Here is a 144,179-nt window from a genome sequence, read left to right as displayed (position 1 = left end):
AACCTCTATGGGCATTATCTCTAATGCATATCCACTAAGTCTCATGAATTCTCGCTCATATTCGGATACTGTAAGCTACCTCTATCTTAGTGCTAGGAATTCTCTCCTTCTGGCCTCTAAATATACATGGCTGATATATTTCTTCTTGAACTCTGCCAAAAAGAAATCCCAGGTGATCTATGCAGGCTGTATCACTGTCGACACCTTCACCCACCACCGATACGCATCCTCCTGAAGTAGTGACAGAGCACACTCCAACTGCTGCTCTGGGGTGCAGTGTAGCTACTGCAATACCCTCTCTGTCCTCTCCAGCCAATACTCTATGGCAGCTAGATCATCCTCCTTCTTACCCTTGAAATCAACTGCCCCATATTTTCGCAGTCACTCTAATTGGGACCTCTGCACTGACTGTGGCTGTGGAGGCGATGGTGGTGGCTATGGCTGTACAGGTGATGGTGGCGGTGGCTATGGCTATGGAGGTGGAGGTGGCTGTGGCTGAGGTATGGCTTCGGTGACCTGACGAAGCAACTGAGTCATCTATTCCGAGAAGGCCTGCTGTGCTCTATCCACAGCACCACGAGATGACTCTGCTCTACTACTTCGCTCTCGATTAGGAGCAGGTGCGGGTGCATGAGACTCTACCTCCTCCTCTACTGGTTTAGGGGACCCGTGCTCTGAACGATCAGATGTCATCGATCCTATAAAACAGACAAAGAACAGATCTACATTAGTGTCACCTCGACTCCTAATTAAAGGCCCATGCATGTTATGTATACTATCTATCTAGGTCTAAGACCACCTAAACCTCTGCTCTAATACCACTAAATGTGACACCCCTTGCCCGTCTATAGTATAGTCGAACAAAGTGTTCCATATTCAGTGCCGGAACACCCTATCTTATCTTGTCATGTCCATTGTAAATTTTAAATTTCACTTATTCAGGTTATCCATGTGTGGAAATCCCTTTTTTTTATATCACATTTTATTTTACTGGAAACTCGGATAGAGTCTTCTTTATTTTATTTGCATGTAGCGAGTTTCACCATTCACCTATAAAAATCACTTATATCTATTTCACTTTTTCATAGGTCATCTCATGTCATCTTTACTCATACAATCTTAAGGGAATCATATATATATATATATATTTCATTCATATACAAATTCATTTACACAATAATTTATAATTTATTTACAATCCAAAATGATATACAACATTCACTCATGTACAGCAAACAAAATACAAAATCTAATTACATGGGCCCTATCAAAATAAAACACAGAGGTGACGTTCAGACTATGGCAGATCTAGTCAATACTTTATCAGAGTACTACTGCTATGGCTGCTACTGCTATTGCGGCTGCTGGTGGTCTCTAGTATCTATGCGATGGAAAACCAACGCGCTAAGCAAATTGCTTAGCGGTGCATAATTTAAAATAAAAGTAACAAAATAATCTAACATAATTAATCTATTTATGATTTTATAACATTATGGTCTTTTACATTTTTATTGATCTTTAGAGATAATTAAATTTATCAGGGTTTTTTATATTCATTGCTCTCATATTTTGTCTAATTAAATTCATAACAATGCCCAAGTAACCTAGAACAAATTATAAAGGCTGGATATCCGGGAGTATACTAGTTAGACATCCATATGTCTATCAAGTATACATCAGTCATGTCAAGCACAAGGCCAGCAGGCAGGCATAAAGCCAGAAATGATAATAGGCACTATGGCCAACGGGCAGGCATAAAGCCCGTAGAACAACCATCTCAGACATTTGTTTTCTGTCAATGATTATTCATGTGAGCAGTACTGCAATCGGTGGTCTGTGACACCCCTTACCCGTGTACAGTATACCCGAGTAAGTAATGCCACACGGTGTACCGGCACATTCTAATATACCTTAATTAATTTATACCATGCTTGTGAATATAATTCATGAAATATAATTTATTTTAGCCATTTATCAAAAGTATTATTTATTTGAGGTTCCGAAGATTTTAAAGAAAATCCGGCGGAGTACCGGCTAAAAATGGAGAAAACAGTTCTTCGAAACCTGTTAAAAACACTTCCAATATTTGTATTCCATCATCTCAAACTCCAATATCAAAAATCTCAACAATATTTCTCAATTTCAGTTCTCAACAACCTTTTCATTTCTCAAACATCCATCACATGTGATAATCAAGTATAAATCACAAATAAACATTTACTTTTCCATTCACAAATAAAATTTTCATAATTTACATGAACATTAATATACATTACACAAGTTTAATTACATATGAGAAAATCAAAATTTATTACAGAATGCCAAAATGACACCTTGTATCCTACCAATGCACTGCAGAAGTTGAGGTGACACGGACACTGTGCAGAACTGCAGGATGGATTCACCCAGTCTGTGGTCTACTGGGCTCACGATCTGTATCTCCAGTACCTACGCGTGGCAAAAGCAACGCGCTAAGTAATAATGCTTAGTAGTGCAATAATATAATAAAAGAAAATAGCAGAAAATAAATATGTATAGAATGTGTATGATTTGTTTGTTTGGTATTGGTATATCCATCATTTCATTAACTTTGTTCACTTTCATTCATTTGGTTGCCCAAGTAAACTACACTAGACGATCGGATGGATAAACGGTAACCGCACCGGGTACCTAGTACCTCGGGCCGTCACACCATCGGTCACATATGCATCTCCCGGTGTGCAACAGAACAGCTAACAAGCTGTAAATACATCAGGCACAATGCCAAACCTCAATACAAGGTCAGAATGGCTAAAAGCCATAAAATCATGGAATGGCATGTTGCCATGTGCAGTACTGCTAACTGAACCCTATTGGCACGCCAAACTATCCAAACCAATCTTGTTAGGTATACTAGGGCATTTGAAACTTTTAAATTCATCAATCTTTGAATTTCAAATTTCGGTGTCACTATTCACCTCTTTGGTCAACTAATATGTTGAATTTTAGGTAGAAATTAGGTACATTGGTTTTGTCACTCCCAACATACCACATTTTGCCTTTAAAACTTGTTGGAATTGGTCACCATTACCATTTCTAACTTAAAACCAAGAGGGCAGAAAATTTCAGTTTTTGAAGCATATGTTTACTGTTCCATTAAACACTGTTGCAGTGGGAATTTGAAGAAATGACAAACATGAAAGTTGTTCCTTATTTTGTCTTGTTGAATTTCCTTTTTTGAATCACTCCATTTGGAGTTTTGTAGCTCCAGATATGGCTCAAAAACCACAGTTGGCCGGATTGCCAATCTGCAGAATTGACCATATCTACAGTGATATGAACAGTGACTGTGATTGCATTTTTGAATTGGTTCTGGCCATAATTTGGGGTAGGTTTCTTCATGAAAGTTGTTTTTCTATGTCGTAACTTGTTGTTGTAAAAATTTCAGGTCAATTGACCAAATCTACAGTGAGTTATGGCCAAATGAACAGTTAGTCATTCTGCAGAATCAGTTGCAGGGTGTCCGGATTGGGGCCAACTTTTGGTCCTCTTGCTTTGGTCTTTTGGGCATGGTTTCTTCAGAAAAAATGTGCCATTATAAGCCTAGTTTCATGTCCAATTGGCCAAACACCAATTGGACCAACACAGACAAAGTTATGGCTGTGTAATTGGACTGGAATCTCAGTCACCATTTTGCTGTCTTTAGGCAGCCTACCATTCCACTTTACCATGCCATTTTTCAGTCCAATTTATGGTCAACATACCTCAAATGGTCACTAATTGACCATTAGAGTGTTCTTTAACAGTTTCATAAGCCAAGTCAATTTTTACTTCTCAAAACCCTAATGTCCAATTCAATTTACCCATAAACCTCAATTAGCACACTAGTTCAACATCCATGCATATTCATACCTTAAACATCATTTCTAGCCACTCTAAATTCATTAAAACAATCAAACTCATCCTTCCTTAGGGCTTCCGAAAATTGAAGATACTCTAACATATATGATTTACTTCAAATTCTTACAATTTCTTAACTTAAAATGATACTCTAGCAAGGATTAAAGGAGTGAGAGTGAAAGTATAGCACTAACCTTTAAGTGGCAGAATTTTCAGCCACCCAAACTCCTTTCTTTCTTCCTCTTTTGGCTGCCTAAAGCTTCCTTAGGATGTGTAGATTAATTTTAGTGAAGATGACTTAGGGTTTTGGGGTGAGGTTTGAGAGGTTTTTCAAGCTTGAAAATGAAGAAAATGGAGGTTTAGGGCAAGGCTTGATTTCGGCTGCAATTGGGGAGGATGATGGCTGCTGGATTTTTAATTATTTTGGTCTTTGTTTTGTCTCTTTTAAGTATTTAAGAAAGCTTATTAGCTTGTGATTGGTTGGTAATTTATAAATGACATCATTATGATGTCACAAATTGCTTTATTTTGATTTTTCTTTTCTTTTCATCACTACTCAATTTCATTTAAATTTTTAGTAATGTTTCTTCATATTTTATGTCATATTAATTATTTACTTAGCTGGACAAGTCGGCCAAAAATCACCTCTGAAGGCGAAATGACTAAAATGCCCTCCGTTTGGCTCAACGGGCCAAAATTGTCTGTACCGATTGAAAAATTTTTCTAAATATTTTCTTAGCATTCTAATGCCATGGGAACCTCAATAACCCTTCTCTGGAGTCCCAAAAATTATTTTATAATTTTTCCCCCGGGTCTAGGGCTCCTCGTTGCGAGAACCGCAACTTCCCTCTGGTTTACCCCTCGCTAGGGCACCGGCTCGTTTAACTTGGTTGTATTTTATTTCTAAAATTTTTACTAAATTTTTCTTATTAATATTTGAGTTAATTATGGTTCCTGACTTTAGTTTAAATATTTTTCCGGATGTTCTAGCTGTCCGGACCGACACTGGTCACCGGAACAGTAGAATGTACGGAGTTGCTATCGGGAGGGTGTTACATGGTCCCTAAGTGGTATCCAAGCTATATATATGAGTCTAGGTATACTTTGGGAAAATTAATATTATTAATTACTTTATATAAAATTTATGTCCATTTGTAGTGGGAAGTAGGTCCCACATATATTTCCATATAATTTATGCATTTAGTAATTCAAGTAGGTAATTTGCATATTAGGTATTAAATAATTTCTTGAACCTTTCTTTAGGTATAGATTTGGTGTCATATTTTTACCTATCAAATTGACCAAGATATGGCTACTGTTTCGCTACACTTCCTTCATGGAAGTTGTCCCCTTATCATTTTTCTTTTTAAATCATATCATTTGGAGTTTTAGAACTCAAGTTATGGTCAAATAACTACAACTAGTTCCTGGTCTCTTTCTGAGTCTAGAATTAGGCATATTTTGGAGTCCATTTTTGTCTAATTAATTACAGCCACTTTTAGGCCTAATGTTCTGCATAGGAGTTGTTACCCTATGTCTTATGATCGCTTAGAATTTTAAATCAAAATTTTTCAAGTTCATTAGAATTATTTATAGACAATTTAGTAGCCTGGACTCATATACCCTATGTCAACGGGATTCCAGTTCAAGTCAGTGGAATTGACTCAACTTTTAGGGTTCTTACATTCACAATTTGTAGGAAGGTTTCTAAAACAAAGTTGGAGCCCTATTTCTTAGGTTTCCATAACAGTTTGCCTCATCCCAATTTGAGTTTCCTAGTGGGAGATATGACTAAAAAACTATTCTGGGGTCAAGTGGTCACTTAGTCAATTTCCAGAATTTGCATACTAACTTGACCTAGCCAATTGACCTAGTTCCCTTTGTTTTTGGTTTTTGGTCAAAATACCACTATTGTAGATTTATATCTTATGAAAATTTTGACACTAGTTTCATTGCATTTGGATTTTTTTAGTCCAAGTTATTGCCTTTTTTCCAAAACTGGTCGGATAGGCCTATGTCCAGAAAATTCTGGGCAGTTTAGTTCTGGACAGTTTTGTGACCTAAATTGTGCTAGCAATTTGGTTTAGTTAGAGGCATTTCTGGATTCGGTGTTCTTCATGGAAGTTGTACTCCTATGTCTAAGCTTTCTAATATTATAAAAATCAGGTCATTTGGACCTTTCTAGCGGGACTTATGGCCAAATGAACATGTACTGTTCTTTTGGTCATTTTTTCTGGGTTCAGGATTTGGTAAGCCGGATTGAAACAGTAATTAGGTCAATTTATGGACAGAATTCGGACATGGTTTCTCCATAAAAAATTGAGTATTTTGGCCCTATTTTCATCTCCAATTAGTCTCATACCAATTGGAGCAACACAAATTCAGTTATAGGTCAAAAGCCACACTGAACTCAATGAGTCCCTCAACCTGCATAGAAAATACACTCCCAATTCATTTCCTCCAATCTCTCAAACTACAAATTAGCATTCATGGCACTTCTATATATCATCAATTCATCTCAACAATGTCAAATTCCAGCAATTACACAAAGTCCCCAATTCATGATCACAAACCCTAATTTCATGTATCCAATTTGTGCAAACTCCATTCATTAAACTTCTAAAGCATACCAACTTATCAAACATCATCACTAGACTAATTTACATCAATTAAGAGTATCAAATTCTTACTTATCCCAAGGCTTTCGAAATTCAAATCTCCTTATAACTTATCATTTCTTTTTATTTCATGCAAACTTTACTTCATCTTAACCTCAATTCAATAGTTAATGAAGAAAGGAAGAAGGATTTGGCACTAACCTCTTTGATCACTTTCTTGGGCTTATTAAAACTTTGAAATTCTTCAATTTCTTGGGAGCCAAAGTCCTCCTTAGGGTGTGGGGTGAGTTTTTAATGAAGGAACTTATGAAAATTATGGTGAGAATGGAAGGGATTCAAGGCTTGGAAAGAAGAAAATCCATGGAGGAAGAAGAGAGTAAGGTTTGGCCATGGGTATAAACAAGGAAGAAGAAGACTAAAATTAAATAAAAAGGATTAAATGAGTTTGTCTTATATTAGTGAGGTTGTCTAATTTTAATTGGTCCCAAAATTTTAATGACATCATTGCTTATGTCATAATTTTATTTTCTTTTTATTTATTTTTCTTTTCTTCTTTCTTTTGCTTATTTTAAATAAAATTTTTCATCAATATTTCTTCATATTTTATGACATAAATTTCACTTACTTAATTAGACAAGTTGGTCAAAAATCATCTCTGAAGGTGAAATGACCAAAACGCCCTTCATTGTGCTAATTGAGCCAGAATTGTCTGTACCGATTTTAAAATTTTTTTTAGCATTTTCTTAGTATTCTATTACCATCTATTTCTATCTTGACTCTGACTGACGGTCTGTGAACTCCAGAGAGCAGATCGAGGTGGTTTAGCACAATCTTTAGCAAAGTGTCCAAGTTTTCCACAATTGTAACAGGCTCCAGAGGCCTTACGACAAATACCTCCATGTAGCTTACCACAAACATGGCAGAAACGGGCAGGATAGGAACTTCTGGTTGTTCGACGATTAGATTTTGGTGGTCTCTGCCCTGATGATCCGCCTCTATCATATTTCTGAGTTCGGGGCTCCTCAAATTCTTTTCTCTTCCCCAAATTACTGTTCGAACTCTGACCCATAGGTTTCTCCCTCTTTTCCATTTCATGTTGCCCTTGTGGGGGTTGGGTCTGTACTTGGGCTTGGGCTAACAGATTATCAACCATTTGTTGAAAGAAAGTGGCCATTTGCTGGGCCATTTGTGCAGTAATTTCTACCGGTAAAACTGGTACAGTCAGGCCTTCGACATTTTGTGGAGCTGGGGCCTCAACTTGTTCTTCTGCCATCACAGACTGTTCTATTGTCTCATTCTTCTCTTCCATTTTTTTTTCACAGAATTTTCTATTCTTGTACAACCAACACAAGGAGATTCCTCTCCATTAGTTCACATTTATGATGTACATGTACTATTGTATCAAACATTTGAGCAGTTGTAGTTACCGACAAAAAGATTTCAAATTCACAGTTCGAAATTCACTTTAAAACCATGGCTCTGATACCACTTAAACATGTCACACCCTACCCCTCTGTAAGGCATAACATGATCCCGTAGTATACCTAATGAATTACCAACTCCGTCTACTGATAACCCATTAAATACACTACAAGGGATTTTAAAAACTTTTCTTACTTCTTTTACAGTGGTGAGCACTATTTACAGGTGTTAAAAACTTTTTTGAACTGAAGTGATAGAACTAACACATTTGACTTATTTGGAATTTCTGTAAAAATTTTGGCAGAGTGCCATCTGTATTTTGGATAAAACAGTTCTTCAGAAAACCTGTAAAAAGCACTTCAATATTTTTCCAAATCTCAACTCCAACAAAATTCAACACAATATTTTTCTCAACTCAATCCACAACAATTTTTTCAGTATTTTCAAAGGATGAGATAAAAGAAATATAATACAAATTTTACAAGTCAAAATAACTCATAATTTACTTACAAATTCAATGTACAAATTTTAATTTACAACTGCTCAAATAATTTACATACATATTATTACATGCATACATCAGACCTATGTACATGGGTATACCTATAATATACCTGGAGCTGATCTGAAAGTGTCTTCAAAGAAACTTACTCACTGCTCTATGCTCTTCTTACCTGCGACAGCATACAAAGCTATCGCTGAGTGGTGAACTTAGTGGTGCACAACTATAATTTAAAACATAGTACAATATACATTGACAAAATTTACAGTAAATAATTTGAAAATCTGAATACTCATCAAATTCCAAAACTCAAAATATTCATTTCCAATAATGTAAATCATTTGTATAAAATGACTTTGATCACGACATTCAATTTATCAAATCATGACTAACCATTTAAGGTAGTTCCAACAAAATCAATTATACATAACCCATAATTGAAATCACAATTCTTTATCATTCAAAAGCCATTCTGTATCTCAAAAATCATTATGTATCTCAAAAATCAATCTTTATCTCAAAACCATGTTGTATCTCAAAAACCACGCTGTAGCTCAAAAACCATGCTATATATCACAAATCATTCTTTATCTCACTAACTATGCAAGACTAATCCGATAGGGCCATCTTCGATGTGATTCTAACTCCCTATGGTCGGGGAGGTCGAATCAGATTCTAACTCCCTATGGTCGGGGAGGTCGAATCATCGTGCACAGTACCATCACAATAATGAATCTACCGCAAGGGCCATAACGATAAAATAACTTAGATCTAACCTCAAATCAGAGGAAAATCTAAGCCTGTGCACGTACCATGGTAATCAAAACACAACTAACTCCATTGTCTTCTCAACAAATGAGAGAGACGGGTAATAACCTAGTCAAGCATCTATAGTGAGATATAAAACAATATCACAATCCTTTTAGTGAGCATAAATCACAATATAATTCAATTCAAAGTCAATTCCAATATCCAATAATTTTTATGCTCATCACAATTCAAATCATAAATTTGCATTTTTCCATGAAAATTACCATCACAATTCAGAACATGTTCTATCACAATTTTCCAAAACATAATTTATTCAATCCATAACAATGCTTAATACTTGTGGAAATACCATTTCACAAAGCTAAATTATTTCATACTATAACAATTTCAATAATCATTGAATTAAATCCAATGCTTGTTAAACATAATACATAAGAAAAATATGTCATTTAATCATATGAAATATTCAAAACAAAATCAGTTAAAAACTAGTTGTGCACAAACCTCTGATAACTGTCTCCTGGTCTGGACTCAGTATTTCCTTCCCTTTTTCTGAGTCTTTGCTAACTGAGAAACACAATTTGAAGTGTTTCAGTACTAAGTTAAACTGTCTCTATCGATAATATTTGACAAATAATTCACTGAAAGCTATTATTTGCTTAATCACCTAATATACCGACCCTCGATGCGTTCTAGGTAAATTAGGTTTTAGTGTCATTAATATGTCACAATCGATAAGGTTTTAGGGTTGGTACGTTTTACCAAACTCATTTCCTTGTTTAGTGCATTTTCTTGCAATTTGCTGTATTCCGGTATACTAGTTTGACCTAGCTGGACGACCTAGTTCCCTCGGTTTTCGGGTTTTGGTCAAAACTACAAACTTGTAGACCTATGTCTTATGGAACGCGGGGCAAAATTTTAGGTCATTCTGAGTTATGTAGACCAAGTTATGGTCATTTTACTATTGCTGGTCAAATGGTATCAAATTAGGTCATTTTAGGTCAATTTTGGTCAACTTTGGTTCGGCCAGTTTTTGGACCCGAACTTGTGCAAGCTGTTTGACTTGATTATGGTCATTTCTGGACTTTCGTGTCTTCATAAGACTTGTAGGTATGGATCTTAAATATTCATGGTTAAAATTTCAGGTCAATTGGACCTGTTTTGAGTGAGTTATGGCCTAAACACTAACTGCTGCCCAATTGGTCAGTTTTCAGGTTTCAATTGCACCTAATCCGAATTGGTCATTTTTTTATGCCACCTTGCAAGCAGAATTTTGGTATGCTTTCTCAATGAAAGTTGGCACATTTTGTGCCTAGTTTCACCTCCAATTGGTCTCATACCAATTGGAGTCTTATAACCTAATTTATACACTGCATTCATCAATCACACAACCTGCACACAATTTGCACTTCCAATTTGGCAATCCTCCTTCTTCCAAACTCCAAATAAGTATATATGGCACTTCTAATACTCATTAAATAGTCTCAATTTCATCAAGTCATCATCAAAATTTCATCATAATTAAACAGCCCCAATTTAACATTAAAACCCTAATAATTTTTCAATTTCAATTATACATACAATTCAACCTATATACATGTCTATATTCACTCTCAAGCATCATTCAGCAAGTTTAATCATTCAAAACCATCTAAACCTAGCTCTCCTCAAGGCTACCAGAAATTAGAAGGAGTGTAGACTTATCATTTCTCTTAAATTTCAAGAGAATTCAACTCACCTCATGAAGCTCATCAACTTTAAAGAAGGAAGGGTGGGGGTTCTTAGCACTTACCTCATATGTGTGACCCTTGCTGCCCTTGACAACTCCACTATTTCCTCTCCTAATGGCTGCCCAAGGATTATTCTTGATGTGAGGATAAACTTTCATGAAGGGACTTGTTGGATTTATGGCATGAAAGGGGAGAGATTAAGCTTTGCATGAAAGTTGGCTATGGAAGTTTGGAGAGAGAGATTTGAATTCGGCAATGGGTTTCAAAGGTTGAAGAAGGTGACTTGGTTAGTGGAAATTCTGTCCACTTAATGAGTTTAAATAATCCATAGTGCTCCACTAACATAATTAACATTTAAATAATCTAAATTTTTAATTATTCCACATTTTATCCTTAATTCCTCTTAATTACTCCACACATTTGACTTCAATTTTTTTTTTTTGCATTATTAAATTTTTAACACTACTAATTTTTCATGGACAATTAAGTCAAAAGTCAACTCGGGGTATCAATTGACCAAAATGGCCTTATTCGGTTTGTATTTCGAAATTTTTAGTGTTACCGATTAAATCCTTGACCCATCGATTTCTAAATTTTCATTTTTATTTATATTGACTTACTAATTTTTCTTTGACATTTTCCAAGTGTAATATTATTTATTTTTAATGGAAATTTAGGTCAAAAGACAACTCGGGATGTCAAATGACCACAATGCCCCTGTTCGGGTTGTATTCCCGATTTTTCGGTAATACCGGGTTTTGTCCGTTTTTCGATTTCTCACTTTTCTTCGTACTAATTATTTAATTTTTATTTAATATTTCTAATGATATTTATACTTCAATAGGGGTCTATTTAAGTCCTAAAAATATTTTTCAGGGTTCCCCGTAGTCCAGGGCTAGTCAACTGTCCACGCCGTGACTTCCCGGTGCGGTCACCCATCGCTAGGGTTCTCGACTCGCTTAACTTGGTTACATTTCTTTGCTATTATTTTTCCTTTGTTTTTCTTGTATTTTCTTTTCTTGTATTTCATTATTTTATGTCTCCTCACTCATAACGAAGTGTAGTTCTAGGCATCCTAGCTGTCCGGACAACACTGGTCACCGGAACAGTAGTACGCACTACCGAACTTAGGGGTGTTACATTAATTCTAATTGAATATATGATATTCAATTTAATTTTAAACATGTATATTTTATTTAATTGTTAAATTTTAAGATGCATGATGGATGATCATGGACAATAAAAGACCAATGAGATTGAATTTATTTCTTTTATTTTTCTTTGAGATGTAAAATAATTAATTTTATTTTAGTGGCATGTATCATAAATGTTGTGATAACTTAGGATGTAATTTCATTTATTTAAGGAATTTAAAGTCCAAATTCTTGTATATTCACCTTGGTATGCCAAGGGTTACAATGTAATTGGATAGCAAGAAGAACAAGGAGGTCAAAAGCATTGGTGGGACCAGTGGGAGGAGATCAAGATTAAGATGTTGATTATGTACTCCTTCAGCAATTCTTGTAAAATGAATGAATGAAATACACCTAGGAATGCCCTAATTCAATTCTTGGTGGCTCATAATTGAATCCCTTAGAAAGTCCATGATCATACCATATTATTTATTTATCCATGTATGCATGAGATGTGCATGAATGTATGCAAATATGTGATATATGCATGCCAACTAGATAATGTGCAAAGTGAGATGATAATAGTAATTAAGCCAACCACAAAATCTTCCAAACAAATGATTAAGTTGGTAATGGTATAATTATGATAATTATATCATGGGCCTCCAATGAGGCAATTATTTTAAGAAATTTTAAACACTTGCATTATTAGCTATGAAAACATGGGAATGATGCATTTGTTTAAGAGACTTTCTTAAGAATAATTGTTAAGCATAAAATGTTGTAAGTATGTAAATGATTGGTGGCCAATAATATATGTGCCTGAAGTCATTAAAGTTATTTGCATGTTTACTAGCTCAATGGGATCAACTTAACTAATGCAAGATAGACCAATAATGGATGTGCCTGAGGTTTTGAGCATTAGGGGCTAAATAAATGATTGAATCTCACATGAGATGTGATGGGTAAGGAGTTGCTCACTTATAGTTTATTGTGATTCCAATAATGGATGTGCTTGAGGGTGATCAATAAGACTATAAGAATTCAATCATCCACTAAAAATTTATCCAACTAGGATTTCCGTTTCCTACTTTGGAAGTGTAAGATCTGCCAAGTTAGTGGGAGGACCAATTTGATTAAAAGACTATAATAATTTTGGTTAATTACTTGATACATTTACTAATTAATCTTGTTATTTTCTGCAGTTTATATTCTGATAAAAATGAGCGCACAACAACCACCACCATCCAATATCCTTGCGGGCATACTTGATCATAATAGGTTGATAGGACCTAATCTTTCTGATTGGCTTAGAAATTTAAAACTTGTCTTAAATTTAGTGCATATTGGATATGTTCTAGATTCAAAAATTCCTAGTCCCTTACCTCTAGGGGCTAGTTTAGAGGAATTAGAAACTTTGGGCAAGTGGAAGGAGCATGATATGAGAGCCAGATGTTATATGCTTACTTTTATGACTAATGAGTTACGCAAGCAGCATGAAAACATGCAAAGTGCAAATGAAATCTTTCTTCACCTGCAAGAGTTGTATGGTGAACATAGTAGGAATGCTAGGTATGAGATATCTAGACAGCTATTCCGAATGAGGATGTCAGAGGGACAGAATGTAGGAGATCATGTCCACAAGATGATTCGGCTTATAGAGCAGCTGGAACATCTTGATTTTCTCATGGATTTCCAACTGCAAACGGATTTGATCCTTCAATCCCTATTAGAGTCATTTGGAAATTTTGTGACAAATTTCTATATGACTAAGCAAGAATGCACTATGGCTGGCTTTCTTAACATGCTGGTTATTGCCCAAAAGAATATGCCGGGCAATAAAGGAAAAAATGTAGTTTTGGTTGCATCTTCTTCTTCTATTGGAAAGTCCAAGAAGAAGAAGGGTAATAAGAAAAAGAAACCTCAAGTTCCTAGACCTTCCAAGAAAATAGCCAAACAAAAAGATAAGACAAAAGTTGACAATGGCAAAGGAAAGTGTTTCCACTGCCAAAAGGATGGGCACTGGAAAAGGAACTATCCAGATATCTTACATCTCTGAAAGACAAGAAAGATAAACCTTTAGAAGGTATGTCTATATCTTATTATTTAGATTCTGATAATGCTCATAATTCATCTACAACTTGGGTTTTAGATACTGGTGCGAGTTCTCACATTTCTTTTGATATGCAGGAACTGGCAAGCAGTAGCAGCTTGCAAGCACGAGATGTTAGACTCTGAATTGGCAATGGCTCAACTGTTGAAGCTTTAGCCATAGGATCTAAATCTTTGTACATGTATGGACATTTTTTTGTATTTAAATAACATTTCGTATGTACCTGATGCTTTTAAGAACATTATTTATGTATCTAGTTTGATGGGAAATTGTTATGAATTTCAGTTCACAAATGATGTTTGTAATATTTATTTTGAAAATGAATATATTGGCTCGGGTTTTATGCATGATGGACTATATTGTTTGGATAATAATGATAAAAAAAAAAATTGAATGCAAGCAATTTAAATGAATGCAATGCCATAATCAAAATCAATTCCAGTCCAAAACATCTTTGGCACTTAAGATTAGGTCACATTGCAGAAGATAGGATTACAAAGTTGGAGAAAATGGGGATTTTATCTTCATTGGGTTCTGAACCTACTCCAACTTATGAATCCTACCTTCAAGGCAAAATAACTAGATCACCTTTTATTGGACAAGGGTTAAGAGCTGAAAATATTTTGGAACTAGTACATAGTAATGTATGTGGTCCATTTAAGGAAATGGCTAGAGGCAGTTTTCATTACTTTATTACCTTTACTGATGATAAATCAAGGTTTGGGTATTTGTATTTGATGAAATACAAACATGAATCCTTTGAAAAGTTCAAAGAATTTAAATCTGAAGTAGAAAATCAAATGGGAAAAGGTACTAAAACTCTTCAATCAGATCGTGGAGGTGAATACTTAAGTACTGAATTTGATGAATACTTGAAAGAACATGGCATTATTTCCCTGCTGACTCCTCTAGGAACGCCATAATTGATTGGTGTATCTAAAAGGAGAAATCATACCCTATTAGATATGGTACGTAGCATGATGAGCTATACTGATATGCCAATCTCCTTTTGGGGATTTGCATTAGAATCAGCTTTGCATATTCTGAATAGGATTCCATCAAAATCAATTTCTTTCACACCTTATGAGATATGGCATGGAAGAAAACCAAGTCTTAAGCATGTTAAGATTTGGGGTTGTCCAGCTTAAATTAAAAAGCTGAAGACTAATAAATTGGAAATAAAATCATAAAAAGGTTGATTTGTTGGATATCCAAAAGAAAGTTTTGGATATTATTTTTATTTGCCTACATCACAAAAGGTTGTGGTAAGCAGAGATACCATATTTCTTGAACAATAGTTTACTCAAGAAGGTGGCCAAGAAAGGCAAATAGAGTTAGAATTAGAGAATTCTGACCAACCAATAAATCAGGTGAATATAGATCCATCTAGTGAACCTATGCTTATTGATGAAACATCTATAATAATTCCTCGCAGATCAACCAGAATATCTCATCCACCAAAGAGATATGGTTTTCTTCATAAAGATGAACAAGAGTTGTTTACTCATGAAGAAACAGATCATGGAGGTGATCCTTTAACCTATGAAGAAGCTATATCAGATATAGATTCTTCTAAATGGATTGAAGCTATGAAATCCAAAATGGATTCCATGTATAAGAACCAAGTTTGGGAACTTGTTAACCTACCTGAAGGTATTACACCTATAGGTAATAAATGTGTTTTCAAGAGAAAAATTAGTTCTGATGGAAAAGTAGAGACCTATACAGCAAGGCTAGTTGCGAAAGGGTTTCACCAAAGGCAAGGAATCGACTATGAGGAGACTTTTTGGCCTATTTCCATGCTTAAATCCATAAGGATTTTATTAGCAATAGCTGCATACTATGATTATGAAATTTGGCATACTATGATTATGAAATTTGGCAGATGGATGTCAAAACGGCTTTTCTCAATAGAAACATTGAGGAAAACTTTTTCATGGAACAACCTAGGGGTTTTGAATCCCAAGATCATTCTAAAGTGTGCAAGCTAAAATGAAATATTAATGGGTTAAAACAAGCTTCGAGGAGTTGGAACATCCATTTTGATGAATCCATTAAATCATTTGGTTTTGTCAAAAATGTGGATGAGCCAAGTGTTTATAAGAAGGTTAGTGAGAGTGCTATCACTTTCTTTGTCTTATATGTAGATGACATATTATTAATAGGCAATGACATAGGTATGTTAACAAATGTCAAGGTATGGTTAACAAATACATTCTCCATGAAAGACTTAGGGGAAGCAACCTATATTCTTGAATTTCACATCTATAGAGATAGAGCGAAAAGAATAATTAGTTTTTCCTAAAGTCTATACTTAAAAAAGGTGTTAAAAAGCTTTAACATACTTGATTCCAAGAGAATATTGTTATCAGTAAGGCATGGTATCCATCTTCTAAGGAGATATCTCCAAAGACACCTGAAGAAAGAGATAAAATGGCCAGGATTCCATATGCTTCAACTATTGGAAGTTTAATGTATGCAATGTTGTGTACTAGGTCGGATATCGCGTATGCTGTTAGTTTGACTAGCAGGTTTCAATCCAATCCAGGTTTCGAACACTGGATAGTTGTTAAGAATATCCTTAAGTACTTGAGAAGAACTAAAGATTTATTATTGATCTATGGAGGTGGCGACCTATAATTGGATGGTTATACTGATTCTGATTTTCAATCAGATATTGATGATAGAAAGTCTATCTCTGGCTTTGTGTTCATTTGTAATGGAGGTGCAATTAGTTGGAAGAGTTCCAAACAGAGTACAACTACTGATTCCACTACAGAGGCCGAGTATATTGCTATATCAGATGTTGCAAAAAAGGCTATTTGGATAAAGAAGTTCATGATATAACTTGTAGTAGTTCCTTCCATTGAGTCAGCAGTTCCTCTCTACTGTGATAACAATGGAGCAGTCATTCAGGCTAAGGAACCCCAGTCTCACCAGAAATCCAAACACATAGAAGCGCACTACCACATTATCAGAGAAAAAGTTGGGCAAGGCGATGTAGCCATGCAAAGAATAGCATCAGCTGAGAATCCAGCAGATTTATTCACGAAGGCTATGTCACAAGCTCAGTTAGACCAACATCTTGAGAAGATGGGTCTAAGATATTGTAATGGATGACTATAGTACTAGTGGGAGATTGTTAATAGTATGCCCTAGAGCATATCATTTTGTATGTATCTTGTATATATTTTATTAATAAAAGTCAATTACACTTTTTTGTTTACATAATCTATATACATGTAACTGAAAAGGTCCATTGATATTTTGTTAGAAATTCTATTCTTAAGTTGTTAAGATTATGAGTGACAATATTTCTATTACAAATTATCATAAATTGGTTCACAATCAAGGATACTTCACAAAGGACATGACTTATCTAAAAAGATTGTAACCATGTTTGTTCCCAAAGTATTAAAATGAGATATTAATAAGTTGGAGTGGTGAGTCTCATACCAGATAACAAATATGATAGGCACTTATATATGATAAGTAGGTCGAACTAGTGACACTTATGATAAGCACGTGGAGTTTGCTCTTATCAATGCATTGTCATATATCATATCAGTGCATATAATCTTTAGACTTGAGATAACACAGTTATCTTATATATAGATGGTTTGAGTTTGATACTGCTTTCATACTCATACTGTGTGTGGGTATATGAGCATGTGTTGGCTCCTACTAGTTATATATGAAGATAGGTGTTGATCAAGATGGGATCCATTACCCTAAGTAAATAGGGATAAAATCTTATATTCATTTAATTGTTATTAATGATTCAAGTTCCTGACCAGGACAGATAGATTTAGTTAGAAAAGAGTTTCTAATAAGAAAGTCTGATTAATCAAGAATTAGAATTAAAAGAGAACATAATATTCATAGCATGTGGAGTTTAACATTAACCATGACTCCAGCTAGAATTGAGATTTTGTAACGGAAAGATTTTTGTGCATGGTGACATATGATTAAAGGTTCATTTAAGGTATTCCTTATTACTGATTAAATGGCGATGGCATGCTATGCTAAGTGTCAACCATAGTTTATGAGATACCTAAAATAATTTAGAGAAATCATTTACGATAAGAAATAGTTCTAATGATATTAAGAGTTAATATCATTTCTCATTATCAATCAGTAATGAGCCTAGTAAGTCACACTTCTACACAAGCAATTCATCTAGTGTATTATGATTTAATTAATTAATTAAAGAGATTAATTAATTAATTAAATAGGTTTTATTTGCAATAAGATTGCAAAGTCCCTAGCATAACTTAAAATCAAATCTAGGTTATTGGATGTATAATATAAATTATATTTATATTTAAAGAGTTTAAATATAAATAAAATGGAGAAATTAATTAATGGAGATTAATTAATTAATTAATTTATATTTGATATAAATTAATTTAAAGGAGAAATTACAATTTTGGGTTAAGAACTCAAAATTACAAACAAAGGCAAATGGTCTTTTCACATGGTGACACGTGGCATCATGAGATGGTGACAAGCAGCACTTATGTGAGTGTGCTATTTGTCTTCCCATGATGGAAGACTACCTTTTAGCGATTTAATTAAAGCTTGACACTTGGTTTGATGAGATTAAGTCAAAGAAAAGTAAGATTAAATCTTATGGTGACATGTGGCACTTCTTTAAGTCAATTTGTCTTATGCATACAAATGAAGAAAGAAGAAGAAAAATTCATCTTCTTCCTCTTGGTATGTTGGACGGCAACAATGGCACTCTCCCTTTTTCATTTTCTTTTCTTTAGTTCAAAAGGAAAATCTTGATTTCCCTTGAATTAATTTTACTAGAAATAGTTTCTAGTACACCCACATCCATATACCTACACCAAAGTATAAACCCTAAAGTATTAGTGGTTGGTAATATTTAAAAGAGAGCTTAAGGGTTGCCATTGGTGGATCTTGGTGAGCTTGTGGTGGACAAGCTAGAGGGACAACATTTGGAGTCCTTGGAGCACCCTAAGGGAGTAAGATTGATTGATTCTGTGCCTTGGAGGTTAGAAATCAATAATCCCTCTTTTAGTTAGGGTTTATTGAATTTAATTTCTAAAATTCAATTCTTAATGGCAAATGAACCTCTAATGCATACTAAAATGTGTTTTGGTATGCTTTTGGGCATTAGAAATTGGCTAGGCACATAACTCATTTGGTATGGTGCATGTAACCCTAGAATAAATTTTAAAATTCAATGTTCAAATGCCCTTAAATCTATGCTTCCATGCCTTCAAATGGTATCCAGGCATAAAAGCCAAATGCAGTACTGCTAATCTCATCCCTTCTTAGCATGCCAATCTATCCAACCCTTACACTAATATCTAGGCATATTCCGGCTAATTATCATTGATAACAATTCAACATTCTCAATAGTTCATCATTATGCCATCATTTTCTTCATTATGGGAGCATAAGTCCCAAACATAATTTCACAAGTCATTCATGCAAATCATGCCATTGGCATTAAGTACCATTCATAATTTAAGCCATTATGTTGACATTTCATAGTTTCCAGATTTATTGTCTCAACATCCTTAATAATTTTGACCAAGGTATAGCAAGAATTAGGCCATACCCTCCTTATGAGATTTGTAGGTCAATGTCTTATGTTTATTTTGGCTTTAGGATCATTCAATTTGCATTTCTGTAGCTTAAGTTATAGCCATTTTACCAAAACTGGTCCGGTGACTAATTTCCAGTTTTCAAGGCATTCTAGAATCTAGGTAGATTCTGGACCCATTTTGTCAAGCTATTTTAGATAGGTTATAGTTATAATTTAACTTTGTATTCTTCATATGAATTATTCTCCTATGTCTTAGGATTACACAGGTTCAAGAATCACTCAAATTTGGGTTTTTTAAAGTGAGTTATGGCTAAATGATCAACCTTTGTTCACGAATGCAGTATCCTACAGTTTCTAGGTTTTTAGGTCAATTTTGCACTCAACATTCAAGTGTCTTACACCCAGAATTTGGACAAAGTCTCTAAAACAAAGTTGTAGGGCTATGTCTTAGGCTTCTAGAACATTTCAAATCACTTCAATTGGATTTATACAACGGGAGATATGCCCTATTTACTACACGGAGGTCACAGGGCAATTTGTTAGAATTGCAGGAAATTTTAGATTCAGCAATTCTAATTTTCTCTAAAAATTCAACCAAGTTACCCTAGGAATTTTGTCTGGGTCAAAACACAAAAGTTGCAGGTATAGGTCTTAACTTTAATTTGGCTTTGGTTTCATAATAATTAGAGTTGTGTAACTCAAGTTATGAGCATTTGAACTCACTAAACTCAGGCTGTCTAGAACCAGTCCCAATGCATAACACTACATCCCTTCAAGTGTTTTGTCATATCATTAACATTTCCCAAAAATTACACATCCAATAGGCATAATATATGCATAAATGCATTAAATAGGTCACAGACAATGAAAACCCTAATTAAATTGAAACCCTAATTCAATTTACCATAAACTTCAAAATCTTAAAGTTCCATGGCACTAACCTTGATTTCAAGCTTCAATTAACTTCAATCAACCACCAATTTGCTTCAAATCCAACCAAACCTTAATCTTCCAACTTGTCCTCACCCAATACGATTTTCCCTTCTTCAATTGCAACCAAGATTTCAATCAATCTCAAAGAAAAACTTCACAATCAAACTTGAATACCATGAATTTAGCATTAGTTAAGCTTAGAACATGGCTTACCTTGTTTGATCAACAATTCCTCTTCACCAAAACTTCCAAATTCCTTGAAATCCTTGTTGGCTTCCTTCAATTTAAGGCTTAATATGAAGTTTTCACTCAATTTCCTATAGGTTTCATGGAAGAAACTTAGGGTTTCAAGCTTGGTATATAGCTGCAATGGAGGAAAAAATGAGAGAGATATGGAGAGAGTGGCCAGCTAGTTGAATGAAGAAAAAGATGACTTTTAGTTGATATTTATCTCTTTATTTAATATTTATCTCTTTATTTAATATTTATATTAATTTAACTTATAATGGTAAAATTGTAAATACTTTGAAACCCATAATAATTTGGTTTGAATATTTATATAATTATGTTTAATTTTTAAAATCTTTATTAATTAAATTAATCTTACTTCATTAACTTACTAACTCTCATTTTTTGTCAATATTGAACTTTTAAATTTAATTGATCAAATTTTTTTCTTATTGGGTTTTCGGTTTATTTTTTCCCTGTGAGTTATCCATTGCTGTGTCTTGTGCTCATTTAACTAGTTATACTCCACCTCTTTTATTTGTTCTTCAACCTTACTTGATCTTTATTAACTTTATTAATTTAAATTATGACTTTTTATTTTAATTTAAGGGTGGTTCCAGACATTCTAGCCATCCAAACAGACTTTAGTTGTCAAAACAATAGAATGTACGGAACTGTCTAAAGTAATGATGTTACAGAAACTATGCCACACATGCCAATAGACATATGATAGCTAGACAAATCCTACGATGAGGGTATGACTGGACCACCTTGGAATGGGATTGTATTGAATATTTTCGAAAATGTCACAAGTGCCAAATTTATACTGACCGGATAAATGTCCCTCCCCACTAACTTTACAATTTACTAACCCAATGGCCATTTGTAATGTGGGGCATCGATGTTATTGGTCCAATTACTTTGAAAGCTTCCAACAGCCATAGATTCATTTTAGTAGCCATTAATTATTTTACTAAATGGGTTAAAGCTGCCTCATATGCTCATGTCACTCAGAGTGCAGTCATAAAGTTTCTTAAGAACAACATCATCTGTAGATACGGCTTCCCTAGTGAGATTATCACTGATAATGCTAAAAATTTGAATGGTTCAAATGTCCAAAAGTTATATGCAGTATAAGGTCTATCACCTCAACTCATCACCCTATCGACCTCAAAATGAATGGAGCTGTCGAAGCTGCAAATAAAATTCTCGAATGAATAATTGATAAAATGACCACCACTTATAAAGATTGGCATGACATGGTCCCTTTTGCCCCTCATGCTTATCGGACTGCAATAAGGACATCAATTACAACAACTCCATATTCATTGGTGTATGGAATGGAAGTAGTTCTACCAATTGAGGTGGAAATTCCCTCTCTATGAATCTTGATGGATGCAAAATTAGATGAAACTGAATGGGTCAAAATAAGACTTAACCAACTAAATTTGATTGATGAGAAAAGGCTAACATCAATTTGTGATGGGCAATTATAGTAAAGTAGAATGGCTAGGGCGTTTGATAAGAAGGTACAACCTTGAGAATTCTAGCTTGGAGATCTTGTTTTGAAGAAAATATTACCAAAACAAAGTGACCCTCGAGGTAAATGGTCACCAACTTATGAGAGAACATGTGCAGTAAAGAAAGCATTTTCTGGTGGTGCTTTGATCTTGACTCATATGAACGGTGAACAATTGTTAAAACCAGTAAATACAGATGCTGTAAAAAGATATTATGCCTAAAAAAATGTGGGAGTGAAAACCTGAAAGGGTACTCCTAGCAAAATGAGTAAAAGAAGGCAAAAACCCATAAGGCACTTTTCTGCAAAATGAGGGAAGGATGAAAACCCAAAAGGGCATCCTGTAAAAAAGTGTTCAAAAAAATAAAAAAATAAAAAAAATAATAATAATAATAAAAGAAAAAAAGGAAGAAGAGCTAGGAGTGAAAAACCTGGAAGTGCACTCCTAGCAATATGAAAGAGGCAGCACATTTTGCTCCCTCTCAGGTTCAGCCAGTTTCACAGTATAGTTGTAGAAGTCAGGGTTCTGGTGGTCATGGTCAGGGTGGTAGAGGTTCTGGTGGTAGAGGATCTACTCAAACTCAGGGACAAACATCTAGTGGTAGAGGTCAAGTTAGGGTTTTTGCTTTGACTCAGCAGGATTCTCAGGCATCTAATACAGTAATGATAGGTACACTTTCTATTTGTTCATTTGATGCTAGAGTACTATTTGATCCCAGTTCCACTCATTCCTTTGTTTCTCCATACTTTTCCATGAGATTTAGTACACCACCTACTTTGTTAGAGTATCCTTTATCTGTATCAACACCTATGGGGGATGCAATAGACACTGATATGGTGTATAGGGGATGTATAGTTCACATTGGAGATAGGGAATTAGCTGCAGATCTTGTTTCTTTGGATACTTTTGAGTTTGATGTGATTTTAGGCGTGGATTGGTTAGCTAATTATCATGTTTCATTGGATTATCATAATAAAGTTGTACTCTTTAAAATTCCTGGGGAGGTAAAATTTCAATTTTAGGGAGATCGCAGTATAGCCTCTCATAATCTTATCTCAGTAATGAGTGCTAGCCGATTATTGTGAAAGAGGTGTAAGGTGTATCTAGCTTATGTTAGAGACGTTCAGGTAGAAGGTGCAGGTTTGGAGAATGTTGTTGTGGTTAAGGAGTTTCCTAATGTGTTTCCAGAAGATTTAACAGGTTTACTCCTGGAGCGAGAGATAGAGTTTGGTATAGACTTAGTTCCTAGAATTGAGCCCATATCTATGACACCTTATCATATGGCACCCGCAAAACTGAAGGAGTTGAAGGAGCAGCTACAGGACCTACTAGATAAGGGGTTTATTCACCCTAGTGTTTCTCAATGGGGTGCTCCTGTGTTATTTGTGCGGAAGAAGGATGGGTCTTTGAGAATATGCATTGATTATAGGTAATTGAATAAGGCGACTGTACGTAATAAGTATCCTCTTCCATGCATAGATGACCTGTTTGACCAACTTCAAGTTGCAAAGTATTTTTCAAGATTGATCTTCAATCTAGGTATCATCAATTAAGGGTTAAGAAAGAAGACATACTCAAGATGGCCTTTAGAATTAGGTAAGGACACTATGAATTTCTTGTAATATCTTTTGGTCTTACCAATGCTCTAGCCGCTTTTATGGATCTCATGAATCGAGTTTTCAAGCCTTTTTTAGATCAATTTGTTATAGTGTTCATTGATGACATTCTAGTGTACTCAAAGAGTAAAGAGGAGCATGAGCAGGATTTGAGAATTGCCCTTCAGACCTTACAGGAACACAAGCTATATGCCAAGTTCTCAAAATGTGAGTTCTGGTTAGATAGTGTGGTTTTCCTAGGCCATACAGTATCTAAGGATGGGTTGTGTGTTGATAAGAAGAAAGTTGAGGTAGTGCTTCATTGGCCTAGACCACAACTGCGTCAGAGATTCATAGTTTCTTAGGTTTAGCAGGGTATTATAGATAGTTTGTTCAAGACTTCTTTTGTATTACAGCACCTTTAGCTAAGTTGACACAAAAGAATGTGAAATTTCAGTGGTCTAAGGCTTGTGAAAAAAGTTTTCAGGAGCTTAATCGTTTAACTACAGCACTAGTGTTAGCCCTTCCGTTGGATCAGGGGGTTATGCAGTGTATTATGATGCTTCTAGGATTCGTTTAGGATGTGTTTTGATGCAGCATGGATGGGTTATTGCATATGCTTCTCGTCAGTTGAAAAGGCACAAGCAGAATTATCCAACTCATGATTTGGAAATGGCTGCAGTAATTTTTGCTTTGAAAATCTGAAGGCACTATTTGTGTGGTGAGACTTGTGAGATCTTCACTGACCACAAAAGCCTCAAATACATCTTTGACCAATGTGATCTTAATCTTAGGCAAAGGAGATGGGTAGAATTGCTGAAGGATTATGATTGCACCATACAGTATCACCCTAGAAATGCTAATGTGGCAGCTGATGCTCTAAGCAGGAAGTCTTCTAGTAGTTTAGCCCATATATCTACCAAGAGGAGGCCTCTGATTGGTGAATTACATGAGTTGCTAGATCAGGGAGTAGAATTTGAAATCATATATGGATCATTCTTAGCACATTTTTTAGTTAGGCCTATCTTGATTGATCGAATTAAGGCAGCTCAAAAGAAGGATTCTCAGTTGTGTAAGATTATAGAGAGTATCCATCAAGGCCAAGCTCAAGGGTTCATGTTAGATGATGATGGAGTTCTTCATTATGGAGTTAGACTTTGTGTCCCTAGTGTTGATGAGTTGAGAAGAGAAATCATGGAGGAGGCACACCATTCTGCTTACACAGTACACCCAAGTTCAACTAAGATGTATTGTGATTTAAGGGAGCATTATTGGTGGGGTAGCATGAAGAGGGATGTTGCAGACTTTGTTACTAAATGTTTGACTTGTCAACAAGTTAAGACAGAACATCAGAGACCATCTGGGTTACTTCACCCATTACCTATTCTCGAGTGGAAGTGGGAGCACATTGCCATGGACTTTATTATAGATTTACCTAGTACACGAGGTGGTTACAATGTAATTTGGGTGACAGTGGACAGATTGACAAAATCTACTCATTTCCTTCCAGTGAAAACTATAAATGACTTTGCTAAACTTGCACAGTTGTATATAGACAAGATTGTTAGTCTTCATGATGTTCCAGTTTCCATTGTCTCTGATCATGGTACTCAGTTTACTTCTCGATTTTGGAAGAAATTCCATGAAGCTTTGGGAACACGAGTAAACTTTAGTACTGTTTTTCACCCTCAGATAGATGGAGAGTCAGAAAGGACCATACAGACATTGGAGGACATGCTTCATGCATGTGTTATGGATTTTGGTGGTTGTTGGGATCATCATTTGCCTTTAGTAGAATTTGCTTATAATAATAGTTATCAGGCAAGTATAGAGATAGCTCCATATGAGGCATTATATGGTTAAAAGTGTAGGTCACCGATTTGATGGGATGAAGTTGGAGAAAGAAGGCTTACTATACCAGAGTTGATACAATTAACTTCAGAGAAGGTTCAGCTAATTCGTGATAGACTTTTGACTACTCAAAGTCGACAGAAAAGTTATGCTGACCCCAAGCATAAAAATGTAGAGTTTATGGTTGGTGATAATGTATTTCTAAGAGTTTCACCTATGAAAGGAATCATAAGGTTTGGGAAGAAAGGGAAGCTTAGTCCTCGTTTTGTTAGTCCATTTGAAATTTTGGAGAGAATTAGAGCAGTTGCTTACCGTTTAGCTCTTCCACTTGCTTTTGCACATATACATCCAGTTTTCCATATTTTTATGCTTAGGAAGTATGTACCAGATCCATCTCATGTTTTGCAACCTCAGACCATACAATTTAGGGATGATATGTCATATGAGGAGCAACCAGTAAAGATTTTAGATTGATAAATTAGGAAACTCCGGTATAAGGAAGTGGCTGTTGTCAAAGTCTTGTGGCATAATCACTCAAGTAGTGATGCCACATGGGAGGCAAAATCTGAAATGCAAGCCAAATATCCTCACTTATTTGATTCTTCAGGTTAGAATTTTGTCTGTTTAAATTCGGGGACTAAATTTCTTTTAAGGGGGGAAGTATGTGGAAACCCAATATTTTATCTATTTATTATTTATTTATTTTAATTAGCTAACAATAATTTAATATATTTATTTAAAAAAAAAGAGAGAAATATTTCATTGGATGGCCTGCTTATTTATTTATTTTTATGTATATTATTTTTGAAATTAAACATATATCTGTAATCTGAACAACCCAGTTCAATAATAACTCTTATCCCATTCTATACCTAATAGAAGTCTTGAAACATATATACCCTAATAATCTCTTTCTATTAAACTTTGCACTCAAAGTCTATTTATCACCTCCTTTTTCTACCAAATACTCTCAATAGGTATTTTCATCATCTTTCATTATTATTATATGTGTTGTGTGTGTGTGTGTGTATATATATATACACACACACACACACACACACACATATAACAATAATGAAAGATGTTTACGATTTATAATCTGATTTGCTTAGAGAATCCATAAATTCTTACTTCTCTATTCATCACCTTAGATTCTATTTTCAAGGAGATTCGAATATTCAATCCGTCAGCTGAAATTATCTCTCTTTCATTGAATATAACTATTGTCTTGGAGGTTTCAGGTGAGTGGTAATTATAGTACATGGCACCATTTTAGTCCATTTTAAAATTTCTTAGCATTAAATTTGTTATGAAATGAAATTTTAAATCAATATTTTAACAATTATTTTACATGTGATTTTCTAGAGTTTTATTTTATTATTGAATTTTATTTCGTTTTTTATTAAATAATTGATTTTCTCAATTATCTCTGCATTAAAGCCATTAGGATTCTGGGAACAGCCTTTAGTGTCTTTATATTGATTGATATGTGACTATAAAATTTACTAATGTGTTACACTAAATTTATTTGAGATTGATTTGATCTTATTGACTCTCTGAAATTATTGAAATAAACTATTGGAATTGCATTATCAATTATTATTTACTATCTGAAATTTTTTGTTGATTTTGATTGATTTATACAAATTGATTTCTGTTTTGAATTGGTACCTGTGCCCAGTATCTGTTTTTGCTATCTGGCCCCACCATGTGGATTATCACAGTATTAGGTTGCATTATCGAGTCATGCATCATTGCAGTTTATGGTTTGCATTAGTATCATATGCATTGATATCTGTGAAGCTGGAGGAAGGTATCTAATATCAGATATTAGATATTAGATCCATCTAGTCAACCTATACCCGTTGATGAAACATCTACATCTGTTTCTCGTAGAACAATCAGGGTGTCTCACCCACCAGTGAGATATGGTTTTCTTCATTAAGAAGAATAAGAGTTGTCTACTCATTAAGAAGTAGATCATAGAGATGATCCACTTACTTATGAAGAAGCTATATCAGATATAGACTCTTCAAAATGGATTGATGCTATGAAATCCGAGATTGATTCCATGTATAAGAATCAAGTTTGGGATCTTGTTGACCCACCTGAAGGTATTGTACCTATAGGGAACAAATGGGTTTTCAAGAAGAAAATTGGTTCTGATGAAAAGGTAGAGACCTATAAGGCAAGGCTAGTAGCGAAAGGGTTTCGCCAAAGGCAAGGAATCGACTATGAGGAGACTTTCTCGCCTGTTGCCATGCTTAAATCAATTAGAATTTTATTAGCAATAGTTGCATACTATGATTATGAGATTTGGCAGATGGATGTCAAAACAGCTTTTCTCAATGGATACATTGAAGAAAACATTTTCATGGAACAACCTAGGGGATTTGAATCCCAAGATGGTTCCAAGGTATGTAAGTTAAAGCGATCCATTTATAGGTTGAAACAAGCTTCGAGGAGTTGGAACATCCATTTTGATGAAGCCATTAAATCCTTTGGTTTTATCAAAAATGAGGATGAGCCATGTGTATATAAAAAGGTTAGTGACAGTGCTGCCACTTTCCTTGTCTTATATGTGGATGACATACTATTGATGGGTAATGACACAGGTATGTTGACAACTATAAAGGTATGGTTGTCAAATACATTCTCCATGAAAGACTTAGGGGAGGCAACCAATATTCTTGGGATTTGCATCTATAGAGATAGAGCAAAAAGAATAATTGGTTTATCCCAAAGTCTATACTTGGAAAAGGTGTTAAAGAGGTTTAACATGCTTGATTCCAAGAGAGGATTGTTACCAGTGAGACATGGTATCCACCTTTCTAAAGAGATTTCTCCAAAGACACACGAAGAAAGAGATAAGATGGCGAGATTCCATATGCTTGGCTATTGGAAGTTTAATGTATGCAATGTTGTGTACTAGGCCGGATATCGCATATCTTTATTAGTTTGACTAGCGGTATCAATCCAATCGTGTTTGGAACATGGATAGTCATCAGAATATCCTTAAGTACTTGAGAAGAACTAAGGATTTATTCTTGATTTATAGAGTGGAGACTTGCAATTGGATGGTTATCACGATTACGATTTCCAATCGGATATCGATGATAGAAAGTCTACCTCTGGATATGTGTTCATTTGTAATGGAGGTGCGATCGGTTGGAAGAGTACCAAATAGAGCACGATTGCAGATTCCACTACAGAGGTCGAGTATATTCTTTGCATCGAATCTTTGCAAAGGAAGCTGTTTGGATAAAGAAGTTCATGACAGAACTTATAGTAGTTCCTTCCAATGAGTCAACAGTTCCACTACACTGTGACAATAATGGAGTAGTCATATAGGCTAACGAACCAAGGTTTCACCAGAAATCCAAACACATAGAAAGGCGCTACCACATTATCAGAGAAATAGTTGGGCGAGGCGATGTAGCCATGCAGAAAATAGCATCAGTTGAAAATCCAGCTAATCCATTCACTAAGCCTATGTCACAGACTCAGTTAGACCAACATCTTGAGAAGATAGGTCTAAGATATTGTAATGAATGGCTCTAGTGCTAGTGGGAGATTGTTAGTAGTATGCCCTAGAGCATATCATTTAGTATGTATCTTATACATATTTTTATTAATAAAAGGCATTTCCACTTTTCTGTTTACATAATATATTTATGTGTAATAGAAAAGGTCCATTGATATTTTATTAGAAATACTATTCTTAAGTTGTTAAGAATATGAGTGACAATATTTCTAGCACAAAGTATCATAAATAGGTTCACAATCGAGGATACTTCTTAATAAGGACATGATTTATCCAGAAAGATTGTATTCATGTTTGTTCCCAAGTTATTTATATGAGATATAAATAAGATGGAATGGTGAGTCTCATGCTATATAACAAACATGATAGGCACTTATAAATGATAAGTAGGCCGAACCAATGACACTTATGACAAGCACATGGAGTTTACTCTTGTCAATGTTTTGTCATAAATCATATCAATGCATATAATCTTTAGACCTGAGATAGCACAGTTATCTTGTATATAGGTAGTTTGAGTTTGATACTGCTTTCATACTTGCACTATGTATGGTTATATGGGCATGTGTTGGCTCCTACTAGTTATATATGGAGGTAGGTGTTGATCAAGATGGAATCTGTTCCTCTAAGTAAATAGAGATAAAATCCTATGTTAATTTAATTGTTCTTGATGTTTCAAGTTCCTGGCCAAGATAGATAGATTTATTCAGAAAAGAGTTTCTGATGAGAAAATCTTTTTAATCAAGAACTGGAATTAAAAGAGAACATAATATTCATAGCAAATGGATTTTGACATAAACCATGACTCCAGCTTGAGTTGGGATTTTGTAACAGAGAGATTCTAGTGCATGGTAACATATGATTATAGGTTCATTTAAGGTAAACCTTATTACTAATTGGGTGGCCATGGCATGCTATGCTAGGTGTTAACCATGGTCTATGAGGTTCATAAAATGATTTAGAGAAATCATTTATGGTAAGAAAGAGTTCTGATGATATTAAGAGTTGACATCATGTCTCATTGCCAATTAGTGATGAGCCTAGTAAGTTACACACATACACAAGTTATCACCTATTTAAATATGATTTAATTAATTAATTAAAGAGTTTAATTGATTAATTAAATAGGTTTGGTTTGCAATTAAATTGCAAAGTCCCTAGCATGACTTGAAACCAAATCTAGATTATTGGATGTGTAGTATAAATTAAATTTATATTTAAAGTGTTTAAATATGAATTTAATTAATGAGAAATTAATTAATAGAGATTAATTAATTAATTTATATTTGATATAAATTAATTAGAAGAAGAAAAATAATTATTTTGGGTTGAGAACTCAAAATTAAGACACAAGGGCATTTTGGTCATTTCACAGTGTGACACGTGGCACCATGAGATGGTGACACATGGGATTACACATAAGCTTGCCAAATGTTTTTTAATCATGAAAGATGATTAAAATCAAGATTAAATATAGGTTTGACACTTGGCACAATGTGATTGGGTCACTTAAACCTAGAGCTAATCAAAGGGTGACATGTAGCAAGGGTTTAATGTGTTAACCTAGCTATTTAAGTGTAGTTATGAAAAGAAAAAATAACTAGCAGCCACTCCTCTCCTTTGTCACGCCACTTTGAGGCTTTTCATCTATTCTTCTTCATCTCTCATCAATTCAAAGAGATTAGCCATCAATCTCTTGAATTAAGAACACTAGAAATTGTTTCTAGCGTCCTGTTTACATCTCTAATCTCTTAAAAGGCAGAACTTGAATTTCTAATTAATAGAAAAAGCTTTAGAAGCTATTCAAGGGCTGCCATAGGTGTTCTTGGTGTGGACAAGCTAGAGGGACAACATCTGGTGTCCTGAAGACGAATCTCAAAGGCGCAGACACGCTGCAGTGCATCAAGAGGTTAGTGTAATCGTTCTTAATTTAATCTAGGGTTCTAAAATTAATCTGATTAATTTTAAAATCTTAAATGGAAAATACAGATCCAAAAACATATTAAAAGAATTTTAATATGTTGTTTATCATTGAAATTAAATAGATAAAAATAAATCTTGCATGATGTATGTGACCCTAGGTGAAAATTTTTGAATTCAATGGTATAAACTTGTGTTTTTCACGCTTCCGTTCCTTCACTGTTGTTACATTATTTTATTTTATTTTTTTTATTTACTTTTAGGGGAAATTAGGGCAATAAGAAAAAGGAGTAAGAGATGGTTCTAAGGGTTCCCCTTTCACTTAATTTAAATTAAAATTATTTAAATCAAATAATTTTTTTATTTTTTTTTTTTTTTGTAGTAAAAGGGGTACCCCTTAAGTTACTTAAATGGGGGAATACCCCTTAAATCATTATTAATTTTATTTATACCAAAATATTTTTTAAAATTTTTAGTAGTAAACGGGGTACCCCTTAAGTTACTTAAATGGGGATACCCTTAAATCATTATTAATTTTATTTACACCAAATAATTTTTTTAATTTTTTTTAGTAGCAAGAGGGGTACCCCTTAAGCTACTTAAATGGGGGATACCCCTTAAACTGTTATTAACTTTATTTATACTAAATAATTTTTAATTCTTTTGAGTAGTTAAAAGGGGTATCCCTTAAACTACTTAAATGGGGGAATACCCCTTAAATTTCCTAATTTATTAAAATTAATTAACTTTAATAAAATTTTTCTATAAAGTATCTTTTAGTAGTTAAAGGGGTACCCTTTAAACTACTTAAATAGGAATGCTCCTTAAATTATTATTAATTTATTAAAATTATGTGGGCCAAATAAATTTTTTATTTTCCTAAATAGGGGGTTACTCTGTAAGTCATCTAAATTAGTAGAAATTAACAAGCATTTTTTTTTTGTATAAAATATCTTTTTAGTAGTTAAAGGGGTGCCCCTTAAGCTACTTAAATAAGAATGCTCCTTAAATTGTTATTAATTTACTAAAATTGTTTAGGCCAAATATTTTTTTATTATTTTAGTTAAAGATTTACCTAAAACCTAAACCCACACCCCAGTTGAACCTTTTTTATTTTTTATTTTTTATTTTTTTATTTTTTATGTGATATTCTTGTTGGGACAGAAGATGTATGATTAAATGCGTAGGTTAGGATAATAATTTTATGCAGGTTGTGTTAAAATTTTGGAAAATGTTTAGTTTTTAGGGGGAAACTTTGCCAAAATTTTGGCAAATTTGTAAGCACAATTTATTTGATTTGATATGTATTAATTTTTTTGTTATTAAATTATGTGTAATTGTGAATGATGAAAGTGCACGCATGTTTTGTCATTTAATTAAATTGATAAAGGTTAATATTATAGTTAATTAGTGCCAATGATGAGACTTTGACCTATTTAGTGGGATACCCATGAGTGGGTCAAATTCTTTAGGCATTAATTAACACATTCTTTTAATCGGGGTACTGATTAAAAGAATGAAAGTATTAACTTATATTAATTTTATTTTATTTCTGTAAGTGTTAAAAGATGTTTAATTCATAGATAATAAAATGTAAGGCTGTAAAATATTTTGAACTAATAAAGTGTACATTTTTATATATAATTATATTTAGTGAAATAAGTAAATAATAAATATGTTATTAAAATTTAGTTGAATTAATAAAAATTAAGGTTTTAGTTAAATTAATGTCAATGATGAGACTTTGATCTATTTAGTGGGGTACCCACGAGTGGGTTAAACTCTTTAGATATTAATTAACACATTTATTTTGATCAGGGTACTAGTTAATGAATGGAAGCCTTGACCTATATTAATTTAATTCTATAATTGTTAAAATATTTAATTTATGGATAATAGAGTGTATGGTTGCTAAATAATTGAACTAGTAAGAGGATGCATTTTTAGCAATATTAGGAAATAATAAATATGTGATTAAAATTTATTTGAATTAATAAAAATTAAGATTATGGTTAAATTAATACCGATGATGAGACTTTAATTTTGTTAAGTGGGCTACCCACTAATAAGTCAAACTCTTTAGGCGTTAATTAACACATTTCTTTTAATCGGGGTACCAGTTAAAAGAATGGAAGTCTTGGTTTATATTAACTCAATTTCATTTCCATAGTTATTAAATTATGTTTAACTTATTAAATAAAATATAGTTTTTTCAATTAAATTAAGAAAGATAAAGATTGTGGTTAATCAATGTCGGCGATGGGACTTTGATCTTCTTAAATAGGGTACTCACTAATAGGTCAAACTCTTTAGGCGTTAATTAATACGTTCCTTTTAATCGGGGTACTGGTTAAAAGAAAGGAAGTCTTGGTTTATGTTAATTCAGTTTCTTTTCCATAGTTATTAAATCATTTTTAACTTATTAAATAAAATATAGTTTTTTTTTTTTAATTAAGAAAGATAAAGATTGTAGTTAATTAGTACCAATGATGAGACTTTAATTTTGTTAAGTGGGATACCCACTAACAGGTCAAACACTTTAGATATTAATTAATATATTCTTTTAAATCGGGGTACTGATTAAAAAAGAATGGAAGTCTTGATCTAAGTTAATTTAATTTCTAGATCGATAATCAAATTATACATTGCATTTTTTTAATTCTAAAATGGCTTTCATTTTTGACAATGTGGTTCTATCTTCAAAATTCATCTCTTTTAATTTTAAGCAAAACTTAATTTTCAGTTAGCAAATGACTCAATGTTCAATTTTATTTTTGTCATACATTTTAAATTTTAGCAAATTTAGTTTTCATCAAGAAATTCTTGATTTTATTTTCCTATAAAATTACTTCTCAGGCCCTCTTTTAAATAACTTAAAAATTATGATTCATTCTCATAAAAATCACCAATTATCAAAGTGGACAGCCCCCATCTTTACCATATTATTTTAATTATTTTCTTATACATTTTAGAAGATCAAAAGTAAAAAAAAAGGACTTTTTGGAATAGATAAAAACAGTAAAAATAAATAGAGTCAAAATTCACTTTTAAGATCATTTCACCTACTTTTGTATCTGACTCACCATATTAGTGAGATGTTTATGTGTTTCTACATTTATACCCTTTTATTTTTGAACAAACACAAGGAACCAATATTATAATTTAAACTCCATTAGACTTACTGACATTAAATTATTGTGAGCTTATTATTAAATCTACCTATCCATTTAGGGACAATTGTGGGGTGCCTAATTCCTTCTCCACATGTATACGGACCTCGAACCCTGGATCTATGGATTAGAAGTGGTAAATATTCTCGTTTTTTTTTTTTTTTAATAATAAATGGTTTTCTTTAATTTTGTCTCGAAATTAAAGTGGCGACTCCTCACTTACCACTTCAATGAGAATTGCTTAGCGACCGTAAAATCTTTGCAACAATTGTGAAGGGGGGCCAATATTTTAAGGAAAATTTTGTGAAACAATTGGCTCCTTTGATTTTGTAGTTAAATTAGTTGAGAAAATAGCTTTTGGTTGAGAAAAAGTTTTTGGTTTGTGAACAATTATCTCTTTCTCAGCATGTTTTAAACAAATATCAGAATTAGCTTCTTTATGGGGACCTTAGGGAAGTGAGTCCCTAAGATATTGGCAAAGTTTAGGAGAGTTAATGATATTAGCTAAACACTCCTATAATTGGCTTTCTAGTGGCTTTGTATTTTGTGAAGTAGAAGGGGTTTGGCTTTTAGTTTGGAGTTAATTAATTTCCTTTTGGAATAAGATATTCCAAGGAACAATTGGTCTTTCAGAGATTGGCTTTGTTTGACTCAGAAGAAGGCATTGAGACTGGCTTTGAGATTTTTGCTTGGATGCTTTGAAGGAGGAAGGCTTTGACTTGGATTCTTTAGGCGGATCTCCAAGAGGTTTTCTAGGGATCATGATGAGGAGTCTACAGAAACTCATGAGTTAAAATGTTAGGAACTGAATTCATGTATCCTTTAATATACTCAATATCAAAATAAAAAATACTCAAAATAGCTTGCCATCTAGCAAAAATCTATTTAGAAGCAATGTTTTGAACATCTTTTTCTAAACCTTCTTTTGCAAATTTACAGTCTATTCTTAAAAGAAACTTGTGATATAATAAATCACTTTGAAACTTTTGAATACATATAACAATAGATAAAATCTCTTTTTTTAAGGTAGAATAGTTCTTTTGAGTACTATCCCAATATCTAGAAATATATTGAACTATACATTCTTTATCATTTTTCTTTTACTTTAATATTTCTCCATATCCTATTTCAGAAGCATCAGTTTCAACAATTTTGAATGCATTAGGGTTAGCTAAGTGCAGGCATGGAATTTCTTTAATCTAGGCTTTGATTTTCTAAACAATAAGAGTATGTTCTTACGTCCAAGGATTTGGGTTTTTCTTCAATCTTTCATGGAGGGGCTGGAGAAGTCTATCAAGGTTTGGATAAAAGTCTAAAACATAATTCAGGCAACCTAAAAGTCTTTGTAGTTGTGTTTTTTGTATGATTTTATCTAGAATTTATCAATAAAAATAAGGGATCTTTCTATAGGTGAAATTGTGCCATTAGAAATGTAGTGTTCTAAGAATCTAATTTTAGTATGGAAAAGACTCATTTTAGACTTACAGATGACTAGACCATTCTTCTTGGTGACAAACTAAAAAGTCTTTAATTGCTTAAAATGTTGTTCAATAGAAGTTGAAAATATTAAAACATCATCAATATAAAAAAACAAAACGTAGAAAGTGGATTAAAAATTTCATTCGTGATTCTCTAAAACTCAGAAGGTGCATTTTTTTAATCCAAATGGCATAACATTCTATTCAAATTGGCCAAAAAGGATAGTTAAAGCAGTTTTATAATGGTCTTTGGGAGCTATTTGGATTTGCCAAAATCCAAATTTCCTATCAAATTTTGAAAAAATATTGACTTTAAAAAGTCTTTGTAAAAAGATCTTTTCTGTTTGGGATGGGATACCTGATCCATTTTAGAGCTTGGTTAAGAGGTTTATAATTAATAACAAGTGTTGGAACACCTCTCTCAATTTTGAAGGATTTATTAACATAAAATGCAGCACAACTCCAGGGGGGACCTAGAGGGAGAGATTAACCCTTTAGCTTTCAAATCATCAATTTCTTTTCTACAATGAAGTTCAAGATCTTATTCATTCGAATAGGTCTCACTTTAGTTGGAATTTGAGACTCACAAAAATCACTTTCATAAGGAAGATCAACAACATGTTGTTTTCTTTCTTAAAAAGCATTTGGAAGATCAGGATATATAGTTCTTTCTATTTAGCTTTGAAAATTAGAAATTCTTTTTGGTAAAATAGGGCTTTGGAGTTGTTGCTCTATCTTATGAAAAGAAACATCTTTCTTTAAAAATTGGATTTCTCTTTCTTTCGATAAAATCATGCAATTCAACTGGTTTTCATGAATAGAACAAGCTTTAATGATATTTAAATTTCTAGTTTGAGGCTTTTCTATAAAAGGGAAAACAAGGTTTCTACCTTTAAGCTTTACAAAGATATGATCATAACTGATAGAATAAGGAGTAATAAGATTAATAAATGGATTGCCTAAAATGACAGTATGATGAATGTTATGCACAAGAAGAATTGAAGTTTTGATATGCAAATCACTGTTTGAAACATATGCACCAGTCTTTGAATTGATTTTAAGATAAGAGTTTTTTTATAGCTTTGAGATGCTCTTTTATAGCTTTATGGAACTTTTTTAGAATTATTCCTTCTTTGATACAATTAAGGTCAGCACCTGTATCAAAAAGAGCAATAATATCTAGTTTAAAATCATCAGAAATTTTCAAAGTAATTTTGATCAAATACTTTTGAGAAGTGACTTACTTTAAAATTGAAAGAAAATTTTCTAAAACATCTTCAAGGTTGGATATTTAAGGAATTTTTATTTTAGTTTTAAGTTCTTCTTCTTCTTTAGAAAATTTCTTTAGAAGAAGTTGGATAATAATAGAATCTTCTTTCAACTTATCTTGGAGTTGTTTGAGGTTGGCTTTTATTGTCTTGATTTCAGTTTGAAGTTCTTGGATGAGAGAGGAATGAGGTTTAGCTATGGTTATTTTGGATTTTTGGAAAATAATAGTGAGGTCATATGTTTTATTGGCTTTTGATGAATTAGTATAGAGGGAGAAGCTTCAAAGGATTCTGTAGTTTTGTAAGGCAGCCCTTTTGGACTTAAGGATCCTATATGTGATTGATAACTTCAAGTAGAAACTTTTGATCATTGGTAAGCATATTCAATTGCTTTTTTGGTTCCACATCGGAAAAGGAATCAGAGAGAACTTCATCAAGTTGAAAGGTTTGGTTATCTTATGAAGAAACCGAGATAGTATCCTCAAAATCTGATGACTTAATGTGACACCCCTTACCCGTCTACAGTGTAGCCGAGCAAGTTATGCCACTCAGTGTTCCGGAGCACCAATTTATGTTTCTATTACAATTTATCCCTTTATAATTCATTTATTTTCAATTTTGATAAATCTGAATTTAACCGCAAATTTTATAGAAAATCCGGCAGGGTGTCGGCTGTAAATTGGAAAAACAGTTCTTCTGAACCTGTTTAAAAACACTTCCAAAATAATTTCCAAATCCAAACTCCATTATATATATTCAAGTCAATCTCAAAATCTCAATCTCAATCACACAATATTATTTTCAAAACTTTTCTGTGCACTTCATCACTTGAAGCATATTCACAAATAATTCTCAACATTTCATTTATCAACATATATAATGCAGAAAATCTCAATAATATGAATTTCATATATTTACATTAATACATAATTATAGGAGTTTATAGTTACAATCCAAATTAATACAAACTACCAAAATATAAAATACTCCCAAAATCCTATGTCCTACCATATGCACTGCAGGTGTGAGGTGACTCGGACTCTGGATGCAAATCTGAAGGCTCACCTGGATTTGAGCAAGCTTTTAGTCCACTTGCTTTGGTTTTATGGGCATGATTTCTTCATGAAAGTTGTGCCATTATGTGTCTAGTTTCATGTCCAATTGGCCTTGCACCAATTGAACCTCTACAATTCAAGTTACGGCTGCCCAAACCTGCTGGACTCAAGTCCAATTTTGCAGGTCACTCCATTCTGCAGGTCCCTTTGATGGCAGCCACACCAAACCCAATCCCATCACTCAACACACTTCATTTTTAATTTAAACAGAACTAAATGGTCACTAATTGACCATTAGAACTCACTTTCATCATTACATGCTCAAAGTCCCATTTTTCACCCCAAACCCTAACCCTAACATCTCAAATCATGCATTTAACTTGCATTTCATCAATCCACTTAGTAAATACATGTTGTGGGCAGCCATAATAGTCTTTTAATTTCATTAAACTCAACCCATTCAAACCCTAACCATGGCTGCCCAAAATCTAGGGTTTCCATCCAAATGGTATTCAATAATTTTTCTTTGCAATTCACACTTATTCAAGTCCCTAAACATGTATTCAAAGTAAAAATTTAGGGTTAGGTCACTAACCTTTGTTGGAGAGTTTCCCTAGCTTAGAAAGCTTCTTGATTTTTCTTTCTTTTTGCTGCCCAAAGTGTCCTCAAGGTGCTAGGTTAATTTTGTTTATGAAGAAGGCTAGGGTTTTGGAGTGAGATTTGTTGAGGTTGGGAGCTTGGGTGAGCTTTAATGGAGTTTTTTCTTCCTCTCTCTCTCTCCACGTTTTTGGCTGCCCCAAAGGTTGAAGAAGTCTGATTTTTTTGTTCCATTTCCAGCCCATTTGTCTCTTTTAAGTGAGCTTATGCCATGTGTCAACATTGGGTTGGTTGGGAGAATTTTAAATGACCTCATGGTGATGTCATAAATCTATTTTCTTTCATTTTTATTCCATTTCTTGTCTATTTAATTGAAATTAAATTTTTAACAACATTTAATCATATTTTATGTTATATAAATTATTTATTTAACTGAACAAGTTGGCCCAAAAATTATCTCTGAAGACGAAATGACCAAAATGTCATCCGTTTGGCTTAACGGGCCAAAATTGTCTTTACCGATTGAAAATTTTTTTCTAAGTATTTTCTTGGCATTCTAATGCCATAAGAACCTCAATAACCCTTCTCTGGAGTCCTAAAAATTATTTTATAATTTTTTTCCCTAGGTCTAGGGCTCCTGGTTACGAGAACCGCAACTTCTCACTAGGTTACCCATCACTAGGGCACCGCCTCATTTAACTTAGTTGTATTTTATTTCTAAAATTTTTTCCTAAATTTTTCTTATCAATATTTGAGTTAATTATGGTTCCTCACTTTAGTTTAAACATATATTTTTTTTTTCGAACGTTCTAGCTTTCCGGACCGACACTGGTCACCGGAACAGTAAACTGTACGGACCAGCTAAAATGAGGATGTTACAACTCTTCCCCTCTAACAAAAATTTCGTCCTCGAAATTTACCTGATGCAAACAGTTGAGGGAACTGTTGCCTCATTATCTCTTCACTTTCCCAAGTTGCCTCTTCAGTGTTGTGGTGCCTCCAAAGCGCTTTCACCAGTGGAATTTGTTTACTTCTCAGTTCCTTCACTTCCCGAGTTAGGATTTGGATAGGTTCTTTTGTATATGTCAAGTCTGGTTGGATTTCAATCTCTTCCATGCAAATGACATGTGAAGGATCTGAGCGATATCTTCTCAGCATAGAAACATGGAATACATTGTGTATTTTATCCAGTTCTGGTGGTAAAGCTAGCCGATAGGCCACTGGTCCCACACGTTCAATGACTTCATATGAGCCAATGAACCTAGGGCTTAACTTACCCTTTCTCCCAAACCTCAGTACTTTCTTCCACGGTGAGACTTTGAGAAACACTTTATCGCCAACTGCATATTCTATCTCTTTTCTCTTCAAGTCGGCATAAGATTTCTGTCTATCTGAGGCAACCTTCAGGTTAGCTTTGATTATCTTTACTTTCTCCCCAGTTTGATTCAACAGGTCTGGTCCTACCAGCTTATCTTTGCCCAATTCAGTCCAACATACTAGGGTTCTACATTTCCTCCCATACAGTGCTTCATACAGGGCCATTTGGATGCTAGCTTGGTAGCTATTGTTGTATGGGAATTCTGCCAGTGGGAGGTATCTATCCCAACTCCTCTCAAACTCAATGACACAACTCCTTAGCATATCCTCCAGGATCTATCACATAATTCACATTGTTACTATCATTTCCATTTTTTAATTGCAAAAATTCAATTGGTTCTTAGGTTTACCTGAATTACTCGTTCTGACTGTCCATCCGTCTGAGGATGAAAAGCCGTGCTAAAACGGAGTTGTGTGCCCAAGGCTTCTTGCAACTTTTTCCAGAATCTTGATGTAAACCTTGGGTCTCGGTCAGATATGATGGAAAGTGGGATTCCATGCAGTCTAACTATCTTACTGATATATAATTTTGCTAGCTTCTCCAGTGAGTAGTCAGTCCTAACTAGCAGAAAATGTGCTGACTTTGTCAATCTATCCACTACCACCCACACTGCATCGTGCTACCTTTGGGTGAGAGGTAGACCACTAACAAAATCCAAAGTGACCCGGTCCCATTTCCATTCAGGTATGCTTATAGGCTGTAGCAATCCTGATGGAACTTGATGTTCTGCTTTAACTTGCTGACATGTCAGACACTTAGTCACATAGTCAGCTATATCCCTCTTCATACCAGGCCACCAATAATGAGGCTTCAAATCATTATACATTTTTGTGCTTCCCGGGTGCATAGTATAAACACTAGTGTGTGCTTCTTTCAGAATACTAGTCTTCAGTTCCCCATCATCTGGTACACACACTCTTCCTCTGTAGTATAGACACCCATCTACTTTCGCCTCATATTCAGTTTCCTTCCCCTCAGGAATTTTACCCATAATGGCCATTAGTTTTTCATCTGCCCTCTGCCCATCTTGTATCTGCTGTAGCAGGGTTGGCCTCACTTGCAACTCAGCCAAAATAGCTCCATCTTGAGCTAGGGACAGATAGGCATTGAGTGATCTTAAAGCTGTGATGGACTTCCTGCTTAAAGCATCAGCAACTACATTTGCCTTCCCAGGATGATAATCAATCACACAATCATAGTCCTTCAGGAACTCAATCCATTGCCTCTGCCTGAGGTTGAGCTCCTTCTGGGTTGGCAAGTATTTTAGGCTCTTGTGGTCCGTATAGATGTAGCATTTTTCACCATATAAATAATGAGTTGCCAACGGCATCTGTTTTTTGTATAGTTATGCCAGGACAGAATTTAATTGTTAGAAATAAGTTGAAAATCCTACTTAGGGATCTAAAACTCAAAAATTAGAATGTCGAAAGGATATACTTCATTACAAAAGGAAGAAAGATATAGAAAATTGACACATAAAAAGAGTTATGGAAGTAGAGATTTGAACAGTTGATTCATATATAACAAAGAAATATTCCGAATGTGAGGAAGACTATGGACTAGAATGGTTAGAGGACCAATGCCTGATGAATGATTCTAACATGACCTCAAGGGTCATTCAAGAAGGAACGTGAGCTGAAATATTAGACAACATAATAGTAAGAGGAGATTGGGGTTATCCAAGCAAATTAAACATTGTATTAGATTGTTAAAAGTCTTACGACCATATAGAAAGGAGAAAATAAACGTATGACTATTGTAAGATGGCTATTGGGTAAAATTTCGAGACGAAATTTATTTAAGGGGAGAATTGTAACACCATAAGTTTGGTAGTGCGTTTCTACTGTACCGTGACCAGTGTTGTCCCGGACAGCTAGGATGCTTAGAACTACACTTCAATATGAGTGAGGAGACATAAAATAATGAAATACAAGAAAAGAAAGTACAAGAAAAACAAAGGAAAAATCATAGCAAAGAAATGTAACCGAGTAAGTGGTAGGAAACCTAGCGATGGGTGGCCTTTAGGAAGTCACGGCGTGGACCGTTGACTAATACAGACTGCGGGAAACACTGGAAAACATTTTTAGGACATAAATAGACCCTTATTGAAGTATAAATCTCATTAGAAAGATTAAAGAAAAATTAAATAATTAGTACAAAGAAAAGTGAAAAATCGAAAAACAGACAAAATACGGTGTTCAGAAAAATCGAGGAAACGTAACGAGGGCATTATGGTCATTTGACATCCGAAGTGTCTTTTGACCTAAATGTCCATTAAAAATAAATAATATTACACTTAGAAAATAAAATGAAAAATTAAATTGGTGGTACCTAAAGTAAATAGTAGAAATTAAAGGTTAAATGTGGAATAAGTGGGAATTTAGCTTATTATATGATTAAATGACTAAGTGGACCACTAAAGGGATTAATTAAATACATAGTGGGACATGTGTACACTTAAAATGCAGCTGAATAAGTCATCTTCCTCATTTGCATTCAACTTGCCGAATTGAAGAGTGAAGGAACCCACCATTGACGTTTTGCATGAGCTTCATCTTCTCCCTTCATTTCATCTCTAAATACTTAAGTAGCTTCATGAAAAATGGTCTACACATCACAAGGAAGATATTGATACCAATTTTGAGAAGTTTGGTGAAGGTTTAGCAAGTTACAATTAAAGGTAAGTTTGCATTTTTGAGAATTTCTTTGTTAAAGTTTATGTTCATGTTATGGGTGTTGGTTTGGTGAAGGAAAATTTTGAGTTTGAAGGGTTATTGTTGTTTTCACTTTATTGGTTCTGGCTGTTTTGGACAACTAATTTTGGGTGGCAAAATGACTTGGTTATAGGCAGAATTTGGATTGGTGTTCTTCATGAAAGTTGTAGTGCTATGTCATACATTTTCAATGCCCTAAAACTCAGGTCATTTAGACCTATCTAGCCCAAGTTATGGCCAAATGAACAAACACTATTCATTTGGTCATTTTGATACAATGGCATTGCATAATATCCGGATTTGACCTAATTGTTCACTATGTTAATATCATTTTCTGGGCATGGTCTCTAAATGAAAATTGTGTCATTATGTTTCCATTTTGATTCCTAGTTGGCCTCACACCAATTGGGTAAGTAAAATTTTAATTTTGGTACCTGAAAGGGACCTAGGTCAATCTGCCAGATTGGAACCCCTAACCAATCCTAATTGCATTTAGTTTCTACCAATTCAAACACATCACAAATGGTCCTAATTAACCATTTCTAACCTCAATTAGGGTCAATTGCATCAATTGACCATTTTCTCCAATTTTTCTCCCAATTTCAAGAACTCAAGAACCCTAATTTTGTAATTTATTCAATTAATGAAATTAAAGTGTATAATTTTACTCTACATACTTAATTCAACTTCTCTATCACTTTAATTTCATCAAACTCAAGCAATTTCTATCTCCCTATAGGCTGGCCGAAATTTGCTATTAGTCCCCCATAATTGTTTTGTTTACATTTTCACTTTAATTTTAAGTTAATTTAGCTAGAAACATAAGCATTAAACTAGAAATTTTAAGTTTAGATTACTAACCTTTCTCTTTGAAATTCAACTACCCAAATCCTTCACTTTTCTTTCAAAATTTCTTGATCAATCTTCTCTTCTAGTTTCTCAAACAAGGTTTAATCAACAAAATTGGGAATTTATGGGAGATTTTTAGGGTTTATGAAGCTTTAAATCAAGCTTCAATGGAGGATTTTGAGAGAGAGAAGAGAGAGGGATGAGGGACGACAATTGAAGGAAGATTAAGACCAATTTCCTTTTTCAATTATTTCTGTTTTATCCTCATTTTGACTTAGTCAAAAATTAGGAAAATTAAATTCCATTTTTGACATCATAGGTGATGTCACTGAAATGATGTAATAAACCTATTTTCATTTCTTTTTCTTTTTCTTTTATTTTTCTATAGTTCTTTAATTTAATTCTATATTCCAAAATTTTCATTTCTTCAATTTTCTTTGACAGTTAGGTCGTGAGTCACCTCTAGGGGTGAATTGACCAATTTACCCCTCGCCGATTTGATCCGGTTTGTAAATAATTCGATATTTCTTACTAATCCCTGATCTAATTATTTGACCTGCTTATCAGTTTTTTCTGTGGTTTTTTCTTTTCCACTAGGTTCACATAGTCCTCAGGACCGCGGCATCACAATTTCCCGTTCAAAATTAGGGTTATGATTGACCTCGCAGTCACTTCCCGAGAAGGTCATCCATCACTGTGACCCTTGGCTCAATTAACTTTTTATACTTTGTATTTCTTACTTAGACTTAATTATCTAGTAATCACTATTAATTTTCATTTTGGGCTTTTCTAAGTGTCTTAAATGTGATTCTAATCCCTTTAATTATGCGAACCAACAGGTCCAGGAGCAGTGTAATATACTAAGCTATGTATATAGGGGTGTTACAATTCTCCCCCCCTTAAAATAAATTTCCTTTCAAAATTTTACTTGGTATCGATTTACGAATAGGCGTGGGTGTTGTCTACTCATATCCTCATCATGCTCCCATGTAGCTTCCTAGCCTGAATGATGGTTCCACAGCACTTTCACCAATGGTATCTGCTTGTTTCTTAGCTACTTCACCTCATATGCCAGAATCTCAATGTGAGGTCTGGATTCACCTCAATCTCTTTTACTGTTAGTATATGAGATGAGTCTGATCTATATCTCATCAACATAGACACATGGAAGACATTATGTATCTTTTTCAACTCTGGAGGTAGTGCTAATCGGTATGCCAAAGGACCCACTCTTTACAAAACCTCATATGGTCCAATGAAACGAAGACTCAGTTTCCCCTTTCTGCTAAATCTCATAATTTTCTTTCAAGAGGAAACCTTGAGGAATACCTTATCACCCACTGCATATTCAATATCCCTTCTCTTCAGATCAATGTAGGACTTCTGATGGTCTGATGCAGCCTTGAGTCGATCTCTGATCAGTCTGATTTTCTCTTTTGTTTGTTGAACGATCTCTGGCCCAATCATCTTTCTTTCACCTACTTAATCCCAGCACAGGGGAGTTTTGCACTTTCTACCATACAAAGCTTCATATGGAGGCATCCCAATGCTTGATTGGTAGCTATTGTTGTAAGCGAACTCAATCAGTGGCAGGTGTGTATCCCAACTACCTTCAAATTCAATCACACAAGCCCATAGTAAATCCTCCAAAATCTGAATTACCCTCTCAGACTGGCTATCTGTCTGTGGGTGGAATATCGTGCTGAAGTTCAATCTAGTTCCTAGGGCTCTCTACAGACTACCCCAGAATCTAAAAGTGAACCTAGGATCTCTATCTGACATAATCGACACTGGCACTCCATGCAATCTCACAATCTCATCTAGGTACAGTTTAGCAAATCTCTCTAGACTGTAGTCCATCCGAATCGAGTAAAGTGAGTAGACTTAGTCAATCATCCATTATGACGCATCTTGCATCATAGCTCTTCTGAGTCCTCGGAATTCCCATCACAAAATCCATAATTATTCTTTCCCATTTCCACTCAAGTACTGGCAATGGATGTAGTAAACTTGCTAGTACTTGATGTTCTGCCTTTACTTGCTAACAAGTTAGGCATTTGGAGACAAAATCAGCTGCATCCCTTTTCGTACCCATCCTCCAGTAATGCTCCTTCAGCCCTCTATACATTTTAGTGCCACCAGAGTGCATAGCAAAAGGAGACTCATGTGCTTCCTTTAAAATGATCTGACTTAAGTCAACATCATTAGGAGTGCAGATTCTGCCTTGGTATTGCAGTGGGCCATCATCTCTCACTGAAAATTCAGGTTTATTGCCCTGTCGGACTTAGTCAAATAGATTCTGATATTTATCATCATTCTAAGCGACCATTACGATCGATCAATAAACACCGATCGAACATCTTTGTAACACCCTCACTGTAGCAATTCCGTACATTCTACTGTTCTGGTGATCGATGTCGGTCCAGACAGCTAGAACATCTGAAAATTATTTAGACTAGAGTGAGGAGTCATAAATAACTCAAATAATAATAAGAAAAATTTATAAAATATTTTAGAAATAAAATACAACCAAGTTAAATGAGCCGGTGCCCTAGCGATGGGTAACCTAGTGGGAAGTTACGGTCTTCACAGCTAGGAGCCCTAAACCGGAGAGAAAATTCATAAAATAATTTTTAAGACTCTAGAGAAGAGTCATTGAGGTTTCAATGGCATTAGAATGCCAAGAAAATGCTTAGAAAAATTTTTAGATCGGTACAGACAATTTTAGTCTATTAAGCAAAACGAAGAGCATTTTGGTCATTTCGTCTTCAGAGATGATTTTTGACCAACTTGATCGGTTAAGTAAATAAATTATATGACATAAAATATGAATAAAAAGTGATTAAAATTAAATTGAAAATGAGTAGAAAAGAAAAGAAAAGAAAAGAAAATGAAGTTTAATTTGATTTATGACATAAGCATGATGTCATAAATGAATAAAATTAAATTTCTAACCAATGGGAATTAACCAAGCAACTTAAAAGGAGATAAATACCAATAAATTGAGATAAAAATGAAAAAACTTTGCTCATCTTCTTTCCCATTTCTGGCAGCCACTCTTTCTCTTCACCATTGAAGAGCTTTCCTCTCTTTCTCTTGCCAAACCTCACCTTTTCACCATAAAATCCTAACCTTTCTTCATTAAAACTTCTCCTCACACCTTAGATTACCTCTAGGCAGCAATTTGAAGGAGAAATTAAGAAGATTTAACAAGTTTGGGATAACTCAAGTTGAGGTTAGTGCCTATTTCTTCTCTTTTTCTTTAGATTTTGTGCCAATAACATTATTTATGGTCAGTTAGTGGTTCAGTGACACCGACCCTGCGATCTGCGATTTCTGCTCGATTCGCTTAGCAGATGGCTGCAATATTCCAACAAATGGCTGGTAATGCACCTACTCAAGTCCCAATACAGACACCAGTGGTACAACCACAGTCTCCTACGAGGCAATATGATAAATTGATGAAATATGGGGCTACAGAGTTCAAGGGGACAGCAGATCCTCTAGAGGCTGAACAGTGGTTAGAGAGGATGGATAGGGTATTCAAGAAACTACATTGTATAGAGGAGCTCAGATTTGAATACTCAGTGTCTTTGTTACAGGGGGATGCTTATGACTGGTGGAAAACCATTCCCCCCACAGTTTGGTAGAACCTGCAGTGCTAACACAGGTGACTTTCTCGGGAATTCAGCAGAAATATGTCCACGATGCTTATGTAGACTGAAGCTCACAACCACCTAGCAGAGGTAGGCGGGGTAGAGGTAACCCAGTGACGGCCAAGGCACGATAAAACATTGAGCAAGATAGTGCTCGATCAGTCTATGCCATGAGACAGAGAAGTGGTGAGACATCGATGTCGTGGTGTACCTTCTCAACTTTTAACCAAGATGTGTTTGTGTTAATCGATCTGGGTTCTACCCATTCTTATGTGTGTGCTAGCATCATTGATTGCATTGCTGCTCCAGGTACAAAAATGGATTTTGAGGTGCTAGTAACAAGTCCGTTAGGACAGGAGGTCGGGGAAATAAATTTTGATGCATTAGTGATTAGTCCTTTAGGATAAGGATTGTGATAATAAGTGAAATTAGTTTTGGAAGAGTTTATCGGCGAAAAGTATTTGCTGACACACCATAAAATTATAAAGCTAATTGGCGAGCCTACTTAATGTAAGGCAAGAGAACGTAAAAGTAAGTTCTGAAATAGAATTGCTCTAGATGAAGCGAGAGATGTTACTGTAGTAATTGTTAATAGATATTGTAATCATAAGAAGTTCGGATATCAGTGAATTTGAAAAGGATAAAAGATAGGAAAGTTTGATCTATTGGGTAAGCTGCAGATTTCAGTACTAACTTGAGATTATTGTGTAGAGCTACATACTACCCGATAGTACACCTAGATGAGAATAGTTGCCAGCATACATTTTTGTATAGTTATGCCGTGACAGAATTTAATTGTTAGAAATAAGTTGAAAATCCTACTTAGGGATCTAAAACTCAAAAATTAGAATGTCGAAGGTTATAGTTCGATACAAAAGGAAGTAAGTTATAGAATATTGTGAGATAAAAAGAGTTATGGAAGTAGAGATTTGAGCAGTTGATTCATATATAACAAAGAAATATTCGAATGTGAGGAAGACTATGGACTAGAATGGTTAGAGGACCAATGCACGATGAATGATTCTAACATGACCTCAAGGGTCATTCAAGAAGGAACGTGGTGAAATATTAGACAACATAATAGTAAGAGGAGATTGGGGTTATCCAAGCAAATTAAACATTGTATTAGATTGTTAAAAGTCTTACGACCATATAGAAAGGAGAAAATAAACGTATGACTATTGTAAGATGGCTATTGGGTAAAATTTCGAGACGAAATTTATTTAAGGGGGAGAATTGTAACACCCTAAGTTCGATGAGTGCGTTCTCATCAGACGGTGACCGATGTTGTCCGGACAGCTAGGATGCTTAGAACTACACTTCAATATGAGTGAGGAGACATAAAATAATGAAATACAAGAAAAGAAAGTACAAGAAAAACAAAGGAAAAATCATAGCAAAGAAATGTAACCGAGTAAGTGGTAGGAAACCTAGCGATGGGTGATCATGACTGGAAGTCACGGCGTGGACCGTTGACTAGCCCTGGACTGCGGGGAACCCTGGAAAACATTTTTAGGACATAAATAGACCCTTATTGAAGTATAAATCTCATTAGAAAGATTAAAGAAAAATTAAATAATTAGTACAAAGAAAAGTGAAAAATCGAAAAACAGACAAAATACGGTGTTACCGAAAAATCGAGCATGTAACGAGCAGGGCATTATGGTCATTTGACATCCCGAAGTGTCTTTTGACCTAAATGTCCATTAAAAATAAATAATATTACACTTAGAAAATAAAATGAAAAATTAAATTGGTGGTACCTAAAGTAAATAGTAGAAATTAAAGGTTAAATGTGGAATAAGTGGGAATTTAGCTTATTATATGATTAAATGACTAAGTGGACCACTAAAGGGATTAATTAAATACATAGTGGGACATGTGTACACTTAAAATGCAGCTGAATAAGTCATCTTCCTCATTTGCATTCAACTTGCCGAATTGAAGAGTGAAGGAACCCACCATTGACGTTTTGCATGAGCTTCATCTTCTCCCTCCATTTCATCTCTAAATACTTAAGTAGCTTCATGAAAAATGGTCTACACATCACAAGGAAGATATTGATACCAATTTTGAGAAGTTTGGTGAAGGTTTAGCAAGTTACAATTAAAGGTAAGTTTGCATTTTTGAGAATTTCTTTGTTAAAGTTTATGTTCATGTTATGGGTGTTGGTTTGGTGAAGGAAAATTTTGAGTTTGAAGGGTTATTGTTGTTTTCATTTTGGACAGCCATGAGTCACGTTTTTGATGAGATATTTGTGCATATAATTGATGAGAAATGGTGTTGATCATGATGAATTAGTAACCTAGTGAATTATTTCATGTTTATATGGTGATTTATGCACTTGGATGGGAATTGGTAAATTGGATGGCACTTTGATGTTGAAGAATGGTTTGCGGCAGCTTGGGGACACTTGAGTAATGGTATATATTGAAGGAAGTGTGGGCAGAATATTGACCTAGAAGGTTGATGAGATGTATGTAGATTGATATTGTAAAGTGTATGTAAAATTTGTAATGGTTAGGTGTGTTTGTAATGGTAATTAGAAATTGTAATTGTGAATGATATTTGGTGTGTTGAGGGTAATGGTAATCTGCCCAAAATAATGTTAATGTAAAGTAGATAATGCTTTTGGTAATGTACCAAAACAGATTGGTAGGGTATGGAAGTAAACTTTGCAAGTTAAATGTGTGTTTGAAGTGGGGTGTGAAAGGCATAGTGAGGGCAGTGTACAATTTAGCCTATAACCTTAAATGTGTAACCTCAATTGGTATGAGACCAATTTGAGGTGAAACTAGGCACAAAATGTGCCAACTTTCATTGAGAAACCATACCAAAATTCTGCTTGCAAGGTGACCTAAGAAAATGACCAATTCGGATTAGGTGCAATTAGGACCTGAAAAATGACCAATTGGGCAGCAGTGAGTATTTAGGCCATAACTCACTCAAAACAGGTCCAATTGACCTGAAATTTTGACCAAGAATAGTTAAGACCCATACCTACAAGTCTTATGAAGACACCAAAGCCCAGAAATGACCATAAACAAGTCAAACAACTTGCACAAGTTCGGGTCCAAAAACTGGCCGAACCAGAATTGACCAATTTGACCTAAAATTGACCTAAAATTGTACCATTTGACCAGCAAGAGTTTAATGACCATAACTCGGTCTACTTAACTCGGATTGACCTGAAATTTTGCCCCGCGTGCAATAAGACCTAGATCTACAAGTTTGTAGTTTCGGCCGAGACCCGAAAACCGAGGGAACTAGATCGTCCGGTTAGGTCAAACGGTGTCGGAATCCGAGAATTTGCATTAAAATGCACTAAACAAGGAAATGACTTTGGTAAAACGTACAAAAACTTAAACCCTATCATATGTGACATATTATCGACACTAATACCTAATTTACCTAAAAGCATACGAGGGTCGGTATATTAGGTGATTAAGTGAATAATTGAGTTCATTGCATTATTTACCAAACACCATCGTTAGAGGCAAATTAAATTAGCACTCAAACACTTCAAATTGTGTTTCTCGATTTACTAAAGACTCAGAAAAAGAAGGAAACACCGAGTCGGACAGGAGACAGTCATCAGAGGTTTGTGCACAACGGCTATTGCTTTTGAATTTTTCAATTGAAATAAATATTGAATATTTGTATATTATTGTTTTAAATTGTGTTTGTGCACAACAACTGTTTCTTTTGAATTATTTTCAATGGAAATAAATATTGACTATTTGCATATCATTGTTTTAAATTGTGGAAATGTGTTTGGTGGACGCTTATTGATTGAAAAACATTGTGAATGGTTTGAAACTGTGAAAAATTGTTTGAATGATATTGATGGAAACTTATTGATTGAAAAGCACTGTAAATGGTTTTTGTGGAAATTGAAGTTAATTATGAATTGGGTTGCCATTTTATGAATGAAACTATGAGTTTGGAAATTTATTGGATTCTCACGAATCATTTGAATAAAATGTTTGGAACTGATTTTGTGTTCACACTTAGCATGACAGTATCGTATCATTCCTTCTCCATTTATGGGGTTGTGATCGTTTATTTTCCTTCTCCATTTATGGAGTCGTGATCGTTTATTTTTCTCCCTCTCTGGTTTAGCAGTTGAGGTGATCGGATGAGTACTCATTATATAGCTAGCTCCCCTTCCTCATTGATTTCGATTAGTGAGGTTGTGATTGCTTTGTCGTGGTGTACAACACGGCATTGATCGGAAATTTGTGTCATGGCTTAAGTTGTGAATGAATTGGCAACACTGTATTCTTAAATTATTCGACTAAATTGCATTATTATGTATTGTGAGATTGTGAAATTGATTTAAACTCTCATTGACATATACTGTCTTTTGAATTCAAACATGATCTGACTTATGGAAAATTATTGTGATATTGACAAATGGAGTTTAAATTCTTGTTGACATTATTGTCTTGAATTTAACTATGATTTTAAGTATCCACTATTTACATGACTTATGAATTGTGATTTAAATTGTATTTGGTTAATGTTGTGCACCACTGAGACATTGTCTCAGCGATAGCTTTTTAATTGCTGTCGCAGGTAGAGAGACAGACAGGGCAGCAGACTAGGCTGCATATACCTCCAGCGAGGAATTTTTCGGGTATAATGAGTATACCAATACTTTGCATTTTGTACTGTAATGTATGACACTGTATGTACATATTGTTTTTGGTTTTGAGCAGTTGTAAATTAAATTGTACCTTGAAGTTGTAAATTAATTATGAGTGTTTTGGATTGTAAAAGTCAGATTATATTTCCTTATCTCAGACTTTGAAAAATTTCTATGAAATTGAGTTGATAAATTGTTGTGTTGAGAAATATATTGTGTTGAGAAATGTATTGGAGTTGAGATTTGGAAAATTATTGAAGTACTTTTTACAGGTTTTCTGAAGAACTGTTTTGTCCAAAATACAAATGGCACCTTGCCAAAATTTTTACAGATATTCCAAATAAATCAAATGAGTTAGTTGTTTCACTTCAATTCACCAAAGTTTTTAACACCTGTAAATAGTGCTCACCACGGTAAAAGAAGTAAGAAAAGTTTTTAAAATCCCTTGTAGTATATTTAATGGGTTATCGATGAAGCGGAGTTGGTAATTCATTAGGTATACTACGGATCATGTTATGCCTTCTGAGGGGTAGGGTGTGACATGTTTTAGTGGTATCAGAGCAAAGTTTTAAATTTTGTTTTCACCTGTTATTTGAATGTTCTTTCTTCATAGTACAACTGCTCAATATCATTGTTTGATACATACAGTACATTACAGTATAAATATGCACTAACGAGAGTAAATATCCTTATGTTATTGTTCAGGAAAGCTAAGATCCTCGCATTGAATATGGAAGAGGGTGATCGTTCAGTCGATCAGTCTATTGAGGCTGAGGTGCAAGGGGATGCCCCAGGCCTACAAAATGTTAGTGGTTCAAAGACACCACCCTGCGATCTGCAGTTTCCTGCTCAGTTCGCTCAGCAGATGGCTGCAATATTCCAACAAATGGCTGGTAATGCACCTACTCAAGTCCCAATACAGACACCAGTGGTACAACCACAGTCTCCTACGAGGCAATATGATAAATTGATGAAATATGGGGCTACAGAGTTCAAGGGGACAGCAGATCCTCTAGAGGCTGAACAGTGGTTAGAGAGGATGGATAGGGTATTCAAGAAACTACATTGTATAGAGGAGCTCAGATTTGAATACTCAGTGTCTTTGTTACAGGGGGATGCTTATGACTGGTGGAAAACCATTCCCCCCACAGTTTGGTAGAACCTGCAGTGCTAACCTGGAGTGACTTTCTCAGGGAATTCAGGCAGAAATATGTCCCTGATGCTTATGTAGACCAGAAGCTCACAACCACCTAGCAGAGGTAGAGGCAGGGGTAGAGGTAACCCAGCAGGCAGCCAAGGCACAGTAAAACATTCAGAGCAAGATAGTGCTCCAATGTAGTCTATGCCATGAGGCAGAGAAGTGGTGAGACATCCGATGTCGTGGTGGTACCTTCTCAACTTTTAACCAAGATGTGTTTGTGTTAATCGATCGGGTTCTACCCATTCTTATGTGTGTGCTAGCATCATTGATTGCATTCTTTGCTCCATTTACAAAAATGGATTTTGAGGTGCTAGTAACAAGTCCGTTAGGACAGGAGGTCGGGGAAATAAATTTTGATGCATTAGTGATTAGTCCTTTAGGATAAGGATTGTGATAATAAGTGAAATTAGTTTTGGAAGAGTTTATCGGCGAAAAGTATTTGCTGACACACCATAAAATTATAAAGCTAATTGGCGAGCCTACTTAATGTAAGGCAAGAGAACGTAAAAGTAAGTTACAGAAATAGAATTGCTCTAGATGAAGGCAGAGATGTTACTTAAGTAAGTGTTAATAGATATTGTAATCATAAGAAGTACGGATATCAGAGAATTAGAAAAGGATAAAAGATAGGAAAGTTTGATCTATTGGGTAAGGCAGATTTCAAGACTAACTTGAGATTATTGTGTAGAGCTACATACTACCGATAGTACACCTAGATGAGAATAGTTGCCAACGGCATCTGCTTTTGTATAGTTATGCCGGAATGAGAATTTAATTGTTAGAAATAAGTTGAAAATCCTACTTAGGATCTAAAACTCAAAAATTAGAATGTCGAAGGTTATAGTTCGATTACAAAAGGAAGTAAGTTATAGAATATTGAGATAAAAAGAGTTATGGAAGTAGAGATTTGAACAGTTGATTCATATATAACAAAGAAATATTCCGAATGTGAGGAAGACTATGGACTAGAATGGTTAGAGGACCAATGCCTGATGAATGATTCTAACATGACCTCAAGGGTCATTCAAGAAGGAACGTGAGCTGAAATATTAGACAACATAATAGTAAGAGGAGATTGGGGTTATCCAAGCAAATTAAACATTGTATTAGATTGTTAAAAGTCTTACGACCATATAGAAAGGAGAAAATAAACGTATGACTATTGTAAGATGGCTATTGGGTAAAATTTCGAGACGAAATTTATTTAAGGGGGGGAGAATTGTAACACCCCTAAGTTTGGTAGTGCGTTCTCATCTGGTGACCAGATGTTGTCAGGACAATAGGATGCTTAGAACTACACTTCAATATGAGTGAGGAGACATAAAATAATGAAATACAAGAAAAGAAAGTACAAGAAAAACAAAGGAAAAATCATAGCAAAGAAATGTAACCGAGTAAGTGGTAGGAAACCTAGCGATGGGTGGCCTTAGGAAGTCACGGCGTGGACCGTTGACTAGCTACAGGTGCGGGAACCACGGAAAACATTTTTAGGACATAAATAGACCCTTATTGAAGTATAAATCTCATTAGAAAGATTAAAGAAAAATTAAATAATTAGTACAAAGAAAAGTGAAAAATCGAAAAACAGACAAAATACGGTGTTACCGAAAAATCGGGAACGTAACCCGAACAGGGGCATTATGGTCATTTGACATCCCGAAGTGTCTTTTGACCTAAATGTCCATTAAAAATAAATAATATTACACTTAGAAAATAAAATGAAAAATTAAATTGGTGGTACCTAAAGTAAATAGTAGAAATTAAAGGTTAAATGTGGAATAAGTGGGAATTTAGCTTATTATATGATTAAATGACTAAGTGGACCACTAAAGGGATTAATTAAATACATAGTGGGACATGTGTACACTTAAAATGCAGCTGAATAAGTCATCTTCCTCATTTGCATTCAACTTGCCGAATTGAAGAGTGAAGGAACCCACCATTGACGTTTTGCATGAGCTTCATCTTCTCCCTCCATTTCATCTCTAAATACTTAAGTAGCTTCATGAAAAATGGTCTACACATCACAAGGAAGATATTGATACCAATTTTGAGAAGTTTGGTGAAGGTTTAGCAAGTTACAATTAAAGGTAAGTTTGCATTTTTGAGAATTTCTTTGTTAAAGTTTATGTTCATGTTATGGGTGTTGGTTTGGTGAAGGAAAATTTTGAGTTTGAAGGGTTATTGTTGTTTTCATTTTGGACAGCCATGAGTCACGTTTTTGATGAGATATTTGTGCATATAATTGATGAGAAATGGTGTTGATCATGATGAATTAGTAACCTAGTGAATTATTTCATGTTTATATGGTGATTTATGCACTTGGATGGGAATTGGTAAATTGGATGGCACTTTGATGTTGAAGAATGGTTTGCGGCAGCTTGGGGACACTTGAGTAATGGTATATATTGAAGGAAGTGTGGGCAGAATATTGACCTAGAAGGTTGATGAGATGTATGTAGATTGATATTGTAAAGTGTATGTAAAATTTGTAATGGTTAGGTGTGTTTGTAATGGTAATTAGAAATTGTAATTGTGAATGATATTTGGTGTGTTGAGGGTAATGGTAATCTACCCAAAATAATGTTAATGTAAAGTAGATAATGCTTTTGGTAATGTACCAAAACAGATTGGTAGGGTATGGAAGTAAACTTTGCAAGTTAAATGTGTGTTTGAAGTGGGGTGTGAAAGGCATAGTGAGGGCAGTGTACAATTTAGCCTATAACCTTAAATGTGTAACCTCAATTGCCATACCAAAATTCTGCTTGCAAGGTGACCTAAGAAAATGACCAATTCGGATTAGGTGCAATTAGGACCTGAAAAATGACCAATTGGGCAGCAGTGAGTGTTTAGGCCATAACTCACTCAAAACAGGTCCAATTGACCTGAAATTTTGACCAAGAATAGTTAAGACCCATACCTACAAGTCTTATGAAGACACCAAAGCCCAGAAATGACCATAAGCAAGTCAAACAACTTGCACAAGTTCGGGTCCAAAAACTGGCCGAACCATAATTGACCAATTTGACCTAAAATTGACCTAAAATGGTACCATTTGACCAGCAAGAGTGTAATGACCATAACTCGGTCTACTTAACTCGGATTGACCTGAAATTTTGCCCCGCGAGCAATAAGACCTAGATCTACAAGTTTGTAGTTTCGGCCGAGACCCGAAAACCGAGGGAACTAGATCGTCCGGTTAGGTCAAACCAGTGTCCCGGAATCCAGCAATTTGCATTAAAATGCACTAAACAAGGAAATGACTTTGGTAAAACGTACCAAACCTAAAACCCTATCAAATGTGACATATTAACGACACTAAAACCTAATTTACCTAAAAGCATAGCGAGGGTCGGTATATTAGGTGATTAAGTGAATAATTGAGTTCGATGCATTATTTACCAAACACCATCGTTAGAGGCAAATTAAATTAGCAACCAAACACTTCAAATTGTGTTTCTCGATTACTAAAGACTCGGAAAAGAGAAGGAAAACGAGTCCGGACCGAGGAGACAGTCATCGAGGTTTGTACTGCACGGCTCTTGCTTTTGAATTTTTCAATTGAAATAAATATTGAATATTTGTATATTATTGTTTTAAATTGTGTTTGTGCACAACAACTGTTTCTTTTGAATTATTTTCAATGGAAATAAATATTGACTATTTGCATATCATTGTTTTAAATTGTGGAAATGTGTTTGGTGGGCTTATTGATTGAAAAACATTGTGAATGGTTTGAAATCGTGAAAAATTGTTTGAATGATATTGATGGAAACTTATTGATTGAAAAGCAACGTAAATGGTTTTTGTGGAAATTGAAGTTAATTATGAATTGGGTTGCCATTTTATGAATGAAACTATGAGTTTGGAAATTTATTGGATTCTCACGAATCATTTGAATAAAATGTTTGGAACTGATTTTGTGTTCTCACTTAGCATGACAGTATCGTATCATTCCTTCTCCATTTATGGGGTTGTGATCGTTTATTTTCCTTCTCCATTTATGGAGTCGTGATCGTTTATTTTTCTCCCTCTGGTTTAGCGGTTGAGGTGATCGGATGAGTACTCATTATATAGCTAGCTCCCCTTCCTCATTGATTTCGATTAGTGAGGTTGTGATTGCTTTGTCGTGGTGTACAACACGGCATTGATCGGAAATTTGTGTCATGGCTTAAGTTGTGAATGAATTGGCAACACTGTATTCTTAAATTATTCGACTAAATTGCATTATTATGTATTGTGAGATTGTGAAATTGATTTAAACTCTCATTGACATATACTGTCTTTTGAATTCAAACATGATCTGACTTATGGAAAATTATTGTGATATTGACAAATGGAGTTTAAATTCTTGTTGACATTATTGTCTTGAATTTAACTATGATTTTAAGTATCCACTATTTACATGACTTATGAATTGTGATTTAAATTGTATTTGGTTAATGTTGTGCACTGTGAGACATTGTCTCAAATGATAGCTTTTAATTCTTTGTCGCAGTAGAGAGAGCAGAGCAGGCGTGACTAGGCTGCATATACCTCCAGCGAGGAATTTTTCGGGTATAATGAGTATACCAATACTTTGCATTTTGTACTGTAATGTATGACACTGTATGTACATATTGTTTTTGGTTTTGAGCAGTTGTAAATTAAATTGTACCTTGAAGTTGTAAATTAATTATGAGTGTTTTGGATTGTAAAAGCTGTATTATATTTCCTTATCTCAGACTTTGAAAAATTTCTATGAAATTGAGTTGATAAATTGTTGTGTTGAGAAATATATTGTGTTGAGAAATGTATTGGAGTTGAGATTTGGAAAATTATTGAAGTACTTTCTGAGTTTTACAAGAACTGTTTTGTCCAAAATACAAATGGCACCTTGCCAAAATTTTTACAGATATTCCAAATAAATCAAATGAGTTAGTTGTTTCACTTCAATTCACCAAAGTTTTTAACACCTGTAAATAGTGCTCACCACGGTAAAAGAAGTAAGAAAAGTTTTTAAAATCCCTTGTAGTATATTTAATGGGTTATCAGTAGACGGAGTTGGTAATTCATTAGGTATACTACGGGATCATGTTATGCCTTACAGAGGGGTAGGGTGTGACATGTTTTAGTGGTATCAGAGCAAAGTTTTAAATTTTGTTTTCACCTGTTATTTGAATGTTCTTTCTTCATAGTACAACTGCTCAATATCATTGTTTGATACATACAGTACATTACAGTATAAATATGCACTAACGAGAGTAAATATCCTTATGTTATTGTTCGGGAAAGCTAAGATCCTCGCATTGAATATGGAAGAGGGTGATCGTTCAGTCGATCGATCTATTGAGGCTGAGTGCAAGGGATGCCCGTGCCTACAAAATGTTAGTGGTTCAGACACCGGCCCACTGCATCTGCGATTTCTGCTCAGTTCGCTTAGCAGATGGCTGCAATATTCCAACAAATGGCTGGTAATGCACCTACTCAAGTCCCAATACAGACACCAGTGGTACAACCACAGTCTCCTACGAGGCAATATGATAAATTGATGAAATATGGGGCTACAGAGTTCAAGGGGACAGCAGATCCTCTAGAGGCTGAACAGTGGTTAGAGAGGATGGATAGGGTATTCAAGAAACTACATTGTATAGAGGAGCTCAGATTTGAATACTCAGTGTCTTTGTTACAGGGGGATGCTTATGACTGGTGGAAAACCATTCCCCCCACAGTTTGGTAGAACCTGCAGTGCTAACCTGGAGTGACTTTCTCAGGGAATTCAGGCAGAAATATGTCCCTGATGCTTATGTAGACCAGAAGCTCACAACCACCTAGCAGAGGTAGAGGCAGGGGTAGAGGTAACCCAGCAGGCAGCCAAGGCACAGTAAAACATTCAGAGCAAGATAGTGCTCCAGTCAGAGTCTATGCCATGAGACAGAGAGAAGTGGCTGAGACATCTGATGTCGTGGCTGGTACCTTCTCAACTTTTAACCAAGATGTGTTTGTGTTAATCGATCTGGGTTCTACCCATTCTTATGTGTGTGCTAGCATCATTGATTGCATTGCTGCTCCAGGTACAAAAATGGATTTTGAGGTGCTAGTAACAAGTCCGTTAGGACAGGAGGTCGGGGAAATAAATTTTGATGCATTAGTGATTAGTCCTTTAGGATAAGGATTGTGATAATAAGTGAAATTAGTTTTGGAAGAGTTTATCGGCGAAAAGTATTTGCTGACACACCATAAAATTATAAAGCTAATTGGCGAGCCTACTTAATGTAAGGCAAGAGAACGTAAAAGTAAGTTACAGAAATAGAATTGCTCTAGATGAAGGCAGAGATGTTACTGTAGTAATTGTTAATAGATATTGTAATCATAAGAAGTTCGGATATCAGTGAATTTGAAAAGGATAAAAGATAGGAAAGTTTGATCTATTGGGTAAGCTGCAGATTTCAGTACTAACTTGAGATTATTGTGTAGAGCTACATACTACCCGATAGTACACCTAGATGAGAATAGTTGCCAACGGCATCTGTTTTTTGTATAGTTATGCCAGGACAGAATTTAATTGTTAGAAATAAGTTGAAAATCCTACTTAGGGATCTAAAACTCAAAAATTAGAATGTCGAAAGGTTATAGTTCAGTACAAAAGGAAGTAAGTTATAGAATATTGACAGATAAAAAGAGTTATGGAAATAGAGATTTGAACAGTTGATTCATATATAACAAAGAAATATTCCGAATGTGAGGAAGACTATGGACTAGAATGGTTAGAGGACCAATGCCTGATGAATGATTCTAACATGACCTCAAGGGTCATTCAAGAAGGAACGTGAGCTGAAATATTAGACAACATAATAGTAAGAGGAGATTGGGGTTATCCAAGCAAATTAAACATTGTATTAGATTGTTAAAAGTCTTACGACCATATAGAAAGGAGAAAATAAACGTATGACTATTGTAAGATGGCTATTGGGTAAAATTTCGAGACGAAATTTATTTAAGGGGGGGAGAATTGTAACACCCCTAAGTTTGGTAGTGCGTTCTACTGTACCGGTGACCAGTGTTGTCCGGACAGCTAGGATGCTTAGAACTACACTTCAATATGAGTGAGGAGACATAAAATAATGAAATACAAGAAAAGAAAGTACAAGAAAAACAAAGGAAAAATCATAGCAAAGAAATGTAACCGAGTAAGTGGTAGGAAACCTAGCGATGGGTGGCCCAGGAAGTCACGGCGTGGACCGTTGACTAGCTACAGGATCATGGAACCACGGAAAACATTTTTAGGACATAAATAGACCCTTATTGAAGTATAAATCTCATTAGAAAGATTAAAGAAAAATTAAATAATTAGTACAAAGAAAAGTGAAAAATCGAAAAAGCAGACAAAATACGGATTATTCAGAAAAATCGAACGTAACTTGAACAGGGCATTATGGTCATTTGACATCCCGAAGTGTCTTTTGACCTAAATGTCCATTAAAAATAAATAATATTACACTTAGAAAATAAAATGAAAAATTAAATTGGTGGTACCTAAAGTAAATAGTAGAAATTAAAGGTTAAATGTGGAATAAGTGGGAATTTAGCTTATTATATGATTAAATGACTAAGTGGACCACTAAAGGGATTAATTAAATACATAGTGGGACATGTGTACACTTAAAATGCAGCTGAATAAGTCATCTTCCTCATTTGCATTCAACTTGCGAATTGAAGAGTGAAGGAACCCACCATTGACGTTTTGCATGAGCTTCATCTTCTCCCTTCATTTCATCTCTAAATACTTAAGTAGCTTCATGAAAAATGGTCTACACATCACAAGGAAGATATTGATACCAATTTTGAGAAGTTTGGTGAAGGTTTAGCAAGTTACAATTAAAGGTAAGTTTGCATTTTTGAGAATTTCTTTGTTAAAGTTTATGTTCATGTTATGGGTGTTGGTTTGGTGAAGGAAAATTTTGAGTTTGAAGGGTTATTGTTGTTTTCACTTTATTGGTTACTTTGTTTTGGACAACTAATTTTGGGTGGCAAAATGACTTGGTTATAGGCAGAATTTGGATTGGTGTTCTTCATGAAAGTTGTAGTGCTATGTCATACATTTTCAATGCCCTAAAACTCAGGTCATTTAGACCTATCTAGCCCAAGTTATGGCCAAATGAACAAACACTATTCATTTGGTCATTTTGATACAATGGCATTGCATAATATCCGGATTTGACCTAATTGTTCACTATGTTAATATCATTTTCTGGGCATGGTCTCTAAATGAAAATTGTGTCATTATGTTTCCATTTTGATTCCTAGTTGGCCTCACACCAATTGGGTAAGTAAAATTTTAATTTTGGTACCTGAAAGGGACCTAGGTCAATCTGCCAGATTGGAACCCCTAACCAATCCTAATTGCATTTAGTTTCTACCAATTCAAACACATCACAAATGGTCCTAATTAACCATTTCTAACCTCAATTAGGGTCAATTGCATCAATTGACCATTTTCTCCAATTTTTCTCCCAATTTCAAGAACTCAAGAACCCTAATTTTGTAATTTATTCAATTAATGAAATTAAAGTGTATAATTTTACTCTACATACTTAATTCAACTTCTCTATCACATTAATTTCATCAAACTCAAGCAATTTCTATCTCCCTATAGGCTGGCCGAAATTTGCTATTAGTCCCCCATAATTGTTTTGTTTACATTTTCACTTTAATTTTAAGTTAATTTAGCTAGAAACATAAGCATTAAACTAGAAATTTTAAGTTTAGATTACTAACCTTTCTCTTTGAAATTCAACTACCCAAATCCTTCACTTTTCTTTCAAAATTTCTTGATCAATCTTCTCTTCTAGTTTCTCAAACAAGGTTTAATCAACAAAATTGGGGAATTTATGGGAGATTTTTAGGGTTTATGAAGCTTTAAATCAAGCTTCAATGGAGGATTTTGAGAGAGAGAAGAGAGAGGGATGAGGGACGACAATTGAAGGAAGATTAAGACCAATTTCCTTTTTCAATTATTTCTGTTTTATCCTCATTTTGACTTAGTCAAAAATTAGGAAAATTAAATTCCATTTTTGACATCATAGGTGATGTCACTGAAATGATGTAATAAACCTATTTTCATTTCTTTTTCTTTTTCTTTTATTTTTCTATAGTTCTTTAATTTAATTCTATATTCTGAAATTTTCATTTCTCCGATTTTATTAGACAGTTAGGTCAGGAGTCGCCTCTAGGGGTGAATTGACCAAATTACCCCTCGCCGGTTTGATCCGGTTTGCAAATAATTCGATATTTCTTCTGAATCCCTGACCTAATTATTTGACCTACTTATCAGTTCTTTTTTATGGTTTTCTCTTTTCCACTAGGTTCACAATAGTCCTTGGGACCGCGGTGTCATAATTTTCCGTTCAAAATTAGGGTTAGGACTGACCTCGCAGTCACTTCCCGGAAAGGTTACCCATCGCTGTGACCATCGGCTCATTTAACTTTTTATGCTTTGTTTTTCTTGTTTATACTTAACTATCTGGTAATCACTATTAATTTTCATTCAGGGCTTTTCTAGGTGTCTTAAATGTGATTCTAATCCCCTTAATTGTCTGAACCAACACCGGTCACCGGAACAGTGTAATATACTAAGCTATGTATATAGGGGTGTTACAATTCTCCCCCCCTTAAAATAAATTTCCTTTCAAAATTTTACTTGGTATCAGTTTCTGAATAGCTGTGGGTGTTGTCTCCTCATAACCTCTTCACGCTCCCATGTAGCTTCCTAGCCTGAATGATGGTTCCACAGCACTTTCACCAATGGTATCTGCTTGTTTCTTAGCTACTTCACCTCATATGCCAGAATCTCAATGTGAGGTCTGGATTCACCTCAATCTCTTTTACTGTTAGTATATGAGATGAGTCTGATCTATATCTCATCAACATAGACACATGGAAGACATTATGTATCTTTTTCAACTCTGGAGGTAGTGCTAATCGGTATGCCAAAGGACCCACTCTTTACAAAACCTCATATGGTCCAATGAAACGAAGACTCAGTTTCCCCTTTCTGCTAAATCTCATAATTTTCTTTCAAGAGGAAACCTTGAGGAATACCTTATCACCCACTGCATATTCAATATCCCTTCTCTTCAGATCAATGTAGGACTTCTGATGGTCTGATGCAGCCTTGAGTCGATCTCTGATCAGTCTGATTTTCTCTTTTGTTTGTTGAACGATCTCTGGCCCAATCATCTTTCTTTCACCTACTTAATCCCAGCACAGGGGAGTTTTGCACTTTCTACCATACAAAGCTTCATATGGAGGCATCCCAATGCTTGATTGGTAGCTATTGTTGTAAGCGAACTCAATCAGTGGCAGGTGTGTATCCCAACTACCTTCAAATTCAATCACACAAGCCCATAGTAAATCCTCCAAAATCTGAATTACCCTCTCAGACTGGCTATCTGTCTGTGGGTGGAATATCGTGCTGAAGTTCAATCTAGTTCCTAGGGCTCTCTACAGACTACCCCAGAATCTAAAAGTGAACCTAGGATCTCTATCTGACATAATCGACACTGGCACTCCATGCAATCTCACAATCTCATCTAGGTACAGTTTAGCAAATCTCTCTAGACTGTAGTCCATCCGAACTGGCAGAAAGTGAGTAGACTTAGTCAATCTGTCCATTATGACGCATACTGCATCATAGCTCTTCTGAGTCCTCGGAATTCCCATCACAAAATCCATAATTATTCTTTCCCATTTCCACTCAAGTACTGGCAATGGATGTAGTAAACTTGCTAGTACTTGATGTTCTGCCTTTACTTGCTAACAAGTTAGGCATTTGGAGACAAAATCAGCTGCATCCCTTTTCGTACCCATCCTCCAGTAATGCTCCTTCAGCCCTCTATACATTTTAGTGCCACCAGAGTGCATAGCAAAAGGAGACTCATGTGCTTCCTTTAAAATGATCTGACTTAAGTCAACATCATTAGGAGTGCAGATTCTGCCTTGGTATTGCAGTGGGCCATCATCTCTCACTGAAAATTCAGGTTTATTGCCCTGTCGGACTTCGTCCAATAGCTTCTGATATTTCTCATCATTCTAAGCAGCCATTCTGATCTGATCAATAAACACTGACTGAACATGCTGTAACACCCTCACTGTAGCAATTCCGTACATTCTACTGTTCTGGTGATCGATGTCGGTCCAGACAGCTAGAACATCTGAAAATTATTTAGACTAGAGTGAGGAGTCATAAATAACTCAAATAATAATAAGAAAAATTTATAAAATATTTTAGAAATAAAATACAACCAAGTTAAATGAGCCGGTGCCCTAGCGATGGGTAACCTAGTGGGAAGTTACGGTCTTCACAGCTAGGAGCCCTAAACCGGAGAGAAAATTCATAAAATAATTTTTAAGACTCTAGAGAAGAGTCATTGAGGTTTCAATGGCATTAGAATGCCAAGAAAATGCTTAGAAAAATTTTTAGATCGGTACAGACAATTTTAGTCTATTAAGCAAAACGAAGAGCATTTTGGTCATTTCGTCTTCAGAGATGATTTTTGACCAACTTGATCGGTTAAGTAAATAAATTATATGACATAAAATATGAATAAAAAGTGATTAAAATTAAATTGAAAATGAGTAGAAAAGAAAAGAAAAGAAAAGAAAATGAAGTTTAATTTGATTTATGACATAAGCATGATGTCATAAATGAATAAAATTAAATTTCTAACCAATGGGAATTAACCAAGCAACTTAAAAGGAGATAAATACCAATAAATTGAGATAAAAATGAAAAAACTTTGCTCATCTTCTTTCCCATTTCTGGCAGCCACTCTTTCTCTTCACCATTGAAGAGCTTTCCTCTCTTTCTCTTGCCAAACCTCACCTTTTCACCATAAAATCCTAACCTTTCTTCATTAAAACTTCTCCTCACACCTTAGATTACCTCTAGGCAGCAATTTGAAGGAGAAATTAAGAAGATTTAACAAGTTTGGGATAACTCAAGTTGAGGTTAGTGCCTATTTCTTCTCTTTTTCTTTAGATTTTGTGCCAATAACATTATTTATGCTAGGAAATTGAGAAAATTGAATAAATATGTGCATGTTTGGGCCTCTACAAATTTTGGCAGCTTTATGGAGGGAAGTAGTTCTGATTATTTTGATGGATTAAAGTGGATTAGAGGTGGTGTTTGAAGTGTATATGTAGAGTGATAATGAATTAGTATGTTTAATTGATGTATGTGCATGAATGGACATTTGAAAACTAGGGTTTGAGGCATGAAGTTAGGGTTTTGCTCATGTGTTGATGAATGGAAGTCTTAATGGTCAATTAGTGACCATTTGGTTGTGTTTGATGAGGAATTGAAGTGAATTATGACTTTGGATTTGAGGTTGGGTATGCTGCCTCATAGGACCTACAAGGCTGGATGTGAGTCCAGCAAGTTTGGGCAGCTATAACTTGAGTTGTGTAAGTTAAATTGGTGCAAGGCTATTTGGACATGAAACTAGACACATAATATCACAACTTTGATGAAGAAACCTTGCCCAGAAAATAAACTTAGGATGACCTAAAAATTGCCAAAATCCGGGTAACCAATTCTGGACCTCGTAAAAGCGACCAAATGAACAGTGTTTGTTCATTTGGCCATAACTAAGTGTAAAAATATCCAAATGGCCTGAATTTTATATCAATGGAAAGATTAGACAATTTAGAACAACTTTCATGAAGAACAAAAACTCAAATTCTGAACCTAACCAATTCAAATTGCTAGTCCAATTTAGGACACCAAATCTGACAGAACCAAATTTGCCCAGAAAATCTGGGTAAGGACCAATCCGGCCAGTTATGGTAAATTGACCATAACTTGAGCTACAAAACTCCAAATGGAGTGATTCAAAAAGGAAATTAAAGAAGACACATAAAGGAACAACTTTGATGAAGAAAAATTTGCCAAATTTCTACTGTAACAATGACCAATGGAATAGTAAACTTAAGGTATGAAAATTGAAAATTTTGAATAACATAAAATAAGCTTTGAAATGGTATTGGCAATCAATGCCAACAAAAATAAAATGCAAAATGTGGTATCTTGGTGAACTTAGGTTCAAAAAATCTATTATGTATTAAAAAGTCAACTTTTGTGTAGGAATAGTTAAGTGAATAGTAACCTCAATGAAATGAATGCAAAGGATCAAAACTTAAATTGCTAATGATACCTCACTTAAATGATTTAAGATTTGTTTAAATCATGTGATTAGTTTGATGGGATTTGTAGGCTCATCACAAATGGAACTTAGGAAAAATAGTTGATATAATTTGAAATATGAATTGTAAATTACTATAAATGAAATATTAAAGGTATAAATGATGTGTAAACAATATTTGGAGGCTTTCTGTTTTTATTGAATAAAAAAAAATGAAAATTTGCTTGAACCTAGATACATGTGAATTGGTGTGATAGATTAGAGATGAAATTGTAAATGAACTATACAAATGAAATTTATGAACATATGCATTAGATAAAAAAAAATGAATTTGGACATTGTATTCCCACTAGGAAATAAAATAAAACCTATTGACACTTAATGGTACATGAGTGAAATTAAGAGTAATCATAAATACTTAGTAAGCAAAAACATTTCTTGAATTTCAAATGATAAATTATACAAATAGTGTAATGAATAAATGAACCATATTAATGTATGAATGAGACATTAGTTCTCATTATTGTAGAAAAAAAATACTTTGAGTACAATGGTACATGAGAACCATTGTTTTGAATTGTGATCATTATGGATAATACAATGAATATATAAATTACGATGAATGCATAAATTATATAAATATTAGACTTAGAGATTTATATTTCTATTATGAAAAAGATTAAAATGCTAGAAATTATAATTAGAACCTATAATGAAATAATGAAACTTATGAACACTTAATGGTACTATATGCCCATGTATTGCCTAGACATGTGTGTCAGATTGGATAGATTGGCATGCCAATAGGATATTATTTTAGCAGTACTGCATAATGCTTTATGCCTGTATTGATGACTTTATGCCCACACTCATGGCTTTATGCCCGTATTCATGGCTTTATGCCCGCACTCATGGTTTTTAAGCTCGATTATGTGTTATCATGGCTTTTTAGCCATATTGACTGCATACGTGATTGACGTTCCACGTCCCATGGTATGACGGCCCGAGGCACCGCAATGTCCAGTGCCAACGACCCATTATCTAGTTTAGTCAGCCTATCATAGGTTATCTAGGCAGTGTAAATTATTGAAATTATTTAAGCATATTAGAAATTAAAAACATTAGAAAGTATTAAATAAAATGTGAAAAAGAGATTAGCAATAGAAACATAACAAAAATACAATTTGCAGAATCTTCGAGAGACCTCAAATACAATACTCCTAGAATAAAATGTATATTGAATATTATTACTGTAAGGCTATAAACTCAGTACTTCCAAAGAGGAACAAATTAGCATATAAGATAGTTAATACTAGAAACATCATAGTAAATCAAATTGATTCCTGAATATTTAAATTATGCTATATTCTTTTTTTATTTGTATATATTATTTTCTTGTTATATTATTGCACCACTAAGCAGGAATGCTTAGCACGATAGATTGTTTCCTTCGCGTAGGTACTGAAGATAAAGCCCAGTGGATATGAGACTGGGATCATGGAGTCCGGATCTGCAGAAGTGTCAAAAAGTGTATAAGGTTGTCACCTCCTCAGCAATGCATGTAGATAGGACTCACAAAAGTTATTTTATGTATTTATAATTAGTTATTATGTTGAAATATAAATTATGAAATTATAATTAATTTGCATATTATGTAAATTGTAAATTATGTAATTAATGGAAATTTGAAAATTTTGATACATGAAATGAGCATGGATGAGATCTTTATTTGAAAATATTATTGAAAATTTCAAACAGGTGAATAGTGAAATACGCCAACTGAAAATAAAATAGGGGAAACTCTGCTGGTTTCTCCGTAGAAAAATAATTGATATTAAAATATAACGAGATCAAATTATTAAAGGAATAAAGTAAGATAAGATAGGGTGCTCCGACACCGAGTGTGACATGCCCTGCTCGGCTACATTGTAGACGGGTGAGAGGTGTCACACATGCCATGCAACTACTGTCTGTCCCTCATCATTAATCCCTAAGCTGGCATGCAATGCTTTCAACTCATGTACCATGGACAAAGGAGAAACTCTGAGGCTTGCCATAGTCTTGCGACTTAAGGCATCAGCCACCACATTAGCTTTCCTTGGCTGATAGTCTATCAGACAATTATTGTAACACCCTCACTTTAGCTAGTTCGTGCATTCGACTGTTCCGGTGATTAATGTCAGTCCGGACAGTCAAAATGTCTGGAACTATATGTAAACTAGAGTGAGGAGTCATAAATAACTCAAATAATGGTAAGAAAATTTTAGGAAAAATTTTAGAAATAAAATATAACTAAGTTAAATGAGCCGGTGCCCTAGCGATTGGTAACCTAGTGGGAAGTTGCAGTCCTCGCAGCTAGAAGCCCTAAACCCAGGGAAAAATTCATTAAATAATTTTTGGGACTTCAAAGAAGAGTCATTGAGGTTTTTATGGCATTAGAATGCCAAGAAAAGGCTTAGAAAATTTTTTCGATTGGTACAGATGATTTTGGTTCAATAAGCCAAACGGAGGGCATTTTGATCATTTTGTCTTCAGAGATGATTTTTGGCCGACTTCTCCAGTTAAGTAAATAATTATTATAATCTAAAATATGAAAAAATATTGCTAAAAATTAAATTGAAAATGAGTAGAAAAGATAAGAAAAGAAAATGGATGAAAATTTGAATTTTGACAGCACATGATGTCATTAAACCACTTCCTCCCAATCACCTTGCAACACACACTTTAAAACTCAATTAAAAAGAGACAAATGAGACAAAAATGAAAAGAAACAATCTGCTATCTTCTTCAACCCATCCGTGACTCTCTCCTCTTCCCTCTCCCTCCATTGATCTTCATCCTCCAAGCTCCATTTCCCTCTCCATTTCACCATAAAGCCACTAGCTTGTTTCTCTAAAATTCATCCTTACAACTAGAGCAAGCTTGAGGCAGCAAAAAGAATGAGAAAAGAAAGAGTTTTAGAAGCTTATAAATTCCATCAAATAAGCTTAGTGCATATACTTCTTTCCTTCCTTCCTATCTTTTGTTTAGAAAGCTAAATTGAGTTCAATTTGTTGAAGAATAAAAGAAAATATGTATGTATAACCAACCATGAATTTTGGCAGCTTTAAGTGAGTGATGATTTTGATGATTTAAACTGAATTAAATTGGTTTAATGATGGTGTTTGAGGAGTGTGTATGGATTAGAGGTTGAAGTCCAAGTGTTATGCATGAGTAGGAAAATTGAAAATTTAGGGTTAGGGTTTGGGCAACAAATTTATGATTTTGCTTATGTAGTGGTGAAAGGAAGTTCTAATGGTCAATTAGTGACCATTTGGTCATGTTTGAGTAGGAAATTGAGTGAATGGTGCCAAGGAATTTGAGGTTAGGTATGTTGTCCAATGTACCCTGCAGGTCTGGATGTGAGTCCAGCAAGTTTGGGCAGCTATAACTTGAGATGTGTAGGTTCAATTGGTGCAAGACCAATTGGACATGAAACTAGACACATAATGGCACAACTTTGATGAAGAAAACTTGCCCAGAAAACAAACTTAGGATGACCTAAAAATTGGCTGAATCCGGGTAACTAATTCTGGACCTGGTAAAAGTAACCAAATGAACAGTGTTTGTTCATTTGGCCATAACTCAGTGTAGAAATGTGCAATTAATCTGAAATTTTTATATCAATGAGAAGCTTAGACAACCTAGAATAACTTTCATGAAGAACACCAAACCAAATTCTGACCATAACCAATCTAAATTGTCCACTAAATTCAAGATACCAAATCTGGCAGAACTAGGATTGCCCAGAAATTCTAGGTACAGGTTAATCCAGCCAGTTATGGTAAAATGGCCATAACTTGAGCTAGAAAACTCCAAATGGGGTGATTCAAAAAGTGAAATGTAACTAGACACAATAAAGAACAACTTTGATTAAGAACACTTGGCTAAATTCTCACTGTAGAATGGCCTAATGGAATAGTGAACTCTAGCACCCAAAAAACTGAAAATCTGATTTATTCTCCATTGGTTAGAAGCAATGATTGGCAACTAATGCCAACTCTTTTGGGAACCAAAATGTGGTAAATCTATGTTATTAAAACTCATGTAACTATTATATATGAGAAAGTCTATATTTTGAAAAAAATTACTGTGACACCCCTTACCTGTCTACAGTATATCCGAGTAAGCAATGTCACACGGTGTATCAGCACCCTCTATTTTAACTTAATCAATTTTTGTCATAGTTTTGAATAATTTATGAAATATAATTTATTTAAGCCATTTATCGAAATTATTATTTATTTGAGGTTCCAAAAATTTTAAAGAAAATCCGGCAGAGTGCCAGCTAAAAATGGAGAAAACAGTTCTTCAGAACCTGTGAAAAACACTTCCAATATTCATATCTCATCACTCTCAAACTCCAATATCAAAATCTCAACATTTTTCAATTTCATTTCTCAATCATTCATCTCGTGTGATATCATGTATAATCACAGATAAACATTCACTTTTCCATTCATCAACACAATTTTCATTATTTACATGAAAATCAAAATACATTACATAAGTTTCATTTACACAAAGGAAAATAAAAATCAATTACAAAATACCAAAATGAAGCCTAGTGTCCTACCAATGCACGGTAGATGGTGAGGTGACACGGACACTGTACAGAGCTGCAGGATGGACTCACCCAGTCTGCGGTCTACTGGGCTCACGATCAGTATCTCCAGCACCTACGCGTGGCAAAAGCAACGCGCTAAGCAATAATGCTTAATGGTGCAATAATAAAATAAAAGAAAATAGCAGAAAATAAATATATATTGAATGTATATGTCTTATTTGTTTTGTATTTGTATATCCATTTGTTTGGTTAACTTTGTTCACTTTCATTCATTTGGTTGCCCAAGTAACCTATACTGGACGACTGGACTGGATAAACGGGTAAAACTGGCACTGGGTATTTAGTACCTCGGGCCATCACACCATCGGTCACATGTGCATCTCCCGGTGTGCAATAGAACAGCTAATAAGCTGTAATTACAATAGGCACAAGGCCAAATATCAACACAAGGTCAAAATGGCTAAAAGCCATGAAATCACAGAATGGCATAATGCCATGTGCAGTACTGCTAACTAAACCCTATTGGCATGCCAAACTATCCAAACCAATCTTGTTAGGCATACTAGGGCATTTGATACTTTTGAATTCTTCAAATTTTGAATTTCAAGTTTTGGTGTCACTATTCACATCATTGGTCAACAAAAATGTTGACTTTTTGATAGAAAATAGGTACATTGGTTTTGACACTCCCAACATACCACATTTTGCACTCAAAACTTGTTTGCATTAAGCATTAATACCATTTCTAAGCTTAAAACAAGGGAAGCAAAATTTTCAGTTTTTGTAGCCCAAATTTACTATTCCATTGGGCATTGTTGCAGTGGGAATTTAAGGAAATGGTAAACATGAAAGTTGTTCCTTATTTTGTCTAGTTGAATTTCTTTTTTTGAATCACTCCATTTGGAGTTTTGTAGCTCTAGATATGGTCCAAAAACCACAGCTGGCCGGATTGCAAAACTGCAGAATTTACCAAATCTACAATACAATGAACAGTGACTGCCACTGCCTTGTTGGATAGGTTCTGGTCATAATTTGGGGTAGATTTCTTCATGAAAGTTGTTTTTCTATGTCTTAACTTGTTGCTGTAAAAATTTCAGGTCAATTGACCATTTCTACAGTGAGTTATGGCCAAATGAACAGTTACTGTTCATTTGGTCATTCTGCAGAACCTGTTTGCAGGGGATCTGGATTGGGGCCAATTTTTAGTCCACTTTCTTTGGTCTTTTGGACATGGTTTCTTCAGTAAAATTGTGCCATTATAAGTCTAGTTTCATGTCCAATTAGCCAAAAACCAATTGAACCTACACAGCCAAAGATATGGCAGTTCAAACAGGCTGGATTCACAGCCTCCTTGCTGCTGTCCCTAGGCAGCCTACCATTTCACTTTGCCATGCTATATTTCAGTCCAAATTATAGTCAACTTACCCCAAATGGTCACTAATTGACCTCTAGAATGTTCTTTAACAATTTCATAAGCTAAGTCCACATTTTACTCCCAAACCCTAGCTTCCCATTATGATTCACACAAGATGCCTTAATTTGCTAATTCATTCACTAACCACATACATACATGCTTTAAACATGATCTCTAGTCCACTTTAAATCCATCAAAACAGTCAACCCTATCCCTTCCTTAGGGCTGCAGAAATTCATGGTGGACATACACATAATTTTTATTCATTTAAGTTACAAATTCTTACTTAATTCAAGTCACTAACATGGAAATAAAGAATTTAAGGTATATATGTGCACTAACCTCTTGTAGGGTAGAATTTTCTAAGCTCAAACTTCACTTTCTGTCCTCTTCTAGGCTGCCAAACACTTTCCCAAGATGAGTGGACAAGTTTTAATGAAAGGGGTTTAGGGTTTAGTAGTGAAACAAAGGGAGAAATGAAGCTTTGATTGAGGATTAATGGAGGTTTGGGGCTAAGCAAGGTTTCGGCTGGTTTGGGAGGAATGAGATGGCTGTTTACTTTTTATTTCCTTTGGCCTTTATTTATCTCTTTTATTGGTTAATTAATTGGTTGTTTTGTTATAATTGGTGGAAGCTTTTAAGTGACATCATAATGATGTCATATTTGGCATTTTATTGATTTTTCTTTTCTACTAGCTTTACATTAATTTTTCATCACCCTTAATTCATAGTTTATGTTATAATAATTATTTACTCAACTGGACAAGTAGGCCAAAAATCAATTCTGAAGGCGAAATGACCAAAATGCCCTCCGTTTGGCTTAACGGGTCAAAATTGTCTGTACCGATTGAAAATTTTTTCTAAATATTTTCTTGGCATTCTAATGCCATAGGGACCTCAATGACCCTTCTCCGGAGTCTCAAAAATTATTTTATGATTTTTCCCCCGGGTCTAGGACTCCTAGTTGCGAGAACCGCAACTTCCCTCTGGGTTACCCATCGCTAGGGCACCGGCTCGTTTAACTTGGTTGTATTTTATTTCTAAAATTTTTACTAAATTTTTCTTATTAATATTTGAGTTAATTATGGTTCCTCACTTTAGTTTAAATATTTTTCCGTACGTTCTAGCTATCCGGACTGACACTGGTCACCGGAACAGTAGAATGTACGGAGTTGCTATCGAGAGGGTGTTACAACTCTTCCCCTCTAATTTAAATTTCGTCCTCGAAATTTACCTGATGCAAACAGTTGAGGAAACTGTTGCCTCATCGTCTCTTCACTTTCCCAAGTTGCCTCCTCGGTGTTGTGGTGTCTCCAAAGCACTTTCACCAGTGGAATCTGCTTATTTCTCAACTCTTTTACTTCCCGAGCCAGGATCCGTAAAGGTTATTCTTCATATGTCAAATCCGGCTGTATTTCAATTTCTTCCCTGGAGATGACATGCGAAGGGTCTGAGCGGTATCTTCTGAGCATGGACACGTGAAACACATTGTGGATGTCACACCCTACCCCTCTGTAAGGCATAACATGATCCCGTAGTATACCTAATGAATTACCAACTCCGTCTACTGATAACCCATTAAATACACTACAAGGGATTTTAAAAACTTTTCTTACTTCTTTTACAGTGGTGAGCACTATTTACAGGTGTTAAAAACTTTGGTGAATTGAAGTGAAACAACTAACTCATTTGATTTATTTGGAATTTCTGTAAAAATTTTTGGCAGAGTGCCATCTGTATTTTGGATAAAACAGTTCTTCAGAAAACCTGTAAAAAGTACTTCAATAATTTTCCAAATCTCAACTCCAATACATTTCTCAACACAACAATTTATCAACTCAATTCCATAGAAATTTTTCAAAGTCTGAGATAAGGAAATATAATACAGCTTTTACAAGTCAAAACAGCTCGTAATTATTTTACAACTTCAAGGTACAATTTGAATTTACAACTGCTCAAAACCAAAAACAATATGTACATACAGTGTCATACATTACAGTACAAAATGCAAGGTATTGGTATACTCATTATACCCGAAAAATCTCTCGCTGGAGGTATTAGCAGCCTAGTCTGCACGCCTGCTCTCTCTACTGCGGCGACAATAAAAGCTATCATTTGAGACAATGTCTCAGTGGTGCACAACATTAACCAAATACAATTTAATCACAATTCATAAGTCATGTAAATAGTGGATACTTAAAATCATAGTTAAATTCAAGACAATAAATGTCAACAAGAATTTAAACTCCATTTGTCAATATCACAATAATTTTCCATAAGTCAGATCATGTTTGAATTCAAAAGGCAGTATATGTCAATGAGAGTTTAAATCAATTTCACAATCTCACAATACATAATAATGCAATTTAGTCGAATAATTTAAGAATACAGTGTTGCCAATTCATTCACAACTTAAGCCATGACACAAATTTCCGATCAATGCCGTGTTGTACACCACGACAAAGCAATCACAACCTCACTAATCGAAATCAATGAGGAAGGGGAGCTAGCTATATAATGAGTACTCATCCGATCACCTCAACTGGTAAACCAGAGAGGGAAAATAAACGATCACGACTCCATAAATGGAGAAGGAAAATAAACGATCACAACCCCATAATTGGAGAAGGAATGATACGATACTGTCATGCTAAGTGTGAACACAAAATCAATTCCAATCATTTTATTCAAATGATTCGTGAGAATCCAATAAATTTCCAAAGTTATAATTTCATTCACAAAATGGCAACACAATTCATAATTAACTTTGATTTTCACAAATCACACTAAACTAACTTTCCCACAATTTCAAACCATTTACAATGCTTTTTAATCAATAAGTATCCATCAATGTCATTCAAACAATTTTTCACAGTTTCAAATCATTCACAATATTTCTAAATCAATAAGTGTCCATCAAACTCATTTACACAATTTAAAACAATAATATACAAATAGTCAATATTTATTTCAATTGAAAATAATTCAAAAGAAAGCTTGTTGTTGTGCACAAACCTCGATGATCCTCTCCTGGTCCGACTCGGTGTTTCCTTCTCTTTTCTGAGTCTTTAGTAACTGAGAAACACAATTTGAAGTGTTTCAGTACTAAATTAAATTGTCTCTAACGATAATGTTTGGTAAATAATGCACTGAACTCAATTTTTCACTTAATCACCTAATATACCGACCCTCGTTGCGTTTTAGGTAAATTAGGTTTTAGTGTCGTTAATATGTCACATTCGATAGGGTTTTAGGTTTGGTATGTTTTACCAAAGTCATTTCCTTGCTTAGTGCATTTTAATGCAAATTGCTGGATTCCGGGACACTGGTTTGACCTAGCCGAACGGCCTAGTTCCCTCGGTTTTCGAGCTTCGGTCAAAACTACAAACTTGTAGATCTAGGACTTATGGACCGCGGTGCAAAATTTCAGGTCAATCCGAGTTAAGTAGACCGAGTTATGGTCATTATACTATTGCTGGTCAAATGGTACCATTTTAGGTCAATTTTTGGTCAATTTGGTCAACTCTGGTTCGGCCAGTTTTTGGACCCGAACTTGTGCAAGTTGTTTGACTTGCTTATGGTCATTTCTGGGCTTTGGTGTCTTCATAAGACTTGTAGTTATGGGTCTTAACTATTCTTGGTCAAAATTTAGGTCAATTGGACCTGGTTTGAGTGAGTTATGGCCTAAACACTCACTGCTGCCCAATTGGTCATTTTTCAGGTCCTAATTGCACCTAATCCGAATTGGTCATTTTTTTAGGTCACCTTGCAAGCAGAATTTTGGTATGGTTTCTCAATGAAAGTTGGCACATTTTGTGCCTAGTTTCACCTCAAATTGGTCTCATACCAATTGAGGTTACACATTTAAGGTTATAGGCTAAAATGTACACTGCCCTCACTATGCCTTTCACACCCCACTTCAAACACACATTTAACTTGCAAAGTTTACTTCCATACCCTACCAATCTGTTTTGGTACATTACCAAAAGCATTATCTACTTTACATTAACATTATTTTGGGCAGATTACCATTACCCTCAACACACCAAATATCATTCACAATTACAATTTCTAATTACCATTACAAACACACCTAACCATTACAAATTTTACATACACTTTACAATATCAATCTACATACATCTCATCAACCTTCTAGGTCAATATTCTGCCCACACTTCCTTCAATATATACCATTACTCAAGTGTCCCCAAGCTGCATAAACCATTCTTCAACATCAAAGTGCCATCCAATTTACCAATTCCCATCCAAGTGCATAAATCACCATATAAACATGAAATAATTCACTAGGTTACTAATTCATCATGATCAACACCATTTCTCATCAATTATATGCACAAATATCTCATCAAAAACGTGACTCATGGCTGTCCAAAATGAAAACAACAATAACCCTTCAAACTCCAAATTTTCCTTCACCAAACCAACACCCATAACATGAACATAAACTTTAACAAAGAAATTCTCAAAAATGCAAACTTACCTTTAATTGTAACTTGCTAAACCTTCACCAAACTTCTCAAAATTGGTATCAATATCTTCCTTGTGATGTGTAGACCATTTTTCATAAAGCTACTTAAGGGATTGGAGTTGAAATGGAGGAGAAGATGAGGTTTGAAGCAAAATGGCTATGGAGTTTTCTTAGGGAGCTTGTTATGGCATTGTTGAAGAACTAAGAGAAAATGAATCTGCAGATGGTATGTTAGGTGTACACCTGCCCCATTAGCTTTAATTTATTCCTTTAGTGGTCCACTTATTTGGATTAAATCATATAATATGTTTACATGTGTTATTTACACATTTTTCACTCCATTTTGGCTATTTGTATTATGTACCCTCATTTTAATTTTTCATTTTATTTTCTAAGTGTAATATTATTTATTTTTAATGGACATTTAGGTCAAAAGACACTTGGGATGTCAAATGACCATAATGCCCTGTTAGGTTGCATTCCGATTTTTCTGAACAAGTATTTTGTCTGTTTTTCGATTTCTCACTTTTCTTTGTACTAATTATTTAATTTTTCTTTAATCTTTCTAATGAGATTTATACTTCAATAAGGGTCTATTTATGTCCTGAAAATGTTTTCCAGGTTCCCAGATCGAGGCAGTCAACGGTCCACGCCGTGACTTCCTAAGTCTGATCACCCATCGCTAGGTTTCCCGGCTCACTTACTCGGTTACATTTCTTTGCTATGATTTTTCCTTTGTTTTTCTTGTACTTTCTTTTCTTGTATTTCATTATTTTATGTCTCCTCACTCATATTGAAGTGTAGTTCTAAGCATCCTAGCTGTCCGGACAACACTGGTCACCGGTACAGTAGAACGCACTACCGAACTTAGGGGTGTTACAGTGGATCTTGTCCAGCTCTGGTGGTAAAGCTAGCCTATAGGCCACTGGACCCACACGTTCAATGACTTCATATGGGCCAATGAACCTAGGGCTTAATTTACCTTTTCTTCCAAACCTCAATACCTTCTTCCACGGTGACACCTTGAGGAATACTTTTTCGCCAACCGCATATTCTATTTCTTTTCTCTTCAGGTCGGCATAAGATTTCTGTCTGTCTGAGGCAACCTTTAGATTGGCTTTGATTAGTTTCACTTTCTCCTCAGTCTGTTTCACAGTGCAGCCCCACCAGTTTGTCTTCTCCCAATTCAGTCCAAAGACTGCTGAGTTCTACATTTTCTCCTATCTGATTACTTCATACGGGGCCATTTGGATACTAGCTTGGTAGCTATTGTTATATGCAAATTCTGCCAGTGGGAGGTATCTATCCCAACTTCCCTCAAATTCAATGACACAACTCCTCAGCATATCCTCAAGGACCTGACATATATTTCATGTTATTATTATCATTTTAATTCAATAGTTGTATTAATTCAATTGGTTCAATTGTTTACCTGGATTACTCTTTCGGATTGCCCATCCGTCGAGGATGGAAAAGGCATCTTTGAAGTGGAGTTGTGTACCCAAGGACTTATGCAACTTCTTCCAAAATCTCGATGTGAACCTTGGGTCTCGATCAGATATGATGGAAAGTGGAATTCCATGCAGTCTAACTATCTCACTGATATACAATTCTGCTAACTTTTCCAGTGAGTAGTCGGTCTAATCGCGAGAAAGTGTCTTGACTTACTCAATCTATCAACTATCACCCATCTTGCATCATGTTTCTTAGGGTGAGAGGTAAACCACTTACAAAATCCATGGTGACCGATCCCATTTCCATTCGGTATGCGTATAGGTGTAGCAAACCCGATGGAACTTGATGTTACGCCTTGACTTGCGATATGTCAAGCATTTAGTCACGTAGTCACTATGTCTTTCTTCATACCAGCCACCAATACAAGCTTGGATCATGATACATCTTTGTACTTCCTGGATGCATAGCATATACAGTGTGTGCCTCTTTTAGAATCTGGCCTTCAATTCCCCATCATCCGGTACACACAGTCTTCCTTTATGTCTGAGACACCCATATGCTTTCACCTCATAGTCGGTTGCTTTTCCCTCGAGATTTTACTCATAATAGCCATTAGCTTCTCATCTACCTTCCGCCCATCTAAAATCACATGTGAGGTTGGCCTCACTTGCAACTCACCAAAATAGCTCCATCTCGAATCAAAGTTAGCGGGCATTCAATAATCTCAAAGTCGTGATGGACTTTCTGCTCAAAGCATCAAGAACTACATTTGCCTTCCCAAGATGGTAGTCAATTACACAATCATAGTCCTTCAGAACTCAATCCATCGCCTCTGTCTAAGGTTGAGCTCCTTCGAGTTGGCAAATATTTGGACTTTTGTGGTGCTGTAAATGTAGCACTTTTCACCATACAAGTAATGCCTCCATATCTTGATCACGAAGATAATTGCTGCAAGCTCTAGATCATGGGTAGGGTAATTTTGTTCATGTGGCCTTAGCTGCCTGGAAGCATAAGCGACCACCTTCCCCTCTTACATCAATACACACCCTAACCCATTATGAGAGGCATCACTGTAGACCACAAAGTCCTTTCACGACCTTGGCCGTGCTGCTGGTGCCTCTGTCAACATAGCCTTCAACTTCTCAAAACTGGTCTGACACTTGTCATTCCAGTCAAATCTGACATTCTTGTGTAATAACTTGGTCATTGGAGCAGCTATTAAGGAAAATCCCTTCACAAATCTCCTGTAATACCCAGCTAGCCCCAAGAAGCTTCTGACCTCAGTTGTATTTCTGGGAGGCTTCCATTCCATCACTGCTTCTATTTTCTTGGGATCCACTCTAATCTCATCAGCTGACACTATGTGTCCAAGGAATGCAATCTCATTCAACCAAAAGTCACACTTGGACAACTTAGCATACAGCTTCTTTTCTCTCAGGTTTTGCAGAACAATCCTCAAATGTTCATCATGTTCTTCCCTGGTCTTGGAATACACCAAAATATCATCAATAAAGACCACTACGAACCGATCTAAGTATGGATGGAAGATACGGTTCATAAGGTCCATAAATGCTGCTGGTGCATTTGTTAGGCCAAAGGGCATCACTAGAAACTCATAATGCCCATACCGGGTCCTAAATGCAGTCTTTGGCACATCTACATCCTTCACCCTCAATTGATGGTACCCTGATCTGAGATCAATCTTAGAAAATACTCTTGCTCCCTTCAACTGATCAAACAGATCATCAATTCTAGGCAACGGATATTTGTTCTTCACAGTCACTTTATTCAACTGCCGGTAATCGATACATAGCCTCAAAGTCCCATCCTTTTTCTTTACAAACAGCACTGGAGCTCCCCATGGTGACACACTGGGGCGTATGAACCCCTTATCAAGCAACTCTTGCAATCGAAGTTTTCAACTCCTCAATTCCGTGGTGCCATCCTATAAGGAGCAATGGAAATGGGTCTTTGTGCAGCGGTGTCTCAATAGCAAATTCAACTTCCCTTTCTGGTGGCAAACCAGGTAACTCTTCAGGAAATACTTCTGGGAAGTCTCTTACTGTGGGTATGTCACTCAGGTTTGGCTTAGCCTGCCTAGTATCCACCACATGTGCTAGGTAGGCTTCACAGCCTTTTCTCATTATTCTTCTTGCAACTGTGGCTGAGATAACATTGCACAGGAAATCTGTCCTTTCACCCACAACAGTGATCTCATTACCTTCAGAAGTTTTTAAAGAAATTCTCTTCAATTTGCATTCAACTATTGCCTAATGACGTGACAACCAGTCCATTCCCAAAATCACGTCAAACTCATGGAAGGGCAACTCAATTAGGTCTGCCAAGAATTCATACCCCTGAATCCTTAACGGGCAACCCTTGTATACTTTGTTCACCACTACACTGTGGCCCTATGGATTAGTGACCAGAATGTCTTGGTCACTCTCCCCTACTAGTATCCCCCTTTCTACGGGTAAGTTGATGCAGATGTATGAATGAGTGGATCTTGGATCCACCAATGCATGCACAGGTGTATTGTAGAGGGAGAACGTACCCCTGATGACGTCCGGGGCATCTTACTCCTCTTGAGCTCTAATGGCATAGGCTCTGGCAGGTGGTCTGTTATCTGGCCTCTCTGCTGGCTCAGACGTAGGCCTCTGTAATGGTCCCACAGCCTCAGATTTGCTAGATTTTCTACCCCTCTGTGGTGCAGGAGTAGGTCTGTCTGCTTGTGTTGGAGCAGCTGTAGTAGTTCTACATGGACAGTTCTTCAACTGATGCTCTGTTGACCCACACCTTAAGCAGGCACTAGTCACTCTCCAACACTCCCCCTTGTGCCACTTCGCATGGTGTGGACATGCGAGAAGATCTTGGGCTGGTCCCCTGAACCACATCCTCGAGAGGCGCCCGATGGTGTGGGTGACCTCTCCTAGGGGTAAACTGTGGCTTGGGCCCCTGAGACTGACCCTGACCGTGTGGCTGACCTGAACTTTGTGCAGGTGGACCCTTGAACCTCTTCCCAGATGCAGGAGCTGAACTAGACTGACCTGGGCCCCTCTTCTGCTGTCTATCCCTTCTGGTCTGCTCACTGATTCTCACTTTTTCAACCTTTATTGCAGCTTCCACTAACTTGGTAAATTCTGTGATTCCCAGGGCAGTGAGCTGGATCTTTATGTTGTCATTTAGTCCCTCTTCAAATCTCTTACACCTTTCAGCTTCATTAGGGACTATCTCCCTTCCGTAGCGGCTTAATCTAACGAATTCCTTCTCATATTCGGCCACTGACAGCTGTCTCTGCCTCAGGTTAATGAATTCCCTTCTTCTCTCTTCTAGGTATACAGTACCCACATATTTCTTCTTGAATTCTGAGAGGAAAAAGTCCCAAGTTACCATTTCTGGCTGTACTTCACTGGACACCATATCCCACCATTCATAAGCATCATCTTGCAACAGAGATATGGCAGCTTCCAAGTTTTGCTCTGGGGTGCAGTGGAGTTTTTTTAAAACTCACTGCTTACATTCAACCAATTTTAATTTCATGAGAATCATCTTCTCTCTTGCCAAAGAAGTCCACTGCTCCAAACTTCCTTAATTTTTCTAGGTGTGATTTTGGTTGTGGAGCTGGTGGTGGTGGTGGTGGTGGCATTACCCCAGCCATTTGTCTGAAGAATTCGGCCATTTGCTGGAACATGGCCTGTGGAGGCTGAGCAGGCTCTGCTTGAGCTGGCGGAGCAGGTTCTCCCATACCCCCAGTCTCAGCTGCTGCAGGTGGAGCATGACTCTCCACTTCCTCCTCAACTGCCCTCTGAGATGTAGGGTCCATATCCTATTCAAAATAAGAAAGACAAGCAGATCTGTATTAGTGTCACCTCGACTCTTACAAATGCAATGCATGGTATGGACTCAATCTAGGCCCAGAAACGCCTAAACAGTGCTCTGATACCACTAAATGTGACACCCCTTACCCGTCTACAGTATATCCGAGTAAGCAATGTCACACGGTGTATCGGCACCCTCTATTTTAACTTAATCAATTTTTGTCATAGTTTTGAATATAGTTTATGAAATATAATTTATTTAAGCCATTTATCGAAATTATTATTTATTTGAGGTTTCAAAAATTTTAAAGAAAATCCGGCAGAGTGCCGGCTAAAAATAGAGAAAACAGTTCTTCGGAACCTGTGAAAAACACTTCCAATATTCATATCTCATCACTCTCAAACTCCAATATTAGAATCTCAACATTTTTCAATTTCATTTCTCAATCATTCATCTCGTGTGATATCATGTATAATCACAGATAAATATTCACTTTTCCATTCATCAACACAATTTTCATTATTTACATGAAAATCAAAATACATTACATAAGTTTCATTTACACAAAGGAAAATAAAAATCAATTACAAAATACCAAAATGAAGCCTAGTGTCCTACCAATGCACGGTAGATGGTGAGGTGACACGGACACTGTGCAGAGCTGCAGGATGGACTCACCCAGTCTGCGGCCTACTGGGCTCATGATCAGTATCTCCAGAACCTACGCTGTCACACCCTACCCCTCTGTAAGGCATAACATGATCCCGTAGTATACCTAATGAATTACCAACTTCGTCTACTGATAACCCATTAAGTACACTACAAGGGATTTTTTAAAAACTTTTCTTACTTCTTTTACAGTGGTGAGCACTATTTACAGGTGTTAAAAACTTTTGTGAACTGAAGTGAAACAATTAACTCATTTGATTTATTTGGAATTTCTGTAAAAATTTTGGCAGAGTACCATCTGTATTTTGGATAAAACAGTTCTTCAGAAAACCTGTAAAAAGACACTTCAATAATTTTCCAAATCTCAACTCCAATACATTTTTCTCAATACAACACATTTCTCAACTCAATTCTATATAAATTTTTCAAAGTCTGAGATAAGGAAATATAATACAATTTTTATAAGTCAAATAACTCATAATAAATTTACAACTTCAAGGTACAATTTGAATTTACAACTGCTCAAAACCAAAAACGAAATGTACATACAGTGTCATACATTACAGTACAAAATGCAAAATATTGGTATACTCATTATACTGTAATCCTCATGGATGTATTAGCGGCCTAGTCTCACGCCTGTCTGCTCTCTCTACTGCGATAAAGAATAAAGCTATCACGAGACAATGTCTCGCAGTGCACAACATTAACCAAATACAATTTTAATTCACAATTCATAAATCATATCAATAGTGGATACTTAAAACCATAGTTAAATTCAAGACAATGAATGTCATAAGGAATTTAAACTCCAATTCACAAATTATCAAAATTCATAATAACACAATTTAGTCAAATAGTTTAAGAATACCGTATTGCCAATTCATACACAATTTGATCAAATTGCTGAATAACACAGTGTTGCCGATCAATATCACAATTTGATCAAATAACTGAATAATATTGTTTTGCAAATCAATAACACAATTCGATCAAATAACTGAATAATATCGTTTTGCAAATCAATAATACAATTCGATCAAATAATCAATAATATAGTTTTGCAAATCAAGAACACAATTCGATCAAATAATCAATAATATCGTTTTGCAAATCAATAACACAATTCGATCAAATAACTGAATAATATCGTTTTGCAAATCAATAACACAATTCGATCAAATAACTGAATAATATCGTTTTGCAAATCAATAACACAATTCGATCAAATAACTGAACAATATAATGTTGCCAATCAATAACACAATTTAGGCCATGACACAAATTTTTTCCATATATGCCGTGTTGTACACCACGACAAGACATACTCACCCCAATAATTGAAATCAATGAGGGAGGAAGCTAGCTATCTAATGAGTACTCATCCATACTCACCTCAGACTGGGAAGTCAAAGAGGGAGGAACATAATCATACTCACCCCAGACTGATAAGTCGAAGAGGGAGGAATAATCACACTCACCCCATTAAAGGAGGAGGAACATAGTATCAGTTTCATGCCAATTGTGAGTCAAAACAATTCCAAACATTTTATTCAAATGATCAGTAAGAATCCAATAAATTTCCAAAGTTATAATTCCATTCACAAAATGGCAACACAATTCGTAATTCACTTCAATTTCCACAAAAACCATTTACAGTGCTTTTCAATCAATAAGTATCCATCAATATCATTCAAATAATTTTTCACAGTTTCAAACCATTCACCTTGTTTTTCAATCAATAAGTGTTCATCAAACACATTTCCACAATTTAAAACAATAATATACAAATAGTCAATATTTATTTCAATTGAAAAATTCAAGAGAAATAGTTGTTGTGCACAAACACAATTTAAAACAATAACATATAATTAATCATATGAAATATTATTCGGAACAAAATCAGTTGAAAACTAGTTGTGCACAAACACAATTTAAAACAATAATATACAAATAGTCAATATTTATTTCAATTGAAAAATTCAAGAGAAATAGTTGTTGTGCACAAACACAATTTAAAACAATAATATACAAATAGTCATAATTCATTTCAATTGAAAATTTCAAAAGAAATAGCCGTTGTGCACAAACCTCTGATATTTGTCTCCTGGTCCTGACTCAGTATTTCTTTCCCTTTTGCTGAGTCCTTGTTAACTGAGAAACACAATTTGAAGTGTTTTAGTACCAAATTAAACTGTCTCTATCGATGGTGTTTGGTAAATAATGCACTGAACTCAATTATTCACTTAATCACCTAATATACCGACCCTCGTTGCGTTTTAGGTAAATTAGGTTTTAGTGTCGTTAATATGTCACATTCGATAGGGTTTTAGGTTTGGTACGTTTTACCAAAGTCATTTCCTTATTTAGTGCATTTTAATGCAAATTGCTGGATTCCGGGACACTGGTTTGACCTAGCCGGACGATCTAGTTCCCTCGGTTTTCGGGTCTCAGTCGAAACTACAAACTTGTAGATCTAGGTCCTATGGACTGCGGTGCAAAATTTTAGGTCAATCCGAGTTAAGTAGATCAAGTTATGGTCATTACACTATTGCTGGTCAATTGGTATCAAATTAGGTCAATTTTGGTTCAATTTGGTCAACTCTGGTTCGGCCAGTTTTTGGACCCGAACTTGTGCAAGCTTTTTGACTTGCTTCTGGTCATTTCTGGGTTTTGGTGTCTTCATAAGACTTGTAGGTATGGGTCTTAATTATTCATGGTTAAAATTTCAGGTCAATTGGACCTGTTTTGAGTGAGTTATGGCCTAAACACTCACTGCTGCCCAATTGGTCATTTTTCAGGTCCTAATTGCACCTAATCCAAATTGGTCATTTTCTTAGGTCACCTTGCAAGAAGAATTTTGGTATGTTTTCTCAATGAAAGTTGGCACATTTTGTGCCTAGTTTCACCTCCAATTGGTCTCATACCAATTGAGGTTACACATTTAAACTTATTGGTCTATTTGCACACTGCCCTCTATATGCCTTTCAAACTCCAATTCAAACACATATTTAACTTGCAATTTGTTTACTTCCCTACCAATCTGTTTTGGTACATTACCAAAAGCATTTTCTACTTTACATTAACATTACTTTGGGCAGATTACAATTACCCTCAACACACCAAATATAATTCACATTTACAAGTTCTAAATACTATTACATACACACCTAACCATTACAAATTTTACATACACTTTACAATAACAATCTACATACATATCATCAAACCTTCTAGGTCAATATTCTGCCTACACTTCCTTTAATATATACTCAAGTGTTCCCAAGCTGCCGCAAACCTTCTTCAACATCAAAGTGCCGTCCAACTTACCAATTCCCATCCAAGTGCATAAATCACCATATAAATATGAAGTAATTCACTAGGTCACTAACTCACCATGCTCAACATTATTTCTCATCAATTATATGTATAATAAATCATTAAATGTGTGACCCCATGGCTGTCCAAAAATGGCTATCTCAATAACTATTTAAACTTTAAAATTTCCTTCACAAAACTAACACCCATAACATGAATATAAAGTTTAACAAAGGAATTCTCAAAAGTGTAAACTTACCTTTGATTGTAACTTGCTAAACCTTCACCAAACTTCTCAAATTTGGTATCAATATCTTCCTTGTGATGTGTAGACAAAGTTTAATGAAGAAACCTAAGAGGTTGGAGTTGAAAATGGAGAGTTAAGAAAGCTTGCATGAAAAATGGCTATGGAGTTTTCTCTCACCTTCATTCACGGCAATGTTGAGATAACTTTGAGGAAGATGAAGTTCAGCTGGTTAGTGGACTTGCATCAGCACCTTTTTATGTTTAATTAAATCTTTAGTGGTCCACTAACAAAGATTAAATCATATAATAAGGTAATTGTTCATTTATTCCACATTTAACCCATAATTTCCACTATTTATTTTAGGTACCACCAATTTAATTTTTCATTTTATTTTCTAAGTGTAATACTATTTATTTTTAATGGACATTTAGGTCAAAAGACACTTCGGGATGTCAAATGACCATAATGCCCCTGTTCGGGTTGCATTCCCGATTTTTCGGTAACACCGTATTTTGTCTGTTTTTCGATTTCTCACTTTTCTTTGTACTAATTATTTAATTTTTCTTTGATCTTTCTAATGATATTTGTTCTTCAACAAGGTTCTATTTAAGTCCTAAAAATGTTTTCCAGGGTTCCCCGCAGTCCAGGGCTAGTCAACGGTCCACGCCGTGACTTCCCGGTGCGGTCACCCATCGCTAGGTTTCCCGGCTCGTTTAACTTGATCACATTTCTTTGCTATCATTTTTCCTTTGTTTTTCTTGTACTTTCTTTTCTTGTATTTCATTATTTTATGTCTCCTCACTCTCATTGAAGTGTGGTTCTAGGCATCCTAGCTGTCCGGACAGCACTGGTCACTGGAACAGCAGAACGCACTACCGAACTTAGGGGTGTTACATACGCGTGGCAAAAGCAACTCGCTAAGCAATAATGCTTAGTGGTGCAATAATAAAATAAAAGAAAATAGCAGAAAATAAATATGTATTGAATGTATATGTCTTATTTGTTTTGTATTTGTATATCCATTTGTTTCGTTAACTTTGTTCACTTTCATTCATTTGGTTGCCCAAGTAACCTATACTGGACGACTGGATTGGATAAACGGGTAAAACTGGCACTGGGTATCTAGTACCTCGGGCCGTCACACCATCGGTCACATGTGCATCTCCCGGTGTGCAACAGAACAGCTAATAAGCTGTAATGACAATAGGCACAAGGCCAAATATCAACATAAGGTCAGAATGGCTAAAAGCCATGAAATCACAGAATGACATAATACCATGTTCAGTACTGCTAACTGAACCCTATTGGCATGCCAAACTATCCAAACCAATCTTGTTAGGTATACTAGGGCATTTGATACTTTTGAATTCTTCAAATTTTGAATTTCAAGTTTTGGTGTCACTATTCACCTCATTGGTCTCCCAACATACCACATTTTTCATTCAAAACTTGTTGGCATTAAGCATTAATACCATTTCTAAGCTTAAACCAAGGGAAGCAAAATTTTTAGTTTTTGTAGCCCAAATTTACTGTTCCATTGGGCATTATTGCAGTGGGAATTTAAGGAAATGGTAAACATCAAAGTTGTTCCTTATTTTGTCTAGTTGAATTTCGTTTTTTGAATCACTCCATTTGGAGTTTTGTAACTCTAGATATGGTCCAAAAACCACAGCTGGCCGGATTGCAAAACTGCAGAATTTACCAAATCTGATGACAATGAATAAAGGATCGCCATCGCCTTGTTGGATAGGTTCTGGTCATAATTTGGGGTAGGTTTCTTCATGAAAGTTGTTTTTATATGTCTTAACTTGTTTCTGTAAAAATGTCAGGTCAATTGACCATTTCTACAGTGAGTTATGGCCACTGTTCATTTGGTCATTCTGCAGAACCTGTTTGCAGGGGATTTGGATTGGGGCCAATTTTTAGTCCACTTGCTTTGGTCTTTTGGACATGGTTTCTTCAGTAAAATTGTGCCATTATAAGTCTAGTTTCATGTCCAATTGGCCAAACACCAATTGAACCTACACAACCAAAGATATGGCAGTCCAAACAGGCTGGATTCACAGCCTCCTTGCTGCTGTCCCTAGGCAGCCTACCATTTCACTTTGCCATGCTATATTTCAGTCCAAATTATAGTCAACTTACCCCAAATGGTCACTAATTGACCTCTAGAATGTTCTTTAACAATTTCATAAGCTAAGTCCACATTTTACTCCCAAACCCTAGCTTCCCATTATGATTCACACAAGATGCCTTAATTTGCTAATTCATTCACTAACCACATACATACATGCTTTAAACATGATCTCTAGTCCACTTTAAATCCATCAAAACAGTCAACCCTATCCCTTCCTTAGGGCTGCCGAAATTCATGGTGGACATACACATAATTTTTATTCATTTAAGTTACAAATTCTTACTTAATTCAAGTCACTAACATGGAAATAAAGAATTTAAGGTATATATGTGCACTAACCTCTTGTAGGGCAGAATTTTCCAAGCTCAAACTTCACTTTCTTTCCTCTTCTAGGCTGCCAAACACTTTCCCAAGATAAGTGGACAAGTTTTAATGAAAGGGGTTTAGGGTTTAGTAGTGAAACAAAGGGAGAAATGAAGGTTTAATTGAGGATTAATGGAGGTTTGGGGCTAAGCAAGGTTTCGGCTGGTTTGGGAGGAAGGAGATGGCTGTTTACTTTTTATTTCCTTTGGTCTTTATTTATCTCTTTTATTGGTTAATTAATTGGTTGTTTTGTTATAATTGGTGGAAGCTTTTAAGTGACATCATAATGATGTCATATTTGGTATTTTATTGATTTTTCTTTTCTACTAGCTTTACATTAATTTTTTATCGCCCTTAATTCATATTTTATGTTATAATAATTATTTACTCAACTGGACAAGTCGGCCAAAAATCACCTCTGAAGGCGAAATGACCAAAATGCCCTCCGTTTGGCTTAACGGGTCAAAATTGTCTGTACCGATTGAAAAAATTTTCTAAATATTTTCTTGGCATTCTAATGCCATAGGGACCTCAATGACCCTTCTCCGGAGTCTCAAAAATTATTTTATGATTTTTCCCCCGAGTCTAGGACTCCTAGTTGCGAGAACCGCAACTTCCCTCTGGGTTACCCATCGCTAGGGCACCGGCTCGTTTAACTTGGTTGTATTTTATTTCTAAAATTTTTACTAAATTTTTATTATTAATATTTGAGTTAATTATGGTTCCTCACTTTAGTTTAAATATTTTTCTGGACGTTCTAGCTCTCCGGACCGACACTGGTCACCGGAACAGTTGAATGTACGGAGTTGCTACCGGGAGGGTGTTACAATGACCAAATGAATAGTAACCTTACATGTTAAGTTCAAATATTCAAGAAATAAGCTTTGAAATGGTATTGGAAATCAATGCCAACAAAAATAAATTGTAAAATATGGTATATTGGTGAACTTAGGCTTAAAAAATCTATTATGAATCAAAAGGTCAACCTTTGAATGGAAATGGTCAAATGAATGTATAAATAAGACTTTAGTTCCCATTATTGGAGAAAGGACAAGAAAAAGTATTTTGAGTACAATGGTACATGAGAACCATTGTTTTGAATTGTGGTCATTATGGATAACATAATGAATATATAAATTATGATGAATGCATAAATTATGTAAATATTAAATTTAGAGATTTATGTTTCTATTATGAAAAAGATTAAAATGCTAGAAATTATAATTAGAACCTATAATGAAATAATGAAACTTATAAACATTTAATGGTATTATGTGTCCTTGTATTGCCTATACATATGTGTCAGATTGGATAGATTAGAATGCCAATAGGGTATTATTTTAGCAGTACTGCAAAGGCTTTATACCTGTATTCATGGCTTTATGCCTGCACTCATGGCTTTACGCCCGTTCTCATAGCTTTTATGCCCGATTATGTGTTATCATGGCTTTTTAGCCATACTGACTGCATACGTGGTTGACGGTCTACGTCCCATGGTATGACGGCCTGAGGCACCACGGTGTCCAGTGCCAATGACTCATTATACAGTTTAGTTAGCCTGTCATAGGTTACTTGGGCAGTGAAATTTATCGAAATAAGTTAAGAATATTAGCAACTGAAAATATTAGCAATTAAATAAATGAGTAAGAATATTTAATTATTATGAAAGAATTGAGCGCTTTTGAAGAGGAATAAATTAGAACAAAGGATAGTTAATACTAGAAGTATTATATGAAATTAGATTAAATTCCGTAGTATCCAAATTTTGATTCATTTCTTTTTTTTATTGTATATTATTTTCTTGTTATATTATTGCACCACTAACAGCAATGCTTAGCGCGATGGATTTGTTTCCTCGCGCAGGTACTAAAGGTAAAGCCCAGCAAATATTAAACAGAGATTTTGGAGTTTTGATCTGCAGAAGTGTTTGAAGTATTCAAGGTTGTCACCTCCTCAGTAATGCATGTAGATAGGGCCCATATAGGTCATAATTTGTATGATGTATAAAATGTTTAGTTATAGTATTGTAATGTAAATTATGAAAATGTAATTAATAGGTATGTGATGTAAATTAATAAATCAGTTAATTCATATGTGATTAAATTATATATCATGTAAATTAATGAAGATTGAAAATTTTCATATATGAGTTGAGCATGAATGGGAATGTATAGAAATGGATATTAATGAAATTATATAGATTTGAATACGGAATTGAAATATATAGATGATGCATGAAATGATGAGATTTTTATTTTAAAATATTATTGAAATTTTCAAATAGGTGAATAGTGAAACACGCCAAACGTTAATAAAATAAGGAAAACTCCGTTAGTTTCTCCGTCGAAAAAAATAATTGATATTAAAAGATAATAACTTGAAAATGATTAAAGGAATAAAGTAAGATAAGATAGGGTGCTTCGGCACCGAGTGTGACATGCCTCGCTCGGGTGAGGGGTGTCACAATCATTGTGACACCCCTTACTCGTCTATAGTGTAGCAGAGCAAGATATGCCACATAGTGTGCCGGAGCACCAATTCATATTTCCATTACAATTTATCCTTTTTAATTCATTCATTTACAATTTTTGATTAATCTGAATTTTCTGTAAATTTTATAGAAAATCTGGCAGAGTGCTGGCCGTATATTGGAGTTCTTCTGAATCTGTTAAAAACACTTCCAATATAATCATAATTTCAATCTCAGTCAACCACCAACATCTTTCCAAAATTTCTCAAATGACATCAATATTTCAAAAATTCAATTCACTCATATCATACTCAACTCCATAAGAAAAACTCAAATTATTACTGAACATGGTTCATAAATAATTACATCAAAAGCATAATTACATGAGTTTAAAATATACATAGCAAAAGTTTACAAATACAAAAGACCAAAAGTAGCCTAATGTCTTACCAATGCACTGCAAATGCGAGGTGACTCTGGACTCTGTGTGCAGATCTGAAAGCTCACCCAGTATGAGGTCTGCTGGACTCCCTAGCTATGTCTCCAGTACCTGTGCGTGGCAAAAGTGACGCGCTAAGCAATTCTGCTTTGTGGTGACAATATAAAATAAAATAACTAAAATAACATAAATATACAGAATGTATGTTTACATTTTAGGTTGACTTAATTTCTGGCATTTATTACAGTATTATTCGATTAAAATTTTGTAAGATTCATTATCATTGCCCGAGTAACCCATACTAGTCGACTGGACTGGATAAACGAGTAAATTAGCACTGGGTACTAAGTACCTCGGACCATCACACCATCGGTCACATTGTGTCTCCTGGTGTGCAACAGAACAGCTAATATGTTGTAATAATCATCGGGGATAAAATTCAGGTATAATAACTCAATTAACATAGCCAAAGGCTATTTTATCACAGAATGGCACGTAAGGCCATAAAATACAGAATGGCATGAAGCCATATGCAGTATTGCTAACAGAACCCTATTGGCATGCCAACCTATCCAAACCAATCTTGCTAGGTGTACTAGGGCATGTTACACTTTTAAACTTTACAATTCTTGAAATTTAAGTTTAGGTGTTACTATTTATTTCATTAGTCAACAAAAATGTTGAATTTTGCATAGGCAATAGGTACATTGCTTTTAATACTCCCAACATACCACATTTTTCATTCTAAAATTGTTGGTATTGTTTGCCAATACCATTTCTAATCTTAATGTTAATTGTTCAAAATTTTCAGATTTTAAGCTTTGTGTTTACTGTTCCATTAGTCATTTTTGCAGTAGGAATTTAGCAAAGTTGTCAACATGAAAGTTGTTCGTTATTGTGTCTAGTTACATTTCTTTTTTTGAATCACTCCATTTGGAGTTTTTTATCTCAAGTTATGGCCTAAATACCATGACTTGCCGGATTGCCAACTTCCCAGATTTTCTGGACTGACCAAATCTACAGTGTTTTGTGCAATGACTATAGGTCACCTTTTGAACATGTTATGATCAAAATTTGGGTTATATTTCTTCATGAAAGTTGTAGATATATGTCTCAGATAGTTTTTAGTAAAATTTCAGGTCAATTGGACCTTTCTACACTGAGTTATGACCAAATGAATAAACACTGTTTATTTGGTTATTTTGCCCAGGCAGAATGCAGGTCACCCGGATTAGGGCAATCTTTAGGTTAACTTGGTTTGGTTTTCTAGGCATGGTTTCATCACCAAAGTTGTGCCATTATGTGTCTAGTTTCATTTCTAATTGGCCTTGCACCAATTGAACCTCTACAACTCCAGTTATTGCTGCCCAAACCTGATGGACTCATGCCCAGTCCTGCAAGTCACCAAGGGCAGCCACACTAACTTCAATTCCCACTACATAAACCACTTCATTTCTGATTCACACACAACCAAATGGTCAGTAATTGACCATTAAAACTCTCTTTCACCAAATACATAAACAAAGTCCCTAACTCAACTACTTCAAATCATGCATTTAACTTGCATTTCATTATTCCACTTAAGAGACTAATACTAAGGGCAGCCATACTACCATTTTAGTTCCATGAAATACTCAAAACCTTACCACATCCAAGGCTGCCGAAAATGTGGGATGGGCATACACATGTTATTTATTAAATTTCTTTGTAAATTTACACTCAATCATACTCCTTCAACATAAATTGAAAGAGAAAAGCAAGTTAAGTCACTAACCTCTAATGGAGTGAAATTCAAACTTGCTAGGGTTCTTCTTTTACACTTCTTTTTTCTCCCAAAAGATTCACCAAGATGAAAGAGCAAGTTTTTATGTTGGGAACTTAGGCTTTAATGGGTGAAAAACCAAAGAAATCAAACTTTGGTAAGCTTGATAATGGTGGACAATGGGAGAGACGGTTTCGGCTTGAAGAAGGAGAGAAGGAGCTTTTGATTTTTTTTTCTTCATTTTTCTACCCATTAAGTCTTTTTAAATAAATTTGTGCCATGTGTCAACATTTGATTAGGTGGGAGGATTATAATGACATCATTATGATGTCATAAGTCCAATTTCTCTCATTTTCCATCCTTTTCTTGCCTATTTAATTCCAATTAAATTTTTAACAATATTTATTCACATTTTATGTCATATAAATTATTTATTTAACTGGACAAGTTAGCCAAAAATCATATCTGAAGACGAAATGACCAAAATGCCCTCCGTTTTGCTTAACGAGCTAAAATTGTCTGTATCGATTAAAAAATTTTTCTAAGCATTTTCTTGGCATTCTAATGCCTTAGAAACCTCAATGACCCTTCTCTAGAGTCCCAAAAATTATTTTATGAATTTTTCCTCGGGTTTAGGGTTGTTAATGGCCTTCACTGTCACTTCCCCTTCGGGTTACTCATCACTGGGGTTTCGGCTCGTTTAACCTTAGTGCATTTTATTCCTAAAAATTTTCCTTGATTTTTATGAGCATTATTTGGTTTCTTTACAACTCCCCACTCTAATCTAATTATAATTTCAAACATTCTAGCTACCCGGACTAACATTGGTCGCCGAAACAGTAGACTATATGGACTAGCTAAAGTGAGGATGTTACAATCATAGTCTTTAATCAGTTCTAACCATCTCCTCTATCTCAAATTTAACTCCTTCTAGGTGCCCAAGTACTTTAAGCTCTTGTGATCTGTGTAGATATAACACTGCTCCCCATACAAATAATGTCGCCAGATCTTCAAAGCAAATATAATAGCAGCAAGCTTCAAGTCATATGTCAGATAATTCCTCTCATGCAGTTTTAGCTGGCGTGATGCATATGCAATGACATTTCGATCTTGCATTAGTACACAGCCTAATCCATTATGGGAAGCATCGCTATATACTGTATATTCTTTACCCGGTGTAGGTAAAGTCAGGACAGGAGCTTCAGTCAAACATCTCTTCAACTCATCAAAACTCTGCTGGCATTTATTCGTCCACTGAAATTTCACATCTTTTCAAAGCAGCTTGGTCAGTGGAGAAGCCAACATAGAGAACCTTTTCACAAATCGGCGGTAGTATCCAGCTAAACTCAGAAAACTATGAATTTCTGTGACATTTCTGGCTGGCTTCCAATTAAGGATAGCTTTAATTTTACTGGGATCCATCTTGATGCCTTCTGCCAATACTATGTGCCCCAAAAAGGATATTTCCTTCAGTCAAAATTCACACTTTGACGATTTTGCATATAGCTATTTCTCCCTTAAAATTTGTAGCACAATCTGTAGATGTTTATCATGCTCCTTTGCACTCCTCGAATACACCAAGATGTCAACAATAAACACCACCACAAACTGGTTGAGGTATGGTCTGAAGATAGTGTTCATCAGATCTGTAAAAGTAGCCAGAGCATTAGTTAACCCGAATGGCATGACCAAGAACTCATAATGGCCATACCGAGTTCTAAATGTAGTTTTAGGGATACTCTGTTCTTGCACCTTCAGCTGATAATAATCAGATCTCAAGTTAATTTTGGAGAACACAACTGCACCCTTTAATTGATCAAACAGGTCATCAATGCCGGGCAATGGATATCTGTTCTTTATTGTCACCTTATTCAACTGTCGGTAATTAATACATAAGCAGAGAGTGCCATCTTTCTTCTTAACAAATAACACTGGCGCTCCCCAAGGTGACACACTAGGGCGAATGAAGCCCTTGTCAAGTAGTTCTTGCAACTGCACCTTCAACTATTTCAATTCTGTTGGTGCCATTCTGTGTGGTGTTATGGAGATTAGGTCCACACCAGGCATTACATCAATCTCAAACTGCACCTCTCTTTTTGGAGGTAATCTTGGCAACTCATCAGGAAACACGTCCGGATAATCACATACAGTAGGGATGTCCTTTAATGTTGGACTCCCCACTTGGGTGTCTACTACATGTGCCAAGTATGCTTCACACCCTTTTCTGATCATTTTTCTGGCCAGTGCAGCAGAAATGATGTTTGATGGCAATAACTGCCTCTCCTTATGTATTACCACATTACCGTACTGAGGGAGACCAAAAGTGACTGTCTTCAATCTACAGTCAATCATGGCGGGATGCCTGGTTAACCAATCCATGCCCAAGATGATGTCATAATCTCTGAAGGGCATTTCAATCAAATCAGATAGAAAAGTGTATCCTTGGATCACCAAAGAACAATCCCTATACATTATATTTACCCTGACCTCCTGGCCTAATGGACTATTAACTAGCACATCATAGTCCTTTTTTACACACGGGATAATAGTAGAACAAATCACACTAGCACTGACATACAAATGTGTGGAGCCAGGATCAAATAACACATATGCATCTTGGTCAAGAATAGAGAAAAGACCAGCTACAACATCCAATGTTTCAGCCTTCTCCCTCTGACGCATTGTATACACCCTGGCTGGTGCGCCACTGGGTTCTGGCTGGTTAACAATACTCTGACTTCTTGGGGTGCTACCCCTACCTCTGCCTCTACCTCTACCAGATGGTTGTGAACCTCTTGGTTTAGAGACTTGGACTGATCCCTCAGATGTGGCAGGTGGTCCAGATCAGCTTGGACTGGTATAATCCTTAGCAAAATGTCCGGTCCCTCCATAGTTAAAACATGCACCTGTGGCCTTGAAGCATACCCCACCATGAGTTCTGCCATAGGTCTCGCATTGGTGGACTGATAATGCTCCTTCGGGTGCTTGCTGTATCTGCTAACCAGACCAGGGTGGTCTCTGGCCAGAGAATCTGTCTCTGTCAGATCTGCGGGAGCTGGATCCCCCAAACTATTTCCTTTTCCCCGAATTACTTTCTGTAGCTTGACTAGTAGCTTTTTCTGTTTTCTCTTTCTCTTGTGTGCTCTTTTTAACTAACCCTTCCAACTCAATCCTTTCAAGTTCCAAAGCTTGTGAAATCAATTCAGAAAAATTCTGGTGTCGGAACCCCACCACTTGCATTCTCAAAGTAGGCCTCAACCCGACCTCAAACCTCTTGCACTGGTCTCTGGGGGTGGTGACCAAACTTCTGGCATAGTGGCTTAGTCGAGAGAAGTCTCTCTCATACTCTACTATGGTCTTATCCCCTTGCTTCAAATTCAAGAATTCTTGTAGCTTCATGTCTACATAAGTGTCGGGGACCCATTTCTTCCTGAACTCTCTTAGGAAGTCTGACCATGTGAGGACTGGAGGCTCCACCAAGCTGTAGGGGATGGTCTTCCACCATTCATATGCATCCCCTTGTAGAAGTGATACAAAATACTCAAACTTCAGCTCTTCTGCAAACTGTAGTTTTTGGAAAACCCTTTTCATTATCTCTAACCACTGTTCTGCTTTTAGTGGATCCACTGTTCCTTTGAATGCTATAGCCCCTAATTTCATTAATTTTCATATTGCCAGGCTGGGGGCTATGGTTGTGCTGCTGGTGCTTGCATCTGAGCTTGTGTTGGGAAGTTTACCACCATTTGTTGAAACAGCGTAGCCATCTGCTGTGCAAACTAAGCAGAGAATTGCGGTGCTTGAGGAGGAGCTAGAGTGGCTAACCCACTCACATTCTGGAGTGCCGGGGCTTCCCTTTGTGCCTCAGCCTCAACAAACTATTCCACGAAATGATCTCCTTCTTCCATTTCGATTTCACTAATTTTCTGCTTCCTGAGAACAAATACAAGGAGGTTGACCTCCATTAGTTCACATTCATGATGTAAATATGTCATATGTATCAATTTAAGATACCTGAGCAGTTGTACTCAACAAAGAAATTATTAACATTCATAGTCAAAATTCATTTCAAAACCATGCTCTGATACCACTAAAACATGTAACACCTTACCCCTTTGTAAGGCATAGCATAATCCCATAATATACTTAATGAATTACTGAACTTCTCCTACCGATAACCCATTAAATACACTACAAAGGATTTTAAAACAATTTTGTCTTCTTTTAAAGGTGGTGAGCATTTTTAACAGGTATAAAAAACTTTTAAGTTCAAAAACTAGGTAAAAATTTTTGCCCTTTTTATTTTTTCACAAATTTTGTAAAAATCTCGACAGAGTGTCGTCTGTAATTGAGAAAAACCAAAAATTTCCAAGTAGTGCACTTCATCAAATCTCAACCACCAATAACTCAATTCAACACAAATCAACTCAATCTCCACAATTCATAGTATTTTCAAAACAATTAAATAAACTCATTCACATGGTATTTAAAATATTTAATTTACATTCATAAATTAATTTACAGACATAAAATCCCAAAAATAATATTATTACACATTGACTGTACAACTGCTCAGTCTACATTAATACATATGACACTGAGCTATTTACATCAAAATAATTACAAGGGTACAAATAAATACCCATACAAAAATCTCAGTGTAGTCCTTAACTAATCAGCAGCTCACTCTTATACTTTTTGCTTTCCTCTATCTGCGACAGTAAAAGAAGCTATCGCAGAGTATAATTTACTCAGTGGTGCACAATAAAAATTTAAAATAATTAATATAAAACATTCATTGATAAATCACAATTCAAATATTTCACAATCTCAATTCACAATTTTCAAAGCTCATTATAACACAATTTTGGCCAAACAATTTAGTAAACACAGTGTTGCCAATCCATACACAACTTAAGTCATGATACAAAATTTTCGATCAATGCCGTGTTGCACACCACGACAAAGCGATCTACAACCTCACTAATCGAAATCAATGAGGGAGGTGGCTAGCTAGCTAATGAGAACTCATCTGATCTCGACCTCAACTGGCAAGCCAGAGAGGGAGGAAAATAATCGATCTCAACCCTATAAATGGAGGAGGAATAATAAGGCACTGTCATGCTAAGTGTGAATTCGAAATCAATTTAAAACAATTTATTCAAATAATTCTTGAGAAATCTGATCAATTTCCAAAGTCATATTTGTAGTCACAAAGTGGCAACACAATTCATAATAACATGGAGATTTCATAAAGCATTGCAAATCAAATCTTCAATAAGAAAATGATTAAATAGATTTGTTGTGCACAAACCTGATGTGAGTATCCTCTAGGCCTTGACTCAGTTTGCACTATACTTTTTCAGGTCTTTTTCAACTGAAACACCCAAGTTACAGTGTTTCAATATCTTATCTCATAACAAATCTAATAATTAAATTTATGTCTACTTAATTCAAGCCCTAATATGCTTAAAATAACGTTATTTGAAGTTTGCATTTTGGGATTATTATTCATGATATTATTCAAGACAAAATGTTGACTTTCTTATGCTTAATAGGTATGTAAATTCCAATTACACCCAGATACCACATTTTGGATGCCTAATTTGTTGGTTTAGGTTGCCATTTCAATTTCTAGGTGTAACACCCTCCCGGTAGCAACTCCGTACACTCTACTGTTCCGGTGACCAGTGTCAGTCCGGACAGCTAGAACGTCCGGGAAAATATTTAAACTTAAGTGAGGAACCATAATTAACTTAAATATTAATAAGAAAAATTTAGGAAAAATTTTAGAAATAAAATACAACCAAGTTAAACGAGCCGGTGCCCTAGCGATGGGTAACCCAGAGGGAAGTTACGGTTCTCGCAACTAGGAGCCCTAGACCCAGGGAAAAAATTATAAAATAATTTTTGGGACTCCAGAGAAGGGTCATTGAGGTTCCTATGGTATTAGAATGCCAAGAAAATATTTAGAAAAATTTTTCAATCGGTACAGACAATTTTGACCCGTTAAGCCAAACGGAGGGCATTTTGGTCATTTCGCCTTCAGAGGTGATTTTTGGCCGACTTGTCCAGTTAAGTAAATAATTAATATGACATAAAATGTGAATAAACATTACTAAAAATTAAATTGAAATTGAGTAGTGATGAAAAGAAAAGAAAAATAAAAAAAGGCTCATTTATGACATAATGTGATGTCATTTAAAAAGCTACCACCAATCATATTTAAACAAACATTTAACTAACTAATAAAAAGAGCTAAATATGACCAAAAAGATTAAAAAAGCAGCTGCCTTCTTCTTCCCCAAAACCAGCCGAAACCTAGCCCTTGCCCAAACCTCCATTAACACTTCAAAAAAGCTTCATTTCTCCCTTTGTTTCACAACAAAACCCTAAACCCCTTTCATTAAAACTTGTCCACTCATCTTGGGAAAGTGTTTGGCAGCCTAGAAAAGGAAAGAAAGTGAAGTTTGAGCTTAGAAAATTATGCCCTACAAGAGGTTAGTGCATCTAAATACCTAAAACTCTTTAATTTCATGATTAGGGACTTGAATTTAGTAAGAAATTGTAATTTAAATGGACAAAAACTCATGTGTATGTGTACATGAATTTCGGCAGCCCTAAGGAAGGAATGATTTTGATTGTTTTGATGGACTTAGAGTGGACTAGAAATGATGTTTAAGGTATATAACTACATAGATAATGAATTAGTGTGCTAACTAAGGTGTATGGGTAAATTGAAATGGAAATTAGGGTTTTGGGGAGTAAAAATTTGACTTGGCTTATGAAATGACTAATGGACATTCTAATGGTAAATTAGTGACCATTTAAGGCAAGTTAATCATAATTTGAAGTGAGCTAATGCATGGCAGAGTGAAATGTGTGGGCTGCCTAATGACAGCAGCAATGAGGCTGTGATTCCAGCCCACTTGGACAGCCATATCTTTGGCTGTGTAGGTTCAATTGGTGTTTGGCCAATTGGACATGAAACTAGACTTATAATGGCACAATTTTTCTAAAGAAACCATGTCCAAAAGACCAAAGCAAGAGGACCAAAAGTTGGCCCCAATCCGGATACCTTGCAAACAGGTTCTGCAGAATGACCAAATGAACAGTAACTGTTCATTTGGCCATAATTCATTGTAGATATGGTCAATTGACCTGAAATTTTTACAGCAACAAGTTAAGACATAGACAAACAACTTTCATGAAGAAACCTACCCCAAATTATGACCAGAACCTATCCAACAAGGCAGTGGCAGTCACTGTTCATGGTACTGTAGATTTGGTAAATTCTGCAGATTTGAAATCCGGCCAGCTGTGGTTTTTGGACCATATCTGGAGCTACAAAACTCCAAATGGAGTGATTCAAAAAAAGAAATTCAACTAGACAAAATAAGGAACAACTTTCATGTTTACCATTTCCTCAAATTCCCACTGCAACAGTGCCCAATGGAACAGTAAATTTGGGCTACAAAAACTGAAAATTTTGCTTCCCTTGGTTTAAGCTTAGAAATGGTATTAATGCTTAATGCCAACAAGTTTTAAATGCAAAATGTGGTATGTTGGGAGTGCCAAAACCAATGTACCTATTTTCTATCCAAAAGTCAACATTTTTGTTGACTAATGAAGTGAATAGTGACACCAAAACTTGAAATTCGCAAATTGAAGAATTTTAAAGTATCAAATGCCCTAGTATACCTAACAAGATTGGTTTGGATAGTTTAGCATGCCAATAGGGTTCAGTTAGCAGTACTGCACATGGCATTATGCCATTCTGTGATTCATGGCTTTTAGCCATTCTGACCTTGTATTGAGATGTGGCCTCGTGCCTAATATTATTTACAGCTTGTTAGCTGTTCTGTTGCACACCGGGAGATACATATGTGACCGATGGTGTGACGGCCCGAGGTACTTGATACCCAGTGCCAGTTTACCCGTTTATCCAGTCCAGTCGTCTAGTATAGGTTACTTGGGCAACCAAATGAATGAAAATGGACAAAGTTAAAGAAATAAATGAATATAACAAATACAAAACAAATAATACATATACATTCAATACATATTTATTTTCTGCTATTTTCTTTTATTTTATTATTGCACCACTAAGCATCATTGCTTAGCGCGTTGCTTTTGCCACGCGTAGGTTCTGGAGATACTGATCGTGAGCCCAGTAGACCGCAGACTGGGTGAGTCCATCCTGCAGCTCTGCACAGTGTCCGTGTCACCTCAACTTCTACAGTGCATTGGTAGGACACTAGGTGTCATTTTGGTATTTTGTAATTAAATTTTCATTTTCTCATATGTAGTTGAACTTATGAAATGTATTTTGATGATCATGTAAATAATGAGAATTGTGTTTATGAATGGAAAAGAGAATGTTTATTTGTGATTTATACTTGATTATTACATGAGATGAATGATTGAGAAATGAAATTGAAAAATGTTGAGATTTTGATATTGGAGTTTGAGAGTGATGAGATATGAATATTGGAAGTGTTTTTAACAGGTTCCGAAGAACTGTTTTCTCCATTTTTAGCCGGTACTCTGCCGGATTTTCTTTAAAATTTTCGGAACCTCAAACATATTATATTTCACAAGTTATATTCAAAAGCATGATAAAAATTTAATTAAGGTATATTAGAGTGTGCCGGTACACCGTGTGACATTGCTTACTCGGGTATACTGTACACGGGTAAGGGGTTGAGGTGACCTAATTGTTCACTATATTAATGTCATTTTCTGGGCATGGTCTCTTAATGAAAATTGTGTCATTATGTGTCCATTTTCATTCCCAATTGGCCTCACACCAATTGGGTTAGTTAAATTTTAGTTTTGGTCCCTGAAAGGGACCTAGGTCAATCTACTAGATTGGGACCCCCAACCAATCCGAATTGCATTTAGTTTCTACTAATTCAAACACATCACAAATGGTCCTAATTGACCATTTCTAACCTCAATTAGGGTCAATTGCATCAATTGACCATTGCCTCTAATTTTTCTCCCAATTTCAAGAACTCAATAACCCTAATTTTGCAATTCATTCAATCAATGAAATTAAAGTGTATAATCCTACTCTACATACTTAATTCAACTTCTCTATCACTTTAATTTCATCTAACTCAAGCAATTTCTACCTCCCTATATGCTGGCCGAAATTTACCATTAGTCCCCCATAATTGTTTTGTAACACCCCTATGTTCGGTAGTGCGTTCTACTGTTCCAGTGACCAGTGTTTTCTGGACAGCTAGGATGCCTAGAACTACACTTCGATATGAGTGAGGAGACATAAAATAATGAAATAAAAGAAAAGAGAATATATGAAAAATAAAGGAAAAATAATAGCAAAGAAATGTAACCAAGTTAAGCGAGCCGAGAACCCTAGCGATGGGTGACTGCACTGGAAAGTCACGGCGTGGACCGTTGACTAGCCCTAGACCGCGGGGAACCCTGGAAAATATTTTTAGGACTCAAATAAATATTTATTAAAGTATAAATATCATTAGAAATATCAAAGAAAAATTAAATAATTAGTACAAAGAAAGTGAGAAATCGAAAAACGGACAAAACCCGGTGTTAACGAAAAATCGGGAATGCGACCCGAACAGGGGCATTGTGGTCATTTGACACCCCGAGTTGTCTTTGACCTAAATGTCCATAAAAATTAAATAATATTACACTTGGAAAATATAATGAAAAATTAATTTAGGGGTACCTAATGTAAATAGTAAAAATGGAGGGTAAATTGACTAATTATCACATTTAAACATATAAAATAATTTATATTTGGTGAGTGGAGCACTATGGACTAAATTTAATCTTAAGTGGGCAGATTGCTCCACTAAACACTTCATCTTCAACCATAAGAATCACCATTGCCGAATGAAGCTTGAGAAACCTCCCATGGCCGCCCCATTTGCATGGTTCATTACACCCATTTCAAGCTACACTTTCTTTACTAGTCTTCATTAAAGTTTATCCCCACATCACAAGGAAGAGTTTGATAGCAATTTCAAGAAGTTTTGGTGAAGATTTAAGAAGTCTCATCCAGAGGTAAGTTTGAGTTTTTGATTGTTGCTTTGTTAAAGTTTGTAAGAATGTTATGGGTGTTTATTATGAAGAAATTTTTGAGGATTGATGTTGAATGGGAATGTGTACTTTTGGCAGCCATGGAAACACCTTGAAGGCAGTTTATTTGTGCTTGTAAATGGTGAATTAAATGATTGATTAAATGTATATTGTGTAGGAAATTGTTTGGGTGATGTATACTTAGTATATGTAAATGTGAAATGAAATTTAAAGCTTGGAAATTAATGGAATGTAAATGTACCATTGTGGCAGTTTGTTAACTCTTGAGGAATGCTGGAATTCATGCTTGGTTTATGAAATAATGGTGTTGAATTGTGATAGTAGTTATGGCAGTTTGAGTGCATGTATGATGGTGTGAAGTTGGACATGTAAATGGGCATGAATTGGTGATTGAATTGTTGTAAATTGAGTTGGACAAATTCTGCACTTATTGGTGCACATTGAATGTAATTGTAAACCGCAAAAATGACCTGTAATATGTTGTAAATTATGTTTAGGTTATGGTACAACCAGAATTGACTTGAATGTTGAGTTTGGTAAGTGTTAGGAGTGATCCTTGATATGTATGGAAGAAATGCAATAAGGCAGTTTGAGTTTTTGGCCTATAACTTTAAGTGTGTGGCTCCAATTGGTATGAGACCAATTGGATGTGAAACTAGGCACAAAATTTGCCAACTTTCATGAAGGAAGCTTGCAAAAATTCTGCTTGCAAGGTAGCTTGAAAAATGACCAAATCCGGATTAAGTGCAAATAAGGCCTGAAAATTGACCATTTAGGCAGCAGTTAGTTTTTAGGCCATAACTCACTTAAAAAAGGTCCAATTGACCTGAACTTTTGACCATGAATAGATGAGACCTATATCTACAAGTCTTATGAAGAAACCAAAGCCCAGAAATGACCATAAGTAAGTCAAACAGCTTGCACAAGTTCGGGTCCAAAAATTGGCCGAAGCTAAAATGACCTAAAGTGACCAATTTTGGTGCAATTTGACCAGCAATAGTAAAATGACCATAACTTGGTCTACATAACTCAGAATGACCTAAAATTTTGCCCCGCGTTCCATAAGACATATATCCACAAGTTTGTAGTTTTGACCAAAACTCGAAAATCGAGGGAACTAGGTTGTTCGGCTAGGTCAAACTAATATCCCGGAATCCAGCAAATTGCAAGAAAATGCAAGATACATGGAAATGAATTTGGTAACATGTACCAACCCTAAAAGACTATGGAATGTGACATATTGGTAACCTTAAAACCTAATTCACCTAGAATGCATTGAGGTTCAACATATTAGGTTAACTAAGCAAATAATAGAATTCAGTAAATTAATTATCAAGCATTATCGTTAGAGACAGTTTAATTAAGTACTGAAACACTTCAAATTGTGTTTCTCAGTTAGCAAAGACTCAGGGAAAGGGAAGGAAACACTGAGTCAAGACTAGGAGACAGATATCAGAGGTTTGTGCACAACAGTTATTTCTTTTGAATTTTTCAATTGAAATAAATTATGACTATTTGTATATTATTGTTTTCAATTATGGAAATGTGTTTGAATGGATACTTATTGCTTGAAAAGCATTGTATATGCTTTGAAACTGTGGAAAAATTGATTTAGTGTGATTTGTGAAAATTTGAAGTTAATTATGAATTGTGTTCCCATTTTGTGAATGAATTTATGACTTTAGAAATTTATTGGATTCTCACGAATCATTTGAATAAAATGTTTGGAATTGATTTTGTGTTCACACTTAGCATGACAGTATCATATCATTCCTTCTCCATTTATGGGGTTGTAATCGTTTATTTTTCTTCTCCATTTATGGAGTCGTGATCGTTTATTTTTCTCCCTCTCTGGTTTACCAGTTGAGGTGATCGAATGAGTACTCATTATATAGCTAGCTCCCTTCCTCATTGATTTCGATTAGCGGGGTTGTGATTGCTTTGTCGTGGTGTACAATGCGGCATTGGTCTGAAATTTTGTGTCATGGCTTAAGTTGTTAATGAATTGGCAACACTGTATTCTTAAATTATTCGACTAAATTGTGTTATTATGCGATTTGATAATTTGTGAATTGGAGTTTAAATTCTTATTGACATTCACTGTCTTTTGAATTTAACCTTGTTTTGACTATTGAGATTTATTGTGATATTGTGAATTGGAGTTTAAATTCTTATTGACATTCACTGTCTTTTGAATTTAACTATGTTTTGAGTACTGAGATTTAATGTGATATTGTGTTAAATTCCTTATGACATTCATTGTCTTGAATTTAACTATTATTTTACGTATCTATCATTTATATGATTTATGAACTGTGATTTAAAGTTGTATTTGGTTAATGTTGTGCACCACTGAGAAATTGTCTCAGCGATAGCTTTTCATTGCTGTCGCAGGTAGACAGACAGACAGGGCAGCAAACTAAGCTACTGGTACATCCAGCGATTATACGATTGTATAGAAAGGAGAAAATAAACGTATGACTATTGTAAGATGGCTATTGGGTAAAATTTCGTGGACGAAATTTATTTTAAGGAGGGGAGAATTGTAACACCCCTATGTTCGGTAGTGCGTTCTACTGTTCCAGTGACCAGTGTTGTCCAGACAGCTAGGATGCCTAGAACTACACTTCGATATGAGTGAGGAGACATAAAATAATGAAATAAAAGAAAAGAGAATATATTAAAAATAAAGGAAAAATAATAGCAAAGAAATGTAACCAAGTTAAGCGAGCCGAGAACCCTAGCGATGGGTGACCGCATTGGAAAGTCACGGCATGGACCGTTGACTAGCCCTAGACCACAGGGAACCCTGGAAAATATTTTTAGGACTCAAATAAATATTTATTGAAGTATAAATATCATTAGCAATATCAAAGAAAAATTAAATAATTAGTATAAAGAAAAGTGAGAAATCGAAAAACGAACAAAACCCGGTGTTACCGAAAAATCGGGAATGCAACCCGAATAGGGGCATTGTGGTCATTTGACACCCCAAGTTGTCTTTTGACCTAAATGTCCATAAAAAATAAATAATATTATACTTGGAAAATATAATGAAAAATTAATTTAGGAGTACCTAATGTAAATAGTAAAAATGGAGGGTGAATTGACTAATTATCACATTTAAACATATAAAATAATTTATATTTGGTGAGTGGAGCACTATGGACTAAATTTAATCTTAAGTGGGCAGATTGCTCCACTAAACACTTCATCTTCAACCATAAGAATCACCATTGCCGAATGAAGCTTGAGAAACCTCCCATGGCCGCCCCATTTGCATGGTTCATTACACCCATTTCAAGCTACACTTTCTTTACTTGTCTTCATTAAAGTTTATCCCCACATCACAAGGAAGATTTTGATAGCAATTTCAAGAAGTTTTGATGAAGATTTAAGAAGTCTCATCCAGAGGTAAGTTTGAGTTTTTGATTGTTGCTTTGTTAAAGTTTGTAAGAATGTTATGGGTGTTTGATTTATGAAGAAATTTTTGAGGTTTGATGTTGAATGGGAATGTGTACTTTTGGCAGCCATGGAAACATTTTGAAGGCAGTTTATTTTTGCTTGTAAATGGTGAATTAAATGATTGATTAAATGTATATTGTATAGGAAATTGTTTGGGTGATGTATGCTTAGTATATGTAAATGTGAAATGAAATTTAAAGCTTGGAAATTAATGGAATGTAAATGTACCATTGTGGCAGTTTGTTAACTCTTGAGGAATGCTAGAATTCATGCTTGGTTTATGAAATAATGGTGTTGAATTGTGATAGTGGTTATGGCAATTTGAGTGCATGTATGATGGTGTGAAGTTGGACATGTAAATGAGCATGAATTGGTGATTGAATTGTTGTAAATTGAGTTGGACAAATTCTGCACTTATTGGTGCACATTGAATGTAATTGTAAGCTGCCAAAATGACCTATAATATGTTGTAAATTATGTTTAGGTTATGGTACAACCAGAATTGACTTAAATGTTGAGTTTGTTAAGTGTTAGGAGTGATCCTTGATATGTATGAAAGAAATGCAATAAGGCAGTTTGAGTTTTAGGCCTATAACTTTAAGTGTGTGGCTCCAATTGGTATGAGACCAATTGGAGGTGAAACTAGGCATAAAATGTGCCAACTTTCATGAAGGAAGCTTGCCAAAATTCTACTTGCAAGATAGCTTGAAAAATGACCAAATTCGGATTAAGTGCAAATAAGGCCTGAAAATTGACCATTTGGGCAGCAGTTAGTTTTTAGGCCATAACTCACTCAAAAAAGGTCCAATTGACCTGAAATGTTGACCATGAATAGTTAAGACCTATATCTACAAGTCTTATGAAGACACCAAAGCCCAGAAATGACCATAAGTAAGTCAAAAAGCTTGCAAAAGATCGGGTCCAAAAACTGGCCGAACCTAAAATGACCTAAAGTGATCAATTTTAGTGCAATTTGACCAGCAATAGTAAAATAACCATAACTTGGTCTACATAACTCAGAATGACCTAAAATTTTGCCCCGCGTTCCATAAGACATAGATCCACAAGTTTGTAGTTTTGACCGAAACCCGAAAACTGAGGGAACTAGGTCGTTCGGCTAGGTCAAATTAGTATCTCGGAATCTAGCAAATTGAAAGAAAATGCAAGATACATGGAAATGAATTTGGTAACATGTACCAACCCTAAAAGACTATCGAATGTGACATATTAGTAACCTTAAAACCTAATTCACCTAGAATGCATCGAGGGTCGACATATTAGGTTGACTAAGCAAATAATAGAATTCAGTAAATTAATTATCAAGCATTATCATTAGAGATAGTTTAATTAAGTACTGAAACACTTCAAATTGTGTTTCTCAGTTAGCAAAGACTCAGGGAAAGGGAAGGAAACACTGAGTCAAGACCAGGAGACAGATATCAGAGGTTTGTGCACAATAGTTATTTCTTTTGAATTTTTCAATTGAAATAAATTATGACTATTTGTATATTATTGTTTTCAATTATGGAAATGTGTTTTAATGGATACTTATTGCTTGAAAAGCATTGTATATGGTTTGAAACTGTGGAAAAATTGATTTAGTGTGATTTGTGAAAATTTGAAGTTAATTATGAATTGTGTTGCCATTTTGTGAATGAATTTATGACTTTAGAAATTTATTGGATTCTCACGAATCATTTGAATAAAATGTTTGGAATTGATTTTGTGTTCACACTTAGCATGATAGTATCATATCATTCCTTCTCTATTTATGGGGTTGTGATCATTTATTTTCCTTCTCCATTTATGGAGTCATGATCGTTTATTTTTCTCCCTCTCTGGTTTACCGGTTGAGGTGATCAGATGAGTACTCATTATATAGCTAGCTCCCTTCCTCATTGATTTCTATTAGAGGGATTGTGATTGCTTTGTCGTGGTGTACAACGCGGCATTGATCGGAAATTTTGTGTCATGGCTTAAGTTGTGAATGAATTGGCAATACTGTATTCTTAAATTATTCGACTAAATTGTGTTATTATGCGATTTGATAATTTGTGAATTAGAGTTTAAATTCTTATTGACATTCACTGTCTTTTGAATTTAACCATGTTTTGACTATTGAGATTTATTGTGATATTGTGAATTGGAGTTTAAATTCTTATTGACATTCACTGTCTTTTGAATTTAACCATGTTTTGACTATTGAGATTTGTTGTGATATTGTGAATTGGAGTTTAAATTCTTATTGACATTCACTGTCTTTTGAATTTAACCATGTTTTGACTATTGAGATTTGTTGTGATATTGTGAATTGGAGTTTAAATTCTTATTGACATTCACTGTCTTTTGAATTTAACCATGTTTTGACTATTGAGATTTATTGTGATATTGTGAATTGGAGTTTAAATTCTTATTGACGTTCACTGTCTTTTGAATTTAACTATGTTTTGATTACTGAGATTTAATGTGATATTGTGTTAAATTCCTTATGACATTCATTGTCTTGAATTTAACTATTGTTTTACGTATCTATCATTTATATGATTTATGAACTGTGATTTAAAGTTGTATTTGGTTAATGTTGTGCACCACTGAGACATTGTCTCAGCGACAGCTTTTCATTGCTGTCACAGGTAGACAAACAGATAGGGCAGCGGACTAGGCTACTAGTACATCCAGCGAGAGATTATCGGGTATAATGAGTATACCACATTTTGCATTTTGTACTGTAATGTATGACCACTGTATGTACATAGTGTTCTTGGTTTTGAGCAGTTGTAAATTCAAATTGTACATTGAAGTTGTAAAATAATTATGAGTTATTTTGGCTTGTAAAAATTGTATTATATTTCTTATATCTCAGTCTTTGAAAAATCACTGTGGATTTGAGTTGAGAAATATGTTGTGTTGAGAAAAATGTTGGAGTTGAGATTTGGAAATATATTGAAGTGCTTTTTACAGGTTTTCTGAAGAATTGTTTTATCCAAAATACAGATGGCACTCTGCCAAAATTTTTATAGAAATTCCTAATAATTTAAATGTGTTATCTGTTTCAAGTCAGTTCACAAAAAGTTTTTAACACCTATAAATAGTGCTCACCACTATAAAAAGAAGTAAGAAAAGTTTTAAAATCCCTTGTAGTGTATTTAATGGGTTATCAGTAGACGGAGTTGGTAATTCATTAGGTATACTACGGGATCATGTTATGCCTTACAGAGGGGTAGGGTGTGACATGTTTTGTTTACATTTTCACTTTAATTCGAAGTTAATTTAGCTAGAAACATAAGCATTGAACTAGAAATTATATATTTAGATTACTAACCTTTCTCTTTGAAATTCAACCACCTAAATCCTTCACTTTTCTCTCAAAATTTCTTGATCAATCTTCTTTTCTAGTTGCTCAAAAAAGGTTTAATCAACAAATTTGGGGAATTTATGGGAGATTTTTAGGGTTTATGAAGCTTTAAATCAAGCTTCAATGGAGGATTTTGAGAGAGAAAAGAGAGAGGGATGAGGGATGGTAATTGAAGGAAGATGAAGACTAATTTCCTTTTTCAATTATTTTTATTTTATCCTCATTTTGACTTAGTTAAAAATTAGGGAAATTAAATTCCATTTTTTGCATCATAGGTGATGTCACTAAAGTGATGTAATAAACCTATTTTCATTTCTTTTTCTTTTTCTTTTATTTTTCCATAGTTCTTTAATTTAATTCTATAGTCTAAAATTTTTATTTCTCATATTTAATTAGACAGTTAGGTCAGGAGTCACCTCTATGGGTGAATTGACCAAATTGCCCCTCGCTAGTTTGATCCGGTTTGCAAATAATTCGATATTTCTTTCGAATCCCTGACCTAATTCTTTTACCTACTTATCAGTTCTTTTTTATGGTTTTCTCTTTTCTACTAGGTTCGCAATAGTCCTTAGGACCGCGGCGTCACAATTTCCCGTTCAAATTAGGGTTAGGACTAACCTCGCAATCACTTCCCAGAAAGGTCACCCATCGCTGTGACCATCGGCTCATTTAACTTTTTATGCTTTGTTTTTCTTGTTTATACTTAACTATTTGGTAATCACTATTAATTTTTCATTCAAGGCTTTTCTAGGTGTCTTAAATGTGATTTTAATCCCCTTAATTGTTTGGACCGACACTAGTCACTGGAATAGTGTAATATACTAGGCTATGCATATAGAGATGTTACAGAATCTATAACTAATATAGCTTCTTCATAGGTGAGAGGATCATCTCCATGTTCTACTTCTTCATGAGTGAACAGCTCTTGTTCATCTTCATGAAGAAAACCATATCTCACTAGTGGGTGAGATATCCTAGTCGATCTGCGAGGAATTACTATAGATGTTTCATTACTAGGTATAGGTTGACTAGATGGATCTATATCCATTTGATTTGTTGGTTGGTCAGAATTCTCCAATTCTAACTCTATTTGCCTTCCTTTGCCTCCTTCTTGAATAAACTATTGTTCAAGAAATATGGCATCTTTGCTTACCACAACCTTTTGTGATGTAGGCGAATAAAAATAATATCCAAAACTCTCTTTTGGATATCTAACAAATTGACCTTTTTCTGATCTGGTTTCTAATTTATAAGTGTTCAGCTTTTTGATATAAGCTGGATAACCCCAAATCTTAACATGCTTAAGACTTGGTTTTCTTTCATGCCATATCTCATAAGGTGTGGAAGAAACTGATTTTGATGGAATCCTATTCAGAATATGCAAAGCTGATTCTAATGCAAATCCCCAAAAGGAGATTGGCATATCAGTATAGCTCATCATACTGCGTACCATATGATTTCTCCTTTCAGATACACCATTTAGCTGTGGGGTTCCTGGAGGAGTCAGCTGGGAAACAATGCCATGCTCTTTTAAGTATTCATCAAATTCAGTACTTAAGTATTCACTTCTACGATCTGATCAAAGAGTTTTAATACTTTTTCCTGTTTCATTTTCTACTTCATATTTAAATTCTTTGAACTTTTCAAAGGATTCATGTTTGTATTTCATCAAATACAAATACCCAAACCTTGATTTATCATTAGTAAAGGTAATAAAGTAATGAAAACCACCTCTAGCCATTTCCTTAAATGGACCACATACATCACTATGTATTAGCTCCAAAATATTTTTAGCTCTTAGTCCTTGTCCAACAAAGGGTGATCTAGTCATTTTGCCTTAAAGGTAAGATTCACAAGTTGGAGTAGGTTCAGAATCCAATGAGGATAAAATCCTCATTTTCTCCAGTTTTGCAATCCTATCTTCTGCAATATGATCTAATCTTAAGTGCCAAAGATGTTTTGAACTTGAGTTGATTTTCATCATGGCATTACATTCATTTAGATTGCTTGCATTCAATTTGTGTTTAGCATTATTATCCAAATAATAAAGACCATCATGCATATAACCCAAGCCAACATATTTATTTCCAAAATAAATATTGCAAACATCATTTGTGAACTAAAATTCATAATCATTTCTAGTCAAATTAGATATAGAAATGATGTTCTTAAAAGCATCAGGCACATACAAAATATTATTCAAACACAAAATATGTCCACACATGTAAAAAGATTTAGATCCTATAGCTAAAGCTTCAACAGTTGGGCCATCGCTAATCCGGAGTCTAACATCTTGAGCACGCAAGCTGCTACTGTTTACTAGTTCCTGCATATCATAAGAAATGTGAGAACTGGCACCGATATCTAAAACCCAAGCTGTAGATGAACTATGAGCATCATTAGCATCTAAATAACAAGATATAGACATACCTTCTGAAGGTGTATCCTTCTTGTCCTTCAGATAAGCAAGATACTCTGGGCAATTCCTTTTCCAGTGCCCATCCTTCTAGCAGTGAAAACACTTTCCTTTGCCTCCATCAGTTTTGGTCTTCGCTTTTTGCTTGGCTATCTTCTTGGAAGGTCCTGGAACTTGAGGTTTCTTTTTCTTATTGCCCTTTTTCTTGTTGGACTTTCCAGTAGAAGAAGATGCAATCAAAGCTACCTCTTTTCCTTTATTGCCCGGTATATTCTTTTGGGCAATAACAAGCATGTTAAGTAAACCAACCAAGGTGTATTCCTACTTAGTCATATGGAAATTTGTCATAAAATTTCCAAATGACTTAGGTAGGGACTGAAGGATCAAATCCATCTGCAGTTGGAAATCTATGTTAAAGTCAAGATGTTCCAGCTGCTCTATAAGTTGAATCATCTTGTGGACATGATCCCCAACATTCTGTCCCTCAGATAACCTCATTCGAAATAGCTGCTTAGATATCTCATACCTAGCATTCCTGCTATGCTCACCATACAACTCTTGCAGGGAAAGGAGGATCTCACTTGCATTTTGCATGTTCTCATGCTGCTTCTGTAACTCATTACTCATAGAAGCAAGCATATAACATTTGGCTCTCATATCATGCTCCTTCCACTTGTCCAAAGTGCCATGTTCCTCTTGAGTGGCCTATGGAGGTAAGGGACTAGGAACATTTGAGTCTAGAACATATCCAATACGTTCTAGGTTCAGGACAAGTTTTAAATTTCTTAGCCAATCAGAAAGATTAGGTCCCGTCAACCTATTGTGATCAAGTATGCTCGCAAGGATATTTGATGGTGGTGGTTGTTGTGTGCTCATTATTATCAGAAAATTAACTGCAGAAAATAACTAGATTATTTAGTAAATGTATCAAGTAATTAACCAAAAGAATTATGGTCTTTTAATCAAATTTGTCCTCCCACTAACTTGGCGAATCCTGCACTTCCAAAGTAGGAAACGAAAATCCTAATTGGATGGATTTCTAGTGGGTGATTGAATTCTTATAGTCTTATTGATCATTCTCAGGCACATCCATTATTGAAATTACAATAAACTATAAGTGAGCAACTCCTTACCCATCACATCTCATGTGAGATTCAATCATTTATCTAGCCCCTAATGCTCAAAATCTCAGGCATATCCATTATTGATTTATCTTGCATTAGTTAAGTTGATCCCATTAAGCTAGTAAACATGAAGATAATTTTTGTCACACCTTACCCCTCTGTAAGGCATAACATGATCCCGTAGTATATTTAATGAATTACTATACTTCGCCTACCGATAACCCATTAAATACACTATAAGTGATTTTAAAACAATTTATATCCTTTTGAAGGTGATGAGCACTTTTAACAGGTATTAAAAACTTTTAATTATGGTTTAAATACTAAATACACATTTTGATAAAATTTATTTTTCCGTAAATTTTGTAAAAATTTTGGTAGAGTGCCGTCTACAATTGAGAATGACAAAAAATTTAAACATGTAAAAAGCACTTCCAATAAAATCACTTCACAAATCCCAACCTCCAATGCACCTCAAATCCACATAATCAACACAAATTCAATTCAAAATTTCTCATCTCCAAATTTTTTATAAATTCATCCACATTGCATTCACAATATTTAATTTACATTCACAAGTTAAATTTACAAGCATAAAATTCAAAAATAATATTATTACAAATTTATTGTACAACTGCTCAAATTACATTAATACATATGAACACTACTATATTTACATCAAAATAAACTACAGGGGTATAAATAAATATCAGTACAAAAATTTCAGTGTAGTCCTCGTCTACTCAGTAACTCACTCTGCTGCTTTTTCCTTTCCCTTATCTGCGACAGCAAAATAAGCTATCGTTGAGTATGATTTACTCAGTGGTGCACAATAAAAATTTAAAATGCTGAACATAAAACATTCATTGCTAAATCATAATTCAAACATTTCATAATTTTATTTCATAATTTTCAAATCACATTTATAATACAATTTTGTCAAATAATTTAACAAACACAGTGTTGCCAATCCATACACAACTTAGGTCATGACACAAAATTTTTTATCAATGCCATGTTGTACACCATGACAAAGCAATCTACAACCTCACTAATCGAAATCAATGAGGTAGGTGGCTAGCTAGCTATATGAGTACTCATCCGATCTCAACCTCAATTGGCAAGCCAGAGAGGGAGGAAAATAATCGATCTCAACCCCATAAATGAAGGAGGAATAATATGGTACTGTCATGCTAAGTGTGAATCCGAAATCAATTTAAAACAATTTATTCAAATATTGCATGCAAAATACAATCAATTCCAAAGTCACATTTTCATTCACAAAGTGGCAACACAATAGTTCTCAGAATTCATAATTAACGCAATACATTTACAATACATAATAAATCAAGTTTTCAAGGTGGAAACAATAATTGAGAGTTATTGTGCACACACCTTATATGAGTCACCTTTAGGCCTTGACTCAATGTTCCTTTGGCTTCTCAATGTCCTTTTCAACTGAAACACGCAATTTACAGTGTTTCAATATTATATCTCACAATTAATTCAATAAATAAATTCACACCTACTTAATTCTAGTCCTAATTTGCTTAAAATAATGTTCTTTGAAGTTTGCATTTTGGGTTACTATTCATAGCACTATTCAAGTCAAAATATTGACTTTCTCATGCTTAATAGGTATGTGGATTCCAAATACACCCACATACCACATTTTGAGTGTCTCATTTGTTGGCAATAGTTGCCATTTTAATTTCTAAGTGTCCTAAGAGAAATTGCCATTTTTCAGTTTTGGTCCCCTGTTTTGCACTGTTCCATTAGTCTGGTTATTGTGGGAATTTGGCTAAGTGTCCTTCATCAAAGTTGTTTCTTATTGTCTTAGCTTTAATTTCATTTTTGAATCACTCTATTTGTAGTTTTGTAGCCCATGATATGCCTATTTTTCTAAGGCTGGTTGGATTAGTTCAAACCCAGAATTCTGGGCACTTTCTTGGTTCTAGCAGTTTTGGTGTGCTAACTGCAGCTCACTTTTTGGATGGGTTATGGTCAGAAATTGGGTTTGTGTTCTTCATAAAAATTGTAGTGCTATGTCTCAGATTTCTATCGGTATAAAATTAAGATCATTTAGACCTTCGTACAGCAAGTTATGGCCAAATGAACAAACACTGTTCATTTGGTCAGTCTAGTACAGTGGCAGTGCACATTACCCGAATTTGACCTAATTGTTCACTATCCTAATGTCATTTTCTGGGCATGGTTTCTGCACAAATATTGTGTTATTATGTGCCTACTTTAATATTCAATTGGCCTCACACCAATTAGGGTGGCAAAATTACAGTGTTGGTCCCTGAAAGGGACCTAGGTCATACTGCCCAAAGGTGAAACTTATCCAATCCGAATTGTATGGCAATTCTAGTCACTCCAACACATCTCAGTTGGTCCCAATTGACCATTTCTAACCTCAATTAGGGTCAATTGCATCAATTGACCATTTCCTCTAATTTTTCCCTCAATTCTTATTAGCTTAAGAACCCTAATTATGCTAATTATTTAATTAGTTAAATCAAAGTGCATAATCTTCTTCTACACACTTAATTCACTCAAACAACATGCTTGATTTGTTTGAATTTTTCATAATTTCTAAGTTATTTCAACTACATACACATGAATTTAACTAGAAAATGACAAGTTTAAACATTAACCTCTTCTTTGAATTCCAATTCCTCAAATCCTTCACTTTCTTCCTTCCTTTTCTTCTTCAATCTTCTTTTCAAGTTGCCAAAGTAAGGTAAATCAAGAAATTTAAAGGAATTTATGAGGAATTTAGGGTTTACAAAGCTTAATTTTAAGCTATAATGGAGGTGTGTGTGTTGAGAGAGAGTTTGGAGAGAGAGGCCGACCACAAAGAAGAAGAAGATGAGATTCTAATTTTTTCAATTTTCTTGTTTTTATCTTTTAATTGACTTAGTTCAAGAATTTAAATAATTTAAAATTAATTTGATGTCATTGCTTATGTCACTAGGGTGAGGTCATAATTCAATTTTCATTTTTCTTTTCTTTTTTCTTTATTTTTCTATGGTTCTTTAATTTAATTCTATATTCCAAAATTTTAATTTCTCCAATTTTATTGGACAGTTAGGTCATGAGTCACCTATAGGGGTGAATTGACCAATTTGCCCCTCGTCGGTCTGATTCGATTTGTGAATAATTTGGTATTTCTTTCAAAGCCCTGACCTAATTATTTGACATACTTATCAACTCTTTTATGTGATTTTCTCTTTTCTGCTAGCTTCGTAGTAGTCCTTAGGACTGTGGTGTCACAATTTCCCGTTCAAAATTAGGATTACAGTTGACTTCGCAGTCACTTTCTGGTAAGGTCACCCGTCGCTGTAACCCCCGGCTCATTTAACCTTTTATGCTTTGTTTTTCTCATTTATACTTGACCTTTGGGTAATTACTATTATTTTTATTCAGGGCTTTTCTAGGTGACTTAATTATAGTTCTAATCCCCTTAATTGTCCACTGACACCGGTCAACAAAACAGTGAAATATACCAAGCTATGCATATAGGGGTGTTACAATTCTACCCCCCTTAAAATAAATTTTGTCTCGAAATTTTACTTGTCCTTAGTTTCTAAATAGCTGTGGGTGTTGTCTCCTCATGTCCTCCTCTCGTTCCCAAGTAGCTTCTTGGCCTGAATGATTGTTCCACAGCACTTTCACTAGTGGTATCTGCTTGTTTCTCAGCTGTTTCACCTCATATGCCAGAATCTCTACAGGTTCTTCCTCATATGTGAGGTCTGGATTCACCTCAATATCTTCTACTGGTAGTACATGAGATGGGTCTGATCTATACCTCCTTAGCATAAACACATGGTAGACATTATGTATCTTCTCTAACTCTGGAGGTAGTGCCAATCGATATGCCAGAGGACCCACTCTTTCCAAAACCTCATATGGTCCAATGAAATGAGGACTTAGTTTCCCCTTTCTGCTAAATTGTCACACCTTACCCCTCTGTAAGGCATAACATGATCCCGTAGTATACCTAATGAATTACCAACTCCGTCTACTGATAACCCATTAAATACACTACAAGGGATTTTAAAAACTTTTCTTACTTCTTTTACAGTGGTGAGCACTATTTACAGGTGTTAAAAACTTTGGTGAACTGAGGTGAAACAACTAACTCATTTGATTTATTTGGAATTTCTGTAAAAATTTTGGCAAGGTGCCATCTGTATTTTGGATAAAACAGTTCTTCAGAAAACCTGTAAAAGCACTTCTATAATTTTCCAAATCTCAACTTCAATACATTTCTCAACACAACAATTCATCAACTCAATTCCATAGAAATTTTTCAAAGTCTGAGATAAGGAACTATAATACAACTTTTACAATCCAAAACACTCATAATTAATTTACAACTTCAAGTACAATTTAATTTAATTTACAACTGCTCAAAACCAAATACAATATGTACATACAAAGGTCATACATTCTGATTACAAAATGCAAAATACTGGTATACTCATAATACCAGGAAATCCCTCGCTGGATGTATATGCAGCCTAGTCTGCTGCCCTGTCTATCTCTCTACCTGCGACAGCAATAAAAAGCTATCGCTGAGACAATGTCTCAGTGGTGCACAACATTAACCAAATCCAATTTAAATCACAATTCATAAGTCATGTAAATAGTGGATACTTAAAATCATAATTAAATTCAAGACAATAATTGTCAACAAGAATTTAAACTCCATTTCTCAATATCACAATAATTTTCCATAAGTCAGATCAGGTTTGAATTCAAAAGACAATATATGTCAATGAGAGTTTAAATCCATTTCACAATCTCATAGTGCACATCAATAAATCACACACTTAATCATGATCCATAATTCAATTCATCCCAAAAGCCGATGGCTAATGAGGTATTCAATTCATCCCAAAAGTCGATGACTAATGAGGAATAACATGGCTAGCTAGCAAAAATATGAGTACTCATTCTATTCATCCTCAACAGGCACACACCTCAACACTTCAGCCAGAGAATTCAATTCATCCCACTAGACAAGCTAGAGAGGAATACAATCAATATACATGATAGTGTGGTTTCAAACCATTTCTAATGCTTTTAATCAATAAGTATCCATCAATGTCATTCAAACCATTTTCACGATTTCAAACTATTCACAATATTTTTCAATCAATAAATATTCCTCAAACACATTTCCACAATTTAAAATAATGATATACAAATAATCAATATTTATTTCCATTGAAAATAATTCAAAAGAAACAGTTGTTGTGCACAAACCTCTGATATTTGTCTCTGGTCTTGACTCGATTTCTTTCCCTTTTCTTTGAGTCCTTGTTAATCGAGAAACACAATTTGAAGTGTTTGATTACCAAATTAAACTATCTCTATCGATGGGGTTTGGTAAATAATGCAGAACTCAATTATTCGCTTAATCACCTAATATACCGACCCTCGATGCGTTTTAGGTAAATTAGGTTTTAGTGTCGTTAATATGTCACACTCGATAGGGTTTTAGGTTTGGTATGTTTTACCAAAGTCAATTCCTTGCTTAGTGCATTTTAATGCAAATTCTTTGGATTCCGAACACTGGTTTGACCTAACCGGACGATCTAGTTCCTCGGTTTTCGGGTCTCGGTCGAAACTACAAACTTGTAGATCTAGGTCTTATTGCACGCGGTGCAAAATTTCAGGTCAATCCGAGTTAAGTAGACCAAGTTATGGTCATTACACTATTGCTGGTCAAATGGTACCATTTTAGGTCAATTTTAGGTCAAAGTGGTCAATTCTGGTTCGGCCAGTTTTGGACCCGAACTTGTGCAAGTTGTTTGACTTGCTTATGGTCATTTCTGGGCTTTGGTGTCTTCATAAGACTTGTAGGTATGGGTCTTAACTATTCTTGGTCAAAATTTCAGGTCAATTGGACCTGGTTTGAGTGAGTTATGGCCTAAACACTCACTGCTGCCCAATTGGTCATTTTTCAGGTCCTAATTGCATCTAATCCGAATTGGTCAAATTTTTAGGTCACCTTGCAAGCAGAATTTTGGCATGGTTTCTCAATGAAAGTTGGCACATTTTGTGCCTAGTTTCACCTCAAATTGGTCTCATACTAATTGAGGTTACACATTCAAGGTTATAGGCCAAAATATACACTGCCCTCACTATGCATTACACACCCAAACTTCAAACACACACTTACCTTTGCAAGGTTCACTTCCATACCCTACCAAACTGTTTTGGCACATTACCAACAACATTTTCTACATTACCTTTGCATTATTTTGGGCAGATTCCAATCACCCTTAACACACCAAATATCATTCACAATTATAATTCTAAGTACCATTACAAATACACCTAAACATTACAAACTTTACATACACTTTACAACATTAATTTACATACATAACATCCATCCTTCTAGGTCAATATGCTGCCCACACTTCCTTCAATATACACCATTTCTCAAGTGTCCACAAGCTGCCACAAATCACTCATCAACATCACATTGCCATACCATAAGTTAATTTCCATCAAAGTGTATAATTCACCATATATACATGCATTAAATCACTAGGTTACTAAATCACCATGAACAACATTATTTCTCAACAATTATATGCACAATTTCCTCATCAAAAACGTGACCCCATGGCTGTCCAAATTGAAAACAACAATAACCCTTCAAACTCAAAATTTTCCTTCACCAAACCAATACCCATAACATGCACATAAACTTTAACAAAGTAATTCTCAAAATTATGAACTTACCTTATGCTTGGAGCTTGTTAAACCTTGCTTAAACTTCCCAAAATTGGTATCAATATCTTCCTTGTGGTGTGTAGACCATTTTTCATGAAGGAACCAAAGAGATTGGAGTTGAAAATGGGGAGGTTAAGTGAGCTCATGCAAAACGTCCATGGAGTTTCCTCTCCCTTCACTCACGGCAATGTTGAAATCTAAAATGAGGAAGATGAAGTTCAGCTGCATTTTAAGTGTACACTTGTCCCACTAAGTATTTAATTAATCCCTTAGTGGTCCACTTAAAATTAAATCATTTTATAAGTTAAACTTTCACTTATTCCACATTTAACCCATGATTTTAGCTATTTTCTTTAGGTACCACCAAATTAATTTTTCATTTTATTTTCTAAGTGTAATACTATTTATTTTTAATGGACATTTAGGTCAAAAGACAATTCGGGATGTCAAATGACCATAATGCCCCTGTTCGGGTGGCTTTCCCGATTTTTCGGTAACACCGTATTTTGTCTGTTTTTCGATTTCTCGCTTTTCTTTGTACTAATTATTTAATTTTTCTTTGATCTTTCTAATGATATTTATTCTTCAATAAGGGTCTATTTAAGTCCTAAAAATGTTTTCCAGGGTTCCCCGCAGTCCAGGGCTAGTCAACGGTCCACGCCGTGACTTCCCGGTGCGGTCACCCATCGCTAGGTTTCCCGGCTCACTTACTCGGTTACATTTCTTTGCTATGATTTTTCCTTGGTTTTTCTTGTATTTTCTTTTCTTGTATTTTATTATTTTATGCCTCCTCACTCATATTGAAGTACGGTTCTAGACATCCTAGCTGTCCGGACAGCACTGGTCACCGGAGCAGTAGAACGCACTACCGAACTTAGGGGTGTTACAATTCTCCCCCCCTTAAATAAATTTCGTCTCGAAATTTTACCTGGCATTAGTCTCTGAAGAGCTGTGGGTACTGTCTCCTCATATCCTCTTCACGTTCCCAAGTTGCTTCCTGGCCTGAATGATGGTTCCACAGCACTTTAACCAGGTGTATCTGTTTGTTCCTCAGCTGTTTCACCTCATAAGCCAGAATTTTTATGGGTTCTTCCTCATATGAGAGGTCTGGATTTACTTCAATCTCTTCAACTGATAGTACATGAGATGGGTCTGATCTGTACCTCCTTAACATGGACACATGGAAGACACTGTGTATCCTTGCTAGCTCTGGAGGTAATGCCAACCGGTATGCCAAGGGACCCACTCTTTCCAGAACTTCATATGGTCCGATGAAACGAGGACTCGCTTCCTTTCTGCCAAATCTCATAATCCTCTTCCAAGGAGAAACTTTGAGAAATACCTTATCACCCACTGCATACTCAATATCTCTTCTTTTCAGATCAACATAGGACTTTTGGCGGTCTGATGCAGCCTTGAGTCTATCTCTAATCAATCTGATCTTTTCCTCTGTCTGCTGGACAATCTCTGGCCCAATCATCTTCCTTTCACCTACTTCATCCCAACATAAGGGAGTTCTGCACTTTCTGCCATACAAAGCTTCATATGGAGGCATCCCTATGCTTGATTGGTAGCTGTTGTTATAAGCAAACTCAATCAAAGGCAAGTGTGTATCCCAACTACCTTCAAATTCAATCACACAAGCCCGTAGCATATCCTCCAATATCTGAATAACCCTCTCGGTCGCCATCCGTCTGCGTGGGTGGAATCTTTGTCTTTGAAGTTCAATCTAGTTCCTAGGGCTCTCTCAAGACTACCCTAATCTAGAAGTGAACCTAGGATCTCTGTCGGACACAATTGATACTGCACTCCATGCAATTTTACAATCTCATATATGTACAATCCGCCAATCTTTCCGTGCTATAGTCCATCCGAATCGGCAAAAGTGAGCGGACTTAGTCAATCACAACTATAACCCATACCGCATCATGACTACTCGTGTCCTTGGAAGTCCTGTAACAAAATCCATAGTTATTCGCTCCCATTTCCACTGCATCGACAAAGGATGTAATAAACCAATTGGAACTTGATGTTCGCCTTTACTTGACAAGTTAGGCATTTGGAAACGAATTCACTATATCTCTTTTCATGCCCATCCACCAAGAATGCTCTTTCAACCCTCTGTACATTTTAGTTCCACCGGTGCATAGCAAATGGAGACTCATGTGCTTCCTTCAAAATGGTTTGTCTCAATTCCACATCACTAGGAATGCACACTCGCTCGATGTAGCAATAAACCATCATCTCTCACAGAGAATTCAGTTTCTTGCCCTGTGAACTTCTTTCAGACTTCCGATATTTTTCATCACACTGCGACCATTACGATCGATCAATCAACACCGCCGTACATGCCATGCAACTACCGTCATTCCCTCATCATCAACCTCTAAACGGCATGTTTGTGCTTTCAATTCATATACCATGGACAAAGGAGAAACTCGAGGCTTGCCATAGTCTTGCGACTTAAGGCGCCACCACCACATTTGCTTTTCTGGTGATAGTCTATTAAGCAATCATAATCTTTAATGAGTTCTAGCCATCTCCTCCGCCTCAAATTCAATTCCTTCAGGTACCTAAGTACTTCAAGCTCTTGTGATCTGTGAAAATGTAGCATTTCTCTCCATACAGATAGTGTCTCCAGATCTTTAGAGCAAAAACAATAGCTGCTAGCTCCAGATCATGTGTTGGGTAGTTCCTCTCATGCGGTTTCAGTTGGCGTGATGCATAAGCAATGACATTTCGATCTTGCATCAGTACACAGTCTAACCCATTGTGAAAAGCATCACTATAAACTGTGTATTCTTTACCCGGAGTAGGTAAAGTGAGAACTGGAGCTTCAGTCAAACACTTCTTCAACTCATCAAAACTTTGCTGGCATTTATCGGTCCACTGAAATTTCACATCCTTCCGGCGGCAGTGGTGGAGAAGATAACATAGAAAACCCCTTCACAAACCGACGGTAATATCCAGCTAAACCTAAAATCGAATTTACGTGATGTTCTGGCGGCTTCCAATTAAGGATAGCTTCTACCTTGCCGGAATCTACCTTGATCCCTTCACACAACATGTCCCAAAAAGGAGATTTCCTTCAGCCAAAATTCACATTTCGACAATTTGGCGTATAGCTGTTTCTCCCTTAAAATCTGCAGCACAATCCGCAGATGTCTATCATGCTCCTCTGCACTCCTCGAGTATATCAAAATGTCATCAATAAACACCGCCACAAATTGATCAAGATATGGTCTCAAGATAGTGTTCATCGATCCATAAAAGCGGTGGAGCATTTGTTAACCCGAATGGCATTACTAGAAACTCATAGTGGCCATACCGAGTTCTGAAAGCAGTTTTTGGAATACTCTGCTCTTGCACCTTCAACTGATGATAACCAGATCGCAAATCAATTTTGGAGAATACTGCACCCTTCAATCGAGCGGATCATCAATGCGAGGCAATGGATATCTGTTTCTTATTGTCACCCTATTCAACCGCTCGTAGTCTATACATAAGCGAGAGTACCATCCTTCTTCTTAACAAACAACACCGTGCTCCCAAGGTGACACACTAGGGCGGATGAAGCCCTTTTCAAGTAATTCTTGTAATCAGATCTTCAACTCCTTCAACTCTGCTGGTGCCATTCTGTATGGCGTTATGGAGATTGGATCCACACCAGAGCGAACATTAATTTCAAATCGCACTTCTCTTCTCGGAGGTAATCCCGGCAATTCATCAGAAACACATCCGAAAGTCATGTACGTAGGGATGTCCTTCAATCTGGACTCCCACTTGGGTGTCTACCACATGTGCCAAGTATGCTTCACACCCTTTTCTCGATCATTTTTCCGCTAGTGCAAATGATGTTGGATGGCAATAGTGCCTCTCCCCATGTATCACCACATCATCAGCATCGAGGAGACCAAAAGTGACTGTCTTCAGTCTACAGTCAATCATGGCATGATGCCTAGCTAACCAATCCATGCCCAAGATGATATCATAATCTCTGAAGGGCATTTCAATGAGATCAGACAGGAAAGTGTGTCCTTGGATCACCAAAGGACAATCTCTATACATTCTATTAACCCTGACCTCCTGTCCTAGCGGACTTGTTACTAGCACCTCAAAGTCCATTTTTGTACATGGAACAGCAATTCAATAATTGATTCTAGCACTAACATAATAATGTTTATAAACCGGATCAAATAGCACAAATTCATTCTGGTTAAAAGTTGAGAAGGTACCAGCCACAACATCGATGTCTCGGCCTCTTCCTCTCGTCGCATGGCATAGACTCGACCGAGCACCGCCTTGTTCTCGATCGCTTTATCGTGCCTTGGCTGGTTACCTCTACCCCCGCCTCTACCTCTGCTAGGTGGTTGTGAGCTTCGTGACAGGCTCAATCGACCCTTCTGCAGGTAGTAGGAGGTGGTCCAACTCTGCGACCATCGTGCAGTCCTTGGCAAAGTGTCCTGTGCCTCCACAGTTATAACAGGCTCCAATAGCCTTGTAACAGATTCCACCATGATTCTTTCCACAAGTTTCACATTGGCGGGGAGGATAGGAACTTCTGGTACTCTGCTGACCAGATAGGGGAGGTCTCTGTCCCGAATGTCTTCCCCTACTAGATTTCTTGCCACCTCCGCCATGTCCCCATAGTTCTTCCTCTTTCCAAGATGACCACCGGAACTCGATCTACCGATTTTCCTCTTTCTCTGTCTTCTCCGACCTCTTCTTCTCGGAGCGGTCTCAAACTCAACTCTTTCCAACTCTAGGGCTTGAGAAACAAGTTCGGAGAAGTTAGTGTGTTTGAAGCCGAGCACTTGTACTGACATCTGGGCTTCAAGCCGCTTTCAAACCTCTTGCATCTCTCCTTGGTAGAGAGTAGACTCACCGCATAATGGCTAAGGCGGAAAATTCTCTTTCATACTCACCACCGACCGCCTCTGTTTCAAACTTAAGAATTCTTGCGCTTCGGTCTACATAGGCATCGGGATGTATTTACATCAATTCCACGAGGAAGTCATTCAGTCAAGATCGCAGTTCTACTGCATCGTGGGAATGGTTTTCCACCATCATAAGCATCCCCTTGTAGTAAGGATACCGAGTATTCAAGTCCGAGCTCCTCTGTACAATGAAGTTTCTTGAACACCCTATCCATCCTCTCTAACCACTGCTCACCTTCTAGAGGATCTATCGCCCCTTGAACTCAGAGCCCCATACTTCATCAATTTATCATACTGTCTCGTAGGAGATCGTGGTTGTACCACGTGTCCGAATTGGGACTTGAGTAGGTGCATTACCACCATTTGTTGGAATATTGCAGCCATCTGCCGAGCGAATGAGCAGAAATCGCGATCACAGGGCCGGTGTCTTTGAACCACCGACATTTTGTACAGTGGGGCATCCTTGCACCTCGACCTCAATAGATCGATCGATCAACGATCACCCTCTTCCATATTCAATGCGAGGATCTTAGCTTTCTGAACAATAACACAAGAATATTCACTCGTTAGTGCATATTTATATCAGAATGTACTTGTATGTATCAAACAATGATATTGAGCAGTTGTACTATGCAGAAAGAACATTCAAATAACAGGTGAAAACGGAATTTAAAAACTTTGCTCTGATACCACTAAAACATGTCACACCTTACCCCTCTGTAAGGCATAACATGATCCCGTAGTATACCTAATGAATTACCAACTCCGACTACTGATAAACCAATAAATACACTACAAGGGATTTTAAAACTTTTCTTACTTCTTTTACAATGGTGAGCACTATTTACAGTGTTAAAAACTTTGGTGAACTGAGGTGAAACAACTAACTCATTTGATTTATTTGGAATTTCTGTAAAAATTTTGGCAAGGTGCCATCTGTATTTTGGATAAAACAGTTCTTCAGAAAACCTGTAAAAGCACTTCTATAATTTTCCAAATCTCAACTTCAATACATTTCTCAACACAACAATTCATCAACTCAATTCCATAGAAATTTTTCAAAGTCTGAGATAAGGAACTATAATACAACTTTTACAATCCAAAACACTCATAATTAATTTACAACTTCAAGTACAATTTAATTTAATTTACAACTGCTCAAAACCAAATACAATATGTACATACAGTGTCATACATTACAGTACAAAATGCAAAATACTGGTATACTCATAATACCAGGAAATCCCTCGCTGGATGTATATGCAGCCTAGTCTGCTGCCCTGTCTATCTCTCTACCTGCGATAGCAATAAAAAGCTATCGCTGAGACAATGTCTCAGTGGTGCACAACATTAACCAAATCCAATTTAAATCACAATTCATAAGTCATGTAAATAGTGGATACTTAAAATCATAATTAAATTCAAGACAATAATTGTCAACAAGAATTTAAACTCCATTTCTCAATATCACAATAATTTTCCATAAGTCAGATCAGGTTTGAATTCAAAAGACAATATATGTCAATGAGAGTTTAAATCCATTTCACAATCTCATAGTGCACATCAATAAATCACACACAGCTTAATCATGATCCATAATTCAATTCATCCCAAAAGCCGATGGCTAATGAGGTATTCAATTCATCCCAAAAGTCGATGACTAATGAGGAATAACATGGCTAGCTAGCAAAAATATGAGTACTCATTCTATTCATCCTCAACAGGCACACACCTCAACACTTCAGACAGAGAGGGAATTCAATTCATCCCACTAGACAAGCTATAGAGGAATACAAACAATATACATGATAGCTGTGGATTCAAACAATTTCTAATGCTTTATAATCAATAAGTACCCATCAATGTCATTCAAACCATTTTTCACATTTTCAAACTATTACCAATATTTTTAAATCAATAAATATTCCTCAAACACATTTCCACAATTTAAAATAATGATATACAAATAATCAATATTTATTTCCATTGAAAATAATTCAAAAGAAACAGTTGTTGTGCACAAACCTCTGATATTTGTCTCCTGGTCTTGACTCAGTATTTCTTTCCCTTTTGCTGAGTCCTTGTTAACTGAGAAACACAATTTGAAGTGTTTCAGTACCAAATTAAACTATCTCTATCGATGGGGTTTGGTAAATAATGCACTGAACTCAATTATTCGCTTAATCACCTAATATACCGACCCTCGATGCGTTTTAGGTAAATTAGGTTTTAGTGTCGTTAATATGTCACACTCGATAGGGTTTTAGGTTTGGTATGTTTTACCAAAGTCATTTCCTTGCTTAGTGCATTTTAATGCAAATTGCTGGATTCCGGAACACTGGTTTGACCTAACCGACGATCTAGTTCCTCGGTTTTCGGTCTCGGTCGAAACTACAAACTTGTAGATCTAGGTCTTATTGCACGCGTGCAAAATTTCAGGTCAATCCGAGTTAAGTAGACCAAGTTATGGTCATTACACTATTGCTGGTCAAATGGTACCATTTTAGGTCAATTTTAGGTCAAAGTGGTCAATTCTGGTTCGGCCAGTTTTTGGACCCGAACTTGTGCAAGTTGTTTGACTTGCTTATGGTCATTTCTGGGCTTTGGTGTCTTCATAAGACTTGTAGGTATGGGTCTTAACTATTCTTGGTCAAAATTTCAGGTCAATTGGACCTGGTTTGAGTGAGTTATGGCCTAAACACTCACTGCTGCCCAATTGGTCATTTTTCAGGTCCTAATTGCATCTAATCCGAATTGGTCAAATTTTTAGGTCACCTTGCAAGCAGAATTTTGGCATGGTTTCTCAATGAAAGTTGGCACATTTTGTGCCTAGTTTCACCTCAAATTGGTCTCATACTAATTGAGGTTACACATTCAAGGTTATAGGCCAAAATATACACTGCCCTCACTATGCATTACACACCCAAACTTCAAACACACACTTACCTTTGCAAGGTTCACTTCCATACCCTACCAAACTGTTTTGGCACATTACCAACAACATTTTCTACATTACCTTTGCATTATTTTGGGCAGATTCCAATCACCCTTAACACACCAAATATCATTCACAATTATAATTCTAAGTACCATTACAAATACACCTAAACATTACAAACTTTACATACACTTTACAACATTAATTTACATACATAACATCCATCCTTCTAGGTCAATATGCTGCCCACACTTCCTTCAATATACACCATTTCTCAAGTGTCCACAAGCTGCCACAAATCACTCATCAACATCACATTGCCATACCATAAGTTAATTTCCATCAAAGTGTATAATTCACCATATATACATGCATTAAATCACTAGGTTACTAAATCACCATGAACAACATTATTTCTCAACAATTATATGCACAATTTCCTCATCAAAAACGTGACCCCATGGCTGTCCAAATTGAAAACAACAATAACCCTTCAAACTCAAAATTTTCCTTCACCAAACCAATACCCATAACATGCACATAAACTTTAACAAAGTAATTCTCAAAATTATGAACTTACCTTATGCTTGGAGCTTGTTAAACCTTGCTTAAACTTCCCAAAATTGGTATCAATATCTTCCTTGTGGTGTGTAGACCATTTTTCATGAAGGAACCAAAGAGATTGGAGTTGAAAATGGGGAGGTTAAGTGAGCTCATGCAAAACGTCCATGGAGTTTCCTCTCCCTTCACTCACGGCAATGTTGAAATCTAAAATGAGGAAGATGAAGTTCAGCTGCATTTTAAGTGTACACTTGTCCCACTAAGTATTTAATTAATCCCCTTAGTGGTCCACTTAAAATTAAATCATTTTATAAGTTAAACTTTCACTTATTCCACATTTAACCCATGATTTTAGCTATTTTCTTTAGGTACCACCAAATTAATTTTTCATTTTATTTTCTAAGTGTAATACTATTTATTTTTAATGGACATTTAGGTCAAAAGACAATTCGGGATGTCAAATGACCATAATGCCCTGTTCGTGGCTTTCCGATTTTTCAGAATAATCGTATTTTGTCCTGCTTTTTCGATTTCTCGCTTTTCTTTGTACTAATTATTTAATTTTTCTTTGATCTTTCTAATGATATTTATTCTTCAATAAGGGTCTATTTAAGTCCTAAAATGTTTTCCGTGGTTCCCAAATCGAGTATTAGTCAACGGTCCACGCCGTGACTTCCCGGTGCGGTCACCCATCGCTAGGTTTCCCGGCTCACTTACTCGGTTACATTTCTTTGCTATGATTTTTCCTTGGTTTTTTTTTGTATTTTCTTTTCTTGTATTTTATTATTTTATGCCTCCTCACTCATATTGAAGTACGGTTCTAGACATCCTAGCTGTCCGGACAGCACTGGTCACCGGAGCAGTAGAACGCACTACCGAACTTAGGGGTGTTACATAAATCGCATAATTTTCTTCCAAAGGGAAACCTTGAGGAATACCTTATCACCCACTACATATTCAATATCCCTCCTCTTCAGATCGATGTAGGACTTCTGACAGTCTGATGCAGCCTTGAATCGATCACTAATCAGTCTGATTTTCTCCTCTGTCTGCTGAACAATTTCTGGGCCAAACATCTTTCTTTCACTCACTTCATCCCAACATAGGGGAGTTTTGCACTTTCTGCCATACAAAGCTTCATATGGAGGCATCCCAATTCTTGATTGATAGTTGTTATTGTAAGCAAACTCAATTAGTGGCAAGTGTGTGTCCCAACTGCCTTCAAACTCAATCACACAAGCCCGTAGTATATCCTCTAATATCCGTATTACCCTTTCTGACTGGCCATCTATCTATAGGTGGAATGTTGTACTGAAGTTCAATCTAGTTCCTAGGGCTCTCTGCAGACTACTCCAGAATCTAGAAGTGAACCTAGGATCTCTATCTGACACAATCGACACTGGCACTCCATGTAGTCTCACTATCTCATCAAGGTACAATTTGGCCAATCTCTCTAAGCTATAGTCCATCCAGACTGGCAGAAAATGAGCAGACTTGGTTAATCTGTCCACTACAACCCATACTACATCATGGCTCTTCTGTGTCCTTGGAAGTCCCATCACAAAATCCATAGTTATTCTTTCCCATTTTCACTCAAGTACCGGCAATGGATGTAGTAAACCAGCTAGGACTTGATGTTCTGCCTTCACTTGCTGACAAGTTAGGCATTTGGAGACAAAATCGGCTACATCCCTTTTCATACCTATCCACCAGTAATGCTCATTTAGCCCTCTATACATCTTAGTGCCACCAGGGTCCATAGCAAAAGGAGACTCATGTGCTTCCTTCATAATGTGTTATCTCAATTCCACATCATTAGGAAGGCACATTCTGCCCTAATATAGCAGTAAACCATCATCTCTCATAAAGAATTTGGGTTTCTTGCCCTGTCAAACTTCTTCTAGTAGCTTCTGATATTTCTCATCATTCTGTGCAGCCATTCTAATCTGATCAATTAACACTGGCTGTACGTGCCATGCAACTACTGTTTGTCCCTCATCATTAACTTCTAAGCTAGCATGCAGTGCTTTCAACTCGTGCACCATGGATAAAGGAGAAACTCTCAAACTTGCCATAGTCTTATGACTTAAGGCATCAGCCACCACATTAGCTTTCCCTGGCTAGTAGTCTATTAGACAATCATAGTCCTTTATCAGCTTTAACCATCTCCTCTGTCTCAAATTCAATTCTTTCTGGGTGCCCAAGTACTTCAAGCTCTTGTGATCTGTGTAGATGTAACACTTCTCCCCATACAGATAATGTCGCCAGATCTTAAGAGCAAATACAATAGCTGCTAGCTCCAAGTCATGTGTCGGATAGTTCCTCTCATGCAGTTTCAACTGGTGTGATGCATATGCAATAACATTATAATCTTGCATCAATACACAACCTAACCCATTGTGAGAAGCATCACTATAAACTATATATTTTTTACCCAGTGTAGGTAAAGTCAAGACTGGAGCTTCAGTCAGACATCTCTTCAACTCATCAAAACTCTGCTGGCATTTATCCGTCCACTGAAATTTCTCATCTTTTCAAAGCAGCTTGGTCAATGGAGAAGCCAACATGGAAATCCCTTTACAAACCGACGGTAATATCCAGCTAATCCCAGAAAACTGTGAATTTCTATGATATTCCTGGGTGGCTTCCAATTAAGGATAGCTTCTATCTTGCTGGGATCTACCTTAATACCTTCTGCTAATACTATGTGCCCCAAGAAAGAAATTTCCTTCTGCCAAAATTCACATTTCGACAATTTGGCATACAACTGTTTTTCTCTTAAAGTTTGTAGCACAATCGGCAGATGTCTATCATGTTCCTTTGCACTCTTAGAATAGACTAATATGTCATCAATGAATACCACCATAAACTGATCTAAGTATGGCCTGAAGATAGTGTTCATCAGGTCCATAAATGCAGCTGGAGTATTAGTTAACCCGAATGGCATGACCAGGAACTCATAATGGCCATATCAAGTTCTAAAAGCAGTTTTTGGGACACTCTGCTCTTGCACCTTTAGCTGATAATAACCCGATCTTAAATCAATTTTAGAAAACATAGCTGGACCCTTTAACTAATCAAACAGGTCATCAATGCGGGGCAACAGATATCTGTTCTTTATTGTCACCTTATTCGACTGCCGATAATTAATACACAAGCGGAGAGTGCCATCTTTCTTCTTAACAAACAACACTGGCGCTCCCCAAGGTGACACACTAGGGAGAATGAAGCCCTTGTCAAGTAACTCTTGCAACTGCACCTTCAACTGTTTCAATTTAGCAGGTGCCATTCTGTATGGTGTTATAGAGATTGGATCCACACCAGCCATAACACCAATCTCAAACTGCACCTCTCTTTCCGGAGGTAATCCTGGCAACTCTTCAGGAAACACATCCAGCAAGTCACATACTGTGGGGATATCCCTCAATGTTGGACTAACCACTTGGGTGTCTATCACATGGGCCAAGTATATTTCACATCCCTTTCTGATCATTTTTTTGGCTAGTGCAGCCAAAATGATTTTTTATGGCAATAACTGCCTCTCCCCATATATTACGACATCACCGTACTGAGGGAGACCAAAAGTGACTGTCTTTAGTCTACAGTTAATCATAGCGTGATGCCTAGCTAACCAATCCATGCCCAAGATGATATCATAATCTCCGAAGGGCATTTCAATCAAATCGAACAGAAAAGTATGTCTTTGGATCACCAAAGAACAATCTCTATACATTCTATTGACCCTGACCTCTTGTCCTAGTGGACTCGTTACCGGCACCTCAAAATCCATTTTTACACATGGAACAACAAGGAAATCAATGATGCTAGCATTAACATAGGAATGGGTGGAACCTGGATCAAAGAGCACAAATACATCTTGATTAAAAGTTGAGAAGGTACCAGCAACTATGTCGGAAGTCTCAGCCTCTTCTCGCTGTCTCATTGTATAAACTCTGGCTAGAGCACTACCTTGTTCTGGCTGATTCACTGTGCTCTGGCTCCCTAGGGTACTATCCCTGCCTCTACCTCTGTCTCTGCTAGCTGGCTGTGAACCCCTCGGTGTAGAGACTTGGGCTGATCCCTCTGATGTGGTAGATGGTCCAGAGCTGCGTGGACTGGTACAATCTTTAGCAAAATGTTTGGTCCCTCCATAGTTAAAACATGCCCCTGTGGCTCTGAAGCATACCCCACCATGTGTTCTGTCACAGGTCTCGCCTTAACGGACTGATAATGCCCCTCTGGGTGTCTATTGGGTCTGCTGACCATATCGGGGTGGTCTCTGGCCAGAAAATCTACCTCTGCCAGATTTACGAGAGCTGGATCCCCCAAAATTCTTCCTCTTCCCTGAACCACTTTCAGGTGCTTGACCAGTAGTCTTTTCAATCTTCTCCTTCTCTTGTGTACCCTTATTAACTGTCCCTTCTGATTCTATCCTTTCCAGTTCCAGGGCCTATGAGATTAGCTCTGAAAAGTTCTGATGTCTGAACCCAACTACTTGTATTCCCAGGTTAAGCCTTAACTCGGCCTCAAACCTCTTACATCAATCTTTGAGGGTGGCAGTCAGGCTTCCAGTATAATGACTCAACCGAGAGAAGTCTCTCTCATATTCTGCTATTGTTTTGTCCCCTTATATCAAACTTAAAAACTCTTGCAGTTTCATGTCGACATATGCATCAGGGACCCATTTTTATCAAAACTCCCTTAGAAAATCTGACCAAGTAAGGACTGGAGGTTCCATCAGACTGTGGGGGATGATCTTCCACCATTCATACGCATCCCCTTGCAGTAAGGAAACAAAGTATTCAAATTTTAGTTCTTCTGTACACTACAGCTTCCTAAAGTCTCTCTCTATTCTTTCCAACCGCTGCTCGGCTTCTAGTGGATCCACTGTTCTCTTGAATTCTATAGCCCCAAACTTCATTAATTTCTTATATTACTGAGCTCAGGGCTGCGATTGTGCTGTAGGAGCTTGAGTCGGTACATTGCCAGCTATTTGTTGAAATAAAGTAGCCATCTACTATGTAAATTGAGTAGGAAACTGCGTTACTTAAGGAGCTAGAGTGGCTGACCCACTCACATTCTAGAGTGCTGGGGCTTCCCTTTGTGCCTCAGCCTCTACAGACTGTTCCACAGAATGATCTTCTTCTTCCATTCCAATTCCAACAATTTTCTACTCCCTGATAACAAACACAAAGAGGTTGACCTCTGTTAGTGCATATTCATGATGTAAATATGTCATATGTGTAACACCCCTCACCCGTCTACAGTGTAGCCGAGCAAGGCGTGTCATATAGAGTGCCGGATCACCTGATCTTATCTGATTTCATTATAGTTCTAGATTTACTTGTTCAAAAACTTTATTTGAGGTATAGGCTATTTTTACTGTTTATCAAAATCTGACTAATTTGAAAAATTCAAAAATTTTAATGACAATCCGGCAGAGTGCATGCAGTAATTTGGACTAACAGTTCTTCTGAACCTGCTAAAAATAAATCCAATATATATACTCAAATTCGTAACTCAGATTTTCTCAAAGCATTCTCAACAGTTTCTCAAACTCAGATTCAGTCTCAAAATTTCTCAAACTCAATCTCATTCAGAATCATTATTGTTAAATAATCAACTCAAATATCAAAATTCTTATATTTCATTAACTTATATAATTTGCTAACTAAATTACATAAGTTTTTCAAGTACAGGATATACAAATAATTTACAATATACTTATAATGAACAAAATACATAACATATGTAATTATGAGCCCTATCTACATGCATTGCTGAGGAGGTGATAACCTTGAATTCTTCTGATACTTCTACAGATCTGGACTCCAAAATCTCAGTCAAAGTACCTGCGCAAGGAAACAATTCCATCACGCTAATCATTTCTGCTTAGTGGTGCAATAATATAATAAGGAATAATATATACAAATAAAGAAAGAAATAAATCATAATTTGGATATCCAGGAATGAATTATTCTAACTGTATTGTATTTTAAGTCTCTACGGTTCTGCAAATTGCATTTTTGTTATGTTTCTATTGCTGATCTCTTTTACTCATCACATTCAATGCTTAATTTAATTGCACTGAAATTTTCGTATACTTAACTTAACTTAACTTTCTGAATTGAATAATGTTTTAATTGACTGCCTGTGTAGCCTATACACTGACCAAACTGGATAAATGGATATACTAGCACTGGGTACCTAGTATCTCGGGCTGTTACACCATCGGTCACAAAGTATCTCCCGGTGTGCAAACAGTGTGGCTAAAAAACCATATAATCAATAAGGCATTAAGCCGAGTATAATAACACAATCTGTATAGCCATAGGCTATTAAAATCATAGTATGGCATAATAAGCCAGAAAACACAGTACGGCATGAAGCCATTTACAAAACAGCTGTCAGAATCCTATTGGCATGCCAACCTATCCAAACTAGTCAACTAGGCAAACTAGGGCATATTAGAAGACTAAATATTTATTTTTAGGGTTTACTGGTCATTATACAATTCATTGGTCAATGAAAATGTTGACCTTTTCATACATCATACAAAAGTTGATTCTAGTATCATCATGTCACAATTCGCATTTCAATATGCTGCCAGTATAGTGCAATTTACAATTCTCACAAGTTGGCATTTATTGCCAAATTATTTCTAGGCTTCATTGCATATTATTGTCAATTTTTCTGTTTTAGTGTGCTAGATTGATCTAGCTAAATGTTCTATTTTCATTGGTTTTTAGCTTCTGGTCAAAGAAGCAAATTTGTAGCTCTATGTCTTATTAAACTTTTGGCATAGATTTCAGGTCATTCTGAGTTGTATAGATCAAGATATGGTCAATTAACTAAAGCTGGATAGATTGCATCTTTAGTGCAAAATTTGGTCAATTTTAGGTCAAATTCAGTTTTGGCAGTTTTAGTATCCTAACTTGGGCAAGCAATTTGACTTGGTTCTGGTCATTTCTGGGCTTTGGTGTCTTCATAAGAATTGTATCTCTATGTCTAAGCTTTCCATGGTATAAATTTCAGGTCATTTGGACCTGTTTTGTGTGAGTTATGGTCACATGAGTGACTACTATTCAAATGGTCAAATTCTGGGTTGCAATGGTTTTGGACAGTTTTGTTACCTCAACTTGTGCAATCAATTTGACTTGCTTAATGGCATTTCTGGGCTTGGTGGTCTCTATCAAAGTTGTAGCCCTATGTCTAAGCTTTCCAACGATATAAATTTCAGGTCATTTGGACCTGTTTTCACTGAGTTATGGCCAATTTTGTGAATACTGTTCTTATGATCAGATTTAATGTTTACAAATTACCAAATCCGGATTAGGTCCAATTTATGGTCACTTTCCGGACAGAATTTTAACAATGTTTCAACATGAAAGTTGGCACATTTTGTGTCTAGTTTTACCTCCAATTGGCCTCATACCAATTGGGGTCATACAATTAGGGTTATAGCTCCAAAGCATACTGCCCTTATACAATTCTTAAATACCAATCAACTACACATTAAATGCCTTAGCTCCCCATACCTAAATTCTGGATTGGTAACATACTAACATCATTCTTCACATCTCATTATGGTCAATTGGAGCAGTACACACAAATCCTCAACATCCCAAATACAAACCTAATTCACAAAGTCAACATTAACATAATATCCACATAAAAACACCCAACAATTACATATAATTCCAATAATAATTTACATACACTTCCATTAATCCCTTAGTACCATAATTCATCAAGTAAATAAATGAAATTAAACACTCTTCATTGAATCTCAAGGCTGCCAAAAAAAATCACCATTGGCCAAAGTCTTCCACAATTTCTTTCAAACCCCAATTCTAAAGCTCATTCACACATACACATGGAATTAATACACTAACACATCAAATTACTTTAATTAACCTTAATTCCCATCAAATTCATGTAAGAATAAACCACTTATCTTTCATTTCCATGGCTGTCCAAAATTGAATATATCAATAACTCATCAAATCCTTCAAATTTCTTCACCATTCAACTCATCTCAACCTTAATACAAACTTTAATGAAGCAAGGGATGAAAAACTAGCACTAACCTTTTATGAAGCTTGATCAAACTTCATCAAATGCTGCCCTTTTGCTCCCCATGTGTTGGGCATGATGTGTAGAACAACTTTAGTGAAGAAACTTAGAGGAAAAAATGGCTTGATCATAGGTTGATGAAGCTTGCTTCATGGACGTCCATGGATGAACTTGGGAGAGAAAATCAAATTCGGCAATAGTGATGAAGGAGTGAAGAAGATGAAATGATTTAGTGGAAAATGCTATCCACTTATGGTTTTATACCCCACTAACCATTTAAATAATAGTTAAAATAATTAAACTTTCATAATTCTAATTGTAGCCCCATATTTCCTTTAATTGCATTTCATTTATAATTTCATTTTTCATGGAATTTTCAAAGTTTAATTCCACTTATTTTTAATGGAAATTGAGATCAAAAGGCAACTCTAGGTGTCAAATGACCAAAATGTCCCTCTTCGGGTTGCATTTTGAATTTTTCGGTGCTACTGATTTACTCCTTGTACCGCCGATTTCTTAAATTTTTTTTTTGTTTATACTGACTTACTAAATTTTCTTTGACATTTCCAATGACAATTACACCTAAGTAAACCTTTAATTATGTCCCTAAAATATTTTCTCGAGTTCCTCACGGTCCAGGGCTAGTCAACGGTCCTCGCCGTAATTTTTCTATACGGTCACCCATCACTACGGGTTTGGCTCGTTTAACTTAGTCACATTTTATCTCTTTTATTTTTCCTTAATTTTTCTCATCACATATTTCATTATTTTATGCTTGCTCACTGTCAATTAAGTGTAGTTCCAAATATTCTGACTTTTCGAGGCATGTTAGTAGGATGCCCTAGAGCATATCATTTAGTATGTATCTTGTACATGTTTTTATTAATGAAAGGCATTTTCACTTTTCCGTTTACATAATATATTTATGTGTAATAGAAAAGATCCCTTGATATTTTATTAGAAATTCTATTGTTAAGTTGTTAAGAATATGAGTGACAGTATTTCTAGTATAAAGTATCATAAATAGGTTCACAATCGAGGATACTTCACAATAAGGACATGACTTATCCAAAAATATTGTATCCATGTTTGTTCCTAAGTTATTTATATGAAATATAAATAAGATGGAAAGGTGAGTCTCATACCATATAACAAACATGATAGTCCCTTCCTGAGTCTTTTGGGAATTTTGTGACAAATTTCCATATGACTAAACAGGAATGCACCTTGGCTAGTTTACTCAACATGCTGGTTATTGCCCAAAAGAATATGCCGGGCAATAAAGGAAAAGAGGTAGCTTTGATTGCATCTTCTTTTGCTAGAAAGTCCAACAAGAAAAAGGGCAATAAGAAAAATAAACCTTAGATTCTTGGTCCTTCTAAGAAAATAGCTAAACAGAAAGGGAAGACTAAAGCTGATGGAGGCAAATGAAAGTGTTTCCACTGCCAGAAGGATGGGCACTGGAAAAGGAACTACCTAGAGTATCTTGCTTCTCTGAAGGACCAGAAGGATAGACCTTCGGAAGGTATGTCTATATCTTGTTATTTAGATTCTGATGATACTCATAGTTCATTTGCAGCTTGGGTTTTAGATACTAGTGCCAGTTCTCACATTTCTTATGATATCCAGGAATTAGCAAATAGTAGCAGCTTGCGTTCTCGAGATGTTAGAGTCCGAATTGGCAATGGCTCAACTGTTGAAGCTTTAGCCATAGGATCTAAATCATTTTACATGTCTGGAAATGTTTTGTGTTTGGATAATATTTTATATGTACCTGATGCTTTTAATAACATCATTTCTATATCTAGTTTGACTAGAAATGGCTATGAATTTCAGTTCACAGAAGATGTTTGCAATATTTATTTTGGAAATAAATATGTTGGTTCGGGTTATATGAATGATGATCTTTATTATTTGGATAATAATGACAAACACAAAATTAATGCAAGTGATCTAAATGAATGCAATGCCATGGTGAAAATCAACTCAAGTTCAAATTATATTTGACATTTAAGGTTAGGTCATGTTGCAGAAGATAGGATTGCAAAACTGGAGAAAATGGGGATCTATCCTCATTGGGCTCTGAGCCTACTCCAACTTATGAATCTTGCCTTCAGGGCAAAATGACTAGATCACCCTTTGTTGGACAAGGGCTAAAAGCTGAAAATATTTTAGAGCTAATACATAGTGATGTATGTGGTCCATTTAAGGAAATGGCTAGAGGCAGTTTTCATTACTTTATTACCTTTACTGATGATAAATCAAGGTTTGGGTATTTGTATTTGATGAAATACAAACATGAATCCTTTGAAAAATTCAAAGAATTTAAATCTGAAGTAGAAAATCAAACAGGAAAGAGTATTAAAGCTCTTTGATCAAATGGTAGAGGTGAATATTTCAGTACTGAATTTGATGAATACTTGAGAAAGCACAGCATTGTTTCCCAGCTAACTCCTCTAGGAACACCACAGCTAAATGGTGTATCTGAAAGGAGAAATCATACCCTATTGGATATGGTACGTAGTATGATTAGCTATGTCGAAACCATATTTTGGCCAATCACCGAGGTCAATCGACTTTAAAAATCGATTCCCAGCTGACATCCTTCGATCACAAATGACTCGATCGTGAAATAAACCGATCCCACACTTAGTTCATTGTTTTCCGATCTCTTATCAAAGAGGATCAAACCAATATCAGGTCTCCATACCATCCAGTCTCGCTTCCGATCTCTTCTTTGCAGATATTGTGAAAAGTCATTTAGCTAATGCTAAAATCGGTTTCCTTACTTGTAAGTCCCAAATATTCCTTAAAATAAAGTTAAGGTTTCAGTCCGGTCTAATGACGATCCCAATCTTTAGAATTCAAATCCATGTCCAATCTTTCCAATTCTAATGTTTTAAGGTCTTACTTGGTGTTTGGTCATAGCTTAGTCCGGTCTCAAGCTTATGTATAATGTTTTTCCGATCTTTTATACTTAGGTGAATGGTTGCTTTAAGTTTAATATCCAACACGTTCAGAATAATTAAGTATTCATACAATTTGGCCACTTTCCGATCTCATTAAGAAATTTAACAAAAAAGACTTCATTTCATTTCATAATAAAATTTACAAGTCATTCTGCAGGAGGGTCTCCCCCAGCCTGCTTCCCAGATACATTGTAACACCCTAGGCAAATCCCACATCGACAAAACACGGGAGAGATGCTGGGTTTATAAGTTGGTTGTTCGTAACCCCTAGTAACGCATTTTAAAATCGTGAGGGCTTCAGCCCAGAGCGGACAATATCACTAGTGGGCCGGGCCATTACATTTGTGGTATCAGAGCGGCTCCGCGTGCAACCTTGAACGATGGTGGGGCAAACCTCAGCGTCCCTTAGGCAAATCCCACATCGGCAAAGCACGGAGATGGTCTTGGGCTCAAAAGTAATGATATATAAGATGGGGGAACTAATAAGATGGGGGAACTAATCACTAGAGGCGCCTTTTGGTGGAATGGCCTGGAGAGTTGGAAGAACTCCAGGGTTAAACGTGCTCGTTTGAGAGAAATCCTAGGATGGGTGACCTCCTGGGAAGTTCTCCATTCCACCTATGGGACAAAACCGTGAGGCTTATGGCCAAAGCGGACAATTCCTCTAGTGGTTTGAGCCCAATCGTTACAATTGGTATCAGAGCCGCTCGCGTGTCCTCTTGGGCGATGGTGGGGCAAACCTCAGCGAGGACGCTGAGTCCCGAAAGGGGGGGAGAAAGGTCCCTTAGGCAAATCCCACATCGGCAAAGCACGGAGATGGTCTTGGGCTCAAAAGTAATGATATATAAGATGGGGGAACTAATAAGATGGGGGAACTAATCACTAGAGGCGCCTTTTGGTGGAATGGCCTGGAGAGTTGGAAGAACTCCAGGGTTAAACATGCTCGTTTGAGAGAAATCCTAGGATGGGTGACCTCCTGGGAAGTTCTCCATTCCACCTATGGGACAAAACCGTGAGGCTTATGGCCAAAGCGGACAATTCCTCTAGTGGTTTGAGCCCAATCGTTACATACATTATCAATTCTCTCATCCCTTCCCTCTCTTTCGGGCTCCTCCTCACTCTGCTCTTCATCTCTAGGAGCAAGATCCACCATCCAGGAGAAGTCTTCCCATAGATAACGCCTTTCGAGCTCGGCCAACAGATCACCGTGTGCATTCACATAGGCACCAGCTTCCCTTGTCACAGCCTCTTCTTCTTTCACTCTGATCTCTTCAGTAAGGCGAGTGACGTCGGTAGTTTGGAGGGCCCGAGCTTCTTCTAATTCCAGCTCTAGTTCGGCTATTTTGTCCTCATAGGATTTCATCCGACCCTCAATCTCGGTGATATAGTCCTGGGCTGACGAAAGTTGGGTGTCACACCTTACCCCTCTGTAAGGCATAACATGATCCCGTAGAATACCTAATGTACTACCGCACTTCACCTACTGATAACTCATTAAGTACCCTACAAGGGATTTTAAAATAATTTTCTTACTTTTGTTAAGTGGTGAGTATTTTCTAATAGATAATTTAAAACATTTAGTTAACATTAAAACTAGTTAATATTTTTGGCCCATTTTATTTTTCCGCAAATTTTATAAAAATTTTGACAGAGTTCCGTCTGTATTTTGAGAAAACAGTTCTTCAAATACCTGAAATAAAAGCACTTCCAATAATTTTCTCAACAACTACTTCAATTTCACAATCAAACTCAATCAATTTCAACAACTCCATAATCATTTCAATCAATTTCTCAAGTTCAAATTCAATAATCCTCAGGGTACTGTCAATCAATTTTATACATTCATATTTCTTTAAAGATAAACAATTTATATATACATCATACAAAAATTTACATTAAGAAAATCCAAACTAAAATTTTATTACAGCTTTATACAAACTTTGTACAAACTGCTCAAGACCGATTTACATGTCCATACATTTAGGTGCAATACATACATCAAAATAAATATTTACAGGTAGGGTATAAATTATACCCGATAACTTCAAGCTGATAAATCCTCATTCCTCAGCAGCTCAGTCTGCTGCTCCTCTAATCTTTATATCTGCGACAGCAATAAAAGCTATCGCTGAGTACTAGGACTCAGTGGTGCACAACATACTAAAATAATCTTTATGCATAACTTAAATCACATTTATTCGAAAAGTTGACTGAACATGAGAATTAAATACAAATCATGCATTATGAGATTTTAATCCCAAACAATTTCATTTTGAAGTATCAAATCACATTTCATAAAACCCACAGTTAGATCATGCCATTCAAAACAAATAGAATCTCAATAGCCAGAGGCTAAAGAGAAATCACATCACAAGGCTGGCTAGCTCAAATATAGGGATATCCATTCATATCCTCTTCTACTGGCAAACCTCAACACTTCTCCAGAGAAGGAATCAAAATTTGAAACTAATTACCCCTACTAGTCGTGCTAGTGAGGTGTTCAAATATATGGTCATGACACTGTAGTTTCAAAACTTATCTTAACAATTTGCTAAACATTGTCATTTCAAATATACACAATAACTTTTACAATTTAAATCAAAACATCATAAATAAGGTCACAATAAACTTTCAACAATTCAAAGCAAAAGTAAAATGCATATTTCATTCACTTTATCAATGAATTTTAAAACATAGTGATGTTGTGCACAAACCTCAAGCGAGTCGCCTCTTAGCCTAGACTCGGTTCCTCGGGTTCTTTCCCGGTATTCTTTTCAACTGAAACACACAATTTTATAGTGTTTCAGTACCATAACTTAGCATAAATCCAAAAATAAATTTAACTTCACTTTTACCTAGCTCTAACGTACTAAACTCGACGTTCTTGAAATTTTGTGTTTCGGGGTTACTATTCACTACACTATTCAAGTCAAATTGTTGACTTTCTAAGGCTTAATAGGTATGGGAATTCCAACTTCACCCACATACCACATTTTGGTCACTAAATTTGTTGGTTTTGGTTGTTTATTCAAATTCTAAGTCTTTTAGGCAAATTTGATAAATTTTCAGTTTTGGTGTCTAAGGTTGCACTGTTCCATTGGTCACTTTTCTGTTGGAATTTGGCAAAACTTTCTTCATAGAAAATGTTCCCTATTGCCTTAAGTTTATTCTTCTTTTTGAATCACTCCAATTGGAGTTTCTTAGCTCAAGTTATAGCCATTTGAACCATGGTCAGCAGATTGGATACAACCCAGAATTCTGGCAATTTTCTGTGCTGGCAGTTTTAGGTCACCAATTTGGGGTGGCCAAATGACTTGGTTAATGGCATAATTTGGGTTTGTGTTCTTCATGAAAGTTTTAGGTCTATATCTCAACTGTCCACTGGTCAAATTTTAGGTCATTTAGACCTGCCTAGCTCAAGTTATGGACACTGTTCATTTGGTCATTTTGTACAGGGCGGCCTGCAATTTTCTAACTTTGGTCAATTTATTCAAACACCTCTAACACTCTTCATTAGGTCACAACTGACCATTTTTCACTTCACATTAGGTCAAAGACATCATTTACCACTTCCTCACATCTTTGGTCTCTAAACTCTAATGTTCAAAACCCTAATTCACAAACTCATGCATTTAGCTACTTTCAAAGCCTTTAATCCTAACCATTCAACTAATTAAAGTTCTTATACCCATTCAAACCATTCAAATCATACAAATCACCCTCCCCTTCATGCTGGCCGAATTTCAGCTTAGTCCCTCTACAAATTT

Source organism: Hevea brasiliensis, chromosome 14 (assembly GCF_030052815.1).
Source record: "Hevea brasiliensis isolate MT/VB/25A 57/8 chromosome 14, ASM3005281v1, whole genome shotgun sequence".
In the NCBI taxonomy this organism is placed as follows: Eukaryota; Viridiplantae; Streptophyta; class Magnoliopsida; order Malpighiales; family Euphorbiaceae; genus Hevea; species Hevea brasiliensis.
Note: the sequence above shows the minus strand (reverse complement) of the source record.